A 141,559-nucleotide genomic window follows, 5' to 3' on the forward strand; every position below is an offset into this window, starting at 1 on the left:
AAGAAACAGTTTATTCTGCAAGATACATCAATTATGAGGGATCCTCAATGCGGTCACTACTATATGTTGCAAAAAGTATGATCTTTCAGTTGCACCTCCATGCAAGGTGAACTGCCTTTTGGTCTCACTTACTGAGGTAAAAATGATTGAATTCTGCATTTAAAGCCAGGAGAAACTCCAGCATTTAACATGTGACATAATCATCTTGAGGTAATAAGTGAATCAGTGGAACATGGTTGGACAATATCCAAGTAGCTGCATCCATATGGCTGATCAGATTCAGGGATTTAATAGGTGCAGAGAAAATGCTCGATTTTAGGCATCAACGGATGGCAGAGATTTGCTGAACCAGAGCATGTAAGTGACATGGATGTGTCAGGCAATAAACATGAGTCAAACCTTTTGGAAGTTGATGATCTTATTACTCTTTGTGAGATATTTACCATCTCCAGTGGTTTTAATCTTACTTTCAATGGATTATCAGCAGTGAATCCAATCCTTGGACCTGCTCCGGAGCACCATTTAAACCTAAGTTGATGCCCAAGCTGGAAAGAACTCATTTTCCTCATGGAGTTGATCTTCTCTATCACTGCCCTTTGGAGAGTCTCTGCTATTGGTTTTCCAAGGTCACTGAACAATGTCCCTTTACAGTGGCTTCTAGCCTCCCACCCTTGAAGTTGTGGTTGGCTCCATTAATTAGATCTTTCCCTGCATTGATAAGCACTCTGATTCTTGGAAGTGTGGAAACTGATACAACTTAAATAATCTTCTCCACTTGTGCTGGAGGTTGTTTCATGTCTTCATAGTAGTCCTTGGTATTTAATGAAGGGATCTGGAAAAGATATCAGCTCAAAAGTTTTGTTTTATTCAAACAGAATCAGAAGATTTTATGATATTGTTTGTAAACCATGCAAAATTATGTGGTATGTATTTATTCTATACCTGAACTTCATTAAGATCAACTTCATTTTCTCTGAGGAACATCAAGAAGTTCTCAAAGTTCTCATATGTTTTAGCCTAATGGTTTTGAAGTTAAAAGTAAAGACGACAAGGCAGAATTAAAGAGATTATTATATAGCCTCGAACAATCTTCAAGACAATGGTGCTTGAAGTTCCACCTACCTTTACTAGAGATTGGTTACAAAATGAGCCTACTAGATTACTGTATATTTGGAACTGCTAAGGTAAGTTATCAATATTTTCTTTATATGTAGATGACATATTGCTAGCTAGCAATAACATGAATATGATGGAGACAACAAAATCATATCTTGGATCCACATTTGAAATGAAAGATACGGGAGAAGCCTCTTAGGAATAAGAATTTGTCGGGAGATAGAAAATCGAGAATATTATATTTGGATCAAGAAAAGTACTTAGAAAAGGTACTAAAAAAGATTCTATATACAAGACTATAAATCTTTAAATACCCTTGTTAACAAAGAATAGTGTTTGAGTAAATCAATCTATCCACAATGTAAGGATAAGAAGGAAGAAATGCAAAAAATCCCTTATGCACAAGTATTGGGCAGTCTCTTGTATGCCATGACAAGCACAAGGTCAGACATATGTCATGGAGTTGGATTAGTAAGCAGGTATCAATCAAATCTAGGTAGGAGACATTAGCAAGCAGTCAAAAGAATTTTTAGATACTTACAAAGAACAAAGCAAATTAAACTTTGCTTTGGACTAAGTGATCTACAAATAGTTAGCTAGTTTGACGCAGATTTTGTAGGTGGTGTAAACGATAGAAAATATACTAGCGGCCATATATTTTTCTTTGGTGAAATGGCTATTTCTTAGGAACATGAGAAACAAGAATGTGTTGCTAAATATATAGCATATAGCATGGCAACAAGCACTGTAGTGTACATAAGACGACTTATAGAAAGTCTTGAACTTGGTATACCAATAGATCCTATAAAGTTGCTGAGTGATAATAAGTTTGTTATCTCACTAATTAAGAGGGGAGTAAATAGTTCTAAAGATAAGCAATTGACGTAAATTATCACCATGTACAAGACATATTGGAGAGGGGTGAAATAAAAGTTGAATATATCCCTTTAGAAGAAATGGTGGCCAATCCTATGACCAAGGGATTCTCTCTGAAAAAATTATGAGAGCATCTAATTGCAATGGATTGAGAATTCCTTAGGCATTGCGGATAGATGAAGCGAAATGCATAGTTGAAAAGATTTTGGAGATGCTTAGAAGGAACAATTTATACGACTATATGATGATCTGGCTATTAAATTAGCCAAAAAAATAAAAAAAGTACACTAACAAGATAATAAGGGTTGCATCATGGAGCCATGACTTTAAAGGTTTATCTAGAGGTAATATGAGCAAGAGCATGACCAATCACTTGAGCATATAGTATGTAGTGTTAAAGTGTGAAAGAGAACTTTGATTGAAGATGTTAATGGAGTAGCTAGGTATTGGACCAAATGAGACCTAGACTCAGAGCATCGACACCGAATCACTCAAAGGAGTGAATCAAAGTTGTCTATCATATATAGGGTTAGGATATAATAAGGACATTGTCAGATTGGTCGGTATAGAAGGCGTGCACATAATAAAAATTAGTACCACAATTTGATAAAAAGGTAACTTAACGAAAAAGTGTGTTACTTTATCTCAATTCTTTGTTTGGATATAATTAAGTGGAAGCTGAAGGCACATACTAATTATGTGTGTCATTTAGCCGTACGATGCAAGATCTTACTATAATTAGCATGTAATCTAGATGATTGTATCCAAACATTGTAAAAGCATATATATAAGATGAAAACCTCGTGTGTGGGACTTCTCACATGAATATTGGGTTAGAAATTGAAATAAAGAGATGTCATGAAGAGATGTGACAATGGCGATAATGAAAAGGCATGATGTAGGGATATGATGGTGAAAGAATGTGATTGGTGGCCATTTTATTTAACTAGTAGGCACCACTTCATAAGCGACTGTTGATAGCGAGACATGATGGTCAAGGGATGCACCTTTTCATAAGTGACTATTGATATAGGGACATGATGGTAAAGGGATACACCTCTTCATAAGTGACTATTGATAGAAGCATATGATGATGAAGAGATGCACCTTTTCATAAGTGATTGTTGATGGCCTATAAATACATGAGATTTTATCCCAAGCCACTCACTTTTCTTTTCATCACCATAACTATCATACATACTACTAATCTCTTCCCTTCTTTCTTTTTATTTCTTTTCAAGAAATTTTGTATTCCCAACCATCCTTGCTTGTCTCATAGTCTAACGACAATTACACAAGGGTTTATTCTCCATCTCAAGTTATCATCAAGATCAAGTATGCTTTTTCTATGGAATTCGCGTTATGGTTCTTTGTGAAATGATGTGTAAAAGTAGCATTTCTTTTCAAGCCATCAAAAACTTTTTCTGTGTTTTTATAAAATGACACAAATGCAAGAAAAAGTCTAGTTGTACATGAAGAGCCTTGCACTCAATTTGCTTTGTTCCAAATGTACAACAAAATTTCACATCTTCGTCTCACTTTGTAGGCTATATATTGATCTAATGATGCTGAAACTTGAGCTTTTTTGTTTTCTTGTATTCCAAGAGTAGCACATATGCATCCAATATGTTGAATATTTTGAAAAGAACATTCATACTATAATGTAGAAATTAAGACAGGGTGCATGCATGCTATATGGTTTGCCGAGAAGAAAATATTTGACTATCGGATCAAGCTACATGAACTAATCTTGGGATTGTTTGCAAGTTGTTGCTATCAGAGTAATTCCCCTTTAAATACCAAGAGTTCTTTCAAGTTTCTTTACAATACAAAGGCCAGTGTGTATTAACGAGTCCAAAATTAAATTAGAAGGCAATAATACAAGGAGTCCAACAATGAATTAGAAGACCCGCACTCAAATTGCTTTGATGTCCAACGATATCACCATAATTGATTGATATCGAGGGAGATTGAAGGAGGCTAGAGATGTATATCTTATGGTAGCAGACTGGTAGAGAAACCAATCAAAAAGAGCTTATGAAAGGCCACAAATATTCGATAATTGTAACTATTCCAACAAACTTTTTTAATGGTGTCACAATTGTGTTTAATTTATTGAAATGATCAATCATTCTCGAAGGAGAATCTTCATGTTCGATGCTTGGATGAAATGACAAGAGTGTCCATTCTCCACACCCAACATTGTGGTATTTGCTTGCACCTAATGTGCATAATTAACTAGGTTCACCAATGATATCAATATGTTACTATTAATAAAAATATAATCCAAATTATTAACTTAGTCTAATAAAAAAAAAGCTTCATCTGATTTATATGGTGGATAACTTTAGTCTCATTTGGATTCTAAAAAAAAGGAGAGTTCTATTCTTAGGGTGCAGCCAAGTGGAGTCTTTTATTATTATGTTTAGAAGTTTATATGTGCTTGGACTCTTTTCCTTTTAAAGGGAAGAAGAGGAGATGTGCAAAACAAGTAGGTAGCCATCCTCTTTGAATTAAAAAATAATGATAATACTTTTTCATCCAAGCTCCTCTCTTTGTTCTTGTTGTTGCTCCCATACCTTCCCCTTTCAAGATGTTTGTAAAATCCTATCAAAAAGCCAAAAAATTACGTATAGCTACTAGGATGTTATGATACTCACCCAAATGAGAGACATGATAATGCATTTAGTTATCCACCAAAGTTAAAACACAAAGAATTTTAATTTATTTTGGATAAGGTTTAATTCTTGTTGAGCCTTATATCTTGATAATAACATCAACATGTATTACTTATTTATAGCATTATTTCCCGACAATTGTTGATGGCAATGTAGGAAAAATTTCTTTTTTGATGGATCAATTTTTCTAGAATGGATAGAGAATAATGCTCATGTTAGGATGAAAGTAGGAAAAGTTTCTTTTTGTAATTGATATGATTTTCTAGAATGAAAAGAGAATAATACTCATATTAGAATAAAAGTACTCTAGACCAAAAGAGATTATTTGAAAAATGGGAGCATCACAATCATCTCAATTTACTCTTAATAAAATCTAATATGACTAAAAATATTCGGGGATCCATCCTCTCATGTGACAATACAAACAAGACCAATGCTATCATCCTAATAACAAGATTGGTCTCCATGAAATATTCAGACAATGACAACATCTATAAGCACATTATAGAGTAAGGAGTATTGCAATGGGATATTGCAATATAATTAAATGATATAAAGATTTCCAAATCAAATGCAATTTTAGTCGACTTTAAAGCGATAAAATGATATAATCTCTTGAAAGTTTCCTATAATACACACAATGAGGATTGGACAGTTAATGAATTATTAATTAAATGTGTGCAAGAGAAGAAGAAATTAAAATAAGAGAAGATAAAGAATGTGAGCTTTATTTCATATCAGAAAGGTAAAAAGCAATTAAAGAAAAAGGTGCATCCAAAGAAAAAAGTGAAGAAAGCCCTACTGGTGGCTCTAAACGTAGTTAGCAATAAAGTTATGAAATATTTGTTCTGCAAAAACAAGGGGCACATGAAAAAGAATCGTGCACTTGACTCTTATATGTGTTGAATCTAATTACATAAATGTTCCAAATACTACCGTGTGGATTGACTTTAATGTATATGTATGCATTGCCAACAATTTGCACAGCTTCCTATCAGAAAAGTCTCTAACTAAAAGTAAATGTTACATCACTATACAAAAATAAACAAGTTCACAAGTCAAGATTGTTGGTGCTTTAGAATAGTCTTGAATTTTGCTTTAATCTTAGATTTACAAAGGACTTTCTATATTTCTTTTTTTTCTGAGCTGTTGTTCCTGGTCTAGATAAACTTGGCTTCCATTCTTTATTTGGAAACTTTAGATTTACATAATAATCTGTACTTGTTGGCTTTGGTTTGTTATATGATGACATCTACAAACTTTAGACCATTCTGTTGAGCAATTTTTTTTTTTTTTTGTGATTTGTATTGTTGGCAATAAAAAGGGTTTATCACATCAGAGGTTGGAATATATCTCCAAAGAAATGGCTATAGGATTGGTAATAGATGGGATATTTGAATCATTGAATTTAACTGATTTTGCGATATGTATCGACTGCATAAAAATAAAGCAGACAAACATATTCAAGAAGGGTGCTAAGAGGAGTGAAGAAACTTTAAAAATTATTCACACTGATGGGCGCGAACATTGTTCTCTATGTCTAATAAGTAATGAATATTTTGTTACATTTATTGATGACCATTCATGATACATATATATCTTTCTGTTTGAGGATTTTAAAGAATTTAAATAGACGTAGAGGAACAATTAGGAAAAGTGATTAAGATGTTCAAATTGGATAAAGGTTATGAAAACTATGGTAAACATGCCGAGAGGGAACAAAAATCAAAACTATTAGTAAATTTCTAAAGAAACAATGTATTGTATCATAATACATAATATCAGACACACCAGTTAAACTATTGCGGCTAGAATAGAATACTTGAAGAAATGTTTTAGCTATGCTAAATTAGTCTACCCTATTTATTTTCTTGTGAGGTGTGGTTGCAAAAATAGTTACATATATCTTAAATAAGAGCCCTATTAAAGACTCCTTACGAACTAGTAGAAAACCTAGTTTGGCCATATATATATATATATATATATATATATATATATATATATATATATATATATATGGGGAAGTTCAGCTGAAGCCAAGATCTACAACCTACAAGAATTTGAGCTAAGAATTCCAGGTTGATTTTTAATTGGTTACTCAAAAAGATCAAAAGGGTATAGATTCTATTGTTCATCTCATATACCACAAAATAGTAGAAACTACTAAGGTTTGATTTCTAGAAGATGGTGGTAGTAGTGGTATGAACAATCTCAAGATATTTTTTGAGGAAATTCAAGACATAATCACTAAAAGTGAAAAGAAAATCAAAATGATGATTTCTATTGTTATCCCGCAAAATAGCATTCAGGATTAAACACCACTTCATCAAAATCTATCCCACAAAGTTCCTACTACTGAAGAACCAATTGTTTATCTATTGCCACAAAAGGATTAAGGGACAATCTCAAGAAATCTACTAGGGTAAGAAAATCTGCAATATCTTCTGATTATGTAGTGTATCTAATACTTATAGCAAAAAAGGGCAATGACCTTGTAACATTCTCATAAGTTATTGAAATTATTAACTCCTTCCAATGATTGGATGCAATGAAAGAAGAGTTAGCCTCTTTGAATACTCTAGGATCTTATTGACCTACTTGAGGCAGTGTAATTCATTGGTTACAAATGGCTCTATAAAACCAAAGTAAGGTCAAATGGAATAAAGCTAGACTTGTTGTAAAGGGGTTCACATAAAAGGAAGGTATTGACTTTAAAGAGACATATTCTTTAGTATCGTCAAAAGGTCTCTTTTAGGTTTGCGATGGCTTTTAGTAGCTCATTTTGATTATAGGCTATGTTAAATGGATGTAAGAATGACCTTTCTTGATAGAGACTTACATAAAGAAGTTTACATAAAACATCCTAAAGGTTTCATTATTAGTGGAAAAAAATACAATAGACTAAAGAAATGGATATATGAAATCAAGCAAGCTTCCTGATAGTGATATCTCAAATTTAATTGAGTAATCACTTTCTTTGAATTTAAAGGAAAGATTGTTGATCAATGTATCTACCTAAAGGTTTGTGAGAGTAAGTTCATAACTTTGATGCTATATATAGATGATATTCCGCTTGCTTGTATAATCTTCATCTACTTAAAGAAACCAAACAATTTTTATCCAAAACTTTAAGATGAAAGATCTGGGCAAAGCTGTTTATGTTATCAACATTGAAATTCAAAGAGATAAATCCTTAGAGTTTCTTGAACTATCTCAAAAGGCTTACAACTTTAGAGTTTAAAAAATTAGGATGGAAAGATGTTAACCTAAGGTTGCTCCTATCAAAAAGGGTGACAAATTTAATAAGGTGCAATGTCCAAGAAATGAAATTGAGAAAAGAGAGAGTGGAAATGAGGTTAATACTCTATACATCTATTATTGAGAGTTTAAACTATACCCAACTTTATATATGTCTGACATTGCTTTTGCTATATTGAAACTTAAGGTAACAATATGATTTTGAAATAGTGCATAAGAGACCTGTAGAGAATGTTATGCATTACCTACAAGGGATAAAGGCCTATATGCTCACTTAGAGACGGCCAGACCATCTTTAAATTATTGACTACCTGGAGTTGGAGTTTACTGGTAGATAGTATAAAGTTCACCATCGAATACATCCTCCTATTTGTAGGATGTGCAATATCATGAATTAGTGCAAAATAGAGTCTTGTCACTACATCTAATGATCTAATATGGAAACAGAGTATGTAGCCTGCTATGTGATTTTCTCACATGCTATTTGGTTGTGAAATTTTATTGTATTAGAGTTTTTGACTCTATTAGCAGACCATTAATGATATATTGTGATAATAATCATACAATAAGGTTCTCTGATAGTATGAAAGCACCAATGCTTGCAAGCAAGCAACTGGTTTTAAGTATTTCATTTTTCATGAGAGAATGAAAAATCATATAGTATCTGTTGAACATATTAGTAGACAGCTAATGATCGTAGATCTATTAACTAAAAGACTTGCTCCTGAAATTTTCAAAAATCATGTGGCTTGTACAGAACTCATTGGTACTTTTTATAAAGGATTTTTTTGCATGGATACCCTTCTAAATATCAGATTTTGCATGCATATCCTTCCAAAATTGATATTTGCATATATACCCTCGTAAAACTCTGTTATTGTACAAATGCCCGTAATATAACGGTTGTTCTAATGGTGTTCAGAAAAATCATATTTATATTAATTAAAAATAAAATAAAATTTTAAAATTACGCTATTGTCCCTATCTTTTTTTTCTACTATCGGGATCGCGATCTATTTGCAAGTCTCCCCATTAAGGATATTTTAGTCATTTTAATTTGAAACCGTTAATTTTTTAACGTTGTTAGATAGCATGGGTACATATGCAAAAATAAAAATAAAAAAAGGGTAGAACGGTAAAACAAGTGTTTTAAGAGGGTATATATGCAAATATCAATTTTAGAAGGATATTTATGCAAAATCTGATATTTAGGATACCCATACAAAAAATCCTTTTATAAATATACATATTGGATACTATGCAATAATTGACCATATTTGGTTTTATAATAAAGTTCATTTCACTCTGTTTTATAAACTAATGAATGCTTTATTGGGCACTTGATGCAGAGCTTTCAAATCACATAATTTTTGATATATAAATAACTTAAAAATAATAGATCACGATTCAGATCTTCTATACGAGACCTCAATCGTTCAATCGAGATTTGATTGGATACCTTCACTCAAGTAAGCTCAGTTTGGCTATATTTGTTACGTAGCGAGCTCGAGCCAAAATGACACGAGCCGGCTTCAAAATAACCCGGTTGTTTGACGGCCCCAGTTCGGAGGGAGTGGAACGTGAGACTCGGATCGATATGGTCGGGAATCCGATTCGATTGTCAAAACATCCAGAGGCTTAAAATTCCGGAGCACCTGGAGTGTCTTCATTCTGTTGTATGTCTAAGATTACAGATGGAGTTATGTCTCTAGAATTCCTCCTTCGTGCTCTCCGCAATGCCAGGTGCATCAGAAAAAGAAAGATGGTCCACGGAAAAATAGTCATGTCCGGATTTCTCCCCAATCTCTTTGCAAGCAACCATTTGATGTCTATGTACGTCAGATGCGATCGCATAGAGGATGCGCGTCGTCTGTTCGATCAAATGCCCGAGAAGAACGTGGTCTCCTGGACCATTCTGATATCTGGGTATTCAAAATCAGGGCCAAAAGAAGCGGCAGTCAGGTCTTTCAGATCGATGGCGTTAGCGGGTTTCAGTCCGAATGACTTTACTTATGTCAGCGTTCTTTCAGCTTGTGCAAGCATTGGAGCAGCGAGGAGTGGGAAAGAGATTCATGGAAGGATTTATAGGCTCGAAGGAGGTGTTTTTAGTAGCTTCGTAAGCAATTCATTGGTTAATTTGTATGCAAAATGTGGAATGATACACTTGGCCCATAGTGTGTTTGATGGAATTCTTCAGCCGAATATGGTATCATGGGGCTCGATCCTTTCAGGCTACTGTCAATGTGGAGAGAATGAGGAAGCTTTGAGGATCTTCTCACGTGCATGGAAAGAGGGTGTGGAGGTCAATGAGTTCATGGTTGCCAGTGTCTTGAGTGCTTGTTCTAATTTGGGAGTTTCAGCTGTTGGGAAGCAAGTGCATTGTTATGTCATCAAGAGTGGAATTGCATCTGATCAGTTTGTTGAGGCGGGAGTCATTGATATGTATGTAAAATGCAACGAGCTTGATTTGGCTTACCAGGCTTTCTCTGAGTTAGATGAGCCAGGTTTGGCATCCTGGGCTGCATTGATTGCAGGGTACGCTCATCAAGGCCATGGAGAGACAGCTATGGGTCTTTTTAGAAAGTTGCACTCTTCCTGCTTGAAACCAAATGAACATATCTTTCCCTCTGTTCTTGTGGGTTGTTCTATAGTTGCTGCAGTTGAAGAAGGGAAGCAGCTCCACTCCCTTATAATTAAATCAGGTTTCAGAATGGCTGCATATGTTGGCAATGCAGTCATGGATTTTTATGCAAAATGTGGATTGCTTGATGAATCTTTCAAACTTTTTGAAGAAATGGAAGAACATGATATTGTATCATATAATGCTATGATTGCCAGGTATGCTGATCAGTGTGATTTTAAAGGAGTCATGGAACATCTGAAACAAATGCTGCTTGAAGGGATAAATCCTAATCCTTATACTTATTCCAGTATTTTAAAACTTTGTGCTGATCTTCCAGTGGTAGGGTGGGGTCAACAGACCCACAATCTCATTATTAGACTTGGACTTGATACCAATGTAATTGTCGGAAGTGCACTCATTGACATGTATGCAAAGTGTGGAAGATTGGAAGATGCTCGCAAAGTCTTCCATATGATGCCTTCCAAAAACTTGGTTTCTTGGAACAGCATGCTTGTTGGGTATGCTCAACATGGATTTGGCGTTGAGGCATTAGGTATCTTTCACATGATGCAAATGGAGAGTGTCAGGCCCAATGAAATAACTTTCATTGGAGTTTTATCTGCTTGTGCTCATGCGGGTCTTGTCGAACAAGGGCAGTGCTACTTTGATCTTATGAAAGGGTATGGAATAATTCCAAGTATGGATCATTTTGCTTGTATGGTTGATCTATTTTCCCGAGCTGGGCTGGTTGAAAGAGCCTATGAGTTTATAAAAAGCATACCTATCAAACCAAATAAGGTTACGTGGCGTAGTCTAATGGCTGGCTGTAAAACTCATGGAAATTTAGGCATTGGGTTGTATGCAGCTGAGCAAATTTTGAAGATCGATCCTGAAGATGTTTCAGCACATGTCATGCTTTCTGGTGTTTATGCACATGCTGGGATGTGGGATGAGAGAGCTGGAGCGAGAGCTGTTTTAAAGATGGGGCTAAAGAAAGTGCCAGGATGCAGTTGGATTTAGGTGAAGAACAAAATTCATTGTTCTCTGTTGGGAATGCACCACAAAACCATGGAGATGGTATCGATACAAAACTGAATGGGTTGGTGATTCAGATGATTGATGCAGGATGCACATCCAAAGAAGTTATTTTTGCATCATGAAGAGTAAGGGTATGTCCCACCTTCCCCAAAAATTACTGAGAAAGCGAGAGGAGACATTAATAAAGAAAGTGGTAATCAGTACACTCAAAGTTTTCATGAGAGGATACATTAATAAAGAAAGAGGTAATCAGTACAACAAACTTTTCTTGTAAAGATACTCAATAAGTTGTATTAGATATTCTACAAAAACAGGAATCAGCTCGTACAGTTTTGAGCCGAAGAAGTAAGTTAGTCCACATAATTCATCAATCTGAATTAATGTCAGTTGATTTTTATGGATGCTTAATCCATTTGCTGTTCTATATTAAAAGGGAACCAATGATCAGCTTCAACTATGCAACAGATAGTTGAATTACAAATTGGTTTTCTTTAATAAGGGAGAAGGGACTGATCCAGCACATGCAACGCTCACAAATCCAGAAAAGTTTCAACAAATTATAAGTAGCAGAAACATCTCGAGTTAGTAATTCTAGTCAACATAACATGCATGGTTGTCAAGTTTCTGCATCTCCATGCCTACTCAGACTGCCGGGCACCGACAAGAATGTGGTCAGTGATGGCACAGGGAGAAGGGTCAATTTTGGGCAGCAACTACAGTACAACATGATAGAGTCCGGATAAATTGAAGCAAGTGATATGGATGAGTATGAGCCTTAGCGCAATGGTAAGGTTGACCTAGATGTCATGGATTTGAAACACGAACATAGTGTTTCTGCATGTGGGAGTAAGGCTGCAACAGCCGAGCCTCTTCAGACCCTGTGATAACAGGAATCTCATGCACTGGGCCTCCCTTTAAGTGATACAAATGAGTTAAACAACTAGGTTGAAATTTGAGTTTGGTTCTGTTCATGGGCTGATATCCAGCATATATCAGCAGGAAATTGTGAAAGCAGTTCATGCTTCGAAAACTCTGACCAATGCTGCTGGTGTAACCTTTTATGAATATTTGTTTAATGCTACCAGTTTCACTGGGCATAAATAGAAAGTAAACTTACAAATTACAGCCACATTTTCCACACCAAGACAAATTTTCAAGTATGGAATGAGATTTTATACTATCATACATGTTTTTTTCATCTCATAACTTAAAATGAATTCTCTAAAATCAAAGAACTTATAATTCTTTTTTGCAGTATGCAGGTAATAAGACTGTTTTTGGTGTTCGAAGAGCAGATGCTGGTTATATAATATCTGAGGGAGATTGATGATGCTGATAATCTAGTGATGGCAATTCAGGCAAAGAAGAACAAAAAGGCTGTGATTGTTGGAGGAGGATACATCAGTCTTGAGCTTGGTGCTGCATTGAGGATCAACAATTTGGATGGCCCTGAATGTGCAGTAAGTTTAAATCGACTTCTAACGCATAAAATTTATCATTATATATAACAGCTTCATCACCTGTTAATTCTGCCATTCCCAAAATCAGTTACATAAATATCAAATATATTATGAAGAAAATAACAACCTTGTGATTGCAGAAGAAGCGCATCCTAGGCCCTGTTTGGTTCCACTTTAGTTTCAGTTTTTGAGTTGCAAAAAGTAAAGCATGGAAACTGATGAAGACAAACATATCTGGCAGTGTGGCTTTTATTTTCTGTTTTTCAAAAATACAAACTGGTTTTTGAAAAAGAAAAGTGAAACCAAAGATTACATTCGACATCGGTATTAATTTTGTGTTTCATAAAACCTGAAAACCGAAAATCCATTTCTATTTTCTTCCTAATTTCAGAAAACATAAATTTGTTTGCTATTAACTGTTTGTTGTCTAGCTATGCAGCCCAAGAAGGGGGGGGGGGGGGGGGGGTGAATTGGGCTTTTCAAAAACTTTAAATAAAATGCAGCGGAATGAAAACTTAATATGTGTAACTTGCAATTGAAAAAATAAGCTGCTGGTAAATATGTAAGAGGACAAAGCACACAAATTAAACACTACAAACATAATAAATTTATAGTGGTTCGGTGCTAACTCAACACCTACATCCACTCTCCAAGACACTTTTCTTAGAAATTTATACTATCATTCCTCCAAGATTATGGTACGATTGTTTCGACCGGGCTCATAACCAATCCAGTTGATTTTCACTAGAAATTAACCAAAACCATCACCAAACCTTTTTCTAGGCTCAATATAATCCAATTCAAGATTTGGATGGACCTTTCCTCAAGTTTCAATCCTTGAAACTTGTTACAACAGAGAATGAGAAATGCAACAAAATAAATTACGGTTCCTTACAAATAGACAAAGAATTAATGGAGCTCTGGAAGCAATTGGTTGGTTTTGAATGATCTTGAATATTTTTTACCAACTCTCACTTAACAGAAAAAGATGTGATCTTTTAGCTCTCAATGAATACACTTGAATCCATTCTTCATTTTTTTATCTCCTTTTCTTTATCATCGATTCTCTCTTTATTTTTTTGGTGTTTTCATGCATTTATACCATCAAAAAGTGGTTGGAAGATGCTTGTCAGGCACAGACGGGTCGACTAGACTTCTGTATGGGTCGACTCATGATCTTCAGGGTTGACTTGTGATTTTCAGGAGTCGACTCGAAATAACTCTTGTTTTTACTGCTCTCTATCTTTCACCTGTGGCTATTGTCAGGTCAACTCTTTTAGTTTAGGTGTCATCACGTCCATTGATAAGGGTCGATTTGTTATCTTCTAGGGTTGACTCATTAACATACTAAATTTTGCTGCCATTTGTCTTTTGTTTGTGGCCATTCTAGGGTCGACTTGTTTGTTTTTAGGGTCGACTCTTGTTCAACAGGAGTCAGCTCATGATTTTTATGGGTCGACTTACTAATATGTTGATTTTGATTGCTCTATGTCTTTTGTCTGTGGCCATTCTGGGGTTGACTTGCTAACATGCTGATTTTGACTGCTCTCTATCTTTTGTCTGTAGCCATTCTAGGATTGACTCGTTTGTTTCTTGGGTTGGCTCTTCTTCAATAGGAGTTGGCTTGTGATTCTCATAGGTTGACTCATGAAAATATAGATTTTCACTACTATTTGTCTGTCTTTTGAGACTGCTATGGGGTCAACTCGTGAAAGTGTACCATTTTATATTACTGTGACATGGTTAACTTATTGTATTCTAGAGGTTGACTTTTGAGATAGCCTAAGGTTGAAATCTTCTGTCTTTGTCTATTGAGCATTCCGGGGTCAATTCAAGGTATTTCTAGAGTTGATTCTTCTCGTGTAGAGATTTAAAAAATTAAGTTTCATTCTTCCACATTAAGAGTTATATAATGAAATCTTCTAGGCTTCTTACGAGCTTTCTAGTACACTTCAAGCAATTGATTAGTAAACTTTTTGCTTAAATATTTTGCATCATCAAAATCATACCTTTTGGGTCAACAATTTTTCTCTTTTTTATGATGACAAAATCTTTGAGTATCAAACGAAAATAGTATAAAAGAAATAACATCCTTTTTGATACTTAGTCAATTTATAAAGTTTACTTTTACACTCTTAATTGAATATTACTTGAGTAATGTGAAGTTTCTTTAAAAACTACCACAATTTTGCTTTGTATCATAGTTTTTCCCCTTTATGTTTAAAATATTATTTCCCTCTTTTTAGAAGTTTAATTCTTCCCTTTTTAAATATTTCTAATTCTTTCCCTTTTTATAAATACTTCTTTTGCTTCCATATTTTTCTCTTTACTCCCATTATTCTCTCTCTTTTTGTCATAATCAAAAGGGTATATTAAAGAAAGAAAGACTTGAAAGGAATGTCCATGCAAGGAGACATACACATAACATGGATAACTTTATTTCATAGCATAAACTCATAAACTTGATAAAGTCATACATTAATTCCCAACATACATAAAGTCACAATTAGGGGTGCAAATAGGTCGGGTCGGGTTGGGTCTTGAGTGATTCTGATTCGCTCCGGTTTCTCGTTCGGGTCTTAATTTTAAACCCAGACCTGATCCAATTAAAGATCGAGTCATGTCAGGTCGGGTCCATAGCCATAATTTTGACCAACGGGTCATTCGGGTCGGGTTGAGTCCATGTATAATCTAGATCCGGCCCGAATAATTCGGGTCCAGGTCGGGTTAGGTCTGGTCTGGGTCGGGTCCTAGTCCGAGTCGGGTTAGAGTAGCAGTGCACATATTTTGCAGTAAAACATCACAAAATACTTTAGGATCAAAGCATCGGTAACATCACGAGATGTTGCTTAGAAAAATGAAACATCTTCTCATTATGCATAACCATCTCTGAAGCCTGATATGCGACGAACAACCCTTTCAAAACATGTAAAATAGCTGCGCATCATGTAATTAATAAGGAATCAGAATAGCTTCCCATCTTTGCAGTAAACCTTCCACCAATTCTTCAAAACATATAAAATAGCTTTGAAACAAAAACAAGAAGCAGAAAATGCTAGCATGTAATTCCTTCATGACCCTTGCCTTCATGACCCTTCATGACCCTATAGCAGAATCAAAACATCATTTACCCTTTCAATACTAAGTCGCGTCACAGGATTAGAAGCAAGATGTTGCGTTAGCATTATGTTCACATCAAGATAAGCAGGCATATGCATCACAGCATCAGCATCATGTTAAGTGAATTTCAGAATTATATAATTAAGAATATACATAATGAACCACATTTTCCTCAATATAAAATGACCTACAAAGAATGAAAAAGCTTTGAATGCTGCTGTAAGGCAGAACTACCTATACAAAATTTGCTAAAAATCTATTCGACCACAGCTAAAAGATCACCCGCTCGGCAGGAACAATGATTCACATCTTCATCCTCCATGGCTCCGGTTAATAAGCACCCATGCATCTATGGAAAATAAAATAGATATAATTAAATATGCATAAAAAGCACAATATTCTTAATAATGTAAACATAATAATGAAGATGATTGTTACCACTTACTAGCATAAGCGAATCATCAGTATTAATAACAACAGCAACGTCGCAATCTTCAACCTTGTATTTTGTATGAGTAGGTAGAACATCTACAAATGAAAAAAATTACAAAATTAAAAATCTCATAGTTTTAGAGCACTAGTACATGATAAATTTATGAATGTTCTAGAAATTGAACCTGCAAGATGAGGTAAGATGTCTCGAAACTAATCTTGTGTGCATATCAATAGCTCAACCGTATTCATAGATAGACTACTACAAAAATCATCCAAAATCCTACTAGCACTGTTGAAGACAGAATCAGATGCAATGGTAGAAATAGAAATTACCAAGATATCACGTACTATGCTAGACAATATTAGATATTTTGATTTATTGAATCTTCAATACTGTAGAATATCAAAATTTTGATCTCCTAATGGATAAACCTGCTCAAAAAAATTATATGGCAAGTCATTTTTATTTGTATTGTTGACTTATATTTTAATGTAGGCATCCAAATTAGAGATCAGAAAATACCTTCTCTTCCAAATAAGTCTCTAATTCTGACTTAGATGGTTGGGTAACTTCTTCTTCTTGGATAAATTCTTCATAGTCATGCATAAACGATTCTCATCTCCTCTATTTTGGGATGTAGACGCCATCTCCTCCACTTGAACATGAGAGACATTTGCCCCATATAAAATTGTATAATTATCATAAAAAGTTTGAAGAACATCACGTACTTTATTGATCTCAAATGAAGCATGGTCACCATTACCATAAATTTTCTAAAAGTAATACCTAATAAGCTTCATCTTATGTCTTGGATCAAGAACAATCCCTACAACAAGAATGTGAGAGCATTCCTTCTAATACTTGTCAAATTTTTCTTGTACCTTTAAGACCATTATCATTACAACTATATTTGAACTCCTAGATCTTTAATCAAGAGCATATGTATTCTCCAAATTTCATAAAAATACAAATTTGCAGTTGGATATTTTGTTTGTGAAAAAAATTCAGTTATAAGATGAAAAATCCTTAAGAAGTTACAAATAATGATGCCTTGTGACCAATCTTCCTCAGTTGGTGCATCTTTAAAATTAGGATCCTGGGCCACAAGTCGCATAAATGGATCTTTGAATTGTATAGCATCATTTAACATGAGGTACATAGAATTCCAACAAGTAGGTACATCTATGCATATCCTTTTTTTTACCATTCACAATTCCCATAAGTAATTCCAAACTTGCTTGAGATGATTTTATATATTTAACAACCTTGCGAATCCTATGAATAGCACCTTCCACTATCTTCAACCCATCTTTCACAATCAAATTAAGAATATGTGTACAACAACGCACATGAAAGGATTTACCATTCAAATATAATTTTTTTCTAAATTGTTTTTGAAGTTCTGTTGCTACAACTGTATTTGTTGACAAATTATCAAGAATAATTGAACCCAATCTTCTCTCAATATTTCAAGATAAAATATAGCTAGCTATACAATCACTAATGACTAAGCCTGTATGTGGTGAATGAACCAACTTAAAATTGATAATATGCTTTTTAAGTTTCCAATAATTAGGGATGTAATGTGCAGTGAGACACATGTATCCCAATGTCTGATTTGATGTCCACATGTCCGATGTTAAGATGATTCTTCCACAGTTTGTCTTGAACAAATCTTTAAGTCTTCATTTTTTTCTTTTCATAAGTTTTAAAGCAATCAAAAGCCAATGCTATCCTTGAAACAATATGAAAGTCTGGTCTAAGGTTCCTAATAAACATCTAAAAAGCTGGGTGTTTAACTATTGTAAATAGCATCTCTTGTAGAATTACCATCTTTGCGAGGTCCTTACGGCTTCTTTTCCAATCAATGAATATGGAGTTAACTCGTTCAATGCAATACCATCTTTTGAAGTCACAATATTTTTTGTTTACTTTCAAGATATTTTTTTTTGTTTTACAATTCTTTGTATATTTGTGAAGATGACTTGTTCCATTTTTAGGATCAGTTGAAAAAATAAAATGGTAATAATTGCATTTAGCCTGGCCTTTTTGGTTTTCTACCTCACTATATTGATTCTATATCTCCGACCTTCTCTTTGTTCTCTTTGGAGCTATCTGTATTATAGGGCTTTATAGCTTGAGAACTACTACAACGAAGTACACTTTAAACTTCAACCATGTTTTCATTGCTATCCATCATAGACATTAACCTATTTTGCATAAAATTCAATAAAGATGTATAAACATGAAATGCAACTAAATACGATGGAAACAAAAAAAAAAATTAATAGTTTCATAATGATGAATAAGCATGCTGAACAATTGCATAGTACGTAGCCGAAGAGTAACAAAACTGTAAAGATAAAAAAAAAAGAGAAATTGTAGGATTAATTGGTGGCAACTGGTAAATAATCAGTGAAGTTGTAAAGAGAAAAATTGCAGAAAAGCTAGGTCATCTCCCGGAATTAGATAGAATAAACTAATTGAATAATATATTTTTTTAAAAAGGTTAATATTCCTTGCAAAGAGTTAATTAGGTGGCTTTGGAGAGCAAACAGAGGCACACTTATATGAAAGCTAACAAATGAAAGTAGCCTAACCTTCCTTTAAAACACGACCATCACATGATTCTATTTAGTTACAATTGAAGGCCTCCAATTATTGCAGCTTGCGTGGAAATCGCCTCCAAGTACAATTAAAGGCCTTCTTTATTGAACAATCTAATCTTTCATCATGACACGTTACCAAAATACAGTCAATATTTTTGACCAGTTTAAAATGACTCAGTCCACCATACTTTCGCTGCGCAACTCTAATTAATATTCTTTAAAATTTCTTAATGATTCCAGATCATCAACATTTTTTTTAATAATATCCAAACAAAATTTTATCCTTACTTTCCAAGTACACTAGATCATGATTAATCCTCAAGATAATTGCCATATTTGTACCATCGTATGATCAAGTAATTATATTTTATATCTAATTTGAGCTAAGCCAACTCTAAATTCTCTTGACAATTCCTTTCTACAATTTGATATTGATCTCTCTTTTAAGAATATTAATTCTACTCTCTGATGAGAAAAATTCTAGATTAACTTACTCATAAGCATATTCAACCTTCTCGAATCTTGTCTTCTAGATTGAACTCATTGAGGCCTCTCATGAAATTTCACTATCATTTCACTTATGGTGATCCATGATCAACTCATAGCCTTAATTTGTAATTTTTTTAAAAAAAAATCTAACAATCTGGTTCAAAGATTTATAGAAAATTTCATCAAGATATAAGCTCTATAATTTTATATTGAGATCAATTCTTTCAAAAAGAAAAATATTTTTGTTTGCAGTATTGCAAACATACACGATCTTGCAGATCTACTAGACTATTTGAACTAAAGAGACTAGTCTACCTTAACATAGAGGATCTACTCAAAACATCATAAGTCTATCAACTATTCATCCTTTTAGTAAGTCTCCCTTTTTTTTCTTAGCTTTTTTTTTCGTTCTCAAGACAAATAAATTAATCCAATTCCTCCAATTCTGAATCATATCCATAATTTGCAACATGATTTTTTTTGTGTCAAAACATCAACTAATGTTAATTTAATTAATCTATCACAAGATCATAAACTACCACACTGTATCCACAGTAGGACATCCGAACATAATATATTCTTCAAGAGTGCTAATTATTCTCGAATTCTTTCAAAAGCATAAGCTACAAATCTAAAAAGAAAAGAGATCTATACTAAAATATTCTAAATCCAAGATAATTTATGCATAACCAACATTCCATTAATCCTAGATTTGAGATGATAGATTTCTCCTCCTTTTTTTATAGTAGAAGAACCTACTAATAATACAATGATATCCATATCAGTCAAGAATCAAAATACTATTCCTTTTCTTTAACAACGAGATCTTCTTAACAAGAAAAACCATCAATATTACCAAATCACAGAGTGCATATTGTTGACCAGCTATAAAATAATTCAAACCACCAATATTCTTAGAATTTACTAAATGATTTTCAATCAAAATACCAATCTGCATTGTAATTTAAAAAGATCTAAAATTTCAAATTTCAAGTAAAACAAAAAAAAAACTCTTAAATTTCATTCTCAAATATATTTTTCTTCTATATAATAGTTTCATGCATAATTGTCATATATATATTTCAACCTCGAAGAGTATAAAATCCAAGCCTCAAACAACTTATGAATGAATCCTAACCTGCCACCAATATAGTTAACTTCAAGCTTGAAGTAGTATCACAGTACCCGATATCAAGTTGAACTTCCAGATTAACTAATAAACAAATAATTATATTATACGATAATATTTCATAGCTAATACTCCTTCACTTAATTTAATCAAAATTGAACTAATCATAACATGAAATATAAATTGCTCTACCGACAAAACTCCAAAATAGCCTAAACTTTTGTAGTAAAGCAGTAAAGTGGGAGCAGGTTTGAAAAAGGATATTATCGTGTCTAGGATTGGGCCAAGAGCATCTCTTAATGCCTTCTTTGATCCCGCTCTTAATGAGTTGAAGAGAAGTGCATGAAATGGTGGAGCTACCATTGGCCAACAAGTTTTGTGGACTTTATTATCATTGATCATGTCTATTTCGGAAAAGTAGTATTCTTTTTTAACTAAAAGAAGAATCCAACTTAAATTGTGCAAGGACAGACCTCATTAATTAAAAAAGAGGCTATACAATTAATTTATTATTCATTAATAAAATAAAAGGAGACCTAGACTCTATATTTGCCAACTTTTTTATTTTTTCTAAATTTTCTTAAGAGATTCGAGTTCCAAGTAAAACAAAGAAAAAACTCTTAAATTTCATTCTTAAATATATTTTTCTTCTATATAATAGTTTCATGCATAATTGTCATACATATTTCAATCTCGAAGAATATAAAATCCAAGCCTTAAAACAACTTATGAATGAATCCTAACTTGTCACCAATATAGTTAACTTCAAGCTAGAAGTAGTAGTATCACACTACCTGATATCAAGTTGAACTTCCACATTAACTAATAAACAAATAATTATATTGTACGATAATATTTCATAGCTAATACTCCTTCACTTAATTTAATCAAAATCGAACTAATCATAACATGAAATACAAATTGCTCTACCCACAAAACTCCAAAATTGCCTAAACTTTTGTAGGAAAGCAGTTAAGTGGGAGCAGGTTTGAAAAAGGATGTTATCGTGTCTAGGGTTGGGCCAAGAGCATCTCTTAATGCCTTCTTGATCCCGCTCTTAATGAGCTGAAGAGAAGTGCATGAAATGGTGGAGCTACCATTGGCCAACAAGTTCTGTGGACTTTATTTTCATTGATCATGTCTATTTCGGAAAAGTAGTGTTCTCTTTTAACTAGAAGAAGAATCCAACCTAAATTGTGCAAGAACAGACCTCATTAATAAAAAAAGAGGCTATACAACTAATTTATTATTTATTAATAAAATAAAAGGAGACCTAGACTCTATATTTGCCAACTTTTTTATTTTTTTAAAATTTTTTAAGAGTTTCAAGTTAAGAGGGCTGAGAGAATTATTACCTTTTCACCGATTAGATCATTATGAATATGAGGTGTTCTGCCATCATATGTGTGTGTGTGTGTATTTGAACCATTTCAAGTATTTCTCAACTTTGGAATTTTCTGTTTTTTGCATTAGCAACGACCACCACTGATTAAGAGAATGAACTTTTGGCAAGTATTTTGAAATTGAAGGGAAGATAAAAACCAAGAAAATTAGTCAAAATATAACAATGATAGTCGCTTGGATTTTAGTGCATACTAAAAATTTAGGAGCTGCTAACTACTTTATATAGATCTAAACTTCCTTCTCATAGTCTTTTGTAGCTACATTTGAATGAGAACATAGTAGAGGAATAAATAACCCGTGGATGCCTTGATGCTTTGGTCTCACCAAAGAGTCCATTGACCCATTAAAACGGGGCAGTTTAGGTTTGTTGAGAAGTGAAAATTTTATTTCCCCTTTAGCCAAGGTACAATGCACAAAGAAATTTGAGATTTGATTTGATCCATCATGTAGATAAGGTGTCCATTAGTTTATTAAAAGTTATCATAGGATCATTCATGAATCTCAAATTTTTCATGCATTCGGCTACTAGGGCAAGTGGAAATATAGTTTTAGCCACGTGGAATGTGTCAATTGGGTGTAGTTGCAAAAATTTCTAATAAAAAAACTTCTAGTTTACTTTGATCTTAGTCTCTGGTTGAAAGATACTGAAAAGAAATACTAATATTTTATAGAGGCGATTAAGTACATATTTTTTTTTTGAATCTCATAGAAAAAGAACGATTTGCTCTGTACCCTTTTCCTGTTTAATCACTCATTTTCCATTTAACATCTCATTCAACTAAGTAACTATCTTTCATGAAGTACTAGGAATAAGATACATAACTCGAACTAAACTAGTTTTGGACTAAACCTAGGGATAACAATACTTTGGAGGGAAACTCAGAGATATGGAAATCTATGCCTCCATTTTCTATCCAACTAAGAAACATAGCCTAAGAAATTATGTATTGTAACTATTATTAGTATCTTGATGGACGTTCTACTATTTAAGCATTTATACTTGGGAACTCAACGGGATTACTAAATCTGTGGCAAAAAGAAAAAAATCAGGAAATATCTTAACATTTTCTTGAAATTTTCAAGACCAACATCGCATTCAATTTTAAATCTAGTAAATAAAGCGGCATATGCTAATGAAATAAGTAATAATGGACATTTTTTTTTGATAGAAAAGGGTAAATATCACATGTCAATAATGTGAATCTAAAAATAACATAGACACATTCCATCATAAAATTAATTAACAATTAGCATAAGCTATCTAACATATAACTATCTTCCTAGTGGCTATATATATAGAAGCTTCAATGTTTCCTTGGTACGAAATCTTTCACACTAATTTATACCTAAACTACTCTTTTGGTACCCCACTTAAGCTGCTCTTATTTTTCTTATGAAAGGACTAAAAGGATAAAGAAAAATTCTCACCTCACCGACCCTCCTCCCTCCTCCCTCCTCTTTCCTAACTTGGATTGAAACCCACTAATCCAACATTTTCTCCATCTCTTTGTCGGTCTCAGTGTTTCTATGCACTTAACTGGATCTTTAAGCAAAATTCCCTTTCTTTGAGTCTCACTAATTAAGGTGCAGGAGCTCGAGTCCTAATTTAATTGAGTCCATGGTGTTGAGGAGTTCTTAATTGATTAGGAGTTTGCTGATTTGTTTCATGTGGCATTTGAGGAAGAGTTTTAGTTGATTTGGACTCTTTTCCATGTACCATAAGGAGTCCTAGTCCTATTAGGAATCTAGTTTAAATTTGGTTGAGTAAGTCAAATGTTTAAATTAAATTTAAAAGAGTCCTTGTTAAAGTAGGAGTCCTAATTAGAGAAGAAGTCCTTTAAATTTCAGATTGTAAGAGTCCAATTTAGCCCAATCTCTTACTCTATATAAAGGAGAGGTTGAAGAATAAATTTCAGATTAGATGTTTTTGAGAAATTTTAAGTGCTTCACGTAAGAGAAGTGTTTTCTCTTTTTCTTGGTGAGACTTCATCTTCCTTTCACGCCCACCCTAGGATTGATCCTAATCCTTAGTTTTCTCCTCTTATCCAAATCCCACTCCACCAATCCCCTTCCTTTGCTCATGCCAAAGCCATCTAGAGTCCTTCCAATAGGACTTCTCATCCATTCACGTCCTCAAGCTTCCCACGTCCAAACCCAACTCGTCTTTGGGTCCAAACCAACTCCATCCACCTCTAACCCAATTCTAGCACCTTTTCAAGTTTCAGCCGCCATCCCCTGACCCAATTGGTATCAATTAGCCATCTTCCCATCTTCTTCTTCCTCCCTTTTCCATCCAAGAACCCTAGCTACCATTGTCAAAGGAAAGAGAGAGAGAGAGAGAGAGAGAGAGAGAGTTTCAAACATCATCCACAAAAATTCAGCAACACCCATCCCCGACTGTGTCACTCACCATCAAATATATAAAGGACCTTTTTTTAAAAAAAATAAAAATGTAAGGCTATCACTGGAGATTTGATATTTACTCTGGGCAATAACTTTTTCTCCTAGAGCATATGCCTAGTCTCTCGAAACATGGTAAATTTATTATATAAGCTCAATAGAAGTAGGATTTGCCTGGTGTAAATGATCACGATCAATCATTCACGTAATTGCAATTAATACATGGACAAAATTTTGAGAGCACTGACAAAAATGAGAATGACGATGCTTTCAAGATCAACTTATGTGGATTTTGAATAGAAAGTTTGTACCAAAAATTGCAGCAAAAAGTGGAGTGTTTTGAGTGATGATGTGCAAACTACAAAGCAAGTGAGAATTGAGAGGGGTACTATAGGATATCATACAGGATGGGACTCCTATTTTACCATATTTTTTTTGCATCGATTTTAAAGAGGAAACCCAAAAGTCAACTAAGGACCAAACTTCTCTTATTAACAGAGTCCATCAATCCTGTAACTTAAAAAAATTGCATGCGCTAAGAGAAATCGTTCACGAAGAGAAACCATCTGCATCATTTGTTTTCCTCGACAAGCTTCTTCATTTATCCTTTTTCTTATCAAGCTATCTTTCCATTCATGAGGTCTTTCTTCTCTTTCCAAGTGCTTTTCTCCTCCAAATTTTTTTCTCTTTTCTAAGATCTTTGCACTTAATATTTCATGGAATCTACAGTATGGTATGTATATAGTTTTTTATATTAAATAAATCTAGAAGACTATGTACCGGTACTGATGAACAACATATTTTGAAAACTATATATCGATTTACCTAGAGGTGTGTATTAGCTTGCTAGATGATGTGTATCATCTGGTCATTTAGTGTGTATTAGTAAAAAGTATGTTCTCGAAGCTGTATATTAATTTACCTAGAGGTGTGTATTGGATCACTATTGGGTGTGTTAAATAAACTTACAGTATGTATCAGAAAGTTGACAAGCATGAATCATCATTTATATGGTATGTATTAGTAAACATGATGTTCTGGAAACTGTTTTAATTTGTTTAGAGGTGTGTATCGGGTTCTATATAAGTAATTTAGTAAATGTGTATTACTTGGTTGTGTACTATATACTGGTAAATACTATATTTTAGAAACTATATATTGATTTATTTAGATGTATGTATTGGCTTGCTAGATAACTAATTGCTTGGTGTGTATTACTTAGCCATTTAGCTTGCACAGGTAAAATGCATATTTTGGAAACGAGGGAAAAAAAAAGAATGCCACATGCAATCATTTCATTTTTCATTTTTTTTAAGCACGAGACTAAAGACTTAGGAGTTTCTGAGTTTTGGTTTCTTCTTTAAGATGGGCACTGGAAGAAACGTAGCAAAATTACAAGCCTACTCTATATTTGTTTCTCTGGTATCCACCCTATATATACCACCCTATATGATTTTTTTCAGGATACTTGTAGGTAATTTACCAGTATACCCAGAAATTGACAAGTGCATCTTGGAAGAGATACAATGTCTCCCTCGTCCACGACTATTTTTGTCCTTAGCGTTCTCGTTGTTGCCTTTATCAGTAGTTTCTCTTGCTCGTTTGCCCCCTAATTTCTATCTGCACAACAGAATGGCTACAGCTGCGACAGCCGGCTATCATCTCTTCGGCTCCAATTTCTCATCCACTCAAATGGATGCGCTTAGAATCCAATGCCTCCCTCCTGTCTGATTCGCAAAGGCGAGCGAGATGGCTGGGCGTGTCTAGCGAACAACAAACGAGACGCTACAGATATGCCGCGTGACCAATGGGATGTGGCAGGCGAAAGGAGGGTGGGGGACGATCGACCCCGATGCCGCTGTCAATGCCATGCTCCATCACACTGATGCTGGCTTCACCACCTTTGGCATGACCAATATCACCTCATCTCATTTTTGTAGGCCTCATTTATCTTGCACTCGTCTAGATGATTAGCTCACAGAAACAAGATGAGGTGATTGGCGTGGTGCATGACTACATTGGTGCATAAGGTGTCGGATATAATTTCTCCTTTGAAAAATTATACCGTACACCATATGTACCATGCCAATCACCTCATCTCATTCTTGTAGCCCCTATTTAGGGCTGTTAACGAGCCGAGCCGAGCCCGAGCCTTCGCAGGCTCGGCTCGGCTCGTTTCACAAATTTCCTGGCTCGGGCTCGGGCTCGGTACCGAGCCTTGTATTGGGCTCGGGCTCGGGCTCGGGTGGCACAGCCCGGCTCGGGCTCGGGTGGCACAGCCCGGCTCGGGCTCGGGCTCGTAAAGCTCGTTTGCCCGAGCCCGAGCCCGAGCCAGAGCCCGAGCGGCGAGCCCGAGCCCGCCCCATCCCCATCCGGCCCCCATCTCCGTCGCCCGTCGGAGAGAAGAACCCAGAAGCCGGCCATCCCTATCCCCATCCCTGCCCCCATCTCCGTCGCCCGTCGGAGAGAACAACGAGCAGCCGAGCTCGGTTCCGAGTCCCGACGGTTTGTCGTCGGAGAGAAGAACGAAGGAGAGAAAGAAAAGAAGAAGAAGAAGAGAAGAAAGAAGGAAAGAAAGAAAAAAAGAAAAAAAAAAGAGAGAAGAATAGACTCACCTCATCGCGTGCGGCGGCCGCCGGCTTCGGCCGCGAGCACCTGCACCGCCGGCACGGGCGTCGGCTGCAGGCACGGCTGAGGAAGCCGCGAGCTCGGCCGCGGGCGCCGCCGGCCGTGGCCCGACCCTCCCGTGCGAGGGACTCCTCGGCTCCTTTCCTGATTCGCCGGTGGAGGAGGGCTTCTCATCCCCTCCTCTATCGTAGTCTCGCCGGTAGAGGAGTCGGCAAAGAGAGGAAAAGGGAGGGGGAGAAACGGAGAAGAAAGAGGGGGAGGGGCCTCGCGTGCTTCTTTCCCAGGCAGCGGAAGGAGGCAGCGAGGCATCGGCAGTGGTCGGCGGAGGAGGAAGGCGAGAGGGGACTCGGGGGAGGGACACCGCCACACTGACACCGGGTGCGGGAGCCGGGAAGATTCTGGAAAAACCCAGAAGGAAGGAGAAGAAAAAAAAATAAAAAGAGAGGAGGTGGTCGGTGGAGGGAATGGGTTATTGGTTGGGCTCGTTTGGGCTCGTGAGCTGCTCGGGCTCGAGCTCGGGCTCGGGCTCGGATTTAAACGGGCCTCATTTTGGGCTCGGGCTCGGGCTCGTTTGACTAACGAGCCGAGCCCGAGCCGGGCTTTTACCGAGCCGGGCCTGAGCCGAGCCCGAGCAGCTCGGCCCGTTGACAGCCCTACCCCTATTCATCAAGTACTTATCTTAGTGACAATCACATTGGTGCATGCAGTGTAGGATATAATTTCTTGTTCGGAGCGAGGGCCGAGGAGACAAATAGGCCATAATGGGGTTTTGTTGAGAAGACAAAATAGAGATTATATCCCACACCGTACAATGCCAACCATCTGGTCTAGTTCTTATGGGCCAATCATCGAGACAAGCACATATTGAATGAGGCTCACAGTAGCCAGATCAGGTGATTGATGTGGTACGCAGATATGTGGTGCACATAGTGTAGAGTATAATTTCTTTCTCGAACATAATTACAAAAATTTCTTACCTTTGTGCATTGACCGGTCCATCTTAGTCCGACTCTACTACCATTCTAATTTTTTTTGCATATTTTTTTAAACGACAACCAATTGGCTAAACTAATAACCTGTCACAACTTTTTTCTGCATTGGAAAAGAATCGTGGGATGCCCAAGATGTGGCACATGAGCAAGCCTACTCGAGATTTATTAGTGGGTCTTAATTGGCTAAACCATTTAGAGTAAATTATAAAAAATCTCTTAAAATTAGGAATAAATTATACTTACATCTAATAGTTTGAAAAAACTACGTTTATTTTTTTAAAGTTTATTTTTATCCAATATTTTAATCATAATTTAACATGATATTAGTCAAACTATTAATCTTAAATAAGACCAAAATACCGTACTAGAAAAAAAAAGACTAAAATAATCTTAAATAACATGGCAACTATCAAAAGATATAAAAAATATATATGTGCATCCTCGTTTTTATTCAAGAATAATTACTAGCACCATTAATTTATTTAATTGGATGCAAGTGCAAACTTTACAAACGGCTTGATGCAATATAATACGCATAAATTTTATGGAGGTTTGTAATTTATTTATTTATTTTTTTAATGGCTGAGGGCCGAAGCGGGGCGCCAAATCTGTTTAATCTTATCCATTCCTCTCTCTTCCCCTCCTCCGCCGTGAAACGATGTCGGCTTTTTGTGCGGCCTACCACCCCTGCCTCCTCCTCTGCCGCAACCCCACAACGGCATCGCCGGCGACCGGTCGCCGGTGGCATAGGCGACCGGTTCGGTGTGCGACGGTGACGGAGGAGGAGAAGAGGAGCGCGCGGGTGGCGACTGTGAGTAATCGCAGCGACTCGCTGACGATATGCCGGGTGCTGAACGGGATGTGGCAGACGAGCGGCGGGTGGGGACGGATAGACCGCGACGCTGCCGTTGAGGCCATGCTCCGCCACGCCGACGCCGGCCTCACCACCTTCGACATGGCCGACCACTGTATACTGCTTTCCCCCTTTTTTCCAATTAGAAGTTCTGAAACCTTGATTCCTAATTCCGAAAGTCCCCATCTTTTCTTTTAATGACGCTGGCAACCGAAAAAATCTCAATTTTCACTAGGCATGTTTTATTCCTTAGTCTTCAGTGATTTTTTTTTCCCGTTCTTTTACAAAATTTGGATAGTAATATATATGGGGTGTTGAAATAATTGAATAGAATGGGAGATATGTTAACGAACAGTTCTACTCAATGTGCTTGTTGTGTGCATTCTACGGTGGAGATTGTAAGTGAAACTGAATTTTGAATGCTTTGGCTTTGCAGATGGGCCTGCGGAGGACTTGTATGGTATTTTCATCAACAGAGTTCGTCGAGAGCGCCCACCAGAGTTGCTTGAAGAAGTTAAGGGGTGAGTTGGAACTTGCATTCTCTCTGTTTATCATTTTTATGGAGATTAAAGTGTTATGAATTGAAGGAAACTTTGGAGTTAGTTAAATCACACCTACCAATTCATATTTGCACTATATAGCCAAATCATATAGAACCTACTTATAGCATAGTTCCGTTCCCCATCATATCTTGCCTGTTCACTCGCATAAAGATGTTTCTTAAGTTCTAAGCAATATCTGGATGGTTATACTCTATAATTGAATATGCTGAATGCTGAATGAGCTTGGATTACCAAAACATTATTTTCCAAATAACACTTTGCGCGAGTGCATGCATGCATCTAATTCGATATTGTCTCACCTGATTTTTAGTATGTATGTAAACTTTTATGGCCATGTTTGGTTGGGGAGAGTTGGACTTTGGAATGAAAATGAGAACGAGTGGCTTCCATTCCAGCTGTTTGGTTGGAGTAGTCCCATTTTCGTTCTGATTTTAGGAGGAAATGGGAATATGTCCCAATCCTCCAAAACCCAATCCCTACTTTTTCCTAGTATTCAAATCCCATTACCAGATATGGCCATTCCGACTCCAATTAAAATCCATTCCGATTCCAATTCTGATTCCGGTTGCGAACCAAACACACCCTAAGTATACTTATTGCTTTTTCAGTTTTTTGCTTCTTTTGTTTATTTCTAATTAAAATGGTGAGCTTGAAAGATATGTATTAAATAAAAAAGACTCTGCAATTATATGAGGTGTTGCTCACAGTCTCACACACAATCATGCAGCCATGCCTGGGCTGTTTGCACCATATCAAGTAATTTCTCATTATTCAATCTACTAATGCAATACCTAGTTGTTGTGGGTCTCCAAGAGATCTCATGCCCATGCATCAGCAGTAGATTCTTGCATGTTGACCATGTTTAGACTTACTTCAGAAATCATGTGCTGCAGTCTTACAAAGTGGGTGCCACCTCCAGTTAAGATGACGGGCAGCTATGTTCAGGAGAATATCAACATATCACGGAAGAGGATGGATATTGCTTCACTGGACATGCTTCAGTTTCATTGGTATTCTCTTGCACCTTTAGCATCTCATGCAGTTGAGAAGGACTGTTTTCAGTATTATGTGATATTTGGAATGTGAATTGGTGCGTGATGACTTGTGTGCTTATGGAGAACAATCTCTTAAAGCAGAATCTAGATAGTTACCAGCCATCAATTTCTCTTCCCTTCTCTTTCATGGTCCATAAGGCTTGCTGTATAAACATGCATACAGAATTCTGCCACTTATATGCGAATTCAATTCACATTTTTATAGGTCCATAATTTGGTTTGCTCTATGCTACAAAACTATGCCATTATATGCATAGCTTCTTCTAATCTGCAATATATTTGGGCCAGCTAGTTCACTTGATATGGACCCAAAATCTGCTTTTCATGGTTTCCTTTCTTTTTAATATATGAATTATTTCCCAGGTTTCTCTTTCAACTGCTGAAAATGAGACAGTATGTTGTTGTGTATCCAAAGCATAGAGTGAATGATTATGTTAGGAATGTAACCAGATAGATGGTTTGCACTGAGGCAAGCCAATTCCAAATTGTGGTGAAGAACCAATGTTACTTGCTGTAGATGTTTTTGCAGGCTTCACATACATTGAATTAATGTAGCATGGATGCTTCAATTGCATCCTATGCGACAGATAAGATGCAAGTTCTAAACATTACATGCTTTGCTTGTTTTAATCAAAGTTTTATATGATTCACACACCATGTCGATGGTTGGTGCATAATTGTTGATATATGCACATCCTTCTCAGCATATGTGTGTATATATATATAATCTCCTCAATCTAGACAACTTTGGTAGTTATATTAGTGGTGATTAAATACGCTTTGAGCCTTATATAAATGTTTGGCTTTCATAAGCACTTCACACTGTGAATCCTCTACAAATTGAATTTTGTTCATGATAAAATTGATGAGTCGCATAATTGTTGATATATGCACATCCTTCTTGGTGGATATATATTATCTCCTCAATCTAGTCAACTTTGGTAGTTATATAATGGTAATTAAATATGCTTGGAGCCCCAAAAGTATATGTTTGGCTTTTATAAGCACCTCACACTATGAATCCTCTGCAAATTGAATTTTATTAGTGATAAAATCAATGAGAAAACACTTACTACAACATGTTAGAAATTTTCAAATACATAACAATGCCAAAATTGCTTTTCATAGTCAAGAAAATCTTAGAAAAAAAAAAAATATAAAAGAGTCTGGATTTTGTAAGTATCAATTAGATCTCTATGCACCATGGGTTCTCTTATGTATTGTTTGATTCATGCAAGGCTATATTAATTATACTAAGTCAACTTGTACTCCTGATGTCTGAAGGATGTGTTTTGACTATGTGGCCATAGTATTGTACGTCATGTGACATGGTCGGGTGCAAGAATTGCCGAACCGGTATCGGGTACCGTACTGGTCGGTGCCCGAACTGTTTTGGACCGGTACCGAACCAATCTACATAACACAGCACGCGCGGGCGTGCTGCCCATAGCGCGCGCGCCGCGCGCTGTGGCGAACTAGTGCAAACCGACCGGTTCGCACCGGTTTCTAGCTATATCGGATGCATCTAGTATTGGCCGGTTCCGGCCCGGCACCGTTAGGTTTTGGCCCCTATGGGGCCTGAACCATTTTCCACCACCGAACCGGACCGTTCGGTATGAACTGATAGCAACTTAGTACTTCATACCTAATAGCAATATCTATAACATAACTAACATGCTAATTTTATAACTAAGGTGGGAAGAAAGGTACCGATAGGTGACAGGCATTCTGGCTGATGACTGGTCCATATCGTGCTGAATTGCGACGTACTGGAACCATGGGGAGGGAGAAGGCCCAAGAGGAAAGCTAGGGTTTTGAGCTTTGTGGTGGGTGAATCGGCTAGTTCTCAAAAACCCTACCTAGGGTTTCCTTGAGTTTAGAGGGAGGGTGGAGTTGGGGGGGGAGGGAGTGAGGTGGGGAATTTACTGGAGGTGTTGGCGACGAGGCGAAGCGAATGAGACCCATCAAAGGTCTCGAGTTTCGAATGATTGAATGAACAGGTGGGGGAGATTGAATGAAGTGATCGAACCAATAGAGGGCTTACCTATTAGTTGGCGAGGGTGAGATGAGTGTGTTGTGTGGGCGAATGGGAGAGAGAGATCGAGAAGAAAACCTGAGTTGGTAAATGAATTTATAAGCCTAATTCGAATTTAGAGGCTGAACCGTGCCAGTAACTGACTGGTCTGGTTCAGCATGCCCTAGACTGACTGGTTTGGCATGGTTTAGCAATCCATGGTTATAACCATTATGTAGCTAGTTAGCTTGAAATCCCCATGCAACCTAACCATCAAACTCACCTTGCCCTATTCACATGGAGATGCATAACAATGGACCACCATTTTGGCCTACATGCGGTCTAATGACATTTAGTAGTTGGATGCAAGAAATGAAATTTAATCAAGGGATTGCATTCGCATATGTAGCCACATACACTGTATTTTAAAACACCACTATGTACCATGATAATCCATCTAACTTGTGCACATGCTTATCACTATATATGTGAGAACAAGTCTAGACCGGAAAGTAACTGTGATGAAGAAACAACAACAGTCCTAGTTCTGCTGATTTGATGCCACCCCATTTGGATCATGGGTTTTCCTTGTTTTATTTCCATGTTAGAAAATTTTTTAGGCATCAAACGAATCCAACAAGATGCTAGAGGCGTCTCCATTTAATGCACTTTTTAGTCTTGCTTATGACATCCTCATCTCTAGAACCAAGGTAGCGTGAGCCAACATTAAGTCCTGGCGGGATGCTGGCATCCTGATCGTCTCGTCACATTCTTGTGAAAAAATGGGACTGAGACGGTGTCGGGACTCCAAAACCCATCCATACGTGGAGAGACGAAAAAGAAAATAAAAAGAAAGGAAGGAAAAATGAAGAAAAGGAAAAAGTGAAAGGAAAGAAGAAGAAGAAGTAAAAGGAAAGAAGGAAAGGAAGGGAGAAGAAAAAAAAAGGAAGGAAAGAAGGAAGAAAGGAATGAGAAAGAAGAAGAGAAAGGAAAAAAGAATTAAAGGGATAAGAAAATGAAAGAAAAAGGAAAGGAAAGAGAGGAAGGTAGAAAAGAAAAATGAAAGGAATGAAAGGAAGGTAGAGAAAAAAAGAAAGAAAGGAATGAAAGAAAGAAGAAAAAGAAAGAAAGGAATGAAAGAAAGAAGAAAAAGAAAGAAAGAAAGAAAGAAAGGAAAGAATAAGGGGAGAGAGATGGAGGATATTTACTAAGATGTATAATCAAGACAGCTGCCGGGATGGGGCAGGACAATGGGGCATCCTGTTCCATGGAGAAACTAGGACACCCTTGTCCCATGGGATTTAAACCCATGGTGTGAGCAATCTAAATACAGAGATGCATGGGTTAAATGTTAAATAAGTTAGTTTACATTGATTTGGAAGACATGGGAACATATTTGGACCCTTCTCCCTTCTTTCAATTGAATTTTCAATCTGGTGATAGGCTTTATTTCTTTTTAGGACATTTTCCTTGGCAGATTATTCTACCATCTAAGACAAATGAGATATGCTTTTCTGTATACATACGACAAATTTTTGTTGTCAAATAGATTTCATGACATGTTGCTCTACATTATGTTTCTATAATTTCTGGCTAAATCAATCACAAGAAATTAGTCCAATATATAGGTATAGGGCCACTAAAGAATATTAAAATGTTCTGTTGGTAGCTTTATTTCTGTTCTATTTACGTCCCTCTTATTCTCATCAATGATCATGCAATGTTTCTGTTGGGTGCATTGCTAGTTTATATTTCTGTTGCCATGAGATATATTGGCTGCTGCTGATCAATTGATCTCAATGAATTTTGGAATGGGTGAACTTGACAATATGAATCACTTGAGAAAAAAATGCATCTGTTTTGCGGCAGACCTATTACAAGATCAATTAGGATTAGCTCTTCTAATCATAATTAAAACATTTAATCTATGGAAGTATTGCCTAGCCTGGGCACTATTTAAACCTACCAGGATTTGCTGTGGCTCAGTGGTGGAGTTAGATTTCATCAAAAATCTTTTTCAAGCCTTGGCTATGCTGTAGAGCAAGAATTGTCTTTCGGCTTCTTTTATGTTTTTCTTTAAGGTGAGCGGGGAATGGTTTTGGGGAGAGGGGGCGAGGGGTGTCATGGAGATATTTGTGCTTGCTTTAGTTCTTCCTAATGCTCCTTGTGTCCGTCTCATGGTTTATGTTGGTGTTTCTAGAGGTTGCAAGTTTGCATGGAATGAAATAGTTTTCCATCAAATACATACAAAAAGGCCCTAAAGCAAAGTAATTGATGCTATATTGTGTATTTGTGCTTGTAATCAAAGAAACCCTTGTTTCATTCCACAAGAGATCAAGAGGGCACATATTGCAATACTCATTCTTAAAGATTGACTTATTAGAAGTTTGTCATCCAGATTCCATTCTTTGTTGAAGGGGCCTTTTTTGAATTATCTTGTTGCCAAGGATCTATATAAACCATCAAAAGGGAAAGAAGCTGAACCCTTGGAGATGGAGATAGGGAATGTGATGGAGATCATGGAGCCTTTTCAAGACTTACCAAAGGCGCTGACAAAGGATCAAAAGTCTTTGGATGAAAGATGAGTAGCTTTTAGTTGTCATTTGAGTCTCTAGTTATCATTAGGTATTGTTTTATGTTAGCAGTTGTGAGGGTTTGGACTTGTTTTAAACTTTATAGGGACTTTTATGTAAACTATTTTTTAAGTAGGGGACTTTCTTTTTTTTTTTTTGAAAAAAATTTGCCACTTATTCTTACGTAAAGTGGCTGGTCCTAAGATTTGCTCAGATGAATTTTACAATGAATAAAAGAATGCTGCCTTCTTCGCTGTTTTGTTTTCCTTCGTGTAAGACGAAGTGGGCATGAGGCCTCTAGGAGTTTGAGAAACTTGTATTTTCTCTGAGCTCTCACTATTTTTCTTCACCCCTTATTCTTTGAGCCTTTCTTGCTGAATATTCTTTCCTTCCCATTCATCTAGATGTCCAAAACCCTAACCTCAGGTTGTTAACATCTCTTATTGCAAACAACCACTGGTTGTGTTGTTAATGGCAGTTGTCTTCACCAGGTTGCTGTTGGCAAGGATGCGGAACTTGTTGGGAATTGTGTCCCAAAGCCAATTTTTTAATTGTAAGAAATTGGTGTATGTATATGTTTTATTAAAATGAATAAAAATTTATTCTGGCATTTTTCTATTCATCACAAGTGTTACATCTTCAAATTGAACTCCTGTGTATTGTGATGAAGTCCTTAGGACTAATTTAGTGGATAAAGGAGGTTTTATCATTTAGTTCTTAAACCAGTTCGCGACCAAATGATGAGCTGTCAATTAGACGATAGCTAGTCAAGTATAGGTCGTTGTGTGCTATTTAGTTGGTTGTCCTCTTAAACCAAGAAGTGTGGAGACACTGTATGGCATACAGGTGAGATGTAGGAGTACATCGTCACTAAACAGTGGCTCACCTGCGTAGCACTCCACTCTCAGGAGTTAGCTAGCAAAGCGTATGGGCATAAGTACCCCTTAGACCTGAGACTGTCACGGTGACTTGAAAGCAACTCAATGTACTTAGGCACTGGACGACCTGAATTTCTAATTCAGGGATCGGAAGGATGCTGGGTGCAGTCAAGTACTCGCGAAGTCTGTGTATGAGTCAAGATGGGATTGACCGCTTCAGATTATAGGAGTTGATGTCTCGTTGTATTTCGATTAAGTAAAACCTTGGCCAGGGTAAACCAAGTGATAGGTCGCTTGATTTGATTATTTGAAATACACTATGGATGACCGGACCCAGAGTTCGACAGTCCACTCTGAGCTTATCTTGAGCATCGATGGTCATAGGGATGAATTATGCAATAACCATACGTATAGGTTCTTGAATGTTGCTTTGCATATTCGACTTATCCGGACGTCGGGTACATTGCTAGATGGTCACCTCGATTAGTGCATGAAGTAGTCCATGTACTATCGGCTTAGTGTTCGAACCTATCGGGGTCACGCACATTAGTCGAGCTAAGTAGGAAGGTCTTGACCCAATTTAATTAAGAATTAAATTGTGGGTCATTTGGAATTTGGTTCTGTCTATGTTCAGCTAGCACTGAACATGAGGTACATGCTAAATTTCATGGATGAACAACTAATTAAGTCTGTATTTAGGATCAATCAAGTTTCATTTAATGTAATGGAACTTGATCAGGACTCAATTGTTGAGATTGGGTTTGATTGGGTCTTAATTAGAGTAATTGAGCTCGATCATGATTTAATTGGGATTTAATTTCGTATTTATTTTGATCTAAGTCGGACTTGGATCGAGCCGAGACTGGACCCAATTGAACCTCCCATGAGTCGGACTCATGTGGAATTTTTTTTGGTCAAAAATCATTCAATTGGGCCATCAATTTGGTTTAGAACCAAGTAGGCTAACCCAATTGATTGAACTGCTGACCCGATCCCAATTTAAATAACCCATGGACCTGTGGACCCTTAAGCTCCCATGGACCTTAAGCGTCCCCTATGAACCGCAATGGATAAAAGCTATGGACCCTTAAGAAGTGTCCTGTGAACCGCGATGAGAGAAACCCTGGGAGAAAACAGAGAATTTTCCGCCGATGCTTCAAAACCACGCCATGTCGCCATCCGGACTCCATTTGGATTGCCGTTTGGACTGGAATGTTCAGTTTTGAACCGGCTACATTCCAGTTCAATTTGATTTTTGAAATACGGCAGTTATCGGCATTAATCGCTGTTTTTTTCCCATGGTTGTTTTTGAAACAAACGTTATGAAATTCATTCATATTAGATAACGAATGAATACAATAATGCTCGGCCATTTACGCCTCTTAACTCCTCTCGGCATTGGCCTATTTGTAGGCCACCGTTTCCTCAAAGAAGAAGAAGAAGAGAATTTTTTTTCTTGGGAAGAAAACATCAGACAGAGAGAGGTAGTCTTGATTTAGCGAAGAAGAAGAAGAGAGAGGAAGAAGTTCTCTCTCTCTGGTGGTATGGAGTCCGGCTCAGATCCGGCGTTCTCTCCTGCCTTCCCTCTTCCTCTGTGATCAGGATCAAACTCAGGCGTTACTGCTCTCGGGCGTGCCGTGAAGAAACGGGAGAGAAAAGAAAATAGTGATTGCTGTTAGGGAAAAGGAAAAGAAAGAGAAGAAAAGAAAAGGGAATTTCTTTTCTTCTAGGGTCCCTTTTGCAAAAGATGTTTTGCACGAATATCAAAGTCATCCTACCTTCCTACGAAGCTCGACGTGCGTGCGAAGTAGAGGACCTGCAGATCCAGGCCTCGCAGAGCTACCTTCAGGGATTCAGATCCAGATCCGGCATACCTCATCCAACTTCTGCTACGGGATCGAGGTATGTTTTACATATTAGTATGTTTAATATTTATAATTGTTATAAATAAAAATTTTAAAACTGATTTTTCATGCCTGGCGTCCGATTTTATCAGACAACTCGGGAAATTCTCCCTTCAACTGGTATCAGAGCCAGGTTGGCTGATGGAATGGGTCTATAATATCTAGAATTATGCATGATTTAATTTTTAAATTTAGATTAGATCTAGATTTAATGATAAAATATCAATCTTGTGCTGAATTATAAAGTTGTCCTGCTATAAGATTAACCCCTTATAGTGAAAAGGTTGTCCTAGCACAAGATTGAGATTAATTTGTATCATAAAATAAATAGTTTATTTTTGTGAAATTATGCAGATGTTTATAAAATTTCAGTTTTAAATTTATTATGACCACAAAATTTAAATATAAATTGTTTGTATTTGGAATAAATTGACACCTTGAATCCATGATCATAATACATTTAATTAAGAATTAAATGTTGAATTTAAAATTTAAAATTTGAATTTCAATTAAAGATTTAAAATTCAAAATTTGAAATTTGAATTAAAATTTAAATTTGAACATGGGATTTGGGGCATGGGTTAGCACAATCAGATTAGTTGACTAGGTTAGACCTAATCATGAAATCAAATTGAAATGAACTAACTTAAGAAACATGATTTAATCTAATCAATAGTTGAACTAGACTAAATCAAGGTTTATAAAATGATCACACTCAGTAGTTGTAGTTTATCATATCCAAACATTTCAATTGGATCTGATTGTGGCTCAGTGGTCGAGCCCGAGTTCCCAAGGATAACCTAAATCAACTTGATAAATCAATTGGTGTCTAAGATAAGTCGGCATTTGATCATGGTTTTTAATTGGGGCTACCTCTTACCTGGCCAACATAGTTGGTGTCTAGAAAAGAGGTTAATGGCGTAACCCTCCCATGATCTCTCTTACCTGGCTAATTTGGTCGATCAAGTTTTGATTAAGGTACCTTGAGACTTGGCACTCACCCACGCCATTAAGAAAAATCAGTGTGACTGATTTAGGTGTTTAATAGACCAATAAGAGCTAGTCCTTTGTATGACTTGGTGAAGTCAGTGGGAGGATTTAGAATTATCGGTCAACGTCACATCAATTAAAATTCTCTAAATTATTAGGTCCTTAAAATGATAAAGTTATATAGATAACTAGATCATAGCCTTCCATTAAGGTGAATGATAATGGGTCCAATATTACAGTTGAACATGCAGGACACTTCCGTCTAGTGTTCCTCTGAATACTAGAATTATCCTTCATTATATGATAGCTTTTTGAGCTATCTAATTGTGATTAGGTTGGCCGAGTCTTCCTCGGGCCTGATCATACATTAGGTAGTGTCATCGAGTTAGTTCATTAATGGTTGGACCTAACCAGGATTTTTAGTGAAGGCCTTCGCCTACTGATTACCACCTGGGGCAAAATTGATTACTAGAAATTGTTTAGAGAAACAATTGGTAATGTACCTACTCTTAGATGCACATGGGTTGGCCGAGCCTTCCTCGGGCCCGTATGCAGTCTATGCGGATTTTAGTACCCACTAGGGAATTAAAGTAATTCCTCGAGTTAAAGGTAGAGGCTATTAATTCGATTAACATAGTGGGAGAAAACTTTAGACTAAAGTCCAAGTCTTTAGGATTAAATAAATCATATACTGATTAGTTGGGTTTTTTCTTTATTTTTCAGATATGGCTAACTCATTGTCCCTCCGAACACTATTAGACAATGATAAGCTTAATGGACCTAACTTCGATAGCTGGTATCGAAAGTTGAAAATAGTATTAGAGTATGAACGGATCTTGTATGTGATATCGGATCCTGCACCTGAGGAACGTGCAGCCAATGCACCACGTGCAATCAGAGATGCTTATCAGAAGTGGCTCAACGATCGTACTACAGTGCGCTGCATCATGAGGGCCTCGATGAATGACGAGTTTAGTCGTAAATTCGAGGAAGCGCAGCCAGTGAAAATCCTTCAAATGTTGAAGGAGTCTTTCGGCACACCTGATGATGTCGAACGACATAAGACCTCTTGCGCTATATTCAATGCCTGCATGAGGGAAGGGGCATCGGTGACCGATCATGTATTGTACATGGTTGAACAAATCGATCGCTTGAGTAAACTTGGCTTTCCTTTGCACGAGCAATTGGGAAAGGATGCCATTTTGAACTCACTTCCCAAGTCTTACCTGACCTTCCTTAGTCATTATAGAATGACTAAACTTGAAGTATCCTATCATGGTTTGCTAGGTTTACTGCAGACCTATGAGAAGGATCACCAACTCAAAAAGGAGTCAGTGAATGTGGTAGGTGGGACTTCTGCAGGACTTTCTTCCTTTAAGAAAGGAAAGAAGAAGAAGGTGCAGGAAGCTCGTGCTGGGGTCTCTAAGCCCAGCCAGACTAAGAAGCATAAAGCCGATAAGAGCAAGGCAGAGTGCTTCTTCTGTAAAAAGATGGGTCATTGGAAGCGGAACTGTTCGGCTTACATAGCGTCCCTTGATCCAAACAGGCTTAGGAAGAAAAAGCAGCAAACAGTTGCTGCATAAAGTAATTATATGATAACACCTTGTAATTTTTCTGTTTATGATTCTACTGCTTGGGTATTAGATACCGGAAGTCCAATTAATATTTGCAATTCGTTATAGGAATTTCAAGTTAGTAGAAGATTCATGAATGGCGAAAGATTCCTGAAGGTTGGAGATGGAAGATCAGTTCCAGTCCTAGCTTTAGGAGTCATTAAGCTTGTTTTTGAATCTAGAGTAGTCATATTAGATGATTGTCATTATTGTCCAGCATTTTTGATGAATATCATCTCTGTAGGCCTTTTGGCCAAAAATGGTTATTGTTTATCAATAAAAGAAAATTTTTGTGATATCATTTTGAATGGTATTAAAATTTTTTGTGGACAATTGACACATGACATTTATACTCTATCACTGCCTGTGAATGTAATGTACACTTCTAATAAACGTCCTAAGTTAGCTAATGTCAATGAAGCCTATTTATGGCATTGCCGACTAGGTCACATAAATAAAAACAGGATAAACAGGTTAGCCCAATAGGGCATTTTAGAAATCAATGATTGTGAATCGTTGTCAACTTGTGAATCCTGTCTTCTGGGTAAGATGATCAAGTCACCTTTTTCTGGAAAGGGTGAACGAGCCAGCAATGTTCTTGGCTTCATACATACTGACGTATGTGGACCTATGAATATAAGTGCCAAAGATGGTTATGCCTACTTCATAACCTTCACAGATGATCTATCCAGGTATGGATATGTCTATCTGATGAAGTATAAGTCGGAATTTATTTGAAATGTTCAAACGATTTTGTAATGAAGTAGAAAAACAGACTGGAAAGAGTATTTAGATCCTTCGGTCAGACCGAGGAGGAGAATACTTTTTCGGTGATTTCTTGACTTATCTAGAGGAGAATAGGATTCTCTCACAATGGACCCCTTCAGGAGCACCTCAGCACAATGGTGTATTTGAAAGGAGGAATCAAACTCTGTTAGACATGGTTCGATCCATGATGGGGTTTACTAGTTTGCCTCTTTCCTTTTGGGGTTATGCTTTAGAGTCTGCGTGTATAATACTAAATAAGATTTTAAGTAAGTCTGTTGAGAAGACTCTATATGAGATATGGACTGGGCGTAAGCCGACACTTTCATACCTTAGGGTTTGGGGATGTCCGGCTTATGTTAAACGTTCTCAAACTGACAAACTTGGTCCTAGGTCCGATAAGTGTTATTTTGTAGGGTACCCCAAGGAAACTAGGGGTTATTACTTCTACCTTCCTAATGAATAAAAGGTGTTCGTAGGACTTAAGGCAACCTTTTTGGAAAAGGAATTCCTTAGTAAAGGAATTGTTGACTCTAAGGTTGAACTTAGTGAAGTTCAGCAGGTGGAAGATTTAATACAATCTACTGAACCCACAGAACCGGATTCGATTAGATCAAACCCGGAGCCCAATGTAGAAGCACCATTAAGGCGATCAGGTAGAGTACCGCGTCAAGTGGACAGATACTATGGTTTCTTCCAAGATGCGGATCCCATTGAGCTCGATGAGAACAATGAGGATCCGATCACCTATATGGATGCTATGTAGAGGTCCGACTCTGAGTTATGGCTTAACGCCATGAGATCCGAAATGGAATCCATGGAAATTAATAGTGTATGAACACTAGTTGATCCACCCGAAGGGATAAAACCCATAGGGTGCAAATGGATCTTCAAAAGAAAGAGAGGTGCAGACGAAAAGGTGGAGACTTATAAAGCCCGTCTGGTTGCCAAGGGGTATCGTCAACGTTATGGTATCGACTATGACGAGATTTTTTTCCCTGTGGCAATGCTAAAATCTATTCGGATCATGCTTGCTATAGCGGCATATATGGATTATGAAATCTGGCAAATGGATGTGAAAACAGCTTTTCTAAATGGAGAGCTGGAAGAAGAGGTGCATATGATACAACCTGAGGGTTTTACATCCACAGACGAGTCTAAAGTATGTAAGCTACAAAAGTCTATTTATGGACTTAAGCAAGCTTCTCGAAGTTGGAACATACGTTTCGATAAAACTATCAAAACGTATGGCTTCGTTAAGGACGAAGAAGAACCTTGTATCTACAAGTGGGCTAACGGTTCAGTGATCCCATTCCTTGTCTTGTATGTGGATGGCATTCTCTTAATTGGGAATGACATTCCTGCATTACAAAATATGAAACTCTGGCTGTCATCACAGTTCTCTATGAACGATCTGGGAGAAGCATCTTACATCATAGGGATGAAGATCTATAGAGATAGATCTAAAAGGTTACTAGGATTGTCCCAAACCACATACACCGATACTATATTGAAGCGGTTCAACATGGAGAATTCCAAGAAGGGCTATCTTCCGATAGGCCAAGAAATTTCTCTCTAAGAAAGATTGTCCGATAACTTCCGAAGAGAGAGAGCGTATGAGTAGAATCCCATATGCTTCTGCAGTGGGATCTATCATGTACACCATGACATGTACGAGACCGGATGTTGCTTACTCATTAGCAGTAGTGAGTAGGTATCAGTCTGATCCGGATGAGAACCATTGGAAGGTGGTGAAAACTATCCTTAAGTATTTGAGAAATACTAAGGACCAATGGTTAATCTATGGAGAATCTGACTTAAAACTTGTGGGGTTTACAGACTCCAGTTTTCAGTCAGATCATGATGACAGTAAGAGTATGTCAGGATTTGTGTTTATCCTGAAGGGAGGAGCAGTCTGCTGGAACAGTTCTAAGCAGCATTCAGTAGCCGATTCCGTATGCGAAGCAGAATATGTTGCCGCATCAGATGCGGCAAAGAAAGCTGTTTGGATCAAGAAGTTTGTAAATCAACTTGGTGTTGCTCCCTCAATCAATGGTCCAGTTCTTTTGTATTGTGACAACATTGGAGCCATTGCACAAGCGAAGGAGCCAAAGTCTCACCACAGGACCAAGCACATTCTGCGTTGCTACCACCTTGTACGAGAGATCGTAGAATGAGGTGACGTCAATCTTCAGAAGATCGATGGAAAGGAAAACCTAGCTGACCCATTCACTAAAGCCCTTTCTGTAAAGGAGTTCGATTATCACAAATCGAAGATGGATATAAGATACTGTACAAATTAGCTTTAGTCCAAGTGGGAGTTGGAAATTGTGTCCCAAAGCCAATTTTTTAATTATAAAAAATTGGTGTATGTATATGTTTTATTAAAATGAATAAAAATTTATTCTAGCATTTTTCTATTCATCACAAGTGTTACATCTTCAAATTGAACTCCTGTGTATTGTGATGAAGTCCTTAGGACTAATTTAGTGGATAAAGGAGGTTTTATCATTTAGTCCTTAAACCAGTTCGCGACCAAATGATGAGCTGTAAATTGGACGATAGCCATGTCAAGTATAGGTCGTTGTGTGCCATTTAGTTGGTTGTCCTCTTAAACCAAGGAGTGTGGAGACACTGTATGGCATACAGGTGAGATGTAGGAGTACATTGTCACTAAACAATGACTCACCTGCGTAACACTCCACTGTCGGGAGTTAGCTAGCAAAGCGTATGGGCATAAGTACCCCTTAGACCTGAGACTGTCACGGTGACTTGAAAGCAACTCACTGTACTTAGGCACTGGACGACCTGAATTTCTAATTCAGGGATCGGAAGGATGCTGGGTGCAGTCAAGTACTCGCGAAGTCTGTGTATAAGTCAAGATGGGATTGACCGCTCCAGATTATAGGAGTTGATGTCTCGCTGTATTTCAATTCAGTAAAACCTTGGCCAGGGTAAACCAAGTGATAGGTCACTTGATTTGATTATTTGAAATACACTATGGATGACCAGACCCAGAGTTCAACAGTCCACTCTGAGCTTATCTTGAGCATCGATGGTCATAGGGATGAATTATGCAATAACCATACGTCTAGGTTCTTAAATGTTGTTTTGCATATTCGACCTATCCGGACGTCGGGTATCATTGCTAGATGGTTACCTCGATTAGTGTATAGAGTAGTCCATGTACTACCGGCTTAGTGTTCGAACCTATCGGAGCAGCATATTAGTCAAGCTAAGTAGGAAGGTCTTGATCCAATTTAATTAAGAATTAAATTGTGGTTCATTTGGAATTTGGTTTTGTCTATGTTCAGCTAGCACTGAACATGAGGTACATGCTAAATTTCATGGATGAACAACTAATTAAGTCTGTATTCAGGATCAATCAAGTTTCATTTAATGTAATGGAACTTGATCAAGACTCAATTGTTGAGATTGGGTTTGATTGGGTCTCAATTAGAGTAATTGGGCTCGATCATGATTTAATTGAGATTTAATTTTGTATTTGTTTTGATCTAAGTCGGACTTGGATCGAGCCGAGACTGGACCAAATTGAACCTCCCATGAGTCGGACTCAGGTGGAATTTTTTTTGGTCAAAAATCATTCAATTTGGCCATCAATTTGGTTTAGAACCAAATAGGCTAACCCAATTGATTGAACTGCTGACCCAATTCCAATTTAAATAACCCATGGACCCTTAAGCTCCCATGGACCCTTAAGCATCCCCTATGAGCCCGCGATGGATAAAAGCTATGGACCCTTAAGAAGTGTCTTGTGAGCCGTGATGAGAGAAACCCAGGGAGAAAACAGAGGACTTTTCGCTGATGCTTCAAAGCCACCCCATGTCTCCATTCGGACTCCATTTGGATTGCCGTTTGGACTGGAATGTCCGGTTTTGAACCGGCTACATTACAGTTCAATTTGATTTTTGAAATACGGCAGTTATCAGCATTAATCGCTCTTTTTCCCCCACGGTTGTTTTTGAAACAAACGTTATGAAATTCATTCATATTAGATAATGAATGAATACAATAACGCTCGGCCATTTACGCCTCTTAACTCCTCTTCGCATTGGCCTATTTGTAGGCCACGGTTTCCTCAAAGAAGAAGAAGAGAGAATTTTTTTTCTTGGGATGAAAACGTCAGACAGAGAGAGGTAGTCTTGATTCAGTGAAGAAGAAGAGAGAGGAAGATGTTCTCTCTCTCTGGTGGTATGGAGTCCGGCCTAGATCCGGCGTTCTCTCCTGCCTTCCCTCTTCCTCTGTGATTGGGATCAAACTCAGGCGTCACTGCTCTCGGGCGTGCCTTGAAGAAACGGGAGAGAAAAGAAAACAGTGATTTGCTGTTAGGGAAAAGGAAAAGAAAGAGAAGAAAAGAAAAGGGAATTTCTTTTCTTCTAGGGTCCCTTTTGCAAAAGGTGTTTTGCACGAATATCAAAGTCCTCCTACCTTCCTATGAAGCTCGACGTGTGTGCGAAGTAGAGGGCCTGCAGATCCAGGCCTCGCAGAGCTACCTTCAGGGATCCAGATCCATATCCGGCATACCTTATCCAACTTCCGCTGCAGGATCGAGGTATGTTTTACATATTAGTATGTTTAATACTTATAATTATTATAAATAAAAATTTTAAAATTAATTTTTCATGCCTGGCGTCCGATTTTATTGGACAACTCGGGAAATTCTCCCTTCAACAGAACTGTTTTGACCGCCCGGTTTGGGGCATATTGAGCCATGCCGGCGGCGGACTGAGATGGTACCGGCATTCAAAATGGAAAACCAGCGGGTGAGGAGAGAGGGAGAAGGAAAGAGAGTAAAAGAGAGAGAGGAGGGGAGGAAGGGAGAGGGAGAGGGAGGGAGGGCCGCCCGAGGCCTCTGGAGGCTTTCGAAGGGCGCTAAAGTGGCCCTGAAGGGCCAGAGCAGGAGCTCCGCCCTCTGAACTCCTGTTTCGTTCGAAATAAGGGTTTGTCAGGGTTTCTTTTTTATTTTAAAAATTTTAAGTGAAGTCTGCAAGAGGTTTGCCAACCTCCTTTTTTATTTTAAAAATTTTAAGTGAAGTCGGCAAGAGGTTTGGCAACTTCACTTAAAATTTTCAAAATAAAAAAAACCCAAATTTTAGGTAAAGTCGGCAAATTCCTTGCCAACTTCACTTCAAATTTTCAAAATAAAAAAGAATTCCCAACAAACCCCTACTTCGAACGAAGTAGGGGTCCGGAGGGTAGAGCCCCTGCTCTGGCCCTTCGGGGCTCCTCCGGTGTCCTCTGGCGCCCTTCAGCAACCTTCCCTCCCTCTTCCTCTCCTTCCCTCCCTCTCTTTTTCTCTCTTTTCTTCTCCCTCTCCCGCTCCCTCCTCTCTGCCGTGTCGGTACGGGCCCGACATGGACCACACCGGGGTGTACTGAACCATGCCGCTGGCTGACTGGTATGGGCTCCGATACCGGCATGGTAGATCTTGGTTGTTGGCCTGTCTATATACCTAAAAATAGGCTTGATCTGGTCCAGAAACAGCCAATACCAGCCACTTTGCAGATTTGCGTTGTTTCCCTTTGGGTTTAACCTTTTCTTTGATCCCCATTAAAGACTCCCTTATTCTATCCAAACATAAAGCCCTAATGACCTTGGGTAATCTGAAGAGTACTTTTTCAGGCTTGTTACAACTTGCTGTTATCCCACCATCATAGACTTTGAATACTGGTAACATACCTTATACCATTTTTCAATCAAAAGGGCATGGTATATGGTACTAGTACTGGCGGCAAGGTCGGTAAAACTGGTACCGGGTACCTACCATTTCTTCGGTGGCACGAGTCAGTATGGGCCGTGCTAGGCTTATACCGACGGAGGAGATGACATGCAGATCGTGGGAGAGAGGAAAAGAGAAAGAGAGAAGGGAGAGAGGGAGGGAGAGGAAGGGCGGCTGGCGGAGGGCTAACAGATGCCGGCGAAGGACTGGCGGAGGTCGATCGAGGCCGCAAGAAATGAGGCCGCGGCCGGTTCCTCTATTTCGAACGAAACAGGGGTCCGGCCATGACCTTAAAAAATTTTGCGATTTTTAAGTGAAGTCAGCAAGCGATTTTTAAGTGGAGGGTGGAGCCTCTGCTCTGGCTCTCCGGCGCCCTTCGACGCCCCTCTGGCACCCTCCGAAGGTCTCTGGCGGCGCTTCCTGCCTCTCCTTTCCTCCCCTTCTCTCTTTTTTCCTCTCTTTTGTTCTCCCTCTTCTGCTCTCGTGCCCTTTTCTGCTATGTCGGTACGGGCCCGACACAGAATGACATGGGGGCGTACCAAACTGTGCCACCGGCCGATCGGTACGGGCTCCTATACTGGCACGACAGACCTTGTTACAATACTTTCTAGTTGCTTATTTTGATTTTCGGCCTTAATAAGCTTCCGTTGCATAGGTGTCTACACAAAAGCTAACTAATGGTAGAAGGGATGTTGTTGCTTGGGATCTGATGGTGGCTAGTTGCCATCGGCTATAGCTTGCTTCAAGATCTGCAATGGTTGCCGACAGTGGTCTAATGTCGACTAGCTTCTAAAAATAAACAAGTTGTCCAATCTGAATCTTACAGTATGTTGGTTGCCATTTGATGTGATTTGCTTAGAGATGCATGCATTGACCTGTTGCAATTAGTTGATGGCCCATGGAAACAAGATGCCGCCGGCAATTGAAGCTTTAGCCATGTTAGTAGGCTGGACCTATTTTAGGTTGTGTGTATGGGGTGTGGAATGTCTGTGAGTGATTGACAAGCTAGGATGCAAATGCTGCTGAGATAACCCTAGGGAACCCGAACAAGCCCTCAAACCACCTTGATGAAATAAGTGAATTTCTAACACACTCACAACTCAAGCAAGAAATTAAGCAGATCTCAAAAGCAACTAGGAATTCGAAACTAAGCAGGACTTGGAAAGCAAATTGTATTTCAAAATAATCATTTTTATTTTTAGTTTTTTTGAAAATGGTGATGAGTCCTAATTCAATTGGGAATCCTACTTCAACTAGGAGCCCCAAGTCAAACTAGGTATTCTAAAGCAAATAGGAATTAAATAATAATTTGAAAAGATCTAGAAATTCTAACTTAACCAAGAAAGAATTTGCTTTGTTATGAAATTTGTGAAATCAGATTTGGAGTCCAAGTTGAAAATCAACTTTTTTTGACGTTATTTATAAATCCTAAACTAGAAAAAATAGATCGTTTCATGTAGTATGCTAAATGGGAACGATGCAAGGAACCCAATGGGTATCCTTAGCCTCCACTAGATCAAAGTAGCACATCAAAAAGCAAGAACTAAAACCAAAATAGTAACTAGAAGTAAATAAGATTAAACTAAAAGCATGAATTATTAGGAAAAGAACTAGAAAATAACTAAAAGGTAAAATTTGAAGAGAAAACTGGAACTAAAAGAGAAACTAAGATTAAAGGGATAACTAGAAAGCCTCACACCTTTGTTGTTGGACACTTGAACCTTCAGCCTCGCATCTTTGGTCTTTAAAAGGACCCGATAGAATATTCTAGGCCTCTCACCAGTATGCTCTCTTCAACCATGGCCTCATAGCATGGGCTCTTGTGCAACCTCACACCACACAAGAATTGAGATGAATCTCAAAAAAAACTTTACTTAATTTGCTGTGTTTTATTGAAAATTGAATACAATTGGGCTTTTTTAGAGGAGAGATTTTCTAAATCCAATGGCGTAATTCTCGTTTAATACAGTTTGCCTTAAAAATAAAGAGATAATATCCACTTATAGAGGTAAAATAATTTTCTAAGCTCTTTGGGCTTCTAACTCATCTAATATGACTTTGTGGAAGTAAAAAACAAGGAAACTTTGGTAAAAGTAAAGGAAAAATCATTCTTAATTGTGGAATGGCATTTTCTTATATATCTGGACCTTCGTCAGCATTGACATGTCTTCGATAAATTGTCTAGACCTCTCTCACCTGACCTTTGTTTTAGATGATTCAAGTTGTGATGGAAAGCTAACTTGATATTGCATGCAATGGAAGTGATCTCATACGGGAATTTTATCGTATTGGCAAAGTTCTCTTGGACTGATATGCATTGGATTGCTCTTCTCAATTTGGCTTAATACAAAAATTGGATTTTAAGTTTATTAGGCATCTGCAAGTCAAGTATCACCTTGTATGGTGATCGTTTGGTGTATCCCATGATGCTAGTAGATCTTAGCACGGATCCAAGGAACTGGCCTTCAAACTTTTTTAAACATAGGTTTCACTGTAGCCATGCGATTCTCTTGAGTTTCGTTGAACTTTTGCTAACATGTGACCTCTAGAAGACCTCTTTCTGCATATATATAAATCCTTCTTAGTTCCAATATCACCCCAGGTTGGAATGCTGCAAGTATGGGGTCCTCCATCTGCATCACTGAATTTAAGCATTGTATTTTTTTTAAGGGTCATATGATACGTTCATTGCTTTACTGCTTTATGTAGGTGATATGTTCACTGTCAACAATGATCTAAAAGATAACAAGTATCTAAAGATTGATATGTCTAAGCACTTTTGCTGCAAATGTTGGACCCAGTTTGTTTCGGGAAAAAAAAAACAGCTAAGAAGGTTTTTAGCATACACATTCAAAGAGGTAGCAAGCATGGTTTGGTCTCAGTCTGAGTGCACATCTGAAATTCTTGAAAGTTTTGGCATGCATAAGTATAATCCTATTCAGCATTTCAGTCTGAGTGCACATCTGAAATTCTTGAAAGTTTTGGCATGCATAAGTATAATCCTATTCAGCATTACTCAGAAACTTCAATTGTCCAGAAGAAATTCTCCAAAGGGTGAGATTTGAAGAAAGAAATGAGGAATGTTCCCTCCCCTCAAAAACGGAATGAGGAATGTTCCCTATATTTCTACTGTGGTAGCTTGATGTATGACACAATTTGTACAAGATCAAACATATGCAGTTTGAGTTGTTTCAAGATGAAAGGGTGATCTAGGACAAGAACATCAGCATAGAGTGAAATGAATCCAGTATTTGAAGGGGACACTGAGTTTATGCTTGTTATTTGGAGGTTTTTTGTTGGAGGTTGTGGTTTTGTTGATGCAATACTGGTTGCAAAGAACCACACTCCACTACTGGGTATATTTTAATAATTTGTGCTGCTGCAGTTAGCTTTATGAGAAAGTTTCAAGACATAGCTGGCTTATCATCTATAGAAGAACAGCATATTTGCATTGATGGAAGCAGAAAATGAGATGGTTTGCATAAGGATATCTCTTGGTCAGCTTGGAGTGGACTAAAGAAGCATTGTGTGCATTGTGTTTGCTAAAGCAAAAACCATCAATGCAGCTTATCACTCTAAAAGCATATAGATATCTAATATCCCTTTATTCAATTAGATTTGGAATGCTGTCACGTGTAAGCAGTCAAGTTTCGAGCTAAGAAAAACCTTATGTTGACAAAAAGTTTTTTCGTGCTAAAAAGAATTACATGTGCAGGAGGCTTTCTTATTAATAGAAACATAGCATAGGTGAATGTAAAATAATGCATGAAGAATGATAATTGAGTAATTGATAGTTGGAAATTTGTTTTCAAGTGGGAGATTGTTGCATTATTCCACATGAATGCTGAAATCCCCTTACCTCTCCTTTTACTTGGTCACTTATGCATGTTTATTCTAAGCAGTTGGATCATGAGTTGATGTAAGGGCTGCTATTGGGTTTAACTTACAAGGTTGAAATGTTTATTCTAAGCAGTTGGAGTGATGTAAATTCTGCTATAGGCTTTAACTTACAAGGCTTCATATGAGAATGAGAGAGAGAGGGAGAGAGAGAGAGAGAAGAGGGCTTCTATTCTTCTAGAATTTTAGTGTATTTTGACTTTCTTGAAGAAGATCCCATCATTCTTAAGGCCTGTTGTTATCCTCTTTCGCCAAGTAAAGAGATTCCAAAAAAGTTGTATACATCTTCCATAAATTTCAATATCCTTGTGGTGAATGGACCTAACTTTGTTTTGTTCTTATGAAGGTGCCAACTGATTCTGTTGGTAAAGTCACTGATTGTTTGGTACGAGTGAACTAGGTTTGAACCCACCTCAAAACTGATTTCGGTTGAGTTCTTTCGATCATAGTTCTAGAAAAAAGGGAAATAAAGAAAAAAAAGAAAAAGAAAAAGAAAAAGAAAAAAGAAAAAGAAAAAAGGTCTCTATTGTCTTTAATGGAATAGGCTGTGGATTTGGCTAGATGTAAATACTTGCTCTTACTTGTGGCTCATGCACAAGGAGCAAGGATTGCAACTTGAAAGTTTGTCTGAAATGAAATAGAAGTCCATCAAATGCATGCTAAAAGGCCCCAAAAGGAATTCGTGAATGCTTTATTATGCATTTCTGCTTTTACTTAAGGAATGCTAGCCTCAATGGGGCCCCTTATCTTTTGTTTGTATTGTCTGATTGTACCATCACCACTTTGGTGGGTTTTTGTTAGTGCTAACTTGTGAAGAGGTATAAAGAGAGTACGCTGCTCCATGTGCTCTATTGGCTGCTATAAGATTTGGATCATTTTTCTTACATTTTTGGAATTGATTTGTGAGGCATCTTTGTTCTGTCTACCTACATTTTTCTTTAAACAAGGAAATGGTAGAGGTGGCGAACCAAGGTTAGCCAAATTGGTACCAGGACCTTTACCGGTTGGCTACCAATTTGGTACTATACCGACACAGTATGTAGTGGTGTGCCAGTTTCGAACCAGCATGCCATATTTTTTTCAATTTTTTAAATCTTTAATGAAAAGTGATCAATTGTTTTTTGGTTTTTTGAATGATTTTATGTCTAATTTGATGTTTCTTGATGTTTCTATTACCTCTGTACATCTTAAATGATTTTTCTACATTACCGTGGCATTGTTCTAAAACATTGCAACTTTGGGCAGGCAAAAATGGGCAAATCTATGCAATTGGGTTTGCTACCCCCAGCTTTTTGCATTAGCGTTAGGCGAAAACCAAAATGCAAAGAAAGAAGCTAACGACTCTGGCATCACATGTGAGGAGAAGCAATATGAAATATCCTAAAATCAATTTGTGAGATACAAAACATACAATAGTACAATCAATTATATATATCTAAAGTACAATATATATACTGGCATTTAGAATCTCGTTGAGTGGCGATGCTTCTTAGAGATATCTGGATCATTAGCATAATCAAGAGGCACATCAGCCCATTTCTCTAACCAAACGGCATTGTAGTCTTGTACACTCATCCCATAAGATACGTGCTCGGGTTATAATCAGTCTCAGATCTCTTGTTAAAGCTCTAGCTCTAAGAGGTATTCTTTGGCTGATAATATGGCTGATAAAGCTCTGACTCTTCCACTCTCCCCATTTGGGCTGTAACTGCCTTTTCTTTTATTTCAGGCTGCATTGAGCATCTACTTTCTTTTCCTTGGTGCCCTTCTTTACTTGACTATGCTAGGAGGATGGATGTTGCCCTCTTGACTGAGTCAACTGGGTAGCATGATGGCCTCATCTCTCAATCATATCTCTAGGAGGATTTCTTGGATGTGGAGTCGTATGATGATCGGCTTCCTAGTAACCCGTATGGCTATGGCTGATCAGTTGAAAGCATGCATGGAATATTGCGATCTGCCTATTGCTCTGCATCCACCATAGCTTTGCTAGCTATGAAACTAGCCGGTTGTAGAAGTGATCCTAGTTTATCAAGCTCTGGCTCCTGCTGCTGGCCTGCAAGCCATTCGATCATAGGATCATCCTTATCTTAAACAAAAGCGTTATAGATTGGATCCGCATACTTCAGTTGTACTTCCTCTTGAATGTACTTTAACCTCAATCTCATATTATAGTGAACATATACGAGATTATTAAGGTCCCTCTGTGTTAGACGGTCCCGTTGCTTGCTGTGGATAAGGACAAAGGTTGACCAAAATGAATCTACTATTTAGCTGCAAAAATATTGAAGAAAATTATGTAAGATAGTATTATATTAATAACCATAAAATGTTAAGTACTAGTTATCGTTGATATCTAATATACTTGGATTCATGCTTTTCTTGCTTATGATAGTTGTCGAGACTCCAAAGCTGTCAATGCCCTCCCTAAATATTTTCGTCTGTGAAAATATGTGTTATAATATGTTAATGTTGAAGACACGAGTTAACTTATGCATGCCACTTAAGTTAACTTACCTCTTGTAGACATAGGGCTGCAACTTCGAGATTAGGCTCCATTTTGTAGATCACATTATTTAGGGCAGCCAGAAGTTTTCTGTCCATATCGATCCCAGGTAAGATATATTGGAATCTCGAGTTTATATAGTAATTTGCAGATAGAGTTTGTAATTGTTTTAGTAAAATTGTACAAGTGCAATAATCAAATTTTCAATATTCTTGCCTACTTGCTAGATGCAAGTCCTTACCTATCTTATAGTCCCACCACTGCTTAATGATGTTCATATACTTTTATGCATGCTTCAGATCTGCTTTTTTGATTTAATTCTTTGCCCTCTCCATCATATGATATAGGAAGTCCATCTAAGGGTACCTCTTGCTATTCACGGTCTGAAGCACTTTGTATAATGGTTTGATAGCCTTTACTATCTTCGCGGCCTGCTGCCTGAAAATCTGTCTCACAACAAGTTCTTCTCATGGCTTCCCTTCGTGTCAGCTCTCACAAATCTGCTTTTCTGCTACTCGACACTGACAAATATCTGACACATGCCTGTTTTTCTCTCAATGAGGCTATCAAGTGCAATACAGTTAGCGGCAAACCGTGTCACATTTGGTTTCAAGATCCCTTACCCTACGTACCTCCTTATTAGTGATAGGACCTTTGTGTGGTCATAAATAAATTTGGTGATGGACTGAGTTGTCTCCACTATCTGCTACATCCTACGAATCTTCTTAATCTTCATCAACATGAGGTAGATACAATATGTAGCACATGTGGTCTAGAAAATATGTGACTGCCGTTCCATTAAGATCTTCCTGGTGGCATTATACTATGTTCAATTATCAAGGATGACCTACATGACATTCTCCTCTCCTACCCGATCAATTACCTTCTCCATCAATCTGAAGATGTATATGGCATCATGCACCTGATTGGAAGCATCAATTGACTTTTGGAAGAAAGTCTTCGTGTTACAGTATGCAAGAAGTTGATGATCTTCTGCTTGGTAGAACCGGTTCAACCATCACACATCATCGTCAGTCCATATGTGGGCCACTTGCTGATGAGGTAATCCACTTTTGTAGCTTCTTGTTGTTGTCAAAAGGCTCACCATAGATATTCTTTAGTCTTGGAGGATCTACACCCGGATTGGCAGCCTATATGGACGAAATGGCAGACTTATATTACGTATTGCTCGCCGTATTCGCAGGGATGTGGTTGAAGTAGAACCAAGATCCAATAGCTCGCCACATATTCTTCTTTTTGTCGGTGTCAACCCTATGTTGGTTCGAATCCTTGTTGGAGAAGGCATGTGAATCTAAATGATGGATGGTGGCTTATGGTGGTATCTCTCTTGAGACTTTCTTGCTACCAAAAGCCCTCAGCATAGATGCAATATGGCTACTGCCTCTACTGACGACCTCCACAATTGAGAACTCTGGATCTACTCCATTGGTTGCAGAACCAGAGCCCAACTCGTAGTGTGAGGGCTCAAATCAAGTTCTATGCCTAGCTACCTCATCCTACTACTACTGATCATCTAGGCTTGCTTGATGGTTGTCTGGATCTATGCCTCTTCGTCATCTGGAGCGGAGGCCTCTGACTTTTTGGAGTGATATGAAGGTAGCTTTGCTGCTCGACTGTCTATCTTCGCCTTCTTTTTGGCCACCCTCTCTTTTGCTATTTAAAAATCGGCAAAGTGCTTCTTCATCAGCTGTTGGCCCTCTTTTAGGCATGTTGGCATATAGATACGTCGGGATAACTACTAGCCAGGTGCTGCTTCAACTTGGTTACCTCTCATCTCTTGAACTCTATGTTGTACCAATTGTACGTCTAATGGTGCCGATCCAAGAGTATTTGCCTATAATTCTAACCAATGTCACGCTCTAGGTTCTTTTTCCTCAATATATCCAATCTTGCTGGTTTATCAAGCGTGTAAGTTTGTTAATTATTAAAAATAGTAAATTTTTTATAATAATAAAAAAATTACTTTAGAAAATACTTTTGAATTATCTAATACATAGTACTAATTTTTATTTTTATATTATTTTTATATTTTTATTAATTTTTAAAATAAAAAATAATATCAAATATCAAAAATTCAGAAAATATATTTTCTACTTCAGAAAATACTTCTAAATTATCTAATATACTAATTTTTCATATTTTTTATTGAATATATATTTTAATTATTTTTTAAATTAAAAAATAATTTTTGGATACAAAAATTTTAGAAAACTAATTCAAGCTCAGATTCATATAGAACCCTATCATGGCTGTTAGATATATTTTTTTTAGCCTATGAGCATGAATAAAAGGCTACTTATTTTTCAATTTCATTCAAATTTGAGCTTAGGCTACTGTGTGTATGAGTGGATCCAAACGTAAATAAATGGATACCATATTTAGATATAGAGTAGCTTGCATGCTTCTAAACAAGATTCTAATTTTATAGTTATTTTTTGAATTTTATTTTATTTTATTTTATTTTTAATCTAAAAATATATTTTTTAATTTAAAAATTATAGCTTTAATGAAAATTAAAAATTTTAGTTTAATTGTATAGATTACTCATAGATCTATAACTTTCCAATTTTCTTAGTATTTTTCGACGTTGAAAAAGAAAAGGGAAGAAATAAGGTGGGGGAGAGCTATCTTATCTTGTTTTGAGTTGGATCCTTCTTTAATCATTGAAATCATTGAGTTTTTGTCAAAATCGGAGGGGGGTTTTGAAAATGAAAGTCAAAAAAGGCCTGAGAAGGCAAACTAGTTCAAACAAGTGCGAACCAACTAGTTCGTACAGGTTCGGCTCCGAACCATCCAGTTTGGCTGCGAACCATCTGGTTCAAAGTGGTTCTTAGTTTTTCTCAGAAATACCAGCCGAACCGTGCCAATTCCGCACCGGTTCGGTTTTGTACGTGGTAAACCGGGCTATTCGGCCTGGTTTGGCATACCATATAGTGAGCAGTTGCAGTCTCGCTTCCTTTAAGAGTTTATTTTAAAAAATAATTTGCTGTATTTTTCTATTCTTTGTTGCTTTTCCAATGTTTTTGAAGGTTTGTTCATTTATAGCTTTGTTTAATTTTGCTAGGATAGCGTTTTCTTGAGAAATAAAATTTATTTCATCAGATAGATTGTTTTGCGAGGAGTAGTTGATGTGTTCTCTTATGCCTTAATTGCTAGAGAGAAGTTGATTTGTGCAAAAGTTTCCTGCATGCTTAGACATTTTTTGGTCTTGGTTTAAGGCTTTTCACTTTTCCCTTCGTGTTTTGATTTCCTCTGTCCTCTTTTTCCCTTTTTTTCTTGTTTATTTTTTGGAGGGGACTAGGATGTATTTTAGTGTATCATGGGGTTTTACCTTGTCTCTTTTTATCTTTTTCCTTGGTGTATCTTGAGGTGCAGGGCCGGCCCGAGCCCTAGGCGACTGAGGCGGTCGCCTAAGGCTCCGGGCCAATGGAAGGCCCCCGGGAGGCTGACCAAAAGGAAGCAAAGGCCCCGATCTTGAGCTGGCTACGAGTCTTCCCCCTTGATGGAAGGGAGGTGGAGAGTATCCAGGCCTGCAGAGGGGCAATTTGGGATGTTGGGGACAGTAGTTTTGTTTTGGGTGGGGAGAGCGAGAGAGAGAGGAGGGATTTGGTTGGCTTGATAGACGCCTGAAGCCACTCTTATCTTTCGTCCCTTCTCTTTTTTGGTTTTGGTCTTGGTTTTCCTTCCCTCACATTACTCCTGATCCAGCTGGGCCATCCGGAAGAAAGATAGGGGGATTGGAGATGGTCTTCTTCGAGGGTGGAGATTCTTTTAGTTTTCTCCTCTCGGTTTCTTCTCCCCTCTTGGGTGGTAGAGAGAGAAAAGGAGGGAGGGGGTTGAATGGCTGCTGTGCTGTGATATTGCAGTTGCCGCTTGGGTACTTACTTGAAGGGGAGATGGTGGGATGGGGTAAATTTTCCATAATGACCCTACTTTCTCTTATCAAGAGGTTCCTTTATGGACAAATTCTTTTCTTTACCTTGACCATGAAGTGCCATGGGATGACCTTTTCCTATTTGGTTCTTGCTTGACATGGTAAACAGTATTGCCAAGCATTATCTCAGTTATTTAATCAGTTTCATAGCCCTTCATTTAGTATAATTACTTTTATGTGCTTCCATTCAAGAATTATATTAAATTAAAAAGGCTTTTTGTCTATCTTTGTTAGATTCATGTATCTTTGTTAAAATAGTGTACTTGATAGCTATCTATTTTTATATATTTTTTAAGTATTTTATATTTATTAAAAAAATTATTAAAAAAAAAAGGCCTCGTTCATTGGATTCGCCTTAGGCCCCAGAATGTATTGAGCCGCCCCTGTTGAGGTGTTTTTGGTTGTTTCATCATTTTCTTCTAAAATGTTTTTTGTTTAATTCATTTATGTTTTACTTTGGTTGTCCTTAGTCTGCAAATTTTAAATTTTTATTACTGTTTGGTTAGAGTTCATGGGTTAAATTTGCATTTGCTATAGAAAGCCAGCTTGTATCTTGATTAAGGATGCTGCATCACTGCATCTGTAATTAAAGTATTTTTTATGGTAGGATGCTATGGTATTTAGTTATGGTATTTCACGCTATCATTAATCAATAGCAATTGTCAAGATGTTTGTGTGTGTATTATGGTTAGTCGGCTTAGGATTTAAGATTTTGGTGCAGCTGTCCGTAATAAGTGCTTGACCTTTTTCTTGACATTATGCATCTCTCCTTATAGCTATTTTTTCAAAGATTAAATTGTGTGCGTGTGTCTGTGAGAGTGAGTGAGTGAGTGAGAGTGAGAGAGGGATTTTAGTGCAGGTGTCCATAGTAAGTGCATGAACTTTTTCTCTTGACTCTGTGTATCTATCTGCATAGCTGTTTGTTTGAAGATTAAAAATGTCCTTGATAAGGGATAGAAGACTATATGCAAAAAGAAGATCATGCGAGTCATTCAAGCTAATCTTTGAAGGAGAATAATAGAGGATGCTCTCTGCAGTGAGCAGTCTTTTCCCCTTTAATTTTTGTTTTGAGAGGAAAACTGCAATGAACAGGTTAATTGGTTGTCTAGTAATTTTGGGAACATATAAGTGCTTTGATTTAATGAAGGTAGTGTACAGTTTATGAAATTATTTCCTTAGTGACATTTTAGTTCATTCCAACTTAGTGTTTCTGTTATGGTTTTCCTTGAGACAGGTGGGATTATTCCAATCCAGGATACCTTGATGCCCTAAAACACCTAACTGATCTGAAAGAAGAAGGTCAGTAAGGACGATATATTGTTATTATCCAATTGCTGACTTTAAAAGTGTGTTATTGTTTCAACTCTTTAGGGTTTGTCCTGATCTAATCAGTTTTCAACACTGAAAAACATGCAGGTAAAATCAAGACTCTAGCTTTGACCAACTTTGATACCGAAAGATTACATATAATACTGGAAAATGGGATCCCAGTTGTTAGCAATCAGGTAATGGATTTCCTTGAGAAAATTCCTCCTCTCAGTATAGAGAAGGGGCAACAGATTGTTTTTAACTTTGTTTTTATTTGTTCAATTGTGTCTTGTTTGGTGCCCTGAGATGTTTATGTAATCAAATGGTGCTATTAGGTACAACATTCTGTCGTGGACATGCGCCCTCAGCAGAGAATGGCAGAACTTTGTCAGCTTACAGGAGTGAAACTTATAACGTCTCTCTCTCTCTCTCTCTCTCTCTCTCTCTCTCTCTCTCTCTCTCTCACAATTAGAGCTGATAGATTTTAAGATGCAGGTATGGAACTGTAATGGGCGGTCTACTGTCTGAGAAGTTTTTAGATACCAATGTGTCCATTCCCTTTGCTGGCCCTCCTCTAAATACGCCATCTCTGCAGAAGTATAAAAGGGTACGCTTTTTTGATAGACAGGCTGCTTTCTTACACTTAACTGTCGACACAGATGTGCATAATTTGTTTTAAAATCACATTCCGGGCATTCATTGCAAACTTTGACAGATGGTTGATGCTTGGGGGGGATGGAGACTCTTCCAAGCTTTGCTGCAGACACTGAAGAGGGTAGCTTCCAAACATGGGGTCTCAATCCCAACTGTTGCTGTTGGATACATACTGGATCAGGTAAAACCAATTATATCAAATTACGATAAAATGGTAATCTAATATTTGTTGTGAATAATATTAGTGGATCGACAACTCTTACAGTGATTGATTTTCTTATTGTATCTTGTTTTGGTTCAATTGTGAGAGCAGCCATCAGTTGCCGGATCAATGGTAGGTGTTAGACTTGGTCTTGCAGAACATATTCAGGATACAAACGCTGTGTTTTCTCTAGCTTTGGATGAAGAAGATATGAACGAAATCACAGAGGTATCCAAAAAAGGAAAGGATTTGCTTGAAGTAATTGGCGACTGCGGTGATGAGTATAGGAGAGCATAAATTTATGCTAGGCCTAATATCGCATACTTTTTGATGGTGAGACAGTGGCTCTCCTGAAACTGCCATTTGATTGTAACATCAATCAATCAGTGGCTACCGGATATTGACAGATTTGGAATCTGTGGTATATTGAAAATATAAAATGCGGCTGAATGTTCTTCCTGTCTGCCACTAGAAGCAGCACCTGATATTTTTCAAGTGCGATGACAACCGTTGTACAGTACTTAGATTCGCCAGTACTTAGATGATAGTGCCAATGCTCCGCTTGATTGAGATCCTGAAAGCAAAATGACAACTGTTGCACAGTGTACTTTTTATATCACCGTTTTGGCAGTGTTATCGCTGTTATAATGGCCATTATTAGAGTTTCTACTAGTTATCATTATGTTGTTAAGGAACATACAGTGGAGTCTAGCAAAAAAAAAAAAAAAAACATACAGTGGAAAATATAATGGCCGCTATTTTTTATTATAATGTACTGTTATAACATAAATATCCTTCATTACAGTGGAAAATATAATGGCTGCTATTTTTTATTATAATGTACTGATATAACATAAATATCCTTCATTATTTTCTTTTGCGTGCTGCTTCAAGCACGTCTCTATCGTCTCTATCTACGCATGCATATATATATATATATATATATATATATATATATATATATATATATATGTATGTATATATATATATATATATATATATATATATATGTATGTATGTATATATGTGTATGTATGTATGTATATATGTGTATGTATGTATGTATGTGTATGTATGTGTCCCAAATGCAAACATGTCAATGATATGGGAGTTAACATGTCAGTTTCGATCAGCGATGGGCTACAATCCAAAACTAATTCATTGTTGAATTGGATTAAAAAATGGAATTCAAACCTAATCCAGTTCCTTCACATTCCATTATATTGGCAATAATTTTATCAGTCCATCAAATTTTTGGTTCAAATTGGGTCAAAATTAATTTAAGCACATATTATAATAAACATAGTTAATTGCTTATCTAATTTTATCGTAAATATATGTAATAAAATAATAGTAAGCAGCATGTAAATTTATCAAAAATTTATTCTACATAGGATTCGGTTGACAACCATGCATAATTATAATCCATAAATTATTAACAAATCATATAATGAGAAGAAGACTAATATACATACATACATACAACATATACACACACACACACACACACACACACACACACACACACACACACACATATATATATATATATATATATATATATATATATATATATATATATATATATATTCAATGAAGGTTTGGAAATATATAGTATACTAGTTCTAAATTGATTGAGGTCGATTCAGGTTCGTATTGGGAATTGAAGAATCCAAAGCCAATACATATCCAAAACAGGTCATGTTTTCCTCCGCTCATCAACCCATAGATCTTGCCCCCTTTCCAGTCTCCCTCCTCCCATTTGAGTACTGGGACAGTTCGATGTCTGCTACTGCATTTGCCACCAGAGGTCCCCATGTTGGATTCAAGGATCAACGGCTGTTATTGCCACCTCTCTGTGAGAAATTTGATGATCAGCATCCACTTTCCCTTTATTTTTCCCTTTTTTTTAATGTACATTCTGGTGCCCCTAGAGTGGTGCCCCATAACATACATGATCTTTGTCTCATATGCAGGGCCTAAAACTGGTGTTGTACGTAGACAGTAGATTGCACCTTGCAGTTCTTCGTGTGTCAGCAAACGGTTTCTGAAAAATTCACGTCCACAAATCTCCAAGTTTGCACCCTAACCACATGCATGTACGTACAGACAACACCACGACGCTTTTGTTTGTGTGCATGCAGATTGCACAAATACTGCTCGTCAGATCATTTTATCAGCAAACATCAAACAAAAGCCTTCTGAAATGTATATGCTAAGGAAAATTGCTGTTATTATTCCATCTACAAAGATGTCATCATCCTGTTCCTTGCGTAAAGAAGCCAGTGCAAGACAACAAGCACTCATCATTCAGAATGCTACATGGCAACAATATAACTAATAAGCTTCCTGCTGAATGTTGATCCAAAAACTGTAACACTGACACAGGCTTCAAATGCTGATCAAGCATTATCGCCCATTTTGAAAGATTAAATTACTTTACAGCACCAAATTTGGAAATGGTAAGAGGCCATGACAGTTTAATTATCAACTACCCTGCAGAATTTTTGATTTAATTTACATAACAGAACTTCTTACACGATCTCACCATGTATTTGTCGTACAGTTATTTCAGGATACTGCAGATGTTCAATAACTTAAAGAAACAAGAAGCTACTAAGATGATATCACCAGAAATTCTAATTTTGCTGTTTATTTTCATAAGCTTGAATTCTGCTCTCCAGCTGCATTAAACAAAAAAAGTCCATGAGAAAACCAGAGATTAATAAACAGGTAACTAAACTCAACTAAGCCTTAACCTCAAACTAGTTGGGGTCAGCTAAGATGAATAAACCGGTACACAAATTTAATAAGGTACAAGTATCTCAAAACAGTTTTGCTAATTATAAAACTAATGATGAAAACATTCGAGGAAAATCCACTAAACCATCTCACTACTGATTCCCTGCATTCGGTGTCAGCAGCTGCTGTAAAAACAGATGATGACTAATTCAAGAAAGTTAATTATAATGTCAACACAACTCCATGTTATCATGGCAATTTTCAAAATTAACTATTTAACACCACTATTAGAAAATTTTCTTAATAGTGCAAGTGTCAACCTCATTCAGTTATCTAGTAAAGCTGGAAGACAACAAGACTTGAAGAAAATGCAGCAGCACCCTTTATAAGGAATGCACTTAAGGGCTCATAAGAAGGGCTCAACGATCATAATTTAAACCAATTAAATAACAGCATCTCTAATGAGGAATGCAAGTAAGCAGTGTTACCTCATGTCCAGCTCCGAAAATCCATGTTGGATATCTATCTGACTTGGATACATATCGGATACTTAGATACTTACGACGTTTTTTTAGTAGACACTTTTAAAAATTAGAAAAAAGTTGGACTCTTCCAACAATGAGTGAGTTAAACTCTTTCAATAACGAATTTGATCCTCAAATTTGATATTAGAAGCGAGTAGTTGTTCTTTTTCGAAATTTTTTAAGAATGCGAACATTATAACATCTTTGCAAAATATTAGTTTGTTACTAGCCTTAAATTAATTAGAAAGTTCAAAAGAGAGAAAAGTATATTAAAAGATCTTAGCAAATAGTGCCTTTCTAATGTTTTCCTTTTAATGTTTAAATAGATAACATTTAAAGGTATAAATATATAATTTAGTTAAATTTATATGTTATTCTAAGTTCCCATATCTCTCTTCTATTAAAAGATCTTAGCAAATAGTGCCTTTCTATTTAATTTATATTAAAAGATCTTAGCAAATAGTGCCTTTCTAATGTTTTCCTTTTAATGTTTAAATAGATAACATTTAAAGGTATAAATATATAATTTAGATAAATTTATATGTTATTCTAAGTTCCCATATCTCTCTTCTATTATATTATATGGAGGCTCAGTTGTGCAAACTTCTCCATTCGCCATATAGACACAAATATTAATCGTGCCAGTATTAATATGTTTGGTCATCATTAAAGATCACTGCTTACATGCAATAAAAATTTGACTATTAAAGCTTTCTTATTATAATGTGTTATATTGTTATATTGCATTTCAAAAATAGTTGGAAAAAGAAAAAAATCCGCATCACACAGGGTTCATATTAAATATGCCAGTTGTTGACGCTCAAAATTCGAACTGACAGATGGACAGGCTGACAAGTGAGCTGCTTTGTTCGGTAGAGTTGGAGAAGTGTAGCGCGGCGCTGGAGTTATTCTACAACCACATAAAACGATCAGGAGGTCACTAGAAACATGTCCAACTGAGGATCCTCCGATGCTTTAGTTAGTTTTGAGAGGAAATAGGAGAGGTAAAAGAGAGGTAGAAATTTCAGAATATGGTGATGGGAGCTTCCTTTGTTGTACCGAGGGATCCCCGTGCTAGATATTTATAGAGAAAGGGATGCGAATCTGCATGATTAGGGCTCTGAGATTTGCGAACGAGCAATTGAGCTCTTTCCATATTTGCTAATTGGGGCGGTGGGGATATTCCTTTTTAGGTGCGCTATAATTAAGCACTTTTCTTATCTATTGGTCAGTTACAATATTCTTTTTTGGACGGATTGAGATTGCACCAAGCTATAACAATCGCTAATTATTTGAAGATTTGCTTGACTGTTGATTTCATTGGACGCCTATTGTCGTTCGATTCGGCAAGCTAAGCTGTCATGCGATATTTTAGGGATTGAAAATCCAAGCCATATCACTTGCCCCCCACTTTTGAGCCCAAGCTGTACTTGCTCGACTCAAATGAAGTAGTTAAATCATTTGTCGAGTGAGCCAACAGAGCTAAATTTGAGTTGTTAGATCAACCTTGGGCACTCCAAAAAAACTGCATTCAATGACAGGCATGATTCCACAGATCGGTTTTGTTTTTGAAGCATCGCATATACGGGTAAAATTTTTGCCGCTACCATCATTCCTTCTCGCAATTTGATAATGGAACAATCTATGGGAGCGCATAAACCCAAAATGTTGAGTTTGCATGTGGCAGCTGATAGACAAATGAGTGGACAGATGATGTGATCAGCATCGTCCGCAGCTCTATATAAGGGGCGGAAGCCTGAGGCGATTCCTCCCACTTTGCAATCGCCTTTCCATCTCTTGGAGCTATCTATTCCGATGGAAGCTTCCACCCTTTCCCTTCTTTCTTTCTCCATCCTTTCTTCGGCGTCCTTCCATCGGTTATCCTTCATGACGAACTGCTGTAGGTTGGCTTCCTGATGTTTAGGCGAAACGAAGTTTTATAGCTCGTTTTCCTACGCCTAAGCTGGTCGAGATTTGTTCAGGCTGCCTTGGCAGCTTGTCTTTGATTTGGACCAATGTGTCGGAGTCCGAGGCAGGAGTTGCCTGCTTTGTGTGGGGATCTTACTCCTCATTCTCAGCTTATTTTGTCAAGGTTGTAGACTTGTCCCTTTTTTAGGCATAGGCATATAGGTCGTAGATCAGAGGTTGGAGTTTACTGAGTCCCTATTTAGACCAGATGAGGTCGAGAACTTCAGAGCAGATTTTTATGGGTGCGTTCATAGTTAGGTCGGACCCTTGTCCCTTGTTCGTAGACAATCTTTGGTCAGTGGGTCATGCCCATGTTATCATTGTTGTGTAGTTTGGGTTCCGATCTTGGTGCCTTATTTCCTCCCTACAGAGGCGGGTTATTCAACCCTCCTAGTATTTGGTCGGAGTTCGGCTCTTCATCTCGGTGTCCGATTCCCCTCGCCTAAAAAAGATGGATCGTTTGGCTCTCTGGATCTTTGGTTATTTGTTCGGACTTCGACTCTTCGTCTCGATGCCTGGTTCCCCTTGCTTGGAAAGGTGAATTGTTTGGCTCACCAGGAATTCTATCGATTAGGTTTTTTGGATAGCTAGCATCTGGTTGATCAAGCCGAGCATACTTCTTCCCATTCGAGCCTAGCCTTGACTGGATCTTTCATTGGTTCTTGGCCATTAATAAGCTGGTGGCTTCTCCAAAAGCTCGTCCTAACCTGCGGCGCTCAAGTGCGGCGCTGTCAGTGGTCTCTTGGAAGACTCATCCAATAGTTCATCCATGATTTGGCTATTCGATATCTTGGGTAGGCCCGCGGGAATAACATATTGGTAATCTCTTGGGAGACTTGTTCACCCTGTGACGCTTGAGTGTGGTGTCATCGATGGTCCCTTGGGAGACTCACCCAACATTTCGTCCATGCTTTGACGCTTCAGCTTTTTAGATAGGCCCACAAAAATCTTGACTGGGGGTCTTTGGCAAACTCGCCCGATCCATCGTTATCAAAGATTTCTTGGTCAGCGGTGATGTATCAAAACCAGCATTACTCAGCTATTTTGGAGCACAAAGACAAACTTTATTTATTATTAGCAATAACGTATAGAGTTCGAAATTCTCTTACCAGTGGTACACTTGGAGGTTATCAGAATTCCATGCCCAAGGTACTGGAGTTCCGTCAGGTTGTTCAAGTCAATATGCATCGGATGACTTCCGCAACTCTGTACGGTCCCTCGCACTTGGGTGCAAGCTTCCGGCGGTCATCTTGTTAGGCAACCTTGGCTTTTCTGAGGACGAGGTCCTCTTGTCGGAAGAGCTTTGCCTTGACTTGGGAGTTGTAGTATCGGGCCGCCCGTTGCTGATAGGCAACCATCTTGATCCAAGCTCATTCCTTGACTTCATCCAATAGGTCCAAATCGGCATAGAGGTTCTAGGCATTAGCTTGCTCGTCATATCTCCACCCAATAGAACGGAATGCCAATCTCCATAGAAATGACGACTTCAGTGCCAAAGGAGATTTTAAGAGGAGTCTCCGATCGGTGTCTGATGAATTGTTCGATAGGCCCAAAAAATACTAGGCAGCTCATCTACCCAGAGGCCCTTAGCTTGATCAAGTCTAGTCTTCAAGTTTTGCAAAATAGTGCAATTAGTCACCTCAGCTTCTCCATTGGCTTGGGGATGGTCGACTGAGGTGAGCCGATGGTCGATGTCGAGTTCGAAGCAGAATCTCTAAATCGAGCATTATCAAATTATTGGTCGTTGTTGGTGATGAGAGCCTGAGGAATCCCGAACTGGCAGATAATGGATTTTCAAATGAAGCTGTGCATTATCCTCAGTGATCCGAGCTAATGGTTTCGCCTCGACCTATTTTATAAAGTAGTTGACAACGACGATAAGGAACTTCCTCTATTCGATAGCTTGTTGGAAGGACAAAGAATGTCCATCCCTACTCGGCGAATGGCCACGTAATGCCGATCAGAATTAACTCCACAGTCGGTTGGTGCTGAATATTGGCATATCTTTTGCACTAATCGAACTTCTTCATAAACTTAGCAGCATCTTTCTACAATGTGGGCCAATAAAATCCATGCCTTAGTTCTTTATGCTCTAGGGCCCTGCCCCCTAAATGAGCCTTCATGAACTTCTCGAAGGGCATACTCGGTCTCAATAGGTTGAAGGCATTGGAGGTATGGCAAAGTAAAAGACCTCTTATATAGTCGGTCGCTGACCAAAGTATACCTAGTAGCCTGATGCTTGAGTCTACGAGCCTCCTTCTGGTCGATGAGTTCTCCCTCCTTGAGGTAACGAACAATGAGATCCATCCAACTTGGCTCGTCTTTTATTTGGAGTACTTGGTCATGATTCTCATCAATGCTGGGTTTGTCAAGTGCTTCAAGGTAAGTCTCGCTCAGATCGGAGCATCATGGGCTGGCTAACTTGGATAGGACATCCGCCTTCATATTCTCTTTTCGAGGTATCTGTAGAATTTCAAACTTGTCAAAGATAGAGGAAATCTCCTTCATCTTCTATAAGTACTTCACCATTGTAGAATCTCGGGCTTCATATTCTTCTTGGACCTGATTAACAACGAGCTAGGAGTTGCTATAAGTCTTGAGTTAGGTTATCCCAAAGGTTTGGGCTAACCTCAATTCGGTGATTAGTGCTTCATATTCTGCTTCATTGTTGGAGATCTTGAAGTTAAACCTTAGGGCATACTCGACCACGACGTCCTCATGGTTGGCGACGATCAGCTCAGCTCCACATCCACTTGCATTGGAGGATCCATCAACATGAAGCATCCAAAAGGGTTGTACCTCTGATTCTTGTTGCTCGAGCTCGGCTTCTATCCTCAGACTTAGCTTCCTGTAGCATCATGCACTCGACAATGAAGTTGGCTAATGCCTGTACTTTAATAGCTGACCGGTGCTGATAATTTATCGAACTCTTCAAGCGTCCAGAAACTTCTGGCTTCTGTAATACCTACTTCAATAGTTGATCAGTCATGTCAATGATAGTAAGAGCTTGGAAGTATGGTCGTAACCTCTAAGTTGAGATCATTAGAGCGTCAGCCATTTTTCCATTCTTGGGTACTTTGTTTTGACACCTGGAAGTAGCTTGCTCACATAATAACAAGCTTCTAATTTCTGAGCTCTTCCCAAACAAGAACCGATCTAATTGCTGAGAGAGGCAAGTTCTTTGTTTCCTCATCGAATAACAAGCCAATATGAATTGTCTGATTGTCTTCTTCGTCAAAAACAGGAACAGAGATAAGTTCCTTGGCTAGTTCTCCACACTATTCCTTCTGCTCATGCTGGATGTCTAGATCTTTGATGGGTAATGTCTTCAAGGATTTGGTGGTTCTTTTGAGGATGGCGACGTAGCACTATCGAACTACTGCCTCATCACCTCTTAATTCGCCGACTTTGTTGCTCATAGGGAATCTCATTATCAAATGGTAGGTTGATAGCACAACTCACATCATGTTTAATCCAGGCTAACCAAGGATTGTGTTGTATGCTGAGGGGACCTTAACAACCAGAATGTCTAGTGTGACAGTCGCCTGTCGAGGTTTCTGATCAGCTGTGACTGAAATGGTGATTACTCCCTCCACCAGTACAGAGTAACTAGAGAAATTGATCAAACAAGAGTCAACTCTCCCTAGCCGATCTGCATGCATATTCATTTTCTAGAATGCCTCGTAGAACAAGATATCTGTAGAGCTTTCATTATCTAGTAAAATCCTTCGTACATCATGGAGGGTCTGTACCCCCTTCAGATTGGCACCTGAGAAAGATGACTTTCTCGAATCTTGGTATCTTCAGGGCCAAGTCCCCACTTTGAGTTGCTCAAGCATAATTCTTTTGAGCCAACAAACTCGACCGTCCTATTGCAGGTCCTTCTAATATCGTATTAATGACCCTACCATGGGTCGGTGGTATTCCAACTTCTCCAGTAAGTGCCTATCCCATCGCGCTCCCTCTTCTCGGTGTTGGTTCTCCACGTACTGACCAAGATGTCCTCGGCCGATAAAAGCTTCAATCTTATTCTTTAGTTTGACGCACTATTCAGTGTCGTGGCCGTGATCCTTGTGAAAATGATAGTATTTTCTAGGATTCTTGATTGCTGATGAGGTCCTTATCTTTAGCCGCTACAAATATTCCCGACATTCTATCTGGATTCTAGGTATGTTGAGAGGAGTATATCCGTCAAATTTTGATTGTGGGCTATTTGATCATCGACGGTTGTCCCCTTCGCATATGGGCCTCTTGGTGGGTTCTCTTTCTTCTCGGCCCCTTTTTCTACCCTTTCTAGCTCTATTCTCCTCCTTTCGAGCTGCCATTGCCTCCTCGATCTTGATATACTTCTTAGCTCGAGACAGCAGCTCGACCAAATCTTTCGAAGTCCTCTTTTTCAAGAAGTAGAAGCAACAAGATTTCAGCCTACTCTTTGTTGTTCATTCTGTGATCTTCTCATCCAGATCATGAATCTGCAACATCTCCAAGTTGAAGTGGTTGATGTAACTCCTGAGCGACTCGTCTTCCCTCTGCTTCATTGTGAATAGATTTGTGGTGTCCTTCTGCCTTCGATTGCTCACAAAGTGAGTCACAAACTGTCGATTGAACTAATAAAAAAAAATGAATGGGTTGTGGTTGGAGGATGGAACACCAAAGGCATGCTGCTTTCCTCAGAGTGGCTAGGAAAGCTCGGCATAAGACTGCATCGATAGCCCCTATAACATTATGAGAGCCTTAAGCTCTCGAGATGGTCCATCGAATCCGAAATGCCATCATACACCTTGAAATGGGGCATCTGGAATGTCCTTGGCAGCGGTTCGTCCATAATTGCCTTGGAGAAAGGCAAATTGGTGGTAATTTCCAAATCTTCTCCCTTGTCGGCTTGCCTTTCTCCCAAGGCTTCCATCTTAATATTCATCTCCTCGAATTTTCGATCGAGGTCAGCCTCTTTTTTAGAGAGCCTTTTTGGCTGGAGGGATTCCAAATCTATCAGATTGGAACACATTTTGGAAAGCCATATCACCGATATTAAGGATGGAAGTTTCTGCATAGAAGCACTTGTGTAGAGTTATCCATTCACCATGTGGATGCCAATGACACAATGTAATGTCTCACTTTCAGAGATACCCCTTGAGTATATTTTGTTATATTACTAAGTTGCATATCAAGAATAGTTGGAAAAAAGGGGAAAAAATCGTACCCTATGCATCGCATGGGTTCTATGCTAGTTTTTCCTATTATTGAGTCAAACATCTGAATGCGTTTTTGAATTTGAATCTTATATTCATGTCAATGCAACACTGCAGGCAGTGCTCACAATAAAGGCCCAGGATCACCAATTTAACTAAATTAATTGGGTGTTGAGTCGGAAACCTACATATGAATTTCAATAAAGATAGGCATGAAAACAATCTACTCTACAGAAGACAATTTGGTGGTGTGGAACACAAACCATGCTATTTCATATAAGATGACCATTTAACTCCTCCAAGATTTGCATCACTGATGCAGATGCAGGCACCAACAACAAGGAACAACCTTTCTTTCCGTTTGAGCAAAGTGAAAATGAAGATACTCATCAATGTTGTAGAGTTCACAATTTCAATATGACATCGAGGAAAACTATAATTACCCCTTAAGATATCATGTTGTTTCAAGATGCATAATCAAGCATTAGTATTGAAGCCTAAAGTTTTACCAAAAATTCTGGCTTCACTCCTTATAAAGAATACATGGAAAAAAGAAAAGGAGGAAGCAAAGTGGAGCCCAACCTAAATATGCAGATGCTAGCAAATCCAAGAACCCCATATTCCAAGGAGGCTTGAGGTTGAACTTTAAATTTCTCCATGAAAGGAGAGAGAACAAGTGAAGCAAAGAGAGTTGAAACCTCTAAATATATAAATTAGTTTTCTGTAATCAAAAAATAATTAATAGGTGATGGAAACCAAAGAAAGGTTTTCTCAGATATGCTCTCAATTCCAAATGTAAAATTAAAATTAGCATATCAAAATTACCTGCAACATGGTCTCAAATTTGCTTCGCAGATGACAATATTCATGCTTGACCACATTCAGAGCCCTCACACACCTGATGAGAAAATGAATTTGCATCAACTTGGGTAAAGGTCCTCAAATAAATTAGACATAAACACAATAATGCCAGTTACTTTAAAGAGAGTATAAAAGGAAAGTATAAGAGCTGTATCCATAGCAATATCAACTTAAGTATCTTAAAGGTTTCAAAGATTCAGTAATTAGCTTCACTAAGCTTATTTGATATCTTCAACATTCTACATGCATCAAAATAGTCTCTTCAAATGAATTGGTGTTTATGTTTTTAGTCATTACCTTAATATCATTATATAATTTGAAGTCTTTTTTTTTAAAAAAAAATAATGCTTTGAAAATCCATCTTTCAAATTCATCTATAAAAATAACATCATGTGCCTAGCAGGCACAACTAAACAAGTGTGTTGCTTCTTTTTCCAAACGGAGAAGGAAAGGAATATATAAGTTAAAGTGGCATATGCATTTCAGAAAAAACCTGGAATCCACCCAACTAAAACCACAGAGAACATTTCCATTTTCATCCAAAAACCATTCATAGTTTCCTTGCAAAAAGGAGACGATATAAGAAGAAAAATAGGAAGAGATGGTGGTTGGCGGGTTCAAAGTTAAGGTTCATCCTTGAATGAACATAGCTTTAGTTCTGGAGCATCCATTGATTAAATTTTATTATTGTGGTTCCCCATTTAATAATAAATTCATTAGCTAGCTTTGGGCAGAAACTTGGTTGATCAAGTGGGCGAATATTTGCATATCAGACGAGAAGAAATAGGTGTTGCCGCATCTTAAGATCCTAATTGTCATGGTTCCACAACATCAGAAGTGATTGTGAAGAAATGCCATTCTAAAAATACTCCACCTCTATTGCCATTCCGTGACGTCTTTGCTCCTGAAAAGGTCAACGAGATCTATAGAGAATTTTCTCCCAACCAATATAAGAGCTCGAGGTCATTTGCAAGGTTGTCAAAATGCCTACGCAATGGTCGCTGAAATGCCTAGGCTACAGTCAAGCAGATTGCCTCGAGTTAAAAAATCTCTAAAAATTAATAAATTTTACATTCTTGCCTTTTATAATCAAGTTATAGCAGATGCATGAATTTTCTTCATAGAAAATACATGGGAAAACACTGTGTTCATTAAATATACCCCAAATTACTAGGTAGCAACTAAATTCTATACTATACATAAAGAATCATGGCTGGAATTTAAAGTGATAAATAATATCATGAATAGGCACCCTCCTTAGCATCAAAAAGTGGCGAAGTGCCAGACTAGGCACCAGCCTAGCTGCTCAGGCAGTTGTCTCACTCAGCAGCTATGAAAGCATGAGGTGCCTAGGCATTGTGGTTGCCCAAGGTCTTGGTGGGACTGCCTAGGCATGTAGGCACAACACTAGCCATTCACTATTCAAGCACTACTTTCTATAATTTGATGGCTAAGTTATTCCTTTATTTCTAGATCATTTCTTATTTGTATGATAAGGACAACCCTATTGGCATTATTAAACATTGCCTGCTCCATTACTTTATGATTCATGAAACAGACAACTGGAAAAGAAGTGAATTCCAGATCAAGCAACCTTCCACCAAAGGAACCTTCCTTTAAGAAACCTATCCAACTACCTCTCTTCATAGATCAGCATCAGATGCATGTGCTACCTCCTTGTGGACCACTTTCTTTGTACTTTGGCTAGGTGGATGTGTTGCATTTTCCTCTTTTCCTTCAAATATCAATCCTCAAACTTTATTCTACCGACAGCTAACTAGCCCTCTATTGAGATTTAACCCCTGCTGCACAAGTCAGCTGTTCCAGAGCCTCTTCAAATCATTTGTTTATCTTAACGTTAGTCCACCAAAAGGGGCTAGAAATAAGAAAATAAAAAAAGGGAAAAAAAAAAGAATATGCCAAAAAGTGCTGTCTCATGCAAAAGAATGAGAACAGTGCATGGAGTTGCAGGTATCACCTCCACTATGTGCCCTGTGTTGGGGTCAGATAATCAAGATAAAATTCAAAGACAGAGGAAAAGGAAAAACAAAATAGAGTGAAACTTGGAGTCACACATATCAGAGTTCCCATTATAATAGTATATTGCGGATTCCAATTTGAATTTGGTAAGGAAGTACTCTCAAACTTTCTAGTTTCATATCCTTGGTACCACATTCTTTGAAAGTCCATCTTTCACACTTCAACTTTAATCAAAACTTAGGTGCAAACTGAAATTTCCAGCAATTTTAATCCTTGTTATCAGAAGGTCCCAAGTCTGGCTGCTACCTCTCCTATGACGTGTGACATATGAAGGCAAAAAAGACAGATATCCTCAGCACTAGTCTGGTCCCATCAGCATATCTATCTATGCCAGATGATTTTTTTTTCTAAGGAAAAATTATGTTTATGATGTGACTATAGCAATCAATCACTTCGGCACAGGTTGACTTTAGGTTGACTGTGCACCTAAGGTGGCTAGACCCTTTTTTTTTCTTTTTATTGGGCCACTTTTTCAAATAGTATGTTCCCCTTGTAGACCGTTCTACATCACTGGTATTTCCATGTGTTCAAGTAGCAATGCAGGATGATCTGATAAGAATTTCGTTTTGTGTAATACAGCACACTATTCTTTGATAGTAAATTTTGTCTATAAAACTTAACTGTTTTCTGTCCCGAGGAATCACTCATGATTTTAATAAAGCTTTCATAAATACTATGCTGAAGAAATTTTGAGAAAATAGATCTTATGCTAAAAAATGAGAAAGAGAAGATGCATGGAGCCATCCTAAATTTATACATCATTCAACAAATTTTACAGAATACATTTACCAGGCACGTGCAAAGAAAAGTTGACAAAATTGTAGATTCTGCAAATTGGTGAGTTTCAGCTGTAGTGAAATGTAAAAAGGCAGGACAGACAACTAATAAAATATCACATAAGTTGCAAAAAAATAGAAAAAGAAAATCCAGTAAGTTGTGTTTAAAACTAGAATTAGTTTAACATGATGAGTTTGAGAATAATAAAGTAAATTATCTGTGATTTTAGTTTCACACAACTGAAAATATGCTAATACCGACCCTTCCTTGTTATTCTCCTCACAGAATTGTCGGAACTGAATGCAGGCCAGTTTCACGTTCTGAGCACCCACGCTGCAAAATAGGGACCCCACTTAGAAACATGTTAGACAAAGTCCTCAATATAGAATGAAGCACAAAATAAGAACTCAGAAGGAGATATCAGATAAATACAATTTATACCCACTAAGTATGATGTTAAACCTGCTCTATATGCTAATTAAATTAAGTAAATGTTTTCCAGGATGATCTGAACATGAACAGAATGCTGTTTCAACATTGGCATGTGCTTGTCACAACCTTACAACAGCATTCAGTGGATGGCGGTCAGTAAGTCCTGGTTGGGGTATTCATGCATAATAACCACCATAGTATCTAGATTGCTAAAGTCAAGAATCTCTATATTTGATTGGAAAGCCCAGATTCCAGCATGCATGTGGAAGCCTTATGCCTTCTCACTCTTGCCTTTTTTTTTCCTTAGTATTTTTATTAACTTCTCAATTTGTCAGGTATGGGCCCTCATTGCAAGACTGCTCTATGTGAAGCCAGCCTTGTTTGGAAGACTCGGCGTGGACACCAATCCATCGCAACCACCAAATTTTTTCTCCTACAGTGTTAGTTTCACCTCACATGCAGTGCACATGTCGGACTTTAGTAACCTTTAGGTGAAATTTGTATGCTTTTTCTATATCGTATTATATATAACATGAAAGCCTTTTTGAGGCTGCCTTCGCAACCCTCTAGCCATGAAACTTTTAATAAGGATGCAGGTGCAGGGATGAGTATTCAGGGTGATGTTCAAGCAGACCAACTCTACCTGTGGTTGTGAGGGGAAAAGAAAGCGAGCAAGTAAACAAGCGCATGCGAGAGAGAGAGAGAGAGAGGGTTTCCTAGTCCAGTCACACGAATAAAATATTTAAAAATTCAAACATGGGAATAACCAGTCAAGACAACACCTAAAAGATTATAAAAACAAATTTGAGAAATTTAAAACCACAAAATAATATTTACCTTAAATAAGTTTTAAGGTTAGAATGGCACATCCAGTTAAAGCTAAGGATTCAATGATTTCGGCAATTATTAAAACTAAAAGAGAGTCAGAAATGGATATCAGGAGAAGGGTTATAGCATATCAGGAGCAGCTAAATGATTGTCTCAAAAAATCTTTTGCATATAGCAAGGTGGGAAATAATGTCAATCCTGTCATTAAAGAATCCATAATAAAAAAACAGAAATATGAAAGACAAAATAAAAAAAAGGAAAAGGACAATAACCTAGAGCTGCTTCCTTTGAGTTGGTGAACGTAAGCATCCACCTTTGAGTAATCAACAACAGCTTGATCCCTGCACAATAAGCACACGGCACCATTTCAGAATCAAGTAAATCAGCAAAAAGAGCTCGAAATCTATATCCAAACAGACATGAAACAAACATATGGGCAATACATTAATTTGGTCAGCTCTGTAAGTATCCTCTCTGAATCCTCGCAGAACAAGGTCACCACCTCTGCCACGAAGCCAGGGGTGCTCCCATCTTGTAGCATCTGAAGCTGCTGAAACTGCTGATCCAACAATCCCTGAAACAACAAAAGTGCGTCGCTAGATGACACAAAATCGTCGTAATCTTTTACGTCATACCCCATCCTCACTCCCTAGTCCACTCAAACCACTCAAATCAAATACTAAAAGAAAAAAAAAACACCACGAAAATCTTGACCCATCTAATCGAAGACGAGATTTTTGAAACACTAACATGGAAACAATGGAAGGAGAAACGAAAATTTCAACCAAATCGAAGCCAAATCTGTCGAGTTTGGTGATCCAAGAGGCTGGAAAAACGCTGAACGATCATGAATCGACAGAAACAAACTTCCTTGAGATCTAGAAGCAGACTAGTTAACCAGTCGATCAAAATCAGTCTGAAACAAATGAAATCAAAACCAACAAGAGAACCAAAGATTCGAGAAAAAGAACAAAAAAATAGCGCAAAGTTTTCCCGCGAGAAACCCAGGAATGAAAACCCCAAATACCAACAAACGATTCTAGAAGAAAGAACAAATCAGATGCACTGAAGGGATTAGACTACCTCCGCAAACATGGAGTTCACCAATCCATTGAGCTGCTCCCTGAGAGCCGTTGCAGCCATGGAGAATAAGATAGAGAAAGGCGGACAGAGAGAGCAGAGGAAACAAAAATAATGGGTAAAAAACAGAGAAAAGAAACCCTAAACAGAAACGAAGCGAAGAGGAAATAGAAGGGAGACAGAGAGCATATCCTGCCTGCAATTAAATGACTCGCGTAAACTTTCCAAATGAAGCTCGCAGGACGAGAGGCGGAGAGAGAGAGGGAGGGAAATTAAAATAAATAAATAATAAATTAAAATAAATAAACAAATAAAGAAGATGATAAATAATAAATTATAAGAAGATAATGTAAACACCAACTAACAAATAATAATGAGTATATTATATTGGTCTGGGGTGGTGATGCTGTTTGCTGTGCTCGGTTTTTGGTAGTAATATTCTTTGACTTTATGAGGTGGAGGGGGGGGCAACACCATCTCTGGCATCTGTTCTCACTCCCTTCTTCTTTTTATCCCCCTCTCTTTCCCTTTCTTAATTCTTTTTGGACCTAGGAAGTGAGCGTTGGACCTGGATGCCAATGTGACTTTCTTTCTTAATTCTTAATTTTGAGGATGTGACCAATGGAGATGGGACACATTGATCCGTTGACACATGGTTCAGAGTCCAACGAGCATCATTTTAATATTAATTTTAATTTTTTAAATATTTTTTAAATATTAAATTTTGCATGGATACTTACACACACATATATCTATATATATATATATATATATATATATATATATATATATATATATATATATATATATATATATATATATATATATATATATATATATATATATATATATATATATATATATATATATACACACCCCTCTTCATAAAATACTTATTTTATTATTCTATTCTTTTTTTAGTCTTATTTTTGCATATGTACCCATATCATCTAATGCCGTTAAAAAAATAATGGTTTCAAATTAAAATGACTAAAATACACTTAAGAGTTGATGTGCAAATAGAACCATTTACGCAATCGCGATGGGGACAAAAAAATAATTTCATATTTTTATTTTATTTTTACTAAAATAAATATGGTTTTTATTAACGATGTTAGAAAAACCATTATATTAGGGTATTTGTACAAAAACAGTGTTTTATGACGATATAAAAATAAATATAAATTTTAAAAGAGTGGTCATGCAAATTTGATTTTTTTCGAAAGATATTCATAAAAAAGAACTCTATTAATTTTAGTAAATTGATAGCCGGTCTCTTGATTAAGTTGGTTATAACTTTTAGTCTGAATTTTAATACCCACTACCTGTTTCAAAAAAAATCTTTAATTTCCAACCCTTAACAATTGTGCACGCTCATTCTCCGATATGAATAGGGCTATAGATAACCATATAAGTATTTACAGAGGTAATATTACTGTATACAGAAAAAAAATATAACTGTATGCAAAAACTAGTATAAAAATATATAATATAAGTGCAAATGTGTATAAATCCTGTATAAATGGGTGCAGGACTAAAAATTAAATGTGTTAAATTCTGGTCAAAGAAAGGATCAGATAATAAGTTTCACTATTATTTTATAGAAATCTTTTAAGGGTTCGGTGGATACATCATTCTTTTTTGCATACATTCATTACATATGTCTCCTCAGATTAGCATGTATATCATTTGCTGAGGAAGCAAAGAGGGGGAAAGAAAAAAGGATAAAGAATGCCAAGAGGATGGAAAGCCATGATTTGAGTTTTATAACTTTCAAGTGAAGTATTTTACTAAATACTATTTGAAGAGGTTTAAGAACAACTTCGCTTCTCTAGAGAATAAATAATTTGCATGACTTGCTCCACATTTGTAAAAACTAGTTCCAAAGATATATCTAATGGACTTGAGTCATTGGGTGCCCATGATAGGCTAACCTAATGCGACCTAACTCCATCTAATTTTGAAAGAGCTAGAGAAGGCATGATTTTGAGCAGTTGAGAAACCACCCAAGACCACCCTACATTGATAAACTCGCCCTCCTCTCACTTCTGTCAGTTTTATATATAGCAGAGTCTCTCTATTCAAGAAGGCTTGATTTCGAGACTCTAATATGAGAAAAAAGAGGAGAGTAATAGGCTCTATCACAAACTATCTGCCTACATATTTTTTTCATTGTTTCACCTTAATATGCTCATATGCTCCATTGAGCCAAAAGAACAAAATCTCCAATTTCGCTAGCCATATATGATTACATGTTTCATGTAACCATCATGTTGATAAACTATCTAATTCTATCTTTCTCAACTTTATTTAGCATATTAGAGATCTTTTGCTTGATAATTAGTTACGCAAGAGTCTCTTCATGATTAAATATGTATACAATATAGAAAATCCAACTGAATTCTTGACAAAAAAGCCCATAACTACTGAAACAAAAATAAAAAATAGTTACAGCACCCTACACCATAATTCTTCAGGATGTACTAGCATGCTACAAAATATAAATATTAGCATATGCATATATGATGCACATGAAAGATCGAGCACATTATATTTTCTTATCAAAAATGTAGTCATAGATTCATCTTCAAAAATTAAATTATAAAATCCTAAAAATGTTAAAATTTTAAGTTATCAATTAAAATAGAGCAGGCCTCTATTTTGTTCATTTAGTGGAGTTATATTACATTATGAAACATGGTCTAAGGAAGTGATAAAGTAAAAAGGAAGAAATAGAAGGTTGGAAATCCCTAGACATTATTGACAACATAGAACAAGCTAATAATTAGTATCAAGATCTCCCTCACTCTTTGCATAGAATATCTAGATGATACCCTACAAGTATATATCTTTCTTGAAAGAAAGAAAGAAAGAACAATTGTGTACAAAATCAAGTGTCAAAAATGCCATAATCCTTATCAAATCCATAAACTGCTAGTCATTGATATATAAAACAAAGCCAATCTTAAGTGAACACTATGTACTATTATTTTCTAAATGATTTATTCATAATGTTAAATAGTTAAGTATATAATTTTAAATAATTAACATATTAATTTTAAATCAAGATATTAATTTAAATTATTAATTAATATGTGCGTCAGTCCCAAGGCAAGAAGCAATGTACTTCAGGCCTGGCTAAGGATTTCCTCGAAGGCTTGTCTAAGCCCTCTCCATCCCAGATTGTCAAAGAGATTGGTGATGACTCTAAGGGTGTAGAGAACCCAACTTCAACCAAAGAAAAAGATGTGGGTTCCTCGGCCCAAGGAGGATCCCCATGCACACATTTTCACCTTAAAAATTTTGCCCCCGGCCTTTGGTGCAACCATCCTAGACTGAGAGATCCCAAGAAGCACCGGCAACTATGGTCAAGCCTGATCTAATTGTAGAAGCTCCATTTAGCCCCCGAGCAGTATTATTCTATACTAGGTTGATCCTTTCATTCTTGTCCCTGCTATGCCTTCTATTTCCAGTTCTTCGGCCACCAATCTCGACACTAGCGTAAGAAGGGGGATCTTATCTCTTCCTCATCAATTGACCAATGCTTATCCTATGTCTCGAATTGCTGCAAGTTCTACTAGTCCTAGCCGTTCACTCTTTAGTTCTGTAGCCAACTTGAAAGCTAAGCTCACGGCTAACTCAGTTAGGATACTTTTGGCTACCATCTATGTATAGAGTTTCAACTGAAGCCCAAAGAGGCAAGAGGAAACTCCTTAACATAATAGATATTAAGATTGAGGACTCGTTAGGTCTTCCAAAATGCTAGGAGTTTTGACTGCAGCATAGGTGTTGCTTCAAGCAACTGATCCATTTGCTGGCCAAGCCGCTAACTTGATTAACCTTAACGAGAGACTAATCAAGATTTTATAGACCCACCAGTCTCTAATGTTGTTGACCTAGGAAGTGAACTGCATTGTCTCCAAGAAGGAGCCCAATGCAGAGTGCTTTTGTCTCATTAGCAGTTGGCCGTCACCTTTTCTAGGGGTCGAGTCTCAGACTCAGATTGAATCTCTAACTTGCCATCAAGGAACATTGAGGGACTTGACCCCCATTATTAATGGTCGCTTGCAGTGTCTGTGGGGCACATTCATCCAGAAGGGCTGCTAAAGTCTTGATGAAGGTCGACCATCTGAAGGATTGGTATCTTCACTTAGGTTGTTCCGACCCAAGGGGGTTGGTTAATATGCCAAGTTCTCAGTCCAAAGGCCAGCACCTCCACTTGGGCCGCTTGACCTAAGGAGGTTGGTTGGAATGCCAAGTCTTCAGCGCGAGGGCAGGTACTCCACTTGAGCTGTCCCAACCTAGTGTGGTCGGTTAGCACACCAAATCTTCGATGCGAGGGTCGGTACTCCACTTAGGCTATTCCGACCTAAAGACGTTGGTTAGCATGCCAAACTTTCGGCACAAACTCCACGCGGGCCAACCCAATCTGGAGAGGTCGTTTAGCATGCCAAGCCTTTGGCGCAAGGGCTGGTACTCCACTTGGGTCGTCCTAATGCGGAAGGGTGGTCAGCATGCCAAGTCTTTGACACAAAAGCCGGTACTCTACTTGGGTCATCCCTATTGGAGAGGTTGGCTAGCACACCAAGTCTTTGGTGCGAGGGACAGTATTTCAATGAAAATTTTCTCAAAGACTACCTAGCCATAAAGGCTTGTGGGTCGGGACCATTGAATAGCTTGTCCGACTTGCTGCATTCGAGGGCATTTGGGTCGCGACAACTATAGGGTGCACTAGACTATATGTTTAATGTCCAACTTGAAACACAAAATCTTTTGTGAAAAGAAAATAGTTTAATTGATGAGTCAGACTTACAGAGTACACTAATGTGCCCTACTGATGATATATCTAAAGATTTGTAGAGTTTCATGCTTGAGGTATGGGTCTCTCGCTCATATGCTTGAGGTGGTAGGTTCTAGGCCACACTACTCCAGATACCTTGTATGAGGCTTTCCAGTTTGGTAAGCGCTTGCCATGTTCAGCTTGTTGTGACACCAGTTGTCCTAAGTATCAGGTCTCCAAGTCGACAAAATTTAGCTTTCACCCAAGAATTATAATACCGAGCTACTCGTTGCTGATAGGCAGCTATACAAATCTAGGCCTGCTCCATAGTTTCTTCTAGGAGGTCAAGGCTGTCTCGAAGATGTTCTAGATTCCTCTGCTCATTTAGAAGGTCCACCCAATACAAGGGCAGCCCAATCTCCATGGGCATCATTACCTCAATGGTGAAGGTAATAGCGAAGGGCATTTCTCCCATTGTAGTCCGATGAATGGTTCGATATGCCCAGAGGATACTGTAGAGCTCGTGCACCCAGAGTCCCATTTCTCTATCCAGTCATGTCTTCAAACCCTCTAGAATGGTTTTGTTGGTAACTTCAGCTTCTCTATTCAATTGGGGGTGCCCGATTGAGGTGAGATGGTGCTCTATCTGCAAATCGGTACAAAACTCCCTAAAGTGGGCATTGTCAAATTGCCTCCTGTTGTCGATGATGATGGATTGGAAAAGTTTGAAGAGGCGATTAGTATATGTCCATACAAAGTCTTAGGTATTTTCCTTGGTGATCTAGGCTAAGGGATCAGCTTCGATCCACTTAGTGAAGTAGTCAATAGCGTCTATCAGAAACTTTCTTTGCTCAGTTGCTTAAGAGAATGGTCTGAAAAAATCCATCCCCCCTAGGCAAATAACCATGGCACGCTAATCGGTGTAAGTGGTGTCGTTGGCTACCACTAGATGTTTGTGTATCTTTGGCATTGGTAGCACCTTCTCAAAAAGTTGGCAACATCCCTCTATATGCTCGGCCACTAGTAACCTTGCTATAGGACCTTGTAGGCTAGCACTTTGCTTCCCAAATGGATTCTACGTATTCCTTCATGGACTTTCTAGAAATGTATTTGGCTTCAGACAATAGGAGACATCGGAGGAGGGAAAAAGTGAATGACCTCCTGTATAGCTTTTCCTCCAGTAGCATGTAGCACGTAATTTGGTTCTTTAGCCTTCGGGCTTCCCTCTGGTTCTTTGGGAGTTTCCTATCTTGAAGGTATTCCATGAGCGAGTCCATCCAACTCGGTCTAGATTAGTCTACAACATGGAGGTTGGTTCTTCTTCTATGCTCGGCTGGTCAAGCACCTCCAAATAGGTCATCTTGTGAAGGTCGGGACAATCCGAGGTGGCAAGCATCGATAACAGGTCAGCCCTAGCATTTTTCGACCATGGATGTGTAGAATTTCTAACTCCTTGAAGATCTAGGAGACATCTTTAACCCTCTACAGGTATCATTCCATCATAGGAGACCTTGCCTCGAAGTCTTCTTGGACTTTTCTAGCGATCAACTAGGAGTCAGTAAGAGCCGTTAGGTGTTGAACCCCAAGCTCCTGAGTGAGTTTCAACCTAGTAAGGAGGGCTTCATATTTTGCCTCGTTATTTGAGGCCTTGAAGATGAAGCATAATGCATACTCTACAACAACTCCTTCTGAACTGGTTAAGATCAATCCTACTCCACTCTTGCTTGGCAGTCTACTGACTGCCTGTCACCAGGGATTGAGCATTCCATAATAAAGTCGGCTAATTTCTGTGCCTTAATGGAAGGCCTGGATTGGTAGTGGATGTCAAATTCTTCAAGTTTAACTGCCCATTTGACTAACCTCCTTGATGAATCTAGCTTCTACAAAACTTGCCTTAAGGATTGGTTGGTCAGCATAGTGATGGAATGAGCCTGAAAATACGGTCGAGGATCCGAATTACATAGGATAGTGGTCTTTGGATTCCTCCCTTCTCTCGAACAAGGACTAAACTTATAGCCAGCGGGGAAATAGCTATGTAAAGGTATAGCATCTCACCCATGCTCGACTTGGAGAGTAGCAATGGCGTGCTAAGGTAGCTTCACAACTATATGAATGTGGCTTGACATTCTTCTGTCTAGCAAAAGTTCTTTGGTTTCCTCAGAACCTTGAAGAAGGGTAGGCTCCTCTCTGCTGATCTCACCACAAACCTGCTCAATGCCACAATGCAACCTGTGAGGCGTCTAATCTTCTTCTAAGTCTTTAGGGGAGCCATTTCTAGTGTAGCTGGAATCTTTTCTAGATTCACCTCAATCCTATGCTAAGTCACCATGAACCCGAAAAACTTTTTTAAGGAAACCACAAATGCACACTTACCTGATTAAACTTCATATGGTAATTTCTTAAGGTCTAGAAAATCTCATCTAGGTCGGCTATATGGCGTTCGGCTTATCGACTTGTTACCAACATATTGTCAACATAAACCTCCATATTATGGCCGATCTAGTTCTTGAATATTTTGTTGACGAAACATTGGTAAGTGGCTCCTGCATTCTTTAATCCAAAGGGCATGACCCTATAACATTAGAGCCCTTTGTCCATGATGAATAAGGTCTTCTTCTCATCTTCAGGTGCCATCTGGATCTAATTATAGCCCAAGAAAACATCCATAAAGCTAAGCATCTGATATCTCGATGTGGCGTCGACTAGCTGGTCTATCCTCGACAATGGAAAACTATCCTTTAGGCAGGCCTTCTTAAGGTCGGTAAAGTCGATGCACGCTCACTACTTTCTGTTGGCCTTCTTAACCATGACAACATTGGCCAACCGGTCAGGATAGTCGACTTCATGGATAAAACCTATGTGGAGAAGCTTGTCCACCTTTTTATTGATGGCCTTTTTGTCTTTCTAGGATGAAGCTCCTTTTTTCTTGTTGAATTGGCCAGTGGATCAGGTCCACACTCAGCCTATGGATGAGGATATTTGGATTTATGCTTGGCATGTCAGAGGTCAACCAGGTGAAGATATCAACATTGGCTCCGAGGAAATCCACAAGCTGGGCCTTAGTGGTGTCATCGAGATGGGCTCTAGGTGTCCTTCATCCAAGAGAACTGAAAGAAGTTCTTCGGCTAGATCCCCATGATGTTGCCTTTGTTCATCTTTAACATCCAAGCCTTCAATAGGCAACATCTCCTTCATTTTCTTTCCATTGAGCATGGCGATATAGTACTATCGAGCAAGTGCTTAGTCGCCTCGTAGTTTTTGCATACCATTTCTGGTTGGAAACTTCATTAGCAAGTGGTAGGTGGAGACAACATGTATAGCGTTCAAGCCTGGTTATCACAAGGTATCATTATAAGCTTACAAGATGACACCTTCACTGAAACTAGATCTCCAAAAAATATGATCAAAGGAGAACTGATCTTCCTCAATTGATCAACCGGTAGGTTTATTCTACAAAAACCCTCATAAAACAAGACATCTCTTGAGCTTCCATTATCCACTAGATTTCTTTTTATATCGTAGTTTGTTACGGTAAAGAAAACTAAAATAGCATTAACATGGGGGGTATGAACGCCCTCCACATTAGAATCTGAGAAGGAGGTAACTTCGTCTGTCCTCTGCCTCTTTAAAGTCGAGCTTTCAGTTTGGGCAGCTCATAAGTAGGCTCTTCAGGCGGACAAACTCGTAGCGCCAGCAGCCATTCCACTAGCTATCGTGTTAATGACCCCCACAGTCGATTGATTGTCAACTTGCACCTCGAGGGCAGGCTGCTTCCGACTAGCCTCTGCTCAGTCTCATGGGTCGCGAACGTAAGCACCAAAGTAGCCCTGTTGAATTAAGGCCTCAATCTTGTTCTTTAGTTGGATGCAGTCCTCGGTGTCATGCTTGTAGTCACGGTGAAATTGGTACAATTAAATCATATCCTTGTGAGCTGTTGCTCTTATCTTTCAGGGCTACTTCACATAGCTTCGATTGTGAAATTCCCTAAGGATTTATCCTTGCAGGATGTTGAGAGGAGTATACCTCTTGAACCTCCTAGAGGGATTGCTCGATGGACGAGGACCTTCTTCATTCTTCCTTAACTTCTTACTAGGCTCTTCTGAATCTTCCTAAGCTTGCTTATTATTCTTTCTTTTGTTGAGTTTGCTCTCGACTGACTCACACTGAGCCATCATGGCCTCCTAAGCATTGATGTACTTGTTGGCCTAGCCAGGAGCTCGACATAATCTGTTGCCCAGTAGATACAACCCAAGAGGGGGGGAGGGTGAATTGGGTCTTTTAAAACTTTTAAGCTACTTCTAGCACTTTTTGATTAATTATGCTAAGTTGTATATATGCGCAGTGAAAGTTAAACTTAGCGACAGTTTGATGTATAGAATGTGACTTGATTGAGTATGCTTGCAACTAAAGAATTCGCGGATAATAGTTAAGCAAGCAATTTATCTAAGTGAGTAAGTGTGTGAGTTAGATAATGACAAAAAAATATTACAAACACAGCAAACATATAGTGGTTCGGTGCACCCCAGCACCTACATCCACTCCCCAAGACTTCTTGGGAATTTCACTATAATCCTACATATTACAGTCGGTTGTTTTACAAGCTCACAACCCAACTTGTTGTTTTACGAGCGCACAACGAACTCGGTCGGTTTTCCCAGGCTCACCGACTAGAACCAACCCCGATTGTTTTCCCGGGCTCACAATCAAACCCTTACACGTTGGTTTTACCCTCGGCTCACCAACAAACCTTAATCCCGTTGGTTTTCCCTTTGGCTTACCAACAAACCTTACACCCCTTGATTCAATCCCTTGATTGAATCAAGTTACAAGATATTAAAATAAAGAATAAAAACAAATCAAAGCTTCTTAAGCAAGCAGATATGACAATATAAACAAATAGAGTAAAGAGAAGCCCTCAAACGAGTTTTGAAGATGGAGGAGCTCGGCTTCTTCTTTACTTGATCCTCCTCTGATTTGGCATGAAGTAGAGGATCCCCGAGGCAGCACACGGATGGAGAGGAAGCTTTCGGATTCACTTGGATGCTCTTCTTCTCTCTATTTCGTTTTGGATGGCCTTTTTGTGCCTGTGGGAGATTTCCTTTGCAATCTCTTTGAGATCTCTTTCCTAGATGATCTCTCCCACTTCCATTAATTTCTCCCCTAGCTCTCTTCTTATTTTTATAGCTTTAGATGGCGTGGAAACAAGAATATAGCCGTTAGAGACAAGAAAAAGAGCCGTTGGACACAGTCTGCACTTCCTGACAATGTTACCGTTGGGATCGGAGTCGACTCGCGCGATTAGGAGTCGGCTCGCCTGTTGCAGGAGTCGGCTCGTGTTTTACCGGAGACGACTCGGCCACTGTTCCAAATTTGAATTAATGTGCTTGCCTCGACTGGGAGTCGACTCGTCTTAACCTGGAGTCGACTCGCCAACTTCTGGAGCTGACTTGGCAATTTCGGAGTCGGCTCATCCACTGAAGTCCGTGAATCCAATTTTGAATTTTGTCCTCTCGAGTCGACTCGACTATCCTGGGAGTCGACTCGAATCTCAGAACCCGAACTCCCGATCCTCTGTCTTTTGGCTCGTCCAGTCTTGGAGTCGACTCGAACTTCCTTGGAGTCGACTCGGCTCTCAGTTTGCGAAACACAGCCTTCTGCCATCTTGGTGTAGCGCTGCCTTGGAGTCGACTCGAGCTGTCTGGGAGTCGACTCGAATCTCAGAGGCAGTAACTTAGTTTTCTGTCTGTTGATGGTTGCGGAGTCTCAGAGTCGACTCGTGCAATGCGGGAGTCGACTCGAATCTCAGAGTCCCAAAAATGCTCTCTGACTTTTTCCTTGTGTTCCGCTGAGAGTCGACTCTTGCTTTCTTTGGAGTCGACCTACGAACCATCGGAGTCGACTCGCGTTCCACTGGAGTCGACTCGAATCTCAGACCCGAAAACTGCTCTCTGACTTTTCTGCCTGTGACTCCTAGGAGTCGACTCATACTTCTCCGGAGTCGACTCATACTTCTCCGGAGTCGACTCGAATTCTACTGGAGTCGACTCGAAGACTGTTCTTTTGAATTTTTCTTTTGATTTTACTCCTCCAATTTGAATCCTTTGAACTTTAAACTTGGGCCAATAAATTGTAGCTTTCTTCCAACTTGAGAGCTTTGGAGGCCTTCTTGTGTTCTTCCAACTTGCTATGTTCCTTGCAAAATAAATATCTTTCTCCTTGCAACATAAACATTAGTATCTATACTTCAAGGTTTTGTGATCATCAAAATCAATCTATGAATCAATCTTTGGGTCATCATAATCCCTTGCGAACCTCTTCTCTAGGGAGAAAAGTAATTAGGATGTCTTCAGTCTAGTTTGCATAGTTAACATAGCGATCATGTGATTCAAATCATGGATTTCCAATGTCACTGCATTATAGCGGCTGATTAGCCTCGTAGGGGCTCGTCCTCCCTCTGCTTGATGACAAAGTGGGTGTCAAAACCTTTTCTTTGCCTCTTACTGTTTATTAAGTGGGCAGCGAACATCATTCCAAACTGCTCCAATGAGTGAACGAAGCTTGGTTGTAGCCCGGTGTACCATAATTGGGCTATCTTTTGAAAAATACCGGAAAGATCTCTACACAATACTGCATCAATGGCTTTCTAGAGCATTACAAGTACTTTGAAAATCTCCAAGTGGTTTACTGTGTGCATAGTACCGTCGTAAGTTTTCAACTGTAGCATCTTAAAATGAGGGGGATGGATTCCTCCATTATTTTCACCGAGAATAGGGGCCTGGTGGTGAACTCCACATCCTCCCATTGCTCGACTTGATGCTCTTAGGGCCTTGAGATTCTGATCCATTTTCTCGAATTTGCAGTCGAGATCTGCCCCCCTCCCAAAGGCTCTCTCGGATCGGCAGGAAGAAGAACAACTAGATATCGACTCTTCCCAAGATAGGGAATTAGAAGATCGATGCTAAGTATCTCGTGCAGGACTCCACAGATGGGAGTGGTGGCTATACAGGGCCTTTCCAAGGCTTTGAGGATGGGTGTGTTGACTTTACTGAGCCCATCCCCCGCTCCGAGGAGGGGAGTGATGGCCCGGATGCATCGAGATTCCTGACAGCTTAGCTCATGAGACTACTGCTGCTGATTGGTGGCTGGCTGCTACAGACTTTGGATGGTAGTTTTCAGTATCTAAACTTGCTGCATGAGTAGTTGGATCTGCTTGGGGAAAACTACTAGTGCTGCCTGTGGTTCTGGCGAGGTTGGAACTTTCCAAGGGCTTTGCAAAGAGCTATTGTACTCCTTCGGTGTGCTTTGACAAGTGTTATAAGGTGCTGCTTTGACGAGCGTTACAAGCTGTTTATTTTCTGAAGAAGAAACCTCCTATAACGAGATCATAGACCCTTCCTCTAGTACCAACTTGTTGCCATTAAGGACCGGCTTGATCCAAGCGCTGAGCAGATGAGGATGCTAGAGGACTCAGTGGTGAGTTGTTCGGGTTGTACAAAGCTACAGTCTGTTCTGGGCTGCTTTAAGGAACTTTGATTGCACCTAGGATCTTGTTTCGTGACCGAGCTTTGACCTAAAACAGCAAAAACGAAGAAGTTCTCAAGCTGGAGAGTGTTTGATAAGAGACCCTCTAATGCCTAAGTCAAGATGATACTCGAGGTACAAAGGAGGTTCTTTGGGAGTGACAGTGCAATAACCTGTCAGAACACCAGAGCATTTACCTCAAAGATCTTCCTGAGAGTGGATTGTAGGTTCGACCATGATTGATAGGCCACTGCACATTTCGAGAATTATACGTGAGCATTTCATACACGCATCACGCCTGCACATCTCGTGGGTGGGACTTCGGAAACCGCCCAAGATCATGGCCAAGAGGAATTTTGAAATTTCAAAAGCCATCCACACGCTCCTAGGCTTGCCACGTGCTAGATCCTGATTAGTAGTTCAGAGGCCTTGTGAAAACCTTTGGTTGGCCAGCCTTTTGTATGAGCTATAGTCGGTCCTAAGCCACATCTCTTATATATTAAACTCCATAGTTTATAACATGAGTGAAACTTTTCCTATGAATAGTATATGTCCATAAATATGTACGTTTAGTTGAAGTTATTATCAGACAGATCGACTTAGAAGATGAGCATTTGGTAGCGATAGCAAGTTAAATAGAGTAACAACATTAGCCCACCAAAAGCTTGGATAGCATTGAAAATAATAAAAGAAAGTAGAAAATTTAGAATAACAGGTGTATTTTTGTGAAGAAAGCAGCTGCAACAAAAAAGAACTATACAATTATTCTTGCCTGTTTAGTAATAAGTTGCAAAAAAATTATTGAATAACTCATGAAAGGATTGTAAGGATGGTAAAATGTATAACTGTTTGTTTGTAACTAAATTAATTCTATTTAGTTAATTTTGAACGTACTTAGCGGACTATATATGCTAGTACATTGCAACCGATGCACTCATAGATCTCACAATTGAAGTGCTTGTTTTAAGTGTTCTTTGAAGTCTGAAAAGAACCAAAATTAAGAAAAATTTTAATGATCTTTTTCAGGATTGATCTTTGGTCTTACATAATGAAATCCTTTCAAATATATGCATCAGGTCTTTGCACTATTGTCTAGAGTATATATATTGACAATTGTTTAGAAATTTTAAATTGTATTCGGAAACGCCAAACCCTAACAATCTTTGAAATCAGATAGACTAAACAAATTAATTCACTTGTTAGTACATTAAGCAAAACCAACTTATACAACAATGTCCACTGCATATTTGTGTGTATGCATATGTTTTATACTGAATTCCAAAGTAACTTCTATATGGCCATAGAATTCTGCCGGAATGCATATACGATGACCGTGCACCCACCTTCAGATCCAACACATTACCTACGTTTGGAAAAATTATGTATAACTGATACAAAAATTTTCATATTTTATGATGAACGTTGAGGAACAGATCCAACAAGCAAGAACATCCATTTTGTAGTCCAATATATAGGTAAACGAAGGATAGTAGCTGCCAAGTCATAGCCCATGGGCAAACCAGTTGGCTACCTGTCCTCTCATCTCTAGTAGAATGAGTGGTCTCAAATGATTAAATCTATTGAACAGCAATAGATAATCATGAGCTTATTGCCAGTCCCTGATTTCTTCCATCATTAGAACATAGATGGTGACTTCTCTCCACTATGTTAATGTCCAAATACTTAATAGTGGTGTGAATGTCTTCTCATGGGAAAACATGTGGAGAATCAATTGTTATCGAAAACTGTCATGATTTTCTTTTGGGCAGTGGAAGAGAAAGGGACGTATCTATGGAACAAGGCCGATGGTGTCAAATCTTAGCTAAAGGCATTATTAGATAAACTACTAAAGTTACAATTCATTAAAACTGAGCTTGAGAGAAGATTATTCCACCTTTTCTTTCGACTACCCTTCAACCTTCTGTACTTTGTTTACATTTTTTTCATAATATAGTTATATAGCTCTTGAAGAAAATGAATTATGCCTAACGGAAATTTAAAAAAAGTAAAATATATGCATGTGCTACCCATAGTGATAAAGAGACAAAATGAGATATGTTTTTATGATTACGATTCATCCCAATGGAACTAAGAAATTTCTATTTGATTCCAAGCTTACCTACCAAAAGCATGTGAAGATTTGTGCGAATGTGTATTTAGTCCCATATCGGTTATGTACTGGATAGATTTTAAGTATATATATAGGATATAGAAATCTAAATAATATCTTCTGACTAGTTTTTTTCGGGTGAGATCCTATGTTGTTATAAATAGTATCAAAATGGGTCCGGTCCATGACTCATATGGACTATGGAACACTGCAGCGCAAATTCATTAGGGTTGATCATAGATTGATTATAGTATTTGTGATTCGATTTGATCATATTTGAATTTTTAGCATGGTGAGGATGGTAAGATTTATGGGAAGGAACCTATCTAAACTCGATAATAACTTTTGACCTTACCAAAATAATAGGAACATGATTACGTGGCATAGAATACGAACAAAGGTGCAAACTCTTCCTTCAGCGGTAAGATGTCCCTTGTATTGGGAGAAGGCTTCTCCTTCATACCACCTCCAAGACAATTTGCATATATGTTAAATTTCACAATGTACATATGTTCTGTCTCTTTTGATTAATTGCCTATCAGGAAAACACGCCACAGACCTCTAAATAGAGGAATTCTTCACATGAAATATAGAAAACACTTATAGAATACTATGCTCCTTGCGCTCTGAACCCTCTATCCAATTCTCTCCACGAAAACTCCAACAATAACACACTCAGAACGCATGCAATGGTATCCTACCATCAGCATGCAAAATAGTAATACTAAAACCCTCCCTATTTTAGATGCTCTCTGTCTTTGAACTCTACCTCTGTGTAGTAACTAAAATAAAGAATGCAATACAAAGTAATCAATATAGGGTAGTAAATCTGTCAATATATTGCTGGGTAACAACTACCATAGCCCTATGATTCAAGAGAGCAAAGTTTTAGTCAATTAGATTTGTGCTCTTGAAAAACTAACAACTTATTATAACTAATAACGGTACATTCGAATAAACAATATTTCTCTGTACATGTGATTAGCGAATAAATATTAGCCCTAACCAAGCAAAGAAGTGCATTTCAGCAAGTCCCAGCATATGAATATTGGTAATAAGACCTAGGCCGTAATTCTGGCGGCAAGGCAGTGGAGCCCTCTTTATACTTTCTGCGGCGCACCCGGACTGGTAGTCCACCTTCCAGGCCGGCCGTGAGGCCGGGGGAAAATTTTGGCGGCCGGCTCCCGTCGATCACGTCGACGTCGAATCCCTGGACTACGGACGCAATCACAGTCTTCATCTCCATCAGTGCCATCTCCTTTCCGAGACAGACGCGGAGACCACCTTGGAACACTGGGTACTTGAACGGGTTTTCGCATGCGAACACGCCGTTCTTCAGCCACCGCTCCGGCCGGAATTCCCCGCAGTCGGTCCCCCACAACTCCTCCATCCTCCCCATGGCGTATGCATGGTAGGTCACCCTCGTCCCCCTGCTAATGAATGTCCCGTCCGGCAGGATGTCATCATCGACGGAGAATTTCGAGTTAAACTGCACCGGCGGGTACAGCCTCATGCTCTCATAGAGCGCTGCACGCACATAATGCATCTCTCTCAATTGATCATAGCTTGCGCCGCCGCCGCCGCCGCCGCCGCCGCCGCCGCCGCTCCACGTCACCTGCTCAATCTCGCTGCGAATTTTGGACTGGGCCGCCGGGTGTCGTGAGAGCAGCATGAAGAAGCTCGTCAAGGCGGAGGAAACGGTGTCGCGGCCGGCGAGCATGAAGCTGACGACAATGTCGCGGAGGTACCGGTCGTCGTCAACGGAGACCATGAAGCGGGAGAGGAGGTCATGGGAGGATGAGAACCCAAGCTTCCTTCTTTGGCAGATGAGCTCCTCAGCGAGGAGGTCGAGGACCCGAATTGCTCGCCGGAGCTCCCGCTCCGACCCCGAATTCAAAAGCCGCTTGGCCTTCCATATCGCGGGTACCGTCGCCGCTGCGCGCCGTGCCGACAGCCTCGAGGCCGTGTCGAAGGCTGCCGCAAACTCCGACATGGGCAGCGACAGCTCGAGGCAGCCTGGGTCCAATCCAAAGGAAATCTTGCATATGTTATCAAAGGCGAACCGCCGGAAAACGTTCTGGAAGTCGAGAACCTGACCGGTGTCGGCAGCTGAGTCAAGGAGAGGGAGGAGGCGGCGGCAGACCTCGGAGGAGACGATGCGGAAGGCAAAGGACCGGACGGACATCGAGCCCAGCTCGGCGGAGGCAAGCATGCGCTGGAAGCGCCAGAGGTCACCGTCGACGTTGAAGATGCCGCGGCCGAGGAAATCGCCGAGGATCGAAGAGAAGGGCTTCCCCTTGGGATAATTATCGAATCGGGATTTAAGCATGTGCTCGACGTTGTCGGGGTTTGCGGTGATGGTGTTGCGGAGGACATGGATGTGAATGGTGCGCGTTGGCGATTGGCGGAGGAGGTGGGTGTACCAGTCGCTGAGGTTATCGAAATCGGCCCTCCACGACGATGTCACGTAGGCCTCGCAGACTGGACAATTGCACCACCATGGCCGGGATCTTAGAAGCTGAAGTAGAAGAGTAAAGACTAGAAAGATAGAAGTGAAGGAGAAAAGGAAGAGGGACAAATGGGATTCGAGAGCTTCCAATTCCATATCCTACTAGATTTTTTTGGCTTGTAGAGTACGAGAGGAAAGAGGTAGGAAACCGAGGGGAGGTGTGTTCTATCTATAATCAATCCTCATCCTCTATAATGTAATTTATATAGTAGTAATTACTCCCTTCTTATTTATCTATCCAATATCAATCCAAAAAGGCTTAGTCCTGTGATATACGGGGCTGAAATCGGCATCTCCAGCCGACTTTAGCCCCGTGCTTCTTTTGGAAGGAACCAGAGCAGAGGACCACGATCCTCTCCAACTTCTTTGGGGGCCACCGGGGCGAAGACGTCGCGGGCATCCCGCAGCACCCCCCTCTAGCTAATCCACGGCCGTGGATTTCGCTCGGCCGCCGCGATTCACGACCACCTCCAAGCCTTCCTCCCTCTCCTCAGTCTCCTCTTCCTCTCCTTCCTCTCTCTTCCTCCTTTGTCTGGTGACCGGCGTGCTCTCCCGGCCGAGTGCCGTCCGAATCGCCTTCCCGACCTTCCCCTGTTTCGTGATCCATCCCTCGGTTCCGAGCGCCGCCACCGCCGCTTAACTGCCGGATCGAGCAGCCGCGGCCGAGATCTCCCTTCCGCCGTCTCTGCCACCGCCGATAAGCTCCCTCCAGCCTTTGATTCCAAGATTAATCATGTCGTATTTTTTTCTATTTCGTCCCCATAAACCGAGATCTTCATGCTGGTCACCGCAGCGGCTGCTGGCCGCCACTGCGGTCGGCTGGCCATCGATCGGGCATCAGCCTCCGCCACCTAGGCCGGCCACCTCGCCGGCTCCCTACTCCTTCCTTCTTGTTCCCTTCTTCCCCTGTTCTTGGATGAATCGGAAAGAAGAGAGGCCATTTGTGGGCCGTGAGCAGTACTTTGGGCCCTGTTGGGCCATACCCATTGTGGGCCCAATTTGGGCCCAGATCAGCCATATTAGGGCCCTATTTGGGCCGTACCCTGTGTGGGCCCAACTTGGGCCCAGTCCAAATCCGAAATCCAAAATTCGAACCCGAAATCCAATAGTATTATTTTTGATTTTTCTTAGCTCTGAAATTAACAAATAAATTAATTAAATGTATAGGTCGGGGGGGGGGGGGGGGAGGGGGGAAGTTATAGACACCTTTCCATACTTTGTATCTGGAGTACTTCACTTAATTTCCTCTGTAGTCTTAGGCTTTGGTGGTATTTATCATGCGCTTCTTGGACCTGAGACTCTTGAAGAATCTTTTCCATTTTTCGGTTATGTATGGAAAGATGGAAATAAAATGACTACAATTTTGGGTATTCACTTAATTTTGTTAGGTATAGGTGCTTTTCTTCTAGTACTCAAGGCTCTTTATTTTGGGGGCATATATGATACCTGGGCCCCTGGGGGGGGGGAGATGTGAACCTGATCCGCCTACCTGAAGTAGGAGTTAAGCGAGAAGAGGTAAGTAACTTAGTACTTCAAGTGTGATTTTCAAATTATCTGATAAACTAATTAAGTTTTGATATATATTTTGTATTCAGTAAAATGGGTCAGGCATGTTAAATTTTATTTGAAAATCATGTTATATGCTATGAAATCCGTAAAATATGACTGGACAATTTATGAAATCTATTTTTGTATATATGCATTCTCAGCATGGCTATGATCTGTTCTGTTCTGTTCTGGCCCCTCCAATGGGGATTATACGTTGGACCTGTCGACTTGTAATATGTGAGGAACCGGTTTCGACACCGCACCACCGGTGATTAGAATAGTGATTTTTGGACACCGTTGCCACCGGTGACGAACAATAGTGATTTTTGGCACTTTGTGCAACCCATGCCAATGGGTTACGTGGTTGTAGCCTATTATGTTGAGATTCTGATATCAGAGTTTTTGGTAAAAATAATAATAAGTTTTGAAAAGAGCAAAACGATGTTATTTGTGATTTATTCTCAGTCATTATTTTGTATTTGATCTGATATGCTTTGACCCCACTCTGGGGTATTTTGTTGCTTACTGGGCTAGCGTAGCTCATTATTATATTTTTTCTATTTTTCAAATCCAGAGACTTGATTGCACGGGATTGGGGAGTGCGCTAGACTTTTCGATTATTCCTTTAGTTATTGGCATTTTAGTTAGATTAGCTTGGACATTGAATTATATTCGCATATGCTATTTTGAAACTTTATAAAACTGCTTTGAATATTTTAATTATTTATATCAATTTTAAGTATTTGTATTCGCTTTGATATAATCAGCTGTCTTGCACGCTTGTACGACTCGCCATGGAAGCGTGCGGCATCTGTCACGCTCCGAGCTCAGGGCGTGACACTCCGAGCTCGGGGCGTGACAGTCCAATGGTAGAGACTAGAAAAATATATTTGAAAAAATGGGTCAAGGGGTCTAAATCTTTAATGAAATGAAGGGAAGGTTGGGCGGTCTAGAACAAGGGGAGGGTTGGGAAGTAAGGACGGGTAACGTGGGATTGAGAGGTTCCATAAATTATTAAACAAAAAAAAAAAGTAAAAACATAAGGTTGAAAGCGATAAGGCAGGTATGTACTCACATTAGGTTATTTTGAACTTACAAGGTTAAAAAATGCCAGCAGGCCATGACCCGATAAACATTATGGACTAGTAATTTGGTTTGACGTAGCATCGCATGAGTCACACTGACCTCTCTCTCTCTCTCTCTCTCTCTCTCACACACACACACACACACACACACACACAAAATTATATTCTACACCTATGCATCATGGCAATAGTGCATCAGATCAATCAGGTTTTTTATTTCCGTGGGCTCCATTTATCATTCTATAGATTCTACAAATCTTATAAGTTCTTGTCCTCTCGTGTGCTTCTATGTGATGCATGTGGTGTATGATATAATTTCTTATTGCAAATAACCAACACGTGGCCTCACAAAAATTCTATCGTCCAATATGGGAATCAAAACCAATTTGGGCCCTCCTATCTTTTTAACAAAGAATATAGGAGAAAGAATATTGTAATCATCATGGGGTGAGCATAGTAGGTATTGGCCGGAGACCCACCCAGTTAGCTTTTGTAATATGTTTTCTAGTACATTGCCATACGTAATATAATGTCAGTATAATGCCAATATAAAGGTACACCATATAACATAATACATCCAACGCCATAAAAATCTATGTGGCATTGTTAATGGGTCCTAGAATCTAGATGTAGAGCTGCACGCAAGGAATTTTGGTCGCGGCAGTCGGCAGTTTACCTTTTGCGGATGCATGTATGAGTCCCATCATGTTATCGAAAGGGTGATGGATGGGTGTTTTGTAAGTATCGATCTGTTTGATATAATTAACACTGTGAAACAAATAGTTCCATAGGGTTCATCCATTAGCTTTTCATGGCCATGACGGTCGAGAGTCATGTTGGGTCCAATGTGCTCTTGTTTTCTTCCCGTGTTGATTGGGATGTTGCATTTAAAGTCTTAACAATGGTGACATCATGGTGATTCTGTCGCTCAACTGGACACTTGCACAGCATAACTAGGCGATGGGATAATTAAATTAAGTGTTTTTTTATTTAATTATTAAGATACTTTTCCTGCCTCACGAGAGCACCTCCATTGTTATTGTAAGTTTTCCGAGAAATTTGATTAAAATGCCATGTTACAGGGGTTTCAAGTTTTATACGTCACAAAAGTTGATAGTTTGTAAACAAAAAAGCCAAGCCGACCCAAATTTCTCTTTGAGCAACGAGTTTGTTAATAGTTATGAGAATATTTTCTCTTAAGCATATATACTGATCAACTCAATTAAGCTTGATCTTTGTATTTATATAGAGTTGCAAGTGACGAAAAGGCAACGTCTTCCGCTTAATATGTGGATAGAAATATCTGTTTGTCATACGTGTTACTTTTTTATTGGAAGCAACCTCACCTGCATAATAATGCACCCGGGAAAAGGCGATGTGCAAGCATGACACCTTTTATGAATAGATGTGAAGTGTTGTAAGGATAAAAGAAACGAAAAATCCAAGGCTAATGATAGAAATCCAACCTGATCTGTTTTAGAGGACCTATAGGTCTGAGCTAGGTTCTAAAATTGGACCATTCTATTTTTTTGGTCAGATTTGGGTCAACCCAATTTGGACCCGACCTGGAACCGACCCGACCCATTTTTTGGGGTCAATTTTGGATTATTTATCTAACGACTTGATTCAATCCGACCTGAACCCAGATTACCCATTTAGACCCGCGGCCCACAGGCCGCAGCCGCAACTCACAGAAAAAATCGCTCAGACAGTCGGCTTCCGTGAGGAGTCCTCATGCCCTTAACCCATTCATTGCTTGATTAAGCTTTCAGCCCAGGCTAGCCAGACCCATAATCCTATTCACTCTCTTTCGAAGGGGATCCATCACCCCATTCGTAATCTCTGTTAGCCCATCCATTACCCCATTCTTTCCCAACTCCCGATTCTCCATTTCTCACCTGAGTGCTGAGGCGGAGGAACCCTAGAGAAAACCCTTCCTTTCCGGATCGATCTCTCCCTTCATGCTCGTCCAAAACCGTAGAGCCTGCAGCGATTTAGCAAGTCTCTCCGACGTGCTTCGCCCCTTCTCCTAAAGTATCTCCCTCCTCCGAAACCCTAAATCTGCAACTTGCCCTCCATTATTATCCTTCATTCTCTCTTCTTCGATTCCTCCTCCTCTAGATATTCCTCCCTTCTTCGATTCTTCGAAACCCTAAGTCTTCCTCCTCAAGATATTACTCCAGTTTGGGTCCTTGTATAACCCTAGGTTTCAGCATTTTTTTAGATATTTTTGACTATTTGATGAAATGCGTAAGTGGGCTTCTAGGTGCCGGTCTTGGCTCTGTTTTCCACCTGACTTTCTGTGTGAATGCATTTTTTTCCTATGGGAGGAATGAGACATCTCCTTCTAGGTAATTTGTTCTATTTGCATGATTGGTTAATTGTTCCGTGACAATAATATTGGCTGTGTTTGAAGTTTAACTTGTGACATGCTATGACAACATCATCTTGAAGTGTTCTCATTTGCCACTGCATGTTTGACTGCCATCAATTGTAGAGAAAATGTTGTGTGCAGATTGATTAAGGAGGTCTTGTCCCCTTCTCTAGATTAATTGCTCTTTAGATGACAACTTATATTTATTTTCCTGGATTTTGGTTATGAGAAGTGAAAACATAGTGTGAAGGAATTGTCACATTTCTGCAATCCAAGGTGCAGATGAATTTTACTTGGCCATGTTTTTGCAGCTTTGGCTTAGGATTTTGGTGATAATTATGAGTTTTGATCCTCTGAAACTTTGAGAAGTTTTTTAATTAATGCACTATATGATCAGAAAAAGAAAGCCTGGTAGTCACATTTATAATATCTCGCACTATTTGAGTTAGGTGTTACGATAGGGTGTATACATTTATATATCCATGAAAACTCATACAAAGATAAACTAGTGCACAATTGAAACACTTAAAACTAGTAGGTGCTGTAAGTTATATACAACCAGTGTATAATGTGGCTGAAATTTCTATTTTTCAATACTTGATAGTTGGTAGAGATTTGATGCTAGCGGACTTTTTAGTATGCTTGCTTACAAATGGATCATATCATTTGCCCTCCTGCTTTTATTACATAGGATTAGTTTATTTTAAATATTCATTTGTAGTGAATATTGAGGTAGAAAACCAAAAAGACAAGGCTAAATGCAATTATTGCTATTTTATTTTTCAGCCGATCCTAAAAATGGGACAAGTCGTCTTCACAAACATACAAATAACTGTAAGGCAAAAAAAATCTTGATAGAAAAAAGAAAATATTAATAGGCACTGTGACTCCAATAGATAGTGTTGCATTGAACGAGTTAACTTCCTATTCATTTGATCAAGAAAGAAGCCATGAGGACCTCGCAAGAATGGTAATTCTACAAGAGTTGCCATTTGTAACAGTTAAACATCTAGCTTTTCAGATGTTTATTAGGAACTTTAGACTAGAATTTCATATTGTTTCAAGGATAACATTGGCTTCTGACTGTTTTAAAATATATGAAAAATAAAAACGAAGACTTGAAGATTTGTTCAAGATGAATTATGGAAGAATCAACTTAATATCTAATTGTGGACATCAAATCAGACATTGGGATATATGTGTCTTACTCCACATTATATCACTAATGATCGAAAACTTAAAAAGCATATTATTAATTTTAAGTTGGTTCCTTCACCACATACTGGCTTAGTCATTAGGTATATTTTATCTTAGAATATTGAGAGAAGGTTGGGTTCAATCATCCTTGATAATTTGTCAGTAAATACAATTATAGCAACGGAACTTCAAAAACAATTTAGAAAAAAATTACTTTTGGATGGTAAATTCTTTCATGTGCGTTGCTGTGCACATGTTCTTAATTTGATTGTGAAGGATGGGTTGAAGATAGTGAAAGGTGCTATTCATAGGATCCATAAGGCTGTTAAATATATAAAATCATCTCAAGCAAGGTTGAAATTGTTTATAGAAAATGTGAAACAATTCAAGATAAATGGTAAGAAAAGGATATGCATAGATGTACCTACTCATTGGAATTCTAAGTATCTTATGTTAAATGATACTATACAATTCAAGAATGTATTTATGCAACTTATGGCCGAGGATCCTAATTTTGAAGATGCACTAACTGAGGGAGATTGGTCTTAAGGCATTATTATTTGTAACTTCTTAAAGGTTTTCTATCATATAACTGAATTTGTTTTCACAAACAAAAAATTCAACTACAAATTTGTATTTTTATAAAATTTGGAGAATACATATGCTCTTGATTGAAGAATCTAGGAGTTCAAATGCAATTGTGATGATGATGGCCTTAAAGATACAAGAAAAATTTAACAAGTATTGGAAGGAATGCTTTCACATGGACATGTATTTGGTTGAACTGGTAGCAATGTTTGACACATAGATATTAAGTCAAAATGTGTATTTTTGATAGCTAGTGCACTATTAGTAAATAAAGAGTGAGCCTTGGTGTAATAATAAGTGTTATGGGATGGGGTTCCGAACTTTAGTCCCACATCGGCTAATCAGCGAAAATATCTGTGCCTTATAATAAGGAGGCCTAAAACCTTTCCTCGTGAGGCGTCTTTTGAAGGGCAAAACCGTGAGGGTAGGGGCAGTACCTCCGCGGCCCCCTTGGCATGCCGTCGGCAATTCCAGAGCGGACAATACCTCGGGAGGGATGCAGTCGCTTTTCCTGCTCGGCCGGTGTACGGGCTGTTGCCGGAGTGAAACCGCGCAATAGATGGCGCTAGAAGGAGAGCCCCGGCCGCGCACAGACCTTCCCGCTAGGGGGGCTGTGTTGTGGGATGGGGTTTCGAACTTTAGTCCCACATCGGCTAATCAGCGAAAAGGTTTGTGCCTTATAATGAGGAGGCCTAAAATCTTTCCTCGCGAGGCGCCTTTTGAAGGACAAAACCATGAGGGTGGGGCAGCACCTCCGCGGACCCCCGCGCCGTACGGTCCAGGGGCAGTACCTGCGTGCCGTCGGCAATCCCAGGCCGGACAATATCTCGGGAGGGACGCAGTCGCTTTTCCTGCTCGGCCGGTGTGCAGGTTGTTGCCGGAGTGAAACCCCGCAATAATAAGGTTGCTCCATTGTAACCTGTAAGTCACAAGTAGAATTACAGAAACATTCTCGCGATATGCAGGGGTAAGACTATACATATCTAACTTTCTCAAATTTTGCAATGATGAGAGCCTTGTGCGCTAGGCCACCTGTTTTCTCTCAGTTGGTAAATGTATTGAAGAATCAGTCTGCATGTTTCATGATCAATCACGTGAAAAGCTTAATTACATTCTCATTTCATATAACCAGTTAATTAATGTTGATGATATTGCAGCCATGGGTCGATAGGAATTAGTTCTCTTCTAAACATTAGTGGATATTAACAGTCTTCGATCCAAAAGTCTTACATACCGAGGAACAATCACATTTCAATATCCCTCATTGCTAGAGTCATTGTTGCTTTCCTTAAGAAGGACAGGACTAAATGAGTCATTGACCTAATAGGCATGTTAAATTGGAGTATATTTCATTTCAGCATCATAAACAACTTCTATATTTAAAGAAAACACCTGATCAAATTATGCTTGTCATAAAACCTAAAGTGCAGTAAGTTCTATTGAATTAATGCAATATCTGGTTTTATAAAAGAACTTCAGCATTGTGAAGTTCAAAATACAACATACTGACTATAGGACTCATAAAAATCAAGAATCTGTAGAATTAATTTTTACTGGGTAAAAATTAATATTATCTATTAATATCTTTGTAATTATCAGTTTATTAATATGCCCTGATTTGATTATTTATTTGACCTGAATATATCCTATGAATAAAACTCACTGTCAGGACAGAGATGGATGGTGTTTAACACTGTAACAATGTCATAAACAAATTGAAAATTTTAAAACTTATAAAAAGCTCACAAAGGATACTATCAGTACTAGTTGAACCAATCACAGGACTTATCGACGCTTCTTGGATAAAACCTAAAAGTGCAGCAAGATCCATTAAATTAATGCAATATCTTTTTTTTTGGGAAGATCTTCAGCTTTGTGAAGCTTAGAGTACAGTATATTAACTATAGGAATCATAAATGGTGTTTGCCACTGTGAACCAAAGTGCGGATATTTTGGTTTGCCACCACGGGCCGAAGCGTGAAATTATGGTTTGCCAGTTACGGGCTGAAGCGTGACCATGAATGGTCTAAATCAGAATGATAATGGTTGATCGAAAATTTGGACAAAAATAAAAGATTAAAAATATAAAATTACTGTATGATAATATTTTACATGTTTTTTGGAATAGGTTATAAGTTTGTGATGACATATATTTATAGATGCAAATTTACATTGATTTTATGGAGCTGGTGTGAGATTTTATAATTTTTATCTTTATTTTGATATGGTTTATAGTTAATCTTTATTTAAATTTATTATATTTATATTAGTGTGAGTATGTGGGATTCTTAAAGGGCTGTAAAGCTCACAGTACTTCTTTGCTTCTTCTTTCAGAGTCACAGGATGCGCAGTTTTGGATGGGTTGGGCATGAAGTTCGAGCATCAAAGTTATAAGTTAGTTCATTTTCTGATACCGATGAACCTTTGAAGATCATGTAATTAAACTAGATGGATTATTTGAATATGATGGATTTATTTATTTGAATTATTTGTCTAATTACCATTGTTAATAGATATTTGTTCATCTTAGGCCTTACATAATCTCTTGGGCATCAGTCTAGGGCTTATGCGGCCGTGTCACGTGATCGACCTGGATGTTGGGTTCGGGGCGTAACAGAAGTGTTACCGAAATAGCATACCTTGATGTAACTCTTTATACAACGTATCAAACTAGATAAAATAGACTATTGTTACATTAAATCCAGAATGGATGTTGTAGATTATTACTGTTCAAGTACCATATTGAGCGTGAATAATATGCTTTCTCATTACTCTTGACTTCACTCTGCAACCACTTATCTTCCAGCAAAGCAAAATCTAGACATACTATTAACACATTTGCAGGAGAAATGAAGGAAAACCAAAGGCATCCTCTTGATTAGCATACATATTTTAAGGTGCAGATAAACCCCCACAAGTACAACGTGTTAAAATGAAGGAATACAAAAAACATGTTGTCATGGGTTTACTTTCAATACAATGATGAAAGATTTATTAGAAGCAATATTTTAATCCATCATGATTATCATCATGATGCAATACATACAACCAAATCCAGGAATTATCTGAATCCGTTGGCAAGTATACATGGACATGTAGATAGACCATAAGAGCTAATGCAAATTTTGGTTTCACTGCTGTTATTACTCTAAAGTGATTTAACTTCTCCATGAAAATTAACATCATGTACTAAATCATTTGAGTAGCTGGTCAGTAAAATAGCATCGACAACTCTTTGATAACGTGATCAATTGATTCAAAAAGAGACGAAGTTCCTCTCAATCTCCGAAATTCAAGAATTAGGTAGTGGTTCTATTACTTAGGACAACTTTTCTATGTCCAATATGTACATCCCATTTCCATTATCAATAACTACCTCCTTGCTTCTTTATATAACTTACAGCCTCCATTGGCATAACAAATCTTCTTCTTGTATCATTGGCAAAATCAAAATCAATTAAAGGTGGTAAGATCTGGAGTTATAGTATTGGCCTTTTCGGATCCACTTGGTGTTAATATATAGAACATGCAAGACTGGAATTGTTCTATAACAAATCCCTTCATGTAGCTTCCATATTTTTCTCAATATCCCAAGTGCACAAATGAGGAGTTTTCTCAAGCAGCAATCTTTTAATTGCTTTGCGCATAATATGATCGCTATCAGTAATGACAGAATTAGGGGACTTCTAGTGCATTGCCTTTTCCCTGTTCTTTTTTTTGCTTTGGTTCTTCAAGACCCCCATATATACCCCCAAAAAAAAAATACAGATAGCAACCATTGAAACAGACTTAACTGAATTATACCCGCAATCAAATAAATTGGTACTTCGATGATGATTCACTCCAATGAATGGGATGAAGGGCATGGAATAACTATTTCTTCAGTAGGGGCTTTCAAAGACTACCACACCACCCAAAATTTGACAGTCAATACAATGTCAAACCAAAAGATATTGGTTAAATGACCTTCATCATCTATCTCACAAAAAATTCTGCATCCTCCTCTTCCCAAGAAGAAAAATGAACTAGGCTGAGCAACATCATGTGTGATAAGGCCCTTCTGATCTTCATATTATTTGTAAAATATTTATAAAGCATTTAATAGCTAATATTTCTTGCTTTTAGAAAAGAGTGAAAATAAAGGTAGGCATAACAGAAGTTATGTGCAAATGCTATCTTTAGCATCAATTTTCATATGATATTTCACTAATTTGTAAAGAAATAAAAAAAAACAAAAATGACCATGTTGCCAAACAAGTCCTTTAGTGCTTTCCATTTCTTCAATTCTCCCATTAGTTCTAAAACACTTCATTAAACTCCAGTTGCTGAAGTGCAGTCAAATATTTAAAAAGCATGGTTTAGAAGTGATCTTTCGCATACCAATTCGAGTTATGAATTCAACATGCAACTCCGTAAATGCTAAGGTTGCGTTTGGCATCACTATCACTATTCTTTTTAAGAAAAAAAATAGAAACAAAAATTTTGTTTCTATGTTTTTCATATTTTTGATAAGGGAAACATATTTGGTAGTCTTTATCATTTCTTAACAATAGAACTAAGAAAAAGGATGCTACAGGTGGAGATGGTAGAGGAATAGGCACTTGAGGATGCGCTCAGACTTGGTGAAGCTGGCAACCATTGCATGGGGCTAGTTGGAGAAGGCGCGGATTGGGATAGGGGAGGAGCAGGAGAGGGAGCAGAGGACACAGGCAATGAGGGTCTCGATGGAGGTGTTGGAGATGAAGTAGGCATTGAGGACAAAGAGGCCGGTAACAGCAGAGAGGGGAATGCGTGAAGTGAGGAGATAGTTGATAAAAATGCGTAGGGTGATGAAGAGAGTGGCACCAAAGGAGTAAAGAGCAAAACGATGGTGGGACGGAAGGTAGCTGGAGTAGTCAGAAAGAGTTGAGATAGAAGCAAAATAAATGGAGTTGGGACGCCAGAGGAAGTTGAGATGCCAAAGGGAGTTTGGATGCACAAAAGGAAGCCTAAGGGCATAATAAAAATTATATATAACTTTTCTAAAAAAGTGGATGACCAACCAAACATAAGCACCTTGGAAATTTGTCACTTTCCCATGGTCAACCAAACATACCAAAAGTACTTTCCTAGGCATCCTCTTCCTAGGAATTTGTTTCCCAGAAATCATATTTCTAGGAAGGAAAATGCTTCCCGCGAACCAAACGAGCAATAAATGGTCACTTTAGAAAAAGTGGAAGTGAAAAAAAATTTCTTCCATATTTTTTTATTTTTAATAATGAATGTTACTTAAAAAAATAGAAATAAGATAACCAAACAACTTTTTTGCATCAGACTCTATGTTCCTAATTTTTTTTAAAAAAATGGTCCCAAATACGCTCTAAGTTTGAACGCATATATTGTTGATTTTGTTGGATATCTCTTGACATCTTTTGCTTTTTCTGACTAAAATTGCAAGTAAGAATCTATTATCAAACTCTACAAGCTTTGTAGGCGAGGAAATAAAAGGGCCAACAAGCAATGCTCTTTCCATTCAGCTCTGTTGCCCCTTGCAGAATCCTTTTCTAGATACATCAGGAAAAGAAAGCATATGAATGTTTTGTTTCCCGTCCATTGATCTGAGCTAATAGTTGATATGAGTAGTTAGCAAATGTTGGAAGTCAATGAGAAGTAATCATGCAGAAAAAAGCACGCTATAAAAGAAGATCAATCAAGTAGCAAGATTAAAAGCAATCAAAAAACAGGAGCACTAGGAATCTGAAAAATCAATTTAGTAATAAATCAGTTCCTAATGCATAATCAAGTTGAGATTATTATTCTCGCAGCACCTTAGCGAATAGTAATACAACTGAGTATGATTATCAATAATTTAGGAATAAATTTCATATTTTCTATGATAAAATCATTAAATTACATAACTTGGCAGTTAGTTCGAGTCAAATTGTTTGTTCTCTATTATTGTAGCAATCTTCCTGTAAAACATTGTTAAAGTTTTGACATGACATTATTTAATTTGCATAATGCAATTATATTTCACTCATATTGCTAAATTATTTTTATATAGATTGGGAAAAAATATAAATAACAATAAAGCATAAAAGTTTTAGCGAAAGTTTAAAAACAAATAAGAGAAGCAACTTGAAAATCTTTATTACCTTCTCAATAAATATTGAAAGATTTTTGCTTTTATGTTGACAAAACTTTCACAATGTGATCTTTGTCACCCCAAAACCACCACCCAGGCTTGGCACGTAACACAGTTGCATGCTCCCTAGGGTATATACCCCTAAAGAGTACGCAAGGCCTGTAGATCCGAACCAATTACTTAATGATAGCAGTTAGAAATTAAGATAAACAAGACATTTCATAAAAAGTATGCAAAATACAGGGTTCAGTTACATCTAGTACCAGTGACAAAATCTAACTAATATTCTCACTCCAAAATCCAGTATTGACCTAGTGAAGCTGAGTCTCTTGCAGCTCTAAAAAAAGATAAAAATAATATGAGCTAACTGCTCAATATATAAGAATCCCACACATGCATACACACAGGCAGGAATAAGATAACAATTTCTTAATAGATATGTAAATGCCAAAATAATATCAAAGTATAGCTATTATGAGATTCATATGCCGACAATTTCATAATATAATATATATTTACCAAGTCCAGAAAATGTTCAACATAACCAAGGTAGCATTTCCTTATTTTATAAAGATCTCATGTGTCACCAAATCAGCAACTCCATCCAGCAGCAATCTCAATTAGATTATTTATTATTATCTGATTATAGCAAGCTAGATCCGACATCTTATTTCTGGCATCTAGACTAGCCACGGCCGTGTTCCACCCCATGGCAGGTAAAAACTCTACATCACTCATACCACACTTAAGCCTGTGTGGCAAGCAAAGTGACACATTTCAGCTTGTGACTAGCAATCAAAATCAAAGTGCCACACTCCAAACCATGACTAACAACCCTCATTGTCGGCAAATCCAAATGCTCTCCTTTCCCCCTCTCATTATTATATCATAATTATCTTAATATTATGTTTTTGCATTGGACTTAACCATGACCACATGCTCCAGCACTCATTAGGTGAGTCCTCACATCACTTGTGCCACACTTTAGCTTATGGTTGGTTGTCACATTTCAGCCTGTGATTGGCAAGCATAAGAGTGTTATGCTATAGCTTGTGACTAGTAAACCCTCATTGTAGCAAGTCCAACACCCCCACCCTATTTTAGTCATAGTTTCTTTATAAATTATTTATTCATGGCATGCATTCATAAGTAATGCATAACAAAGAATTATGTAGAGGTGAAATATATCATACTAGTCAACATATGTAAAATCAATAACCATGTGAGTGATTGTGTACAAGGACTCTTACCTCAACTAATAGTGCAGTCAATTAACATGCTAAGCTTGATCCATAGGCACATCTAATGCACCTAGCTGACCTAAAGTTAATGCCTGAATAAATTCTGAAAATCGACCCTTTCACTAATATAATTAATTAGTTGCTAATTTTCTAATTCTTCTAATTTCCAAAAATCTAAGTTTGCAACCATAATATCTTCTCAATAAATAAATTAATGAAATCAGGCAGTAGAGGTTACCTTATTTAGCGAATTGAGGGACCTTAGGTTAGTCTCCTCCAGGTCTGGATGGCTGACCACCTACACACAATTAAATTGGCCCTGATTAGAAAATAATAGGGGAAAGAGAAAGAGTGTTGTGGGTGATGAAAGAGTGCTGTGGCTGATGACCCTCGGTGGGTTCAACATGGGGTGAGAGAGAGCCCCAAGTTCTATTAGGAATAGAAATGGGTAGGGCACCAATTTCCGGCCTAGTGGTAAATATAGAGGTTAGATGTCCTTAAGATTGGGTAGGGTCCAATCGGACCGGCCCTACCTGAGGCCGGCTCAGCCGGTTCTCACAATCTTCCCCTCAATGATGGCTAGGAAAATTGGAATTTTTCTTCAGGGACAAGAATAAAGACATGTTGGCCTGAATATTGAGTAAGCTGGCAAGCCTAAGACAGATAAATCCATGGATTCCTGAAAGCCGAGTTGCGCAGATGAACAAGGAGGAGGACATAATTGCGAATGGGAGGGGGCGGATGAATATCACATCAATTTGTCATGTATGAAGTGATGGAGTAGGTGCAACGGGGAGGAAATAATTGTGCATGGGAGGGGTAGGATGAATATCACATCAATTCGTCATGTATGGGGTGATGGGTGAACCCCATGAAACTAGAGTGGGCGTCACTCGATCCCCCGTGTGGATGCATGGATTTTTCGTAAAAAATCATTTTACAAGAATAAAAAAGAAATGCAGATGAGGAGATGGTGTGGATGGAGCACATCGGATTCTGTTTAAGATGCGTTAGTTGTCTGGTTTTAGGATCTGTTTGGATACTTGGGATTTATAAACTTAAGATAAAATTCATTTCGAATTATATATGAAATCTTATTGTGAAAATTTTTTTATATAAATAATCTTATTCTATATTTGGATAATAAACTAAAATTTTCTCTCTCTTTCCTCCTTTGACTTTCTCTCTCCTCTCTCTCTCTCTCTCTACCCTTTCATTTACCTCTTTGAATGTTCCGACAATTAAAAGTAGATAATAACTCGGCTTGATGGGTGAAAGATAGGAGTTATAGAGGAAATAAAATTTAATTTTTTAATTGTTAGAAGTCTTTAAGATTGTTTGACTTAATTAAAAAAAGGTCTGCAATTTTAAACTATTCTTTTAAGTTTGGTCTTCCGCTTCTTTTTTTAAATTACGTACCCTCCACAAGCTAAGAACTAAGATATTGTTATTTTATTTTTTTAACCTTATGATGATAAGAATAAGGCATATACCATGTCTGACTATTGCTAATCATGGGCGGAACATGGGCATAGAAAGTATCAAATTTTTTATAGGTTTGACCCAAAGCCTGATTAAAAATTAATAGAGTTTAGGCCCGAGACCCGGCCCATGATCATCAGCTCTATGTATGACTAACCAACATAGTATCATTAGTTTGTTTTTTTTTTTTATAGCTTTTGTCTTTATTTTTTTGTATCGATTTTTTTTTTTTTGGGTACTCTGCATAATAGACTCTAATGAAGAACAATAGCATGTTAACAAGAAGAGAGATGAAAATGATTGAATGATGTTATTCCAATCAGCAGCATATTTTTATGTTGCCCATGTGTTGATCCCCAAAAATTGATTTTGATGGCAGCAAAACATTTGTGAAGTTACTAACATGTTTGAAAATGTCTTAGTAAAAAAAGAACAACAATGCAGGAAAGCTCAGTAAGGAGCTATCTTCCAATAATCTTAGTAAAGATTCATAGGCAAGGAGCCATCTCCAACTCAAATGGAGTTGTCTCTTAGAATAGAAGAAAAACGTTGAGCAGGCAAGAGTCATCTCCAACTTGATCGGAGTCATCTCCAAAAAATATAGAACACAAGAGTCGACTCCGATTATTCATGGAGCTGTCTCTAGAAAGGAGCCGTCTCCCAGGAACTGAACGAAAACAAGTCAGTCTAGGAGTTATCTCGAGATTCAAAGAGTTGTTTCATGCTAATTAGGAGCGGGTTAATGCAGAAAGACCAAGCGTCATCTCCAGGAGACGGGACGAAAAGACTGAAATGCAAGAGTTGTCTCCTTAGGTACGGAGCCATCCTTAAAGGCATCCGTCTAACAGGAGCCATCTCTCAGGTTCAAAAAGTTGGTCTCCTCTACAGCAAACTAACATGGTAATGGCTAGTCGTCTGCAGCGTCTGAGCACAATTGTGGCATTCAATGTGACGACTGGAGACTCTAATCGCTAGGAACGGCTACATTAACTCATCTGCTATATAAGAGAAGCTTCTACATTAACTCATCTGCTATATAAGAGAAGCTTCTACATTAACTCATCGGCTATATAAGAGAAGCTTCTATGGTATGGTACTTAAAGAACAAGAGAACAACAAGAGAACAAACTTGAACGAAAAAGACAAGGAGCTTGTAAGAACAAACACAAAAAGTCCATAGTCCATGACGAACTAAGAGGGAAACAAGCATTGACTACAGATCTAGGGTTCCCTCGTATTTTTAATGTTCATTATTGAGTGCTACACCTATTGTATTCAAACTTGAAAGAGGTTCTACTCTATTTGCTTCTATTCAAAGATCTGGAAGTGATCTGATTGTGAATTTCGGGGTGAGAAACTCGTGTGAAGGTCTTGCCAACACTCGAGAAGTTAGCTGGTTGAGGGATTCAGGGAGGAAACTCTTGTAAAAGGCTTGGCTAATACCCGAAAGTTAGCTAGTTATAATCAAGGAAACTACATAGTGAAAATTCCTAAAAGGGGATCGTTGAGGAGCGGACGTAAGAGTCGATTTGCTCCAAACCATTATAAAATTCAATGCGCCTTCTCTTTCTATATCTTTTATTATATGTTGTTATATTTACTATTTTCATTTACTGCTCTTACTTTTTCTGATTCACCGAAACAAACTGCACTCACTTAGATAAGTTTAATTTGCCGAAAATTTTTAGCAACTCAATTCATCGTCCTCTCTCCTCTTGGGTTGCTCTCTTGGCAACATTATGAAAAAAAGCCATGCCATTTTTTTATTCTTACTGGTGCTTTGTGGATCAAAGAAATTGTTGAAAGGAATGAAGATCGTTGCGAATTTGAATTTCATATGGATCCATTTATTTTCTAAACACTTGTAAACCTTTTATGACAAAGGAATCTTTTAAGGGATACTAGAAGTGTGATAGTGGAAGAGCAACTTGCAATCTTCATTTATACACTTTCAAGAAATATGAGTAATCGAAAGTTGCAAGAACATTTTCAACATACTGATAAGACAATTCATCGACACTTTCAAGCAGTTCTTAATACAATTATAGAACTCATATGTGATTATGTCACTCTTCCACTAACTTTCATAATAATATTATAATAAAATTATAACTCTTTTATATTTTTAATTATTATATTATTTTTTTCTTATTATTTTTACTATAGGATTGCATTGGTGCCATGTACTTGTTCCCATATCAGAGAAAGATGCACCTCCATATTGAAATTGGAAAACAACTTTATCCCAAAATATCATGTTAGCATGTAATCTTGACCATCCATTTGGAAGGTTTGGCTTTAGATGCAAGGGTCCTAGAATCAGCTTTGGAAAATAATTTTTGTGCACCAAGAGGCAAATATTATCTTATGGACGCAGGATATGCAAATACACCTGTCGGGTTACCTCCGCACGCGTTGCGACGATCGCAGCGGAAATACACGCGCGGGGTTGTTCATCGTATGAATGTCCTAGGGAATGTAGATTTCAAAAAAATTCTGAGTTCTCTAACTCAGAAAATTATGAAATCTAAGGAAAGATTAAAATTAATTACTTGATTAATTTCAGATCTACAATTATAAATTGTAAATATCAAATCTTTACCTTTAAGCGGGTAGATCTTCACCGCTATCTGATGATCGTGAAAATCAGGTTTGCTTGAAGCCGCACAAGTGTCCGGCCTCTACGGATATTCACATGAAGATCTGGATCAATTAAGGTCATGATCTCACCGGAGTGCTAGCTCCCTTACAGATATCCTTTTGATAGTTGGAACTCCTCTAAGCAATCAACTCTTGATTGCTTCCAAGAGGAGGAAGAGGAGAAGAAAGAAATATTTTCTTTCCTTCCTTTTCATGGAAGAAGAAGGATTAGAAGGGGAGGGTGAAGATCCAATCTTGCTGCTCCTTTGTTTTCCCTTGCGGATGGGAGAAGGACAAGAGAAGGATGGAGGCAGCCAACACTAAGAAAAGAACCCATAGGGGGCCGGCACCTTATGCTTTTCCTTTTATATGGTGCAGCCACCCCTTTCATGCCACATGCCCACCCTTTTAAAAACCCTAGGCGTGGCTCTTCCTAAAAACTAGGAAGGGCCATGCCATCAGCCTTATCAAGATTAGGAGAGGCGTAGCCCCTCCTTTTCTTTGCCTCATGCATGCCCCAATTCATCCAACTGAGATGGGGCGTGGGTTGATTTGGTTGGGAGTCTAATCCTCTTCTAAAGAGGATTAGATGGCCATGTGGAATGTGTTGTAGTATCCCCTTGTCTACATAGGTTATGTACTGGGTCCGCTCTGATACCATTTGTCATAGCCTAGGACCTCACCCAAAATGGCTAACTAGAAGATATTATTTGGGTTTCTTGATCCTGTATAAGTACCCAAGATCTATCCAGCAAATAACCAATGTAGGACTAAATACATGCCCGCACAAATCCTCACATACTCTCCACGTTCACGCCCTGACGTCCTCGTCAGGCTAAGCATTCAAATCCATTCAAATCTAACCACAAACATCATGATCGGTCTGTGGTCAGCCTCAAAGATTCATGTTGCAGTATCTCCTAGTTCACATAGATTATGGGCTAAGTCCGCTCTGATACCAGTTGTAACAACCCAGGACCTCACCCAAAATGGTTAGCCGAAAGGTATTATTTGGGTTCCTTGATCCTGTATAACTATCCAAGATCTACCCAGCGAATAATTGATGTGGGACTAAATACATGCCCGCACAAATCCTCACAATAGGTTTCTAGCTTAACACCAATTCCAACTGAAGCCTAACTCCATACACTATTTTTGTTTCCTTTTTCGAAAAAGATCTGCTCCATTCATGCTTAAAACTCCAAATAGGGTGAAACACCTTGGTAAGCTATTTTAGGTTTGAAGCATTTGTTCCATTTGGATAAGCCACATCAGAGCAATTGCCGAAAGTTGCAAGAGAGATGCATCACTTGAATGAACATCAATGAGATGTTTTGGGCTTGAACAAAGCGACCATTCATTTTGTTGGTCTACAACTCACATGATCTAGTGCATGGAATGTTTGGTGTGTGTCCCCTGATCAGCCCTTGACTCGACTTCGACTTGATTGAGCCAGGTGAGTTAACTCATAGGACTCGCCAGCATGGAGTCATTCGGAAGTTGGCCGAACATAAGGATTTCACGACCAGCTTGAGAGGCCAAAGCCCCCACCAAAATGGGTGTAACGCCTTCACATTATCTCCAGGAAGATCCCAGGTTAGCCACAGTCCGTGAACTTAATTGCCAGCATAGGATAACGAAATGGCTGGAACACTCACCCCCTTCTCTTTATTTATTTCTCAATTTTCCTTTGATTTTCCTCCATCAGCAGCCAACCACCAATCTTCCACCCACTTCTATCCTCCCTCTAGACAATTGACTGTGCCCCCCTTTCTCCTCGCCAAAATTTGGTGATCAACCGGAGCCATTCTACATCTCCTATTTTTTTTTCGCTAAATGGATAATTCATACAATTCTAGTACGGATATATCCAAAAAAAGTCAAAGAACAGCATGTCTTGGGGCACTCTAGCAACTCCTTCTTTCCAACCCACAGCCTTTCTCTGAAGTGATTGGCCACATACGAGGCCACTCAATCCGCAGCCCTGTCTCCCCTATGTCATACCTCCCCCAAGTCTCTTCCCCTCCCTTGTAAAAATTTGTGATGCCAACATGCTTGCTAGATCTCATCGCACAGGCGACGGCGATCCCAAGCCTAGCAGATTCAGAATCAAATACAATTGATTAAAGCCTTAAATACAACTACATACAAATAAAGATCTATAAACTTATACTTCTAATATGCAAGATGTCAAACTATTGTATGCACGAAGTTTCTCTGCACAAGGCAATTGCTGACAACCTCGTCAAACATATTTTATGGTGGCAATTCTAAATCATAGCTCAACCATATCAATTAAAGAAAGCTAAATTATAAACGTGCAAAACCTGATCAACCATACAAATAAACAAATTCAAACACTTTCGTATAAGTATCCAAGTAAATATGAAATGATAATATTTATCCAATGGCACCATTCAATTATGTAGCTATAACTCCAACAACAACAATAATTAAATGACTCAACCAAACAAGTATATTGCTGAATAGTCCACCAAAAACTAGATGACGTATCAACAGTCATAGATACCTATATACGATATCAGATCACAAAGGCTAAATCTAAACCATGGCTTGGTAGTCTGTGAACTGGGGCTTGCCTTAGTGGTAAAGCCTTTCTACTTAGCAATAGAGGATTTGGATTCAATGGTGCAGCCTCGTGAATCCGGACTTCTGAGAGTTATAGCATGGCTGGGTCTCTCTCTTTTATATATATAAAAAAAATCTAACCCTGAAATTAAGAGGAGCAAGAATATCTTAAATAATGGCGCTAGCTGTAAGATTTGTGGAGGTTGCAAGTGCCATCACACTGAATGTTTTGTCTATTGTCATCGAAGAGATGGATTACGATATTTGAAAATATAATAAATGTATAAAGAAATAAGATTTTATAATCCTTACGATAGACATGTATGTGTCACTTGTCTTTGGTTCTCTATTAACCTCCTCCCATTAAATGGCGGAGTGCACAATACACTAGATATATTTATTCTCTTTCTAACTCCTTTCTTTTCCATTGCAATTGAAATAAATTAGAGTAGCACAAAGATAAGGCTTGACCTAATATCTACTATTTTAGTGACAGGAGGTTTTGTGGCCTGATTCAAAGTTGTAGCTAGTTCTTTTTTGAGTAGTTGAACTTTAAAATTAATTTTTCTTCAACTACTACTAGAGCATATGTTGGTAGTCAAAATTTTCAGAGTCTCAATACTAGAAAACCACTAGAAGTTGGACTTTGTGTACAAATCTATTTCCTTGGTCCAACAAATACATCATTTTTTCTCTTTTTCTTAAAGAATTTCCATGGTACCTCTCTCTTACATATGATATCTTCTCTTTTAAAGTAATCTCCAGCTACTAAAAAAAAATCCCAACCAACTGATATATTTGAAAGTATAATAAAAGTATAAAGAAATGAGATTTTATCATCCTTATGTTAGCCTCTTTCTAACTCCCTTGTTTTCCATTGCAATTGAAATTAATTAGAGTAGCACAAAGATAAGGCATGACCTAATATCTACTATTTTAGTGATAGGAGGTTTTGTAGCCGGATTCAAAGTTGTAACTGGACCTTTTCTGAGTAGTTGAACTTTGAAATTAACTTTTCTTCAATTATTACTGGAGCGTCTTGTGGTAGTCAAAATTTTTGGAGTCTCAATACTAGAAAACCACTAGAAGATAAACTTTGTGCACAAATCTATTTCCTTGGTCCAACAAATATATTTTTTTTTCCTTTTTCTTAAAGAATTCCCACGGTACCTCTCTCTTACATATGATATCTTTTCTTTTAAAGTAATCTCCAGCTACTAAGAAAGAGTCCCAACCAACTGATATATTTGAAAGTATAATAAAAGTATAAATAAATGAGATATTATCATCCTTATATTAGCCTCTTTCTAACTCCCTTGTTTTCCATTGCAATTGAAATTAATTAGAGTAGCACAAAGATAAGGCATGACCTAATATCTACTATTTTAGTGACAGGAGGTTTTGTAGCCGGATTCAAAGTTGTAACTGGAGCTTTTCTGAGTAGTTGAACTCTAAAATTAACTTTTCTTCAATTATTACTGGAGCGTCTTGTGGTAGTCAAAATTTTTGGAGTCTCAATACTAGAAAACCACTAGAAGATAAACTTTGTGCACAAATCTATTTCCTTGGTCCAACAAATACATTTTTTTTTCCTTTTTCTTAAAGAATTCCCACAGTACCTCTCTCTTACATATGATATCTTCTCTTTTAAAGTAATCTCCAGCTACTAAGAAAGAGTCCCAACCAACTGATATATTTGAAAGTATAATAAAAGTATAAAGAAATGAGATTTTATCATCTTTATCTTAGCCTCTTTCTAACTCCCTTGTTTTCCATTGCCATTGAAATTAATTAGAGTAGCACAAAGATAAGGCTTTGACCTAATATCTACTATTTTAGTTCGGGAGGTTTTATAGCCGGATTCAAAGTTGTAACTGGACCTTTTCTGAGTAGTTGAACTTTAAAATTAACTTTTCTTCAATTACTACTGGAGCATCTCGTGGTGGTCAAAATTTTTGGAGTCTCAATGCTAGAAATCCACTAGAAGATAGATTTTGTGCACAAATCTATTTCCTTGGTCCAACAAATACATCTTCTTTTTTTTTCCTTTTCTTAAAGAATTCCCATGGTACCTCTTCTTACATATGATATCTTCTCTCTTTAAGTAATCTCCAGCTACTAAAAAAAAATCCCAACCAACTGAATCTCTTACTCAATCTCTCCCAAGCTGGTGCAAGATACTAGTAGGGATTAATTGAGGAAGAAAATGATAAGATATCTATCTACATTGCAAACCATTTACTCAGTAAGCATTTTACCCAAATCTACGAATCCCATACAAATAGAAATTAATCCAGTTCTTGGGTACCACCATCCAGTTCCTCGAAGTTATGAGGACCAAACAAAGCTCATCTTGTGAGCATGCTCTTAACTCGATCCTGCTTTAAATTGCGACAAGTCATGGATTGTTTACTCAAGCCAGACCCACAGCTAATCGTTAACTTGCAGCTAATTTGTTGATACCAATAAATAGTCAAGACACATCTAGCCGTGAACTTTTTAATTATTGTATAGGTCGGGTTTTTCTTTTTAATTTTTTTTTATCTTTTGTTTTTGAAATGTACTAAAGCTTATCTCAAATAAATCTGGCACAAGGACCCAAGCTATAAGTGCCACTCCTACCCAAACTCTGTAGGAGAAAACCAAAATTGCATGTTTAGATGTTGAATTACAAGAAAATATTATATAAATAAACCAAAGTATTATAATTATTTAAACACAATTAAATTCTATTACTATACCATGATAATTCCCTTCAAGAATTGTGCCCAGCTGCACTTAGTTCAGATGTACTAAATAAAACGAAAAAACTAAATTATCGAGGACCTAATGCACATAAGAAGAAAATGATTTCGTCAAAGTGGCATAAACCTTTTATAGCCAAACTAAATTCACAAAGCATTACATGTCCTAGAGTTATGCCATGAAATTTTCTTTTATGCTGCCGAATCCACGGCCGTAAATTTTTCCTTACCGTAATTTACATACTTACATGGTCACAGCTAATCCACTTCCATTATATGTACATAGCCACAGCTATTTGTCACAATCATCAACTAATACCTAAAAGTTAATATTAGCCAATCCAAACCTTGTCTGATCTTTGCAAGATCCGCATACCTACAAAATCTAAAAGCATTTTGCAAAACGTAAGAAAAAGATTCAGCAGAAAAAGACCTTCATCTCTTTTTTTGTCCGCTGCATCGACAAAGATAACCGCAACCATCTTGAAATGGTTAGGGTCTGACACTGGTTTCAGTCAACCCAAACAATTACTAGAGCAAAATGGGCTAAATTTTCTAGATCATGAGTTTAACCAATGATCACCTCCATCACCTCCGGCTCTAAGTGACCTACCCAATTATGCACTCAAAATAAACAAGAATTTTAATTACTTTCGGTTCATGTTTGTAGGATTGTTACCAGATGGGCATCGGCGAAAATCTTCATCATTGTGTATCGGTGTCGATGAAGTTCAGAAAGAAATTGTGAAGCTAAGTTAATTTAATCGAGAAAATCTTTATAATGATGTTGAGGGGATAGTGACTTGTACAGGTGGATCATGATAAATAAAGAGATAACAGCTATATTTGATTAAAACTAGTCAATAGCAAGTCACGCAATCCAATGTTTTAATGTTTATAATTTATTTAGACTCCAAAGAATATAACATGATACAACCAAGTGTTGTGATTCTGATATATATGATGCAATAATATACTCTTTTTTTTTTTTTTTGCTAATAAAAAGGGGTAGGGAGAGGAAGGGACAAGCCCACCCCCGCGTAGCAGCCCCCACTGGGTCCCCGCCCCACCAGGAGAAAGTTCGATGCGGGCAGAAATGGCCATGTGTTGGGTACCCCGACCGGTTTTACTCATGCCTTCCCCACCCATGGGCTAGGCTCAACTACCTTTCTGGGCTCTGGCTCAAGTCCCAAGTGTGAGTACGTCACACCTGGCACCACCCCGGCTACTAGCGGCCCAAGAGCCCGAAGCCACATTTTAATCGTCGCCGCAGCGACTCGAACTTGGGACCATGAGGTTAGAATCCCCGCCCAGTACCACTAGGCTACCACCTTGGTGGCTTCGGCATTTGATGAACATATAGGCGGCATTTGATGAACATATAGACAAGACAACCACCCATCATAAATGATTCCAGTCAGGCTGGCGTTATTATAAATTTAGGTTGAACTTTACTGCAATCAACGTAAAGAAAAATTTTACTGCTTTGCAGTAGAGCTAATAAAATCATAGAGAAGATAAAATAGGTAGGAGAAGCAAAGCGAGCAGAAGAATGGCAAAGTTGCACCGACACTAGTAGAAGAGCGAGCTTGCAAACGGCTGAGAGCAGGCCAGCATTCACCGTAGAAAGGAACACGTGGCAACCAATTCAATAAACCTACCAGCTTCTCTATATTTATAGCCACCCTTGACCCCTCCCTTTGAATATGACTACCTTCTTTCGTGCACGCCAGCTCTCTTCTTTCGCGCGCCTTATCAGCTCCATATATACTCACACGAAGCATTCCTCTAGTATCAGAATCCTTGCTCTCTCTCTCCCTCTATCTCTCTCTCTCAACACAGACGCAAACGCACAACACAAAACCTAGCTCAACACTCTCTAATATGGAAGCTGGGGGAATTCCAGAGTGTTTGAAGGATAAGAACATCCTGGTTACTGGGTCTACTGGTTTCTTAGCAAAGAGTAAGGATTTAAACTTTGTTATTCCTCTCATGGCGATTTTGAGTAAGTTCCTTGCATGGTCATGACTTTTATGGAGCTCTATAATATTTCTTTTCTCTTGTTCTATGATTGAAGTTTTTGTGGAGAAGGTGCTTAGGGTTCAACCCAATGTTAAGAAGCTCTTCCTATTAGTGAGAGCCGTGGATAACACGTCAGCCATGCGTCGTGTGCAGACTGAGGTGAACCCCTCCTCCTCCTCCTCCTCCTCCTCCTCCTCCAGCTCTACTCATCGAAGTTGCTTTAGGTTTCGCTAGTTTTTCACTGTCTCGTCATATAATTTTTGGTCTTGCAAGCAACTGTCACAGTCTGTGTGATTAAGTTTTACTAGTACACTTCAACGCAGGTGAATTTATTTATATGATCCGGTTATAGCATAAACTCCAGCAGAAGTTAATATATTCATTTGTGACATAGCGGGCCCTAGACTGTGACATCTCGTCTACTCAGGTGTCTGTCGGTAGCGATGAGTTGTGTATGGTAATCACTTAGAAATCCTTTCTGTTCCAACATTAACAATTGCCTAGAGAAAAATAATAACTTAAAGGTATGTATCTAGTTTTATTGTTCAATCACAGTCATAAAGGTAAAGATATAGATAAAATGGGAGCAAAACAAGAAGGAACGTACTAACAGAGATAGAAACGCAGTTATTGCTGGAGAGTAGGCTGCAACTTTAATATTAGATAAGTTTCAAAACTCCTGCTGCATGTTCAAATTTGTAGTTGGAGCAAAATAAAAGGAACCATAAGTGGGGATTTTGTGTTTGTATGTGCGTCTAAAGGTTTATATAGTGGTCAGGATATCCTAGGAGAAGTTTATATGATGCTCTAGAAGTTCAACAAAAAAACTATTGGCATGATGTTGCTCAATTTGGATTAGGTTATATGTCTTTTTTAAATCTTGCTTCCATTTTAAGAATTAATGAACTCTTCTCACTTGATTTCATCTTCTTAATAAATCCAGGGTCTATGGACCTTCCTCTTCTAACACAGAAATATATTATTTTCAAAAGAACATGTGAGAATCAGATATCTGTTTGTATGTCATGATGCAAAATAATCAAAAGGAATGCACCAAATAATTAAGTATTGCTCATGCATTATTGTCCTAAAGGTCATTAATCTCATCTGCTTCATTCTCCAGGTGATAGGGAAGGAGTTATTTAAGATTTTGAAAGAAAGCCATGGAAATGGTTTTCATTCGTTTATTGCAGAGAAGCTGTTTCCAATAGCAGGAGACATCATTCATGAGAACCTAGGGATAAGGGACTCTGATCTCATAGAAGAACTCTGGAAGAAAATTGACATTGTCGTAAACGTTGCTGCAACCACCAACTTTGATGAGAGGTTAAAAAATTCATTTTGTTTTCTTAAACTAACGAAAGACAACACACATTAGATTTCATGAATTTGACTTTATTTATGGTTGGAGCACCAAAGATCACTTGCGAGTGTATAATTATGTTAACCTGAATCTCTCGCAGATATGATGTGGCTTTGGATGTCAACGTCTTTGGAGCTAAGCATGTTTTGGAATTTGCAAAGAAATGTGTAAAACTTGAAATGCTCCTCCATGTTTCCTCCGGTATGTCTTACCAACAAATTAGAAGCAAAGCATAGTTGGTATTGAAGGTTGAATAAATTTTAGCTTGATAATTTATTATGGATAACCAATATAAAAAGATTGGATATATTTACATCAAATGATATGATATCGTGCCAAGAATGCATCTATGCACAAACAAAATGTACAATAAAAATCCTAACCAAAATAAAAGGATACTTAACAGAATACTACACATTTGTGGCATATATGTGTGTGCATTACATAACATATACCACAAAATCACTATGATGTCAATTTCTAAGAACCAGCTCAAATGTTGTCAGCCTCACCACTGTCTTGTTTGCTTTCAGCTTTTGTATCTGGTATGAAAGAAGGACTAATATTAGAGAAGCCATTCCATATGGGTCAAACACTCAAAGAGAACTCCTACTTGGATATCGAAGCAGAGCTACAATTAGTAGAAGAAAAAAAGAGAAAACTCCATGCCAACAAATCAATGGAGGATGCCGAAGATACAGCCCTGAAGGAAATGGGCATGAAGAGGTTCTGTAACTCATCCTCAATCCAGCTAATAGTTTCTTAGATACCTTAAATCCATAAAAAAAAAAAAGGCACTACAGTGTATGAGACTTTCGCCACTTTAAGATCTAGGGAGGATAAAACGTATACAATCTTACCACCGCATGCGAAGAGACTATTTCCATATATAGAATTTATAACATCCTAGCCATAATGGAGTAATCTTCCCATCAGATTGCACAAAAGCCCTCACTCTAAGATATCTTAAATCCATACTTTACTTTTGTAAAACAAATTGTTTAGGTATTCCCATCTTTCTCAAAAAACCGAAAAAAGAAAAATCTTTTGGATCGAGAAGAGTAAAGAAATCCTCCTCTTTATTCTCCTGTTGTACTTTATTGGAAAAGGTTCTAATCTTTTCTCATTTCTTCATTCTTATCTTACAGGGCAGAGTTTTTTGGATGGCCAAACACCTATGTCTACACAAAGGCAATGGGGGAGATGTTGCTTGGGCACTTGAGAGGAGACTTGCCACTTGTTATACTGCGCCCAACTATGATAACAAGCATTTACAAGGAACCCCTGCCTGGCTGGATAGAAGGAACAAGGTAGACATATTTTATATACATGGAGAGGACATGATTGGACCGTGCATTGAGATTATCGTATCCTCATAATTATAATCTGACCACAGAGTGCAACAATAGAATAGGATTGATCTATATAACATTTTAAATTTTGATGCAGGACCATTGATAGCCTGATCATTGGTTACGCAAAGGGAAAGCTCTCATGCTTTTTTGGAGAACCTGAATTGGTTATGGATGTGGTAGGTTCCAAATTATGTTTCTCCTTATGCTTATCTAGCTTCTAGTTCTTGGCCTAAAGAGGAATCTAATTTCATTTAAACCTTGTAATCTTTTCTTTCTGCCAAACTTAATCTCTCACCCTAAACCATCTTTGCCTATTATTGGACACCAATTTACAAAGTATTCGCAATATCTTCATCTCAGCCCCATATCAGGCCACATATTAATAATTCATTCTAAAAATTTTTAATTTTTAATTTTTAATTTTAAATTTTTAATTTTAAATTTTAAATTTTAAATTTTAAATTTTAAATTCTGAATTTTGAATTTTAAATTTTAAATTTTAAATATAAATTTAGGATTGATCTTAGGAATCCATTTGTTATTTTGTTCTATCTTTGTATCATCCTAGTTGTAATCTCTTACACATTCTCAACTATAAATATACATGATAACTACCTCCTGAGGTAGGTAGAAAAAATTCTTTCCAATATTTTTTTTCCACATATTCCTCTTTCAAAGGATTAACATCAATTGAGATTGGAATCCCATCCATCTAGATGGGAAACTGCTTGCTCCGTGACAAGAAGAAAGGAAGGAAATATGGGATAGGGCTTGTATTCTCTAAGCTTCCAGGGCAAATTATAATTACAAGAGAATAAAATACTAACACTGCTCGGAATAAAATGGCTGGTTCTTCAAAGACAAGGCTAAGAGTTTGGAAGGACTTCACACGAAGACTATCTTTTGAAGGACTCGACGTCCCTTGTTTCACGGAGTGCTCGAGATAAGCTGTTATGGGTTTTCTTCAAGGTCACTCAGCTGTAATATTTGGTTCTTGACACCTTAGTGTGTCCTTCCATTTTCTTCTTCCTCCTTGCTTCTGTCCCTTCCCCCCTCCAAGAGGATGTAACATTTCTCATTGAATTTGCACTTAAGCCTATTTCCTCTCTCTCTCTCTCTCTCTAACACACACACACACACACACACCAAGAATAAAAAAGCCTAGCACTGCAGTTTGTATTATGCATGCCAATCAACTGTAAGCAAGGATGCAATACTAAATGTAGAGCACTGGATTGTAATGCAGGTCCCTGGAGACATGGTGGTGAACGCTATGATTGTGACCATGGCATCTCACCTAAATCAGCGATCGAAATTCATCTACCATATGAGCTCCGGGGTGAGAAATCCAGTCACATACGCAATTCTAGAGCAATGTGGGTTCCGTTACTTCCTCGAGAACCCTCGGGTAGGAAAAGATGGAAAAACCATTAAGACAAACAGGATGTCTGTCTTCAGAACAATGTCCGCCTTCCATGCATACGTGACCCTACGATACAGGCTGCCATTGGAAGTCAGTACATGATATCTTTAGGATTTTGCATCAATTTGTTTTGCATTCTGTTCGCAGGTTGTGGTTTTTGAATTATTGCTATTCAACCTATTCTTTAGATTCAATTTGAAGTGGCATCATAATCTCTTAGTACTTGATTCATTGTAAACTCTAATGTCAATATCCTCATGTACTTTTGGCTTCTCCTGATTAGGTACTGCACCTGGTTAATCTGATATTTTGCCGGTTGTTCGACCGTCGTTACAAGGAGCTAAGCCGGAAGTTTAAGTTTATGATGCATCTTGTTTATCTTTATTCTCCATATGCCTTCTTCAAGGGATGGTATGCTCGGTGGCTCCCAACTTTTCTTCTTCTTTTTATACACTTTCTTTTAATAGAGTATAATGCTTCAATCAGAATATTTACACAGTTAATCTTTTTCTGCGTAATGTCCTTCGTTTTGCAATGTCTGCAATACTTCCATTTTTTTCTCTTTTTTTTTTTTTATGGAGAGAGAAGACAGAAGAGAGAATCATTGGACCCCCTAATGAATAGTAATTATCTTTTCAAGAGAGAGTGAGAAACTGCAAGTGCAAATCGAGAAATGGTTTCGCGAAAACGTTAAATCTCCGACCATCACAGTATTAATTAACATGACCGTGCTATTCTCCAACATCAATACTTATATAGTCTCATGATTATTTATATAACCGATAGCTTGAACTGATATATCTGCACTTTGTTTGTTGGTGAAGCTTCGATGACATTAACTTGGAAAGGCTGAGGATGACCATGATGAAGGACAACGTCGACGCTACTTTGTTCAATTTCGATCCCAAGAGCATCGACTGGAAGGACTACTTCTATAGGGTTCACATCCCCGGGGTGCTAAAGTATGTGTGCAAGTAAACTACCATGAAAATACAAAATTACATGGAACGTGAAGCTCTATGTCTTCGATCTTTCCTTTTCTCCCTTGTCATCAATTGTAACAGTAAACGTTGATGTCGTAGAAATGTTTGTAAATCATCTTCTCCACTCCGACCAGAGAAGAAGATGCTGTTATATTGTTGTTTTGTGGTACATGCCAAGCCATTTGAAGGTGTGCACGATATTTGTAGACAATGTGTTAACTGATAATTCGCCATGGGCAGAAATATGAAGTGAATAAATGAAGAAGGATTCATAAAGTTTGACATATACATGCATACATATGTACTAGCTTCCATGGAATTGACAGTGTTGGTTGGCAGCTTAAAGCCTAAGATTTGAGGTAACTGGCATGGAACATAAAGAGCAAAGAAGCTTGTAAAATGGCTTTAAGGACTCCGGAATTATTCACTTGACATTGCAGTGATTTTGATGATGAGACCGGGAAAAACATCATCGGGGTCTTCGATGTGGGGATTCTCTTCCAATATAAAAGGATCGCCACATTTGTCGCTAATAGTGTGCAGGGTCTCTCCTTCGCTAACCACGTAAATCTCATCGCAAGGCCGGTCATGTATCTTCTGATATCTCCATACTGGTGGGTCTTCTTCACCTGGATCACAGCAGCCCATAAGTAGCAGGAGCGCCAAGAACAGAGTGCAGTACCAAGAGACCTTCTCGCCTGCCACCCATGTTGCCGAGAGAGAACCAGCCATGACTCATGGGAAGAAGAACAATGCACATTGCTTGCTTAGTTGGTGAGAATGGTTATTTAAGTAGTTGATGGGAGGAGTTGATGCATGGGAGTTCGGGGTGGGTTTGAAGCTTGCTTTGGTGGTTGGGAGAGGAGTTGATGGGAGGGTGGAAGATGTTTTAGTCTTGAGTTGTTGGGTGTGGGTGCATGTAAAAGTTGTGGGCCACTGGTAACTCAGTGGAGCTGGACTGCGCAGGCAAGGATTAAATTGAGGAGACCGGATGCTTTTTGTTCGGACATATAAAATGAGAAGGCTTATTGGTCTGCTGGTAGCCTCAGTGGTGGGGTGATATATTCACACGTGAGTGTTGATCTCAGTGGAAGAAGCTCACGGGTCGAAAAGGGCACGCGAAAACTTGCAATTCGTATTGAACAGTGAGAGCTGCTACGTTGGTGCTCCTGCTTTTTGGCCTAAAAAAAAAAAAAAAAATTGTGGCGGGGGTTCCAATGACCACCTCGGTGCGGTAGTTGATTAAATTGGGTAAGCGGAAAGATATTTGAGGACTTTTTCTCTTTTTGCAAGTCTCTACCGGCTCATTATGGTCCGCTTGCAGCCACGATTGAACAGCGACTCAGCTTGTACCAAAAATTAAAATTAAAATTAAAGGAGAGAGAGAGAGAGAGAGAGAGAGAGAGAGAGACTCCTCGGGGTCTTCATCACCATTATTAAGACAATGCAAGTCACAGAGGAAATGACATGGCTGTGTGACCAGCCTTCACATACCCATCGACCATTAACACCATATAGTGATGGTATGTCTATTGTCGATGATATCAAGAACATGAGTGAAGACTATTAAGAGGGAAGATATCGGGTCGATGAAGTTTAAAAAATAACTGTAAAGCTAGATGTAATGGAGAAAATATTTATCAGGATGCTGATAGAGAGAAATAAATTCCGACTCGGCGTGCACTACGTGGCTGTCCTACTATTGACTAATCAAGAATAAGTGGTGGTGCACCGAGATGAGCATTTGATGAATGAGACCCACAAAATGAGTGATTGTAATTTGCAGCATGCAAAACTAAGTAATACACGGCGTTTAGGATATAATTTCTTAGTCACTATCTTAGTGACAACAACAGTGTAGAAGAAATGTAAACCTCAACCACCAAGATGTTCATGTGCAAACATGATAAACCCTAACATTTAATCCATCATAAATTTTCCACCCACTCTCTTGGAAGCAAAGATCAGAAATTCAAATCTTAAGTGATGTTATCCCTCAAGATTTTAACCCCAAGTAATCCTAGAGATTTTCTTGATGGGCTCGGATACTAAATAATAAAAACTAATATTATAATAATAATAATAATAATAATAATAATAATAAATAACTAATAGTAATAATTATCTAATAAGAATAGCAGCAGTAGTAGCAGCAGCAACAAAATATGGTCAACATGTAGGCGAGACTTGAGCTCAAATTACAGGCCCATGGGGTCGATCTCGTGAGCGTTCCTTGGAATAGGTAAGCCTTGAGGTAGCTTGAAGCTTTGAACCAAAACAATCAACCATAGATGAGCCTAGAAAGTAATAGCTAGCTCTTTGACTTGCTTGGATATGGCAGAAAATAGAGCTGAAAATGCAATGGATACGGATCGGATATTAATATTTCTATATTTGTATCCATATTTGAAAAATATGGATTCAAATATAGATATTAAACGGATATCAAAATTGATACCCATGTTTATTCTAAACGGATACGGATACAAATAGGATATTAAGCATATCCATATTTGTTATAAACGGATACGGATACGAATTGGATAAATATATTCATATTTTTTTATCTAAATACGGATATAAATTAGATATTTTTTTGAATATTAATCAAATTTTGAGCAAAATTCAATGAAGAAAACTAGCAACAAAGATTTGATCATAAAGAAAAGATTTAATTAAGAAAATATAGTTTTAACAAGCATTCATCAATAATAAAAACTAATAATAATGATATAATCTTAAAGGATATATATAATAAAAAATTATAATTTCAACAATCATTCATCAAAAGCAAGAAGCAAAATTTTAATGAAAGCAAGAATTCAAAAATAAAAAATATAATGATATATTCAGAAAAGATAAATTTGATTTAAAAATTGCAATTTTAGTAAACCCATACCTATGATATCTTTGTTAACCCATGCCTATAATCAAAGTACAAAGATCCAAGTGATAAAAGTACCTTCTTGTGTTGCTTCCTGTATTGCTGTACATAGCTATCCAGGTAACCTTCGCAGGCTTCAGACAGTTGTAGAAGTAGCGCTTGCATTTTGAGTTGGCCAAAAGAAAGACCTAAAAGTAAACATATCCATTGGTGTCAACACAAAATTATATATAATTGTGTTTTGATATCACAGCTCTTTTATCTTACAAAATCTAAATATTCTTACCTGGGAGTTAGATTGAACAAATCTGATGCCCTTTCTAAGGTATATCTTAGCACTACTAAAATGACAAAGCTTTGTCCTGTAGTTTCAAGCACATTCTTTGAAAGTTAGTATTCAGCCTTGAAAAATGTTAGGGGGCAAAAAATAATAACTTGAGGTATGTAGAAAGAATGAGTTCATTTTAAAGTGGATCTACATATTGCTCTTGCACATTAAGATAAGGCAACCGTTCAATCATTATGAAACGGAGCCTCAGTACATGTATAGAACTTCAACCCACAAATATACAACAAGTGCAAGTTAGAAGGAAGAATGCAAGGCAAAAACCCATATGTCTGGAAAATAATAACATATTTAAGATAGTAACATAACACCAGGTAGATATCAATCTAAGCACGATAATTTGCAAAATCTTGCTAAATGAGACTATCAAGAAAAAAAAAAAAACTCAATGTCATCGTAAACAAGTTCCATATCATCACTTGATAACTTACAACATACTCATCACCAAAAGTTTAACAAGGTTTAAGGAAAAAGTTTAATCTTATTCAAAGATAAACTTCAAATACATCCCAACAAAAATATCCTTAGCAAAGATTCATAAACTAATAAGTAGAATAGTTCTATTTAATGGAATTACATCAGGCGACAATCTTCAATGCTCCAATCACCCTGCAATAAAAATGATGATTTTAGTATAAAAGTTTCAACATATATAAGCAAAAATAATAACTATTTTTTTAAAACTATATATCATATTCATTTACCTTATCATAGTATATGAATTTATGTTCATTTGTTTGAGTCTTCAATGAAAATAAAATAGCTATCCCACACAGCAGGAGAATTAAGAACACGAATAATAGAAGCAATAGTACCTAAAACAAAATGAAAATTTTACTGGTAAAGTACTATAGATAAGTTAAATTTTTCACAAATATTATGTAAAATACAACAAATTACCTTTTTTTCCGATCTTAGCCAATCTTGAAGACAAATCACAACTTCAACAATATCAGGATCTAATGAGCTTTGGAATGCATCTATCACTCGTCCACCTGTGCTAAATGCTGATTCGATGCTACTGTTGATATTGGAATTGCCAAAATATCTATTGCAATCCGAGCTTAGATAGGGTACTTTGGGCCATTAGATTTGTTGTTGTGCATTCTCCATCATAAATTGTGTGAACTTTCTTTTTCTTCCTTCCATCTCATCAAACTTATCAAAAATATATCCACTGTCTCTTGATGAACCAACATCATGCGTAAGTGGAATAGAAAATTTTAAAAAAATTCTTTCATACTTACTATAAAGCCTCTAAATGATATTACGAACATCACTAGCCTCTTTTTTGTTAGCAATATATCACCTAAGTAAGCAAATAAATCTATAATTACAATTAAAAGAAAATCTTAAAAGAAATAATATATATATATATTATTTGGCATCAAAATAAATCTATTTTAGCACAAAAAAAATCTATTCTAGCACAAAATAAATCTATTCATTTAATAAATTTAAATCATAAAATTGTAAATACTACGGATCTACTAATATTAAGTTTGAAATAAAAGTAAGAAGAAATAGCCTGATTGAAGACAGATCGAAGCGTGTAGATGTTGTCCCAAAAAAATATTTGCCCCCACGTATGGATCTTTCGGCAATCCTTCTCAAAGATACAATGATCCAAAAGGTTCTTCTTCGGTACGTCTTGGAAGAAACCAAAATGAACCCGATCGGACTTGCAGATCCAACAAAGAACGAAATAAAAAGAATAAAATAAAATATGCTGAATAAAAATGCAAAAATAAAAATCAGAAGTGGCTAAAAGGAGGAAGAACTTTTCTTCAAAATTTTTTCAGCATTTTTCTCTATTTTTTCGTGTTCTGAATAGAAAAAAATAGGAGATATTTATAAAATTCTTGGGCAGGGGCATTTTGGTCTTTTTGCGGATGCGTCCGCGCCTTCTGCGGATGCGCTCGCGGTCATTTCGCGGCCAGTGGGCGCTGGCACGCGTCTGCGAAATGCGGATGCAGCCAGCCCGCGTTTATTTCGCGAACGCCCCAACAGGCAATTCGCAAACGCCCCGGCGGGCGCTAGTAGGCGCGCGCACGCCCGAGACACACGTTTCGGGCCGCGTGCGCATTAATTTTTTGAACAATCCCCCACAAAAATTAATTTTTTAAATAATTTTAAAATTAAAACAAAATGTTGGATATCTTATATTATTTAATAGGTATAGGTACCTTTCTGTTTAAACCTTCACTTAGTGACAATTGATTACATCTGTGGAGCCAAGGTGGTCTTAACCTTGAACCGCGGTCCATGGCTCGGATTAAATTAACAGCACACATAATATAGCCCGATCTGGGTTCTAAACGGGTTGCGCTAATATAGCCATGCACAGGTATCTTTCATGTGTTTTTTAGGAAATCATCCATTTTCCATAATTGCGGCCTTACGACTATACATATAGGTAAGTCCTAATAAGGAGGCTAGCAAGAAAACTTTTGCCTCTTGGATCTCGGACTCATTAAGAGTTATACAAGCGAACTCATCCTACTGCTTGCTTTTATGAGCACTAGCGCCATAGGGATAAAGAAAACATGAATTAGTGCTCCTCTTAGTCACACTCCGATTTGTTTCTACCTATTGAACCTTTTATGGTTGGATTTCCACCATGGTGATATATATATCTTTATGGGTTAATCCTATCCCCCTCGACGACTCTAGAACTACTGTTCTAGATAAACTTTTTATAAGCTGATCAGCCAAATAATTTTCTGATTTTATAAAATTCAAAGCTATAATGTTATTTTTCAATTTATATCTTAATGATTTATGATGCACTTTTAAGTGCCTGTTTATTTTTATATTGGCATTTTCTTGGTTGCACTTATCTATTATAGATTTATAGTCACAATGTAATGAGACAGGTGGTAAAGGCGACTCATCTACAGAAAGGTTTATAAGTAGATCTCTGAGCCACTCAGCCTCAGTGCTAGTGGTGTCTAAAGCTATCAGTTCGGACTCCATAGTACTCCTAGCTATCAAGGTTTGTTTGGTAGATTTTCAAGACACGGCAATACCTCCTAGGAGAAAGACATATTCTATGGTGGATTTAACATCTAAAGTATCGTTGATCCAGTTGGCATCACTATAACCTTCTAGAACAGCAGAAAATCCACTAAAGTGCAAACTATAGGATTTGGTACCCTTAAGATACCTAAGGAGCCTCTCTAATACTGTCCATTGATTTCTATTTGGATTAGTAGTATATCTACTAAGTTTATTTATAGCATATGCTATATATGGTCCGGTGTAGTTTGCTAGGAATCCTAATAAGCCTATGATTTAAGCATATAGGCTTTGAAGAGTAGAAATTTCTAGATTCTTCTTAAGGTGGGTAGAGAGATCAAATGGAGTAGAAATAGGTTGACAATCGATATAATTAAATTTATTGAGAATCTTGTCTACATATTGACTTTGGGATAACTCAATTCTATTTGCACTTCTAATTATCTTGGTATTTAAAATTAAGTCAGCTTGTCCCAAGTCTTTCATATCAAATTTATAACTTAAAAATTACTTTACTTCATCAACTATCTGAAGATCTGTCCTAAAGATCAGTATGTCATCTACATAGACGCACAAGATCACAGATTTATTTTCAACTCTTTTGGTATACACATTCATCTGTACTATTGATTTCAAATCCAAATGTCAGTATGGTTTCATCAAATTTCAAGTGCAATTGCTTAGGTGCTTGTTTAAGACCATAGAGAGATTTGACTAGTCTGCAAACTTTATTTTTTTGGCTTGAGATTATAAATTCCTCTGGTTGGTTCATATAGATTTTTTCATTTAAGTCTCAATTTAGAAAAGCTGTTTTGACATCCATCTGATGAATTACTAATCTATGGATGGAAGCTAATGCTATAAGGACCCTAATAGTCGTAATCCTAGCTACAGGTGCATAGACATCAAAAAAATCTATTCCAGATCTCTGAGTAAAATCCTTGGCAACTAATCTAGCCTTATATTTATCTACAGAGCCATCAGGCCTAAGTTTCTTCTTAAAGATCCATTTGTACCCTATAGTTTTACAACCAAAAGGAAGATCAGTCAATTTTTAAGTATGATTTTGGATAATTGACTGCATCTCATTGTCCACAGTTTCTCTCCAAAAAGGTGAATCCAAGGATTTCATTGCATCCTCAAAGGTAGTTGAAGAGTCCTCTATAAGAAAGGTATAGAAGTCATCTCCAAATATTTTCTCTACTCTAGATCTCTTACTTCTCCTAAGTTCTACTTCTACTTCTATTTCTCTTGTCCTTATTTTATTAGAGCTATTAGCTATACCACTATCTACTTTAGTCCTAAGTGAAAAAGTATCTTCAAAATATGTTGCATCTCTGGCTTCTATGATGGCGTTGTTACTAATATCATTTTCTTCTGAATTAATCACTAGAAATTTTATTAGTATTACTATTGGCTGCATATCCTATGAATATGGCATCCACTATTTTAGGTCCTATTTTTTTCTTTTAAAATTAGGTATTTTTACTTTGCCAAGCACCCCCACACTTTCAAATAGCTAAGATTAGATTTTCTATATTTCCAAACTTCATATAGGGTTAGATAATTATTTCTAGAGAAAATCCTATTAAGGATATAACAGGCTGAAACTAGAGCTTCCTCTCACAAATTTTTTGGTACTCTTGAGCTTATAAGCATGGAGTTAACCATATCATTAAAATTCTATTCTTTATTTCTGCTACTCTATTTGATTGGGAAGAATAGAGAGCAGTCACTTCATGAATGATTCCATGATCTTCACAAAATTAAATTATGTCATTAGATGTATATTCACCTCTCCGATCTGATCTAAGAATTTTAATTTTCTTCTCCTGTTGGTTCTCAACTTCAATCTTAAAAATCTTAAATTTGCTGAGCACCTCATTCTTTATTTTAATTAGGTAGATGTAACAAAATTTGGATAGATCATCTATGAAGATCACAAAGTATCTGTTACCTCCCTTAGAAGTTCTACCAGAGTCACAAAAATCACTATGGATCATCAACTCTAATAGATCTGAATCCCTATTAACAGATTTAAAAAAATTCCTAGGAAGTTTGGCTTCTACACAAATTTCACATTTCTTATGGTTCTTAAGATCACTTTTTGGTATTAAGTTTAGGTTTATAAGTTGCTTAATTGTATTATAATTTACATGACCTAATCTACCATGCCAAATAGAAAGATGTTTTATATTCATGATCAAAGAATTTTCATTTATTGAAGGAACTATTACATTCAACTTAAACATTCCTTCACTTAGAAATTCTTTTCCAATAAACATTACACCATGAGAAATTACAACTTTATTGGACTCAAAAATAAGACGAAAGCCTTGTTGGACAAGCAAGAAACTACTAATTAGGTTTCTCCTAACGCCTGGAACATGTTGGACGCCATGCAAGGACAGAACTTTTTCAGAGGTAAGCTTTAAGTCCACACGTGCGCCTCCAAGCTGTTTGCCATAATTATATCTCCTTCACTTCAGACCTGGTAAGAAGAAAACCAGGAGCGATCCGAACAAATATAAATACCAGCTTCGATATCAATCCACCAATCAAGTGCTTGTAAAGTCATGTTAACTTTAGGAGTGAAGGAAACAGACCTGAAAGCAATCTCAGAGGAGCCAACGCCGGAAGTTACCATGTTAACTTGAGCACTGGTTGTGTGTGGATCTTTCTTCTTGGATTGAAAAGGTGCAGTCTTCTTATAGAAGCACTGGAAAAACAAATGGTTGGTCCGACCACATACATAATAGAAACGAACACCACCTTCATCTTTCTTCTTCTTCTGCTCCTAGGATTGGATAAGTTTTCCATTGTGGTGGTTAGGGTTTCTAAGATTGTAGGGTTTCTTTTTGTAATGCTTATTTTTGAAGAGTCGATTCTGATTTTTTCTAGATGGGGCCTCTACATTATAAGCAATATTTTTGTTTCCAGTAGAGATTTTACTCCTGAGTCTATGCTGCTCTTCAATTCTAATGGAGTTCAAAACTTGGGTTAGGATGAGACCTGAAAGCAATCTCAGAGGAGCCAGCGCCGGAAGTTACCATGTTAACTTGAGCACTGGTTGTGTGTGGATCTTTCTTCTTAGATTGAAAAGGTGCAGTCTTCTTATAGAAGCATTGGAAAAATAAATGGTTGGTCCGACCACATACATAATAGAAACGAACACCACCTTCATCTTTCTTCTTCTTCTGCTCCTAGGATTGGATAAGTTTTCCATTGTGGTGGTTAGGGTTTCTAAGATTGTAGGGTTTCTTTTTGTAATGCTTATTTTTGAAAGGTCGATTCTGATTTTTTCTAGGTGGGGCCTCTATATTATAAGCAATATTTTTATTTCCAGTAGAGATTTTACTCCGAGTCTATGCTGCTCTTCAATTCTAATGGAGTTCAAAACTTGGGTTAGGATGAGACCTTCTTGGGTATGGCTCAGAGTTTTGGCACAATCAGACCAGCAATTAGATAGTTTATTCATCGACAGGCTGCGTGAAATGATTCATCCAAATTGGTTCCATTAGCCCTAAGCTGGTAGATCAGAATTTCAAAATCATGAATTTGGTTATTCATAGGCTTTGAGTCCACCATCCTAAAGTTATTGAAGTCGGAGGCCTTGAACCTCTTTACCCCAGCATCATCAAGACCATATTTGCTATCTAGGATGTCCCAGAATTTTTTGGCACTCTTGGTTGTGTAATAAATGTCATACAGTCTCTCAGAAAGGACACTTAATATTCTATGGATGCAATGATAGTCTATCTCATCAGGTGTCCTAGAGGATGTGCTGGTGGAGGCAGAAGGTTCAGTGTGGAAAGAAGATGAACTCCGGTTTGAATTTTGTCAAGTAGCAGGTCGTGAAGTAGTTGGGTTGGACCCATTATCAACTTCAGTACCTATGGCTGAGATCAATCCTAATGTGGTGAGCCAGAACCGCATTTGGTTCTGCCACCTCCTAAAGTTATGGCCATCAAATTTTTTAAATTTGGTACTAAACTAGTCACTAGTGTTTAAGGCCATAGGTTCAAGATTATAGAAAAGAGACGGAAATCTGAATGAAGGTAAAAAATTTATGTCAAAAGATTGCACTAAAATTTGTATTGAATTTTGAATGTCTAGTTGATATATCTAAAAAAATAATAGCCAGATCAGCTTCAGATCGGTGGTGGAGCACTAGGCTCACTTGAGTACCAGTTTTTCTTAGGCACGTATGCCTTTTTGACAAGCTTTTCTTTGATATTATTAGCTAATGGATATAATCATTAGAAATCATACAAATTCAATTTTTACAAAAGCCTAAGTGCAAACTTAAATTTGTTATTACGGATTAACCAATTTTCGAATTTTTCATTTGAATTTTTTGAATTAGTAATTATTAATTACTAATTTAGTGCTAGCAAAATAATTATTGTAATTGAGATCTAATATGTCAATTCAATGAATTATATATTAGAATAATTTATTACCATATTAGAATAATTGATTACTAATTTTGTGCTAGCAAAATAATTATTGTAATTGAGATCTAATATGTCAATTAATGAATTATATATTAGAATAATTTATTGCCCTATTAGATTAATTGATTACTAATTTTGTGCTAGCAAAACAATTATTGTAATTGAGATCTAGTTTATCAATTCAATGAATTAGTTATTATGTATTTACCAATTTTCAAATTTTCTATTTGAATGGGATCTGAAAATTACTTCTTGAGAAGTCCAAATGAAGGTATAATAAATCTCTTGGAGGTTAATCAAATTATTACTTTTTTTAGAATAATTGATTACTAATTTTGTGCTAACTAAACAATTATTGTAATTAAAATCTAATATATCACAATTGTCATAAAGGATTTAATAAATTATATATTACTAACTAAAAAAAATAAACAAACACTTCTTTGGCTTGTTAACAATATATCACCTAAATAAGCAAATATCTATAATTACAATTAATAAAAAATCTTAAAAGGAATAATATATATATATATATATCGGCATCAAAATAAATCTATTTTAGCATAAAAGAAATCTATTCTAGCACAAAATAAATCTATTCATTTAATAAATTTAAATTATAAAATTGTAAATATTACGGATCTACTAATATTAAGTTTGAAATAAAAGTAAGAAGAAACAGCCTGATTGAAAGTCGGTCGAAGCGCGTAGACGCTGTCCCAAAGAAGTGTTTGCCCCATATACGGATCTCTCGACAATACTTCTGAGAGATACATCGACCCCAAAAGTTCTTCTTCGGTACACCTCGGAAGAAACAAAAACAAATTCGATCGGACTTGCGGATCTAGCAAAAAACAAAATTAACAGCATAAAATAAAATATGCTGAATAAAAATGCAAAAATAAAAATCAGAAGTTGGCTAAAAGAAGAAAAAAAAAATTTCAGAATTTTTTCAGTATTTTCTCTATTTTTTCATGTTTCGAATAGAAGAAAATAGGAGGTATTTATGGGATTATTGGGCAGGAGCATTTTGATCTTTTTGTGGACATGTCCGCGCCTTCCGCGAACGCACTCGCGGGCATTTCAAGGCCAGCAGTTGCTGGCACGCGTCCGCGGAATGCGGATGTGGCCAGCCAGCGTTTAATTTGCGAACGGCTTAGCAGGCGCCCGCCCGAGATGTGTGCATTAATTTTTCTAACATTTTTCACCATTCAAAGGATAGATCTATGATAATAAAATTCCACCATCTTTATTTTATAGCGAGGATCTAAGGATGAACCATTGCTAGCACAAGATTAGATTACTGCCAATATTTATTAAACTTCTTCATAGATAATGTCGTAGAACGAAAAAGTTGATCCTTCGGATTTGTGCACCATTCAACAATTTGCAACTGGATTTCACAAAATTCTTGAAAAAAGAGAATTGTAATTGGATATGTTGTGCCTGAAGGAGCTCGATGATGTTATAGAAATTTTTCAAAGATTGACAAAATATTTTTGCCTCTTTCTATTGATCATTTGTTGGACACATATTGAATTTATAAGGATCAAAGCACTGTAATCTCTTAAAGGCCTTCTTGTAGTGACAAGCATCTCTAAGCATTATATATATAGAGTTCCACTATGTAGGGACATCAAGGGATAAACCTCTGCATATCTCCAAATTATATTCCTCAAACTCCTCAAACTATAGTAGAGAGCTTCGAATGATCTTCACCATTTTTTAGATATTTTTAATTGCCACATTAATTTTTTTTTAGTCCATCTTGCACAACTAAATTAATAATGTGTGTAGCACATCTCACATGAAAGAATTGGCCATTGCATACAAGTGTTTTTTGAAGTCTTTCCGCAATTTCTCTAACACAAACATCATTAGCACGATCATTGTCCAAAGTTAATACAAATAACTTACGATCAATGTTCTAATCAATCATATTTTTGATAAATGTATTGCACAAATTGAGTCCCATAAGTCTTCCTCCTATATGCATAAAATTAATTATTTTCTTTTTCAAAATCCAATCATCGTCAATAAAATGTGCTGTCCCACAAATAAGACTCATTTTGTCTATAAGTCCATAAATCCATAGTTGTACTTATCAAGGAAGAAAGTAGACCAAACATATCAGACCTTTTTTCTCCTCTAAATATGTCTCCATAATCCTCTTTCTAAGAGTTATGCGACTCTTTAATTCAAAAGATGGCCGCAAAGATTTAATAAAATCTATAAATTTTTCATGTTCAACCATAGAAGACGGATATTCATACATAACAAACATCCGTATAAGCTTCTTTGGCTAACGTCTTTATCATATTTATATGTGTCCAAAGAACGAGTACCATCCTCGTGTAAAAAATGTTTGCAATATTTGTTGGCCTTTAGCATCAATATTCTTCAAAAATCGATGACAACTAGCGAGATGATTTTTCAAATGTGTTGTCCTTGTCCCTAAACTGCTGGTTCCATTAAATGTTCTTTTGCAATGAATACATCTTGCTTCTTCTCTTTTTATAATTTTCCCGCTTACTTCATTTTCTACTTCATACTTTGCAAAATCATTCCAAATTTTAGATACTAACTTTTTTTCTTTTTTCTTGCCCATCTATTTGATTTTTAGGCTCAACTTATTTACTATTTGCATCTTCAATAGTCCCACTAGAAGACATGATGTACGACAACTGCATTCAAATTGCAAGAAATGAAATATATAATAACCAAAAATTTATTCACAAATATACATAATAGATCATACATTGCATATATATAGAAAAGACTTAAATTAATGTTTTACATCCAACATTAGTTTTAATTTATGTTAATCTTTGTTCTAAATGATTAAGAAAACTCTACCCTCTTGCCACAAACTGTACCCTCCTGCCGCACATCTATATAGAGGTATAGCTCCTCAAGCTCTTCATTTCTTTCTTCTTCTTTTTTAAGGTGGCAACAGTAATAGTAAATTGTCAACAAAAGGAGGGGGTTTCTGAGGCATAGGAATTTACAAGAATATCTTTAAGCTAAGCAAACATGAATTTCTAACTTGGCTCTAAAACTGCGATCTTCATTGATCGAGCTTGTCATCGGAGAAAATTGATGATCAACAACAATAGTCATACATGGCTTGAAGGGCAATTCAAAGGGTTTATCTATACCACCAAACATAAATTTATATGCAAGCATCTGAAAAATAGCTATATCTAATAGAAAAGCCTGGGAAAAAACATCAAAAGTTTGTTGTTGACCCTTAAGTTTGCCATATTTTGCACTGATCAATAGTTACATGTACATGTATAGGCAAATACTCTTAAGCTCAGGGTTAGGTGGGAAAGTAGTTCCAATATCACCCACAAGCTCAAACGTACATGAGAATCTCTAGATGCCACACTAAAGAAAAAGAAAAAAGATGGTGTGAGCTTTACTATCCAATGAGAATCCCCATACATCCACACCAACACAATAATATAAGTTTGAAAATAACAAGAAATCATTACACACATCATAAAATCATAAACCGACTATCAATAATGCGCAAAATAAATAGTATGCATATGTACATCAAATATCAATAGAAATTTGATCATTAAAGAGTGATAAATCATATGGTATTTCATAAATCTTTAATAATATTTTAATGCAGCTTTTCATTCTATTTCATTTTAACTCGATCCGAATCCAAGATTAATTATCTTTTTGACTTTGAGCTAAATTTCGGTTACATTTTCCGCCCATGATGGAGAAATCAATAGGTATCACGTTTTTCACCTATGACAAACAATCAATAGCGCCACTTTTTTAGCCTATGATGAGACAATCAATAATAACGAGATCAGCCCAGAGTTCTTATTCATTCAATCAAGTTCACATCCGTACATTAATTTTTTTTATTTCCGGCATTAGACTAACCAAGATCATGTTTTCTTTCATGACAAAGCAATCAATAAGTGTCACATTTTTAGCCTGTGATGGAGAGAAGAACTCTGGGCTCTCTCTCCTTCGCACACAAAGGAAGGCCGCCTTATGCGGCGGCAGTTGCCGGTGGACAACGTCCCTTAGTTGCATCCAGCGGCAAGCCTACGATGATGAGCTACATCTGGTGGCAAGCCTACAGCGGCGAGCCGCACCTAGTGGCAACTGATCAAAATAAAGATAACAGCATAAAATAAGGGAAACCCTATTTATCATCAATTCAGCGACTCACCAATCGGATTCAAGGTGGAAATGGTGGCCCAAAGACCAGAAAAGATAGGGAAGAAGGCTTGATAACCATATCTCGCCTTTGGCGAGCTCTAACAGCTAGATCGATAGTGAGATCCCCAAGAGTTCCTCTATGAAAAACCTAAAAAAATCTCTCAAATTAAATCAGCCACGATGGAGGATGGCTTTGAAGGTGGGATGCTTCAGAAGAAAAGGATGACATTCTTTTATAGATGAGCCTTAGGGCTTCGCTCAAATCCCATGGCCCTAGGATTTCCAGTGTCCATTAGAAATGGGGAAGAGGAAGACTCCTATCGAGAGTCTTCCCACCTACCACACATGCCAAGCGCATGATGCGGCCTAGTGGCTGGCCAAAGCCCAACTCTTTTAAAAAAATATGGGTTCTTACACAAGGTTCTTAGGCTCAATAAAGAATTGAAGCTCTTGGCAATCACCTGATTCTACTCCTCCTCAAGATCCGAACTTTGAAAGCCATGTTTCTCGAGCGAAAATGATTCATTTGTTAGTCAATCCTTAGCAAGTCATGGTCTCGTAGTTCAAATTCTATATGGACAAGAGTCAGTGAGACTTTCTAGAAGCAGTTACTAGATGGCCATTATATTGCGGCCATTTGTGGAGCAGAACAGCGCATCCTCGGTCTGCATAGCAAGTTCAAAGGCTTCTATCTATAACTTTGGGTAAGTATTAAGTGCCACAACATACTCCAGTGTCTCTTATGATAAACCTAGCCAATCATACACCTATGATGGATAAATCTACCACTCAATCTCTTCAGTGTGAAGGCATCAATCTTCTTGAGAAGCCTGACCTTCAAAAACTCATGACTTATGAGAAGGGCAAGGCTGAATATCGCACTAGTGAGTCCTCAAGATCTAAAGACCGAGATGAAGAAGAGACCACTCTACAAATAAATGCAGGACCATAGGATCTAACCAAACATGCAATTGATGATGCTTAAGTCAACATCAGGTCGGTACTCTAGCCCATATTAGGCTTCAGTTGTCCTGATATGTAGATAGCTATTAGGAATTATGTCGACATCAGTCCTGACCATTAGAGTTAGTCATTTCATAGTGGAAACAAATAGTTGGCAACAATTATATTACTGTATGACATAGCCTACTTTCATCGTGAGGGATGGGAGGCAACCACCTCAGTTGATGCCATCATTCTCTCTTTGGCTATAATACATGGTTGACTATAGATGTTCCTTTTTATTTTTAATGTAAAATTTGATTAATTTAGAGTGCAAAATATATGTATAATAAAAAATATAGATAATTATAAAATAGTAAACTTGCCCCTTTAAGTTGTGCATATCCTAAGATGGAAAGTTTATATATTGAATTCATACTATTATGAATAAACTATTTCTATAAATATGCACTTTTTAGCCTATGAAGCTTCTTTACTCATTGATATGGCTATATGAAACTTTCATCTTGCAAATGGTGACATCAATGTGTAAACCATGCATAAAGAAGCATGTCCAAGCAAGCATTTCTTTGAAAAGTTGCTTCTTTTTTTTTTATAAATATGTTGTTTTCTTAAAAAAATATCTTCATTACATATAAAGAAAGTATTGAAGAAGATATGATAATTTTTTTAATAATATCAATCTAAATATGATGGAGTTACCTTTCATATGATCTCTGTATATGATAAACAAAATAGTTTAAATTCTTTCGTGGTTTGGATGACTTATCAATAATCAACATTTGTTATCAGCAATGGTGGAGCCAAGTGAGAGGGAGGAATTTCCTTCACCCCCCAAACCCAATTTTAGGTTTATCATCCAAATATAGCCTTGTATTTTGTGATTTGGCAAGTTTGCCCCCTCTAATCTAGTAGTTTGTTAGTAAAAAAAGGTGTTTGCCCATAATCAAGGAGTTTGTCTCCAGAAGGAGGGCTATCATAGGTATTTACTAATTTGGCATTTTATAACCTTGGTGATATACACTTCATTTTTCATTGAGTACACTACAAGGTATCTCTTATATATAATGGCATTATAATTCAATAACCATCCATAGTCATTTGGATGTTTGTGGTTAACTAATTCATTTTGTAACAAGACATGAAGAAGTTTAGATTAGCAAATAATAGGATCAAGAAGTTTCAATCTTTCTTACAATCTAAGGCTCTGTTTGGCAGAGCTGTTGGCAGTAGAGCTTTCAGAAGTAAAAACTTTTTGAACTAGAGAATTTTGAAGTAGAACTTTTATACAAAACTATTTGTTGTTTGGTAACTATATTTCTAAAGTATTGTACAACTTTAATATGTGTTTGGCAAACAAACTAAGAAAGTACTTTTAGTATTACAAAATGATCATAAAAAATATTGCATAGTATTATATAATAGAGCATAATAAAATATAATATATATTAATGCAAAAATATATGATATAGTATAATATTATTGTAATATAATATAATATTATTCTAATATAGTTAATATAATATTATATACTATAGCATAATTTGATATTATATAACGTAACATATTAATGTATTTTGATATATTTACTATAATTATTATCATTATATATTAATATTTTATTAAATATAATATTTTTAGAAACTAATTTTTGGAAAAAAATTTAGAGGCACACAATTATACTTGCAAAAGTGAGATCTTACGATTTTTTTCTTTTAAATGCTTTTCTTGTTCAAAATGATTGATAAATAAATGAAGAAAAGAAATAATACCTCGATCACATGGCAAGGGAGAAAGCCAAGGCTAATTAGGATTTTTTGTTTGTTGGGGCTCCTATAAATTTCTTTCTTCA

General features: G+C 37.7%; 5 protein-coding genes and 1 long non-coding RNA gene across 16 annotated transcripts; 4 read left to right on the plus strand and 2 right to left on the minus strand.

Annotated features, from left to right (window-relative positions):
* Nucleotides 1-9,423: 9,423 nt before the first annotated feature.
* On the plus strand, nucleotides 9,424-26,680 carry LOC103715413 (pentatricopeptide repeat-containing protein At2g27610). 9 transcript variants are annotated; one of them, XM_039116563.1, is made up of 3 exons: nucleotides 9,424-12,746; nucleotides 12,845-13,049; nucleotides 26,268-26,680. In XM_039116563.1, exon 1 carries the CDS (start codon nucleotides 9,607-9,609, stop codon nucleotides 11,569-11,571), a length of 1,965 nt encoding a protein of 654 aa, XP_038972491.1. In that variant the 5' UTR covers nucleotides 9,424-9,606; the 3' UTR covers nucleotides 11,572-12,746; nucleotides 12,845-13,049; nucleotides 26,268-26,680. The 9 variants fall into 9 exon arrangements, with proteins under 9 accessions (XP_038972491.1, XP_026663608.1, XP_026663609.1 ...); XM_026807807.2 differs by lacking the exon at nucleotides 26,268-26,680 and having other exon boundaries at nucleotides 12,845-12,851; nucleotides 12,948-13,436; XM_026807808.2 differs by lacking the exon at nucleotides 26,268-26,680 and having other exon boundaries at nucleotides 9,424-12,375; nucleotides 12,845-12,851; nucleotides 12,948-13,435.
* Nucleotides 26,681-28,841: 2,161 nt separating this feature from the next.
* On the plus strand, nucleotides 28,842-60,562 carry LOC103715396 (flagellar radial spoke protein 5). The gene is made up of 9 exons (XM_008803009.4): nucleotides 28,842-29,224; nucleotides 29,546-29,630; nucleotides 30,566-30,682; nucleotides 58,797-58,861; nucleotides 58,979-59,067; nucleotides 59,206-59,285; nucleotides 59,366-59,477; nucleotides 59,586-59,705; nucleotides 59,838-60,562. The coding sequence occupies exons 1-9, from the start codon at nucleotides 28,915-28,917 to the stop codon at nucleotides 60,021-60,023; spliced, it is 1,164 nt and encodes a 387-aa protein (XP_008801231.1). The 5' UTR covers nucleotides 28,842-28,914; the 3' UTR covers nucleotides 60,024-60,562.
* Nucleotides 60,563-62,035: 1,473 nt separating this feature from the next.
* Nucleotides 62,036-76,637, minus strand: LOC103715395 (histidine-containing phosphotransfer protein 2-like). Of its 3 annotated transcripts, none has more exons than XM_026807803.2 (7): nucleotides 76,533-76,637; nucleotides 76,171-76,210; nucleotides 75,531-75,661; nucleotides 75,360-75,428; nucleotides 74,089-74,160; nucleotides 70,975-71,047; nucleotides 62,036-62,410 (listed from the first exon to the last, which is right to left on the minus strand). In XM_026807803.2, the coding sequence occupies exons 2-7, from the start codon at nucleotides 76,180-76,182 to the stop codon at nucleotides 62,366-62,368; spliced, it is 402 nt and encodes a 133-aa protein (XP_026663604.2). In that variant the 5' UTR covers nucleotides 76,183-76,210; nucleotides 76,533-76,637; the 3' UTR covers nucleotides 62,036-62,365. The 3 variants fall into 3 exon arrangements, with proteins under 3 accessions (XP_026663604.2, XP_008801230.2, XP_038972494.1); XM_008803008.4 differs by lacking the exon at nucleotides 76,533-76,637 and adding an exon at nucleotides 76,364-76,466; XM_039116566.1 differs by lacking the exon at nucleotides 76,533-76,637 and having other exon boundaries at nucleotides 76,171-76,412.
* Nucleotides 76,638-91,394: 14,757 nt separating this feature from the next.
* LOC103715394 (cytochrome P450 94C1) lies at nucleotides 91,395-93,544 on the minus strand. The gene has a single exon (XM_008803007.2). It carries the CDS (start codon nucleotides 93,181-93,183, stop codon nucleotides 91,603-91,605), a length of 1,581 nt encoding a protein of 526 aa, XP_008801229.2. The 5' UTR covers nucleotides 93,184-93,544; the 3' UTR covers nucleotides 91,395-91,602.
* Nucleotides 93,545-97,328: 3,784 nt separating this feature from the next.
* Nucleotides 97,329-102,662, plus strand: LOC103715393. The gene is made up of 3 exons (XR_605377.4): nucleotides 97,329-98,071; nucleotides 102,214-102,314; nucleotides 102,410-102,662. It is a non-coding gene; the product is annotated as an uncharacterized LOC103715393 (long non-coding RNA).
* Nucleotides 102,663-118,414: 15,752 nt separating this feature from the next.
* On the plus strand, nucleotides 118,415-124,133 carry LOC103715392 (probable fatty acyl-CoA reductase 4). Its single transcript, XM_008803005.4, has 10 exons — nucleotides 118,415-118,662; nucleotides 118,777-118,880; nucleotides 119,845-120,047; nucleotides 120,185-120,285; nucleotides 120,618-120,810; nucleotides 121,233-121,394; nucleotides 121,534-121,615; nucleotides 122,686-122,952; nucleotides 123,146-123,273; nucleotides 123,687-124,133. Exons 1-10 carry the CDS (start codon nucleotides 118,584-118,586, stop codon nucleotides 123,838-123,840), a joined length of 1,473 nt encoding a protein of 490 aa, XP_008801227.1. The 5' UTR covers nucleotides 118,415-118,583; the 3' UTR covers nucleotides 123,841-124,133.
* The last annotated feature ends 17,426 nt before the right edge of the window (nucleotides 124,134-141,559 follow it).

This window comes from Phoenix dactylifera, unplaced genomic scaffold (assembly GCF_009389715.1).
Source record: "Phoenix dactylifera cultivar Barhee BC4 unplaced genomic scaffold, palm_55x_up_171113_PBpolish2nd_filt_p 000112F, whole genome shotgun sequence".
NCBI classification, from domain to species: domain Eukaryota; kingdom Viridiplantae; phylum Streptophyta; class Magnoliopsida; order Arecales; family Arecaceae; genus Phoenix; species Phoenix dactylifera.

Excerpts from the sequence above, each read along its gene's own strand:
- LOC103715413 (XM_039116563.1), top strand. The coding sequence starts at position 9,607 with ATGTCTAAGATTACAGATGGAGTTATGTCTCTAGAATTCCTCCTTCGT.
- LOC103715396 (XM_008803009.4), top strand. The coding sequence starts at position 28,915 with ATGTCGGCTTTTTGTGCGGCCTACCACCCCTGCCTCCTCCTCTGCCGC. Across the intron at positions 29,631-30,565 it reads TTGCTTGAAGAAGTTAAGGG|TCTTACAAAGTGGGTGCCAC; the intron begins GTGAGTTGGAAC and ends CATGTGCTGCAG. Across the intron at positions 59,706-59,837 it reads TTGGATACATACTGGATCAG|CCATCAGTTGCCGGATCAAT; the intron begins GTAAAACCAATT and ends TTGTGAGAGCAG.
- LOC103715395 (XM_039116566.1), bottom strand. The coding sequence starts at position 76,230 with ATGGCTGCAACGGCTCTCAGGGAGCAGCTCAATGGATTGGTGAACTCC. Across the intron at positions 75,662-76,170 it reads TGAACTCCATGTTTGCGGAG|GGATTGTTGGATCAGCAGTT; the intron begins GTAGTCTAATCC and ends TTGTTGTTTCAG. Across the intron at positions 74,161-75,359 it reads CTCAAAGGAAGCAGCTCTAG|CGTGGGTGCTCAGAACGTGA; the intron begins GTTATTGTCCTT and ends CCTATTTTGCAG.
- LOC103715394 (XM_008803007.2), bottom strand. The coding sequence starts at position 93,183 with ATGGAATTGGAAGCTCTCGAATCCCATTTGTCCCTCTTCCTTTTCTCC.
- LOC103715392 (XM_008803005.4), top strand. The coding sequence starts at position 118,584 with ATGGAAGCTGGGGGAATTCCAGAGTGTTTGAAGGATAAGAACATCCTG. Across the intron at positions 120,048-120,184 it reads ACCACCAACTTTGATGAGAG|ATATGATGTGGCTTTGGATG; the intron begins GTTAAAAAATTC and ends AATCTCTCGCAG. Across the intron at positions 120,286-120,617 it reads GCTCCTCCATGTTTCCTCCG|CTTTTGTATCTGGTATGAAA; the intron begins GTATGTCTTACC and ends GTTTGCTTTCAG.